The following is a 140278-nucleotide window of genomic DNA, read 5'->3' as shown; positions in this document are numbered from 1 at the left end:
GGTGACATGATTTCACAGATAACCTCATTTAGGACATTACTCCCATACCTTTTAAGTCTTGTGGAATCATTCACAATACATTACCACTATAGTATAAAGTCGAACTCATCAATGAATATACTTGCCCCTTTATTAATTAATTAATATGAAATTATTATATAATATCCAATATTACATAAATTGGCTTGTAGGGCATAACTCCAACAGGTGGTTATCGAGATTAGTTCACAAGAAAACACTGTGAAACGGCGTCTAAAAAATGTCGAGAAAACCAAGTCAATTCATAGATCTGACTACATAATTTGGGTTGGCTCGCAAGTTGGTTCTGAAATGGAATGGGCCAATCCAACAGATGGGCCTGCTATATATAAAATTGTTAAATTACCAATTTGCCCCTTACTTTGTTTGCTTACAACTTCTTCCTTATAACTTCGTTTCGTGAATAGTTTTTGCCTACGTGCTCAAGAGATCAAGCTTGATCTAAAAAATCCAATAGTGATCCTAAAAGGTATATGAACTTTTGTTGGATAATTAAGAAAAATCAAATTTAAACTAACCAATCAAAAATCCAAAAGTATTGAAAATAAATTAAACTTCACAAAAATATGAAATACGGTAATGAATAGTGAAATCTGGAGACACTAGATGTGTTTTGAAGTAATATTTATGGAGCATGTAAATACAGCGCTAAATGAAAAGATTGTAGTTGTATTGTTGAATCAAAAGGAACTTTAGAATTTCATATGTTAATGTTTTGTAATCTAGTATGAAGTTTTTTTCAATTGATTATTTATTTGAACTCATATAACCTCTTTTTACACCCAACTTACTCTCTACACTTATATTATTTTTAATTAAAGAATTAATATCTCTTTAAACCCAAATTTACTATCTAAACTACCCTCACAAACCCAATTCAAAATGTAAAGTTATCTTTACACCCATTTAATAAATAAAATCCCAAAAACTCATCTTCTCAACTTTGATGATCGTGAATTGAAACTCACGAGGACTTTGATTTTGTCGGATTACTTACTAAAATGTTATTTTAACTAACTGATGGTATAGATTTGTAACTGTTGAGGACGTTCCAAACTTTTTTTTTATGCATGACCTTTAACATTGTAACTCACTTTTTCTCAAAATAAAAAAAAATGACAACTTTTGAAGAGGATTTACAAATATATTGTTACTTACAAATTAAGGAGAGAAGTCTATTAACAAATTAGCTTTAACAAGAAGCCTAATGACGAATGAAAATTAAGCTGATTGGGATAGAGGAACGTTTTTACTTACAAACTCTGCCTTTAAAGGAGAGATGGGTACAAGTTCCTAATTGTAATGGTAACATGGTGTGTAGTTGCAAAACCCAAAAACCAAGGAAACTCAAAAACCCATCTTTCAAAGTTAAAAAAATAAAAAAATAAAAAAAAAATAAAATAAAAATAAAATAAAAAATTGAAATAAAATTAAAAAAAATTGCATAAATCAATTCATACCTGAGTTGGAGGGTTCAAAACTGCAAAATCCCCATCCATCGATAAAAATAAAAAAAATAAAAAAAATAAAAATAAAAACCTGTTTTTCTGTATGGGAGCTTTTAGGATTTTAGCCGAAATGAACGTAGGATAAACATTGTGTGATGGTGGAGTTTAATTATTGAGTATGAGTTTATTTATTAATTTTAGTTTTGTTGTTATTTTCACCTTGTACTTGATAGTAATTATGCAATAGGATAAAAAAGAAAATTCACATTTAAAATTTAAGTCGGATGTAGAAAGAGGTTATATGAGTTCAAATAAAATTTTCTTGTATTAAACTAATATATTGTTCTTAATGGGTGCAATGGATCGGGCAGGTAACACGATATTTAACGGGTCATGTTTGGGTTTGAAGTTTTAAATCTGTTAAGGTAATGGATTTGACACGACTTGGTTCATTAAGATAATAAATCTGAAACAATAACAATACAAACACTACCCGTTTGACAAATCTAGTTTAAATACAAATTGAATACCATTCATGTAAATAGTGATAAAGTTCAATTTTAATACATATTTGCCATGCAAACATTAACCAATAACTACGACGAGATTCTCCTCCAACGACCACCATTATCGGCCAACTTTGGCTGGACACGACTATCACTGACCAATATTGCCAGCCAACTCCGCTGTCCACCACTAGTAGCCCATGGCCGATCAAACTCCGACGAGTCCCTCCGCTCTAATGATCTTGAAAAAAAAAATTAAGAGAATATGTGACATGGGTGGGATTGCAAACTTCCACCTTAAGGAAAACATAACACCCATAACCACTACATCAATCATCCAACTATGATTAGAAGCCCTCTCAATTATATCTGTACTTGAAATATCTTATCATTTTTTTATATGTTGACTTATTTTAACTCCAATTCACACAGGTTTAGACCAAAATGCTCATCATCTCGAGCTTTACATGGATTGACAAATTTCAAGTCATAAATATACACAAAGGAACATATTACACATGAATCACAATTTTTAGTAATCAAACACAAACAAATACAAAATTTAAAAGTTACAACCACTGCAAACCACTCCACAAAAGTTAACTTGGTTTAGAATTTAAAAATGGACATCGCCAATTAGACAAAAGTAAAAACTACAAACCAACGAATCCTAATCTTTCTAAATTCTTGTTTCTTAGATGCATAGAGATGTCCAACTGTTGTTTGTAGTCATAAGCAAATTTCTTAGATGATCAACCTAATCTTGGCCACTCCGGAACAGCCACAGTTTGAGTTCAGAGTTTCCGAAAGACGTACATTGGTTTTTGCTCACCCCCTATCAATATATTGGCCCCTGATTATGATATTGTGCTTACAATTTAGCCAAAAGTCAAAGGCAAGTAATATTCTTTCCCATAAATTAATAATCTCCACAAAGACAAATTATAGATGTACCCGTCGAAATGATTAATCCAATATTTAGTTCCTCAATTTGTAAATGAATAAAAAAATATGAAGAGATGAGTTGTTCATACCATTTTCTCATGTATATTCTTGTTTATATTTTGAGTTGAATAAATTAACGGAGAAAAGGGATATAAACAAAGAGGGATTTAAAAAAAAGAAAAAAAAAATGGAAAGGGGTGTGCCAGGACCATTGTCCTAACCAAAACTCATTTGAATGCAGAATGGTTAACTGACTCTATGCAAATTTTTTTGTTTTTTGTTTTTTTGTCAATTATGTTTATGGCTGTAGTTTATCACATTGAAGGTAACGGATTAACAAATTGTTCAAAACATTGGTTATCTCACACAATGGAGAAAATACAAAGAAAAACTTTGTAGTATACGAAATATCCTCATCTGACGCACCAAATAGTAGAACCATGCACCTTGATATTGTAAGTTATAATCCTGCCTTGAGATACTTCAATATTTTCGGGATAAACAGGGGGGAAAGGTAGACAAATGGAAACATAGTTTATCACAGTTCACTCAGTTTCTGATGAGTCCAACAAAGAAGTGGAACCAACAAAAATGCCGAGCAGGAGAGGTTTCAATCTGTTTCTGAAGGGACTGGTATGCATTGGGGTGTTTTCTTACTCAATCATGGTATCCATGGGAGGCGAGTCACCAGAGTTTGAAGCTTTGCTGCAATTCATTAGAGCTGTTGATCCTCAAGATATACTTAAAGTTGGCCAGAATGCACCTATGCGGCAAAATCCCTGCATACATAAGTGGAAGGGTGTGACATGCAACTCACTCGCTACTTCGATAACAGAAATCAGGCTTGAAAATTTGAATCTTAGTGGCATACTTGATGTAGGTTCACTATGTAATCTCCCGAATCTTCGAGTTGTTAGCCTAGCAAAAAACCAAATTGGGGGAACTATTTCTAACTCAATATTGCATTGCACAAGGCTAACATATTTGAATATAAGCAGCAATGTTCTGAGTGGAAGGATACCCAAGGCTCTGACTAAACTGAAATATCTGAGGGGACTGGACATCTCCAACAATCATTTTATTAGCACCGCCTCACGCTCTGAAGAGGGAGTTCAGCCGATTCATACATACTTGAAGAAATCGAGGAGATTACAGAGACATGGTGCCATGAAGCAGGAAAAGGTAGTAAATTCAGTGGCCGTAGCAACAGAGTCCGAGAGACCAAGCAGTGGCAGTGGCAGTGATTCAGATACCTTTAGACCGTGGTACAAGAAATACGAATACATGATGCCATTAATTGTGGGGCTTGGCTTCTTTCTCTTGTTCATGTACTTTGCAGGAAGGAAGGCTGCTAAGATAGCTGAAGAGAGGGAGATTCTCAAATCGCTTCGAGACTCGCCTCAGAATATTCCGCCTCCTAAGGTTCAAGAGGGAGAGAAGCCAGTGGAGAACCGATCGGAGCTTGTCTTCTTCGTTGAAGAACATGAAAGTTTTAAATTGGAAGACCTCCTTGAAGCCACAGCTGACTTGAGAAACCAGTCCTTTTGCAGCAGCCTTTACAAGGTAATACTGAAAAACAATGCCCTATATGCAGTCAAAAGATTGAAGAAATTGCAAGTACCCTTTGAGGAGTTTGGCCAAACAATGAGACAAATAGGGATTATAAAGCATCCCAACATTCTACCACTCGTTGGTTACAATTCCACTAACGAAGAAAAACTTTTGATCTACAAGTTTCAAAGCAATGGAAGTCTGCTAAACCTGCTTGAGAGTAAGTTCACATCAAACTATTCTATGTACTATTCTAATCTTAGGAGTGGGGTGGGATTCGAACAAGGGTGCAAGGGGGTGGGCACACTGCCCACATGTACATATTCCTTGCACATTTTCAATCACCTAGAATTTACAAATGCCCTAAACTGCTTCATATATTTATGTGCAGGCTACACAGAAGGTAAGAGGGATTTTCCATGGAGGCTTCGGCTCTCTATAGCACGCGGTATTTCAAGGGGGCTAGACTTCATATATCAGAGGACTGATGACTGCATCCCTCATGGGAATCTCAAGCTTTCAAATATCCTCTTAGATGACAATGATGAACCACTGATTAGCGAGTACGGGCTTTCAAGTTTTTTCGACCCCAAGAAAGGGTGTACCATTTCCTCCAATGGTTACACAGCCCCAGAGAAAATGTTATCAGAAAAGGGAGATATTTATAGCTTCGGCGTGATTCTTCTGGAGTTACTAACAGGCAAAACTGTTGAAGGAACTGGGATAGACCTTCCTAAGTGGGTGACTGCCATGGTTAAGGAGGAGTGGACTGGGGAGGTCTTCGACAAGGAGGTTGCTAAAGCTGCAAAAGAATGGGCATTTCCTCTTCTCAACATTGCCCTCAAGTGTGTATCAGCTTCACCTACAAACAGGCCAACTGCGGAAAATGTTTACGGAAAGATTGAAGAGGTTATACTTGACACCTCAAATTCATCGGATTGTACTACTGAGTGTGGTGGCTACCAAGACAACTGCTGTATGCTTCACTCCATCATACCTGAAACCTGGGACAGTCCTGGATCAAATTATTAACTAAGGCTTCTACTTTACATACGTAATTTTTTCGTACTTTTGTATCGGATTGTAGGTCGTACAAGCTTTTTATCTACATTCAACATAAAGAACAACTAGCCCCGTTGAGTACTTTCTATATAGAAGATCTGTGTATTTGCTATATATTGTTAGATTAAAGAAGGCAGCAGCGGATTTATTTATTACTCATTAGGTAGAGAGAGTACAACAAACTTATGATATATATCATGTCAAGCTGTGGTTCATTATCAAGCAGCTTCTTGTCTTGGTAATTACTTAATTTTCAATCTTAGTCACTCACACGTATATATCAAAGGATAATTTTTTTATTGTGACCGGAATATGGGTGGTACATCATGTGTTTTTATACAAGTGGTGGGAAATTGTATTTTTTAAGTTATTAACATTTTGACACACATCTCACCATTTGTATAATGACTCGTGGTGTACCATCTCATATTCCGGTCATACTGAAAAATCTCTCATATCAAAGACTAATAACCGTGTATGATTTTGAGGAAAAGCAGTTTACATAACCATTACATGGGCAAAATAAATAATTCTTTCAATTCAACTAGGAAGGTTTATATCATCATTGTTATTAGTTACCCATGAATTCTGTAAACTAAGGCCTCGTTTGTTAGAGTGGATGAGCTTGGATATGATTATTCATTGTATTGAAGGCATTTTGAATGAAAAAATGGATGAGAACTTTCCATATTTTTGTCCAAGTTGAAGGCTCTTCATGAGAAAAAGATATATTTACTAATCCCTCTAAAAATGGTAGGACTAATAGAGACAACTTTTCTTTAAGTGTAACCTTTAACTTGGACAAAATAAGAAAATTGACATCCAATTCTTCCTTTAGAATGCTTTCAATATAATGAATAATCATATCCAAACCAATCTTCTTGAGGCCTAAAAGTCCGCTTGATAAGCACTTCATTTTTTTTTTTTTTTTCACTTTTATACTAGAGATAAATGAGAGATACTTGGAAAAATGATGATATAGAATAGTGAAGGAAGGATGGTAAGAGATAAGTAGAAGAAATGAACAAGGAAAGATGCATAAAGTAAAAACCAAGCGGATGTAGAATCCTGGATTAAAATCCGAGGGTATGTAAAATAAGTGTATAAGTATACAAGAAAAAAAAATATGTAGAAGAAATGTACAATGGATGTATTTTTCACTCTTTTTTATTTAATCCCCTCTCTCCCACGCCTAAATTAATCTTAGCATTTAGGAATGCCTCTTTTGTAACTAATATATGAAGTGGTGATTCATGCTACATGTGACCAGGATTGCAAGAGCAAATTACCTTTCTTATTTAATCACCTAGTGAGCCGCTTCGTTACATCGTTGAGGAGCATACAAATACATTTTTTTGTTATTACAAGTGATATTCATACATACTCTAAATACTAGACTTAGGGGAGAGTTTGAACCTGTAAGCCACCACTTTCCATACAAAAACTCTATTCACTCCATTCATTTTGCAAGGTGCAGAATGTCATGTAGGTATGTTCAGAAGTGTTTTGGAAAATAACTAAAAGAGCTTTCATGTAAGATCCCACATCGTTCATGGGAGTGATCCTTATATGTATATTCTCATCCCTACCTAGTACGAGGCCTTTTGGAAGCTCATTGGCTTCTAGTTCCATCGGAACTCCGAAGTTAAGTGAGTAGCGCGCGAGAGCATTCCCAGGATGGGTGACCCATCCGAAAGTTCTCGTGTGAGTTCCCAAAAAAAAAAACCGTGAGGGCATGGTTGGGGCCCAAATGGGACAATATCGTGCTATGGTCGTGGAGCAGGCCCGGGAAATGGTCCCGCCCAGGCCGGGATGTGACAATTTGGTATTAGAGCCTATCCCTGGTTGTGGTGTGCTGACGAGAATGTCGGGCCCCTAAAGGGGGATGGATTGTAAGATCCCACATTGCCCATGGGAGTGATCCTTATATGTATATTCTCATCCCTACCTAGTACGAGGCCTTTTGGGAGCTCATTGGTTTCGGGTTCTATCGGAACTCTGAAGTTAAGCGAGTAGTGCACGAGAGCATTCCTAGGACGGGTGACCCATCAGGAAGTTCTCGTGTGAGTTCTCAAAAACAAAACCGTAAGGCATGGTTGGGGCCTAAAACGGACAATATCGTGCTACGGTGATGGAGCGGGCCCGGAAAGTAGTCCTGCCTGGACCGGGATGTGACATTGCATGCCACCAAAAGCGCTAGTTTGGGAAAAAAAAATTAAAAGTGCTTCTGAATTGAAAATCGAACTAAGTGTTTTCGAAAAATATGCATGATGTGTGCTTCGTTAAAAATTTTGATGTACTTCAAATAAAAGTGTTTCTACCCATTTTGTGTACATTTTTTTATATATGCATTTGCTTACATATTTATTCATCATCCTTCAACTTCTTTATACTATATCCGTGAGTTCTCACATGTATTTTCCCACCCTATCTATCACAAAAAAAGAAGCATTTTAAATGACCGAAAATGTTTCTAATGAAAGTGTTTTTGAAACCAATTCTTAGTAAAAAATAGTTAATCATAGAAAAGTACTTGAAGTGTTTCCTACAAGAAGCACATAACTGATGCTTCTTTTACTCTGCACTTCAAATGCTTTAGGTAACCAAAAACAGTTTCACCAAAAGTGCTTCCAATTAATTTAAAAGCACTTCCAAACATCAATTTTTTGGTTGGGTAGTGCTATCTACACATCAATTTTTACTTCTCACACACCCCTCTCAATATTCGGCCGTCCGATCAATAAATTGAAGAAAATTAATAACAAAAAATTAGTGAAGATATGTGAGAAGTAAAAACAAGTGTAAATAACACTATTCCGTAATCAAACCATAAAAATGACAACCTATTCTCTTCCACTATTTATTGAATGCATGTACTGAGAGGGACGTGCCGGAAGCCTGGAGCTAAAGTCCCAATTGCACTTGGTTTAGAGCACTTTCAGTGTTGGAAGGCCCCCCAGGGCAACTGTTAAATCCCCTTCAATGAATAGTAATTACCTTTAATGGACAATAATTGTCTTTTGCATCTCCACTCCTAAACTGAATAGTCATGGCAATAGGCAATAAAAGATTAGTATTTTTTATTTTATAAAATAATAAAAAATAATTTTATTTGTAATTTTGAATAGAATTTTTAATTGGTCTCGCTGCGCCACGTATCATTAAATAAGAAATTACAATCCAAAGTATTTGAGAAAATATAAAATTGTGATGTAAGGTAGAAGATAATAATAAGATATTTATAGAAAAAAAATTCAGATTTTTTATTCATTTTTTAATTAATTTTTTACATTTTTATTAATTTTCATTAATTTTTTATATTTTTTATTAATTTTATAACGTAATTGACATCAGCTTTGCATCACGCCCTCATGCGCTCGAGCCGTAGATTCATGTCTCCTCTCTCTCCCATGGACCCCCCTTGACCCATGCATGGGCTGGAGCAAGGAAGGCTGGTGATTTGGGTTATTAAGCAGCCGGTCCCCCGTTTAACAACGCTCTACTTGTTCTTGGCAGGTCAAGTCGTTGGATGAGATTTCTTTATCCACGACCGTGACTAACAAGCCATTATGGATGGGACGTTTTGTTTATTTTCTAGGTTGTATTTGGTCACTTATTGGCGTTGCCAGGTGAGTTTAATATGTCAACATCCAGAAATTTTCATCAATTTTATATAGATATTTGTTGTATTTCCGGACCTACTCACTAAAATGTAACTTATATAAGAGTAGGATTATGTCTCGTCCTCTTCTCATCTTCTTCCCACCTCTCCTTTCATATTTTATTTTTTGTCTTATTGTTTTTATAAAAAAATTAACATAAGATATTGACGTGACTTAACCGTAATCATTCAAGTAGGAAGAAAGGAAAAGGAAAAGAGATTATGAGAGAAAAGAATCACCCTCCACTTATATAAGGGTTGTGGGCCGAAATGATCTAGTTTCAGCTCTTACTTGTTGTAATGATCAAATTTTAATGTGCCGTCAATTATGATCTTTGATCGGTTCAACAATTGAAATTTAATTTTAATTATTTTAACCGAAAGATGTAATGGTAAATTACAAAGCATAGCCCCATATTTGGGCATTATTATGACAGTCGTCAACATAAACGTCCTCAAGTGTATGTGCCCCTGGGAACTTAAGAGAAGGTAGAATTCTTTTAGGAAATATTTGTTTTAAAGTTAGTTGTCTTGGTTCTTTTTATTAAAAAATTCAAGGGTAGAGGAGAAACAAAGTTGGAATTTTGGAAAGACAGCCATCATAGACCAAGATCTAGGTTTTGTTTTCATTTTAAAGAGAATTTTTGTGTCTAGGACTAGTCTATTTAAGTCAGAGTTATGTTAAGAAAACTAAATTTGTACATAAAATTTTGTAAACTAAATAACATAAAAGTTAATAATTGGATTATTATTTAAACGTTGATAAACGTGTTCGTTTTTTTATTGGTGACATGTCATTTGGTTTGTAAAATGGGGTGTAACTACCATAAAATTCAATTAAATGTAATGAAAAATTTTATGGGTGTGAATCGAATTCTTGTCTTTAAATTTTCTGTCGAAGAAGGGTGAAATTTAAGAGATCGTTGGAGTACGGAGAAAATAGGTATAGGGAGAAATATGGATGATATCATAATTTCTGATTTAGAGATGCAAATTAAGGTGTTGTATATAACTGATGATGATCAAGATATGTCCTGTCTAATGTGATTACTCAAACTTTGCAAGTGGTGGATTACTATAATGGATATAGTCTCCCTTTTTAATGAGAGATATATCATAATATATATAATTGGACGACAAAGTTGATATTTTTGGTTATATTTTTCAGTGTTCATCAATTTATATAACGACACGTGGTGTACCACTTTGTATGCTGAGTACATTGAAAAATCTCTTCTCTTTAACCCACTGCAATTCGAGTTCAAAGTATTTTCTCTTTTATCATTCAGATTATTTGTCGTTTGTAAAAAGAAATTACTCAACCTTTGATGTTGTAACTCATGAGTTTCAATGTACAGCTAGATTTTGTCTTGTATTATTATGTAATTAGACATTTTATAACATGCTTTGCTCGAGGCCTCCAGCTTGGTTTGTGCATGAGGCAAATAATTTATAAGTTCAATTACTGGCGCACTATCAAGCCAATACCATTGTGTCCGACATAAGCTTTCATGTCAAATCATTATCCTTTTCTTGCCCCAAAAACCATACTCTCAATTATGATCATGTTCCTGAATTCATACTCTCAAATATATTAGGCATGTAATTTGTTATTGCTAACTACTAAAGTATGAATTAATTACCAGCTATTCCTCTTAAAATACATGCAATAATGTGTCCTTTGCCATTATAAAATGACTCCAAGCAATCTCTACTCAGATGGGAAATTATTGTGCCCATCTACCACGCAATGTGTTATATTTTGCAATGTATATCGAGTCCACTTATATTATAACATGTGTACTATTATTAATCATATATATCAAAGCTTTTAACCCCAAAACAACAAATTTAAAATTTAGGGGCGTTTTGGTATAAGTGCCTGAGTTTTCAACTCTATAGACTAAACATTTGTTGGTTTTAGAGATTTAATTAAAAAAATCTCCTACAAATTTGGAGTCTCATCTATCATAACTATCATTTATTTGTACCAAAATTACAGATCTTACCACTGCCTAAATTCTTCACGTCAGAAAAAAATGCAGAGATATTAAAACAAATTTACTACAATCTAGCTTCTTTGATTCCCTCTAATGATAATTATACCAAACAAAAAATGATTATCTACAATTTATTAAGGAATAAAATATCTTGCCGTTTGTTTTTTATTTTTTATTTTTTATTTTTCCTTTCAATGAAGAAATAAAATACCATTTAAGATATTTGTAGTAATCCATATATAAATTTTTGTAGTAATTCATATAAGAAAATAACATAGAGAATAATACAAATGTACCAATAAAAAATATATGTATGAAAACAAACGTTGAAGAACAAAAGTAAATGTACCAATCAACGATATGTATAATATTAATCGTACCCATATGACACTAAATGGTACAATCCATAATGTATACAAAAACAATCATAACAAAATCGTGAAAAAAACCTATCAATCAACGAGAACAAAACTAAACATACCGGAAGCTAAAACAAAACATACCGAAAGCTAAAACAAAACGTACCAATCAACAATATGTACACCCAAAAATTAAAAATAAACGTACCAATCAATTTATACAAAACCAATATATGATAACCAACAATAAACATACCATTATCACTAATCAACAATATGTACAAATTCAAATGTATACGAAATAATTATCTAACAAAAAGTATACTAAATAATAAACAAACAAAAAAATCTATGTGTCCATCATTTCAATTATTTTTTCAATTTTAGGATAAAAAAATGTTTTGAACGAAAATAAAAATTAAAAGAGATAATTGGATAAATATGTTGAGCAAAAAAACCAAAATTATCTCCTAAAAAGAGTCCACAACTCCTAAAATACATGAATAAAAAAAAAAGGCCGGATAAAAAAAAATTCTCCCAACTAATTAAAAGGACAAATTTAGAAATCAATATGTAAAATTTTAATTTAAAAAAATGCAATTATTATTTTTAATTTAAAAAATAAGAAATACTGATGTGGCCTAATGTACCAAAGCGCCTTGATCAAAAGGCATGAATGTTTAATAAAAGAAATTCAAATTTTGAGCGTTTAAATCTAATTCACTCTAAAATTTAATACATTTTATAATCTTCCTTCCTAATGACCAGAAAAAGGAAACAAATATAATTTTTTTTTTTTTTTTTGTAATTAAAATCCTACGTAATTTTTTTTTCAATTAAATTATATGTAATTAGGTGAAAAACATTGCAGGATATCTACTGCGAGAGAAACAAACATACGGAAATTTCCAAAACGAATTGCTTTCTACTTGCTCTATGTTGGAAAAGTCGAAATTGAATTCTTTATTTTACACTAAAACTTTTGAAATATTTATTATTTGGGTAAGTGACTTACCGTAAGTCCAATATTTTATGTTTGAGGGTTTAGTTCTTGTATTAGCATGATTTCATAGCCTATTCATATATTTGGTTGGGGTGAGCTCCTGCTGTTATACAAATGTACTTGCTTTTTATCTTTTTTGGGCCAACAAACATTTAAACATGCTAACATGCATGTCGATACTTAGTTTATCAGATTATTTCAAAAGTATATTTTCATGTCTACACGCTTTTTAGCTTAAACATTTCCTCAAAATTGAAACGACGCAAGAGTTTGACAAAGTGAATAATACATGCATTTCTTAGATTTGACAAAAGAATTGGAACCGTGCTCATGGACTCTTTTTTTTTAGGGGTGTGCTATCCACACACCCCTTTTTACTTCTCATACCCTTTTGTTAATTTTTGTTCGTTGATCCTTTTTAATTCATCCGATCCGACGGCTAAAAATTAGAAGGGTGTGAGAGAAGTAAAAAGAGATGCATGGATATCACACCCCTTTTTTTATCTTTCTTCTCATGTGTTAGGTCATATAAGAAGGGAGATAAAATATGAGTCGTGACCACCACACGTAAGTTGAGATGGATGATTTTATGGGTGATAATATAGTTTTGTTACCATATGGTTTCAGTTCTTTTCGTACGTGCGTTTTTATTTACCCCTCAAATGAAGGTTTTAGAGTTGAGAACACTCACTACAAAAAATATGGTCACTGCACACAATAAATTATTTGTGCCCTTTTGAGGCCGAAGAGCACCAAAATATGTGCCCATAGACCAATAACAACAGTACAACAAATATATTTCTATATGTGCCTTCTATGGATGTTACCTTTGCTAAAAGAGCACAATAAACTGTTTGGTGCTCAAAGAGGTAGGCACAAATGAACCACTATTTGTGCCTCGTTTCTAACAACTTGTCAGATAACCTTTTCCAGACAAGTTGGCACTTCATATTGTAATTGTGCCAACATGAATTAAATATTAAAAAAAAATCAAAATTTGTAACTAAAATTGAGGAAATGAAAATTTTTAATTTTCTTAAAATGACAAGGCCTACAACACATTCCCAATCTCACAAACATAATGTAATGTTACATATTTTATCTCTAATACAATAAAACTTGAAAGCACACATTTTTGGACAGATGCATTTTCCCCAGCAAGCCTTGCACCTCATCAGAAGCCATAACAGATACAGTTGAATTCAAAACAAAATTAATCCAAAATTACACCTAAAAAGGAGTTAGTTAAAATCAACACATACAAGTTCCAGATCTACCATATCAAAGATTCATATTCCTCACTCCAGGTTGTAAAAGTAGCTTCTAGGTCTGAGACAACACATTTCTTCAGCTCATAGTCACCTGAATCGAAAAAATATGTAAGTTTGCATATTATTTAGGGCCAAAGTGAGTTGCTTATTTTAATGACATATCTAGTGTACATCATCAATAAACCTGCAATTTTAAAGGAGAAAATGAGTCTTAACTGTTGGAAACAATGGATAAATAGAATATTCACAAATATACAACTAAACAATGGAGAAAATGAGTCTTAACTGTCAGTGATACTTAAATCTTCAAAGCGTGGAATGTCCAAATAGGGAGGCCAGCTTGCTGGTACTTCCAAATCTTTGGTAACAAGACAAACACGCAAACAAAAGCCGGTACGCTTTAGTCTTTAGTAAGAATAATTAAAGAAAAAAGTGCATCTTATATACAATTCCAAGAAGACATAGTATAACTAGAATGCAAAACAGCAAACCCCTCAAGCCATTTCTCCTTGCAAAGATTAATAAAAGCATTTGTATATCTTCTAAAGATACCATCCAATCGATCCACCAAAATATCAATATCTTGTAGTTCAGGCAATTAAACTATGGGTAGGGCAAAAACAAGCTTTTATGATTTAGTTCTACAACCTAATTCATACAGATAATGAAACCAATAATTCCTAATACCATTGCATTTGAATTCGTCGGAAGCCAAACAACCTTCAACCACCACAAATAACCCAATATAGACATCCCCTGCTCTGACAGCCTCTCAAAAATGACCATGAGTAAGAAATATATCAAGCAATAAAATACATTATAACATTGGATATCGCTGAAAAAAATGAACTATAAGTTTAGACTACCAAGAAGCTCTTGAAAATGAAGGTGACAATCATTTACACAGAATAGCAAGAATGAGTATGTAATGGCTTCCAAATTTTTAAATCATGATTCCTTTTCTTTACCTGATGAGATGCTACATATCCTTCCTCCCACAGATTAATTGGTGTAATATGTATACATGCACTCGTTTGTGATTGAAACATAATGACTTTTGCCAGACACTTTAGTAACATTTTTAATTTCTTCATGCATGATAATCAATCGTCACACAGATTAACACATGAAAAAAGCAATCCACAATCCCAATAATGCGATTCTACCTCTTTCGAATGTAGAATAAAAGAGAGATGCAAAAAAAAATCTCAAAATAGGTCATTTTCTACAACATATTACAAATACGAATTTTAGGAACTTAGGAGATAATTAGTAGTTGGTCTAGAGTTTAATTGACATAACACACAAGTGTAATGGAAAAAAAAAATTGCACATCTCGTCATGGGCATCATAATTAACTGTAAGACATTGACAAATTTTCACATTCAATGATGATGACGTTATCCTATAGTCAAATTGAAACTTCCCCAAAAGAAACCCAGTTAAAAACAGTCAAGAAATGAAGATTTACATAATTTAATTACCACTTAAACACCAGTCAACGATCATGAATTCGAAACAAGAAATACTAAAACAAAGTACTACCTAGAAACCAAAACACATTAAAATTGAAAAATCTTAGAAAAAGATTACCTGATTTTACCAACGCGATTTCCGATTCAGGCTCTACATCCACCGATCTTCCCAAACCCGACCAACCCCCTCCACATAAGTGTTCATGCACATAGAGAAATTGCATGTAAACATACAATATTGTAAATTTCGTATAATTTTATGAGAACCACAAATCAGACACAAATATATACTTACAAGTTATAACCAAACATTATGAGGGGCATTCTTCGATTGATGGCAAATAGAATATATTTGTACTATATATGAACACTTCGAATTTACAGGTTACCCACATGCACAGCACATCATCAACTACCGTCATGCATTCCAGGACAACAAAGTGGAACCAGACGCCCCAAACGAAAATAAGACAATTAACTACTTCAAGTTTAAACGAGTAAAACGGATGTGAATCTTTTCATAAGCTCTTCCATAAACTTCCATAAGCTACTTATGATACTAGGATGAATTTAAGCAAAAAAAAAATCCAATCTTTGACATGCATACAAAAAAAAATCCATACGTGGGTTGGTCTAATTCTTCTCGGCCCAGGTTGAAAACAAACTTGATTTACCTTCCTCGCCCAATCTTTGACATGCATACAGAAAATGGATTTAAAATTCGAAATCTAGAAATGACCCCAAAACTAAATTTTTTTATTTTGGAAAAGAACTTACAGTGGAGGACAGCCCACAAGGAGAGGATCATATTTACCTCTTGGGTCGAGGTCCAATTCCGGCAGGTTTGGCCAAAATTTTGTCGGAAAATCTGCGGCCACCGCTTCTTAGATATGAAATTGACGAAATTCAGCTACAAATTTGTAGAAACTAACTTGGGGGTTGGAAAGAGGACGTGAAGAGGATTCTGGAGGTTTAATTTGACGGTCGTTGGTGACCAGTGAACGGCTTGCGTGAAAGAGAAGGAGAGAGAGAGAAAGAGAGAGAGAGATGACGAAAGGGGAAGGGAGGAGAAGGAAAATGGGAGAGAAAGGAGTTGGACGTTTGTGAAGGGAAGAGAGATTTTTTTAAGTTTTTCATATTTTTTATAAATGTATTTAACTTATCCTATCTGAAATCTGAAATCTGAAAGCAGTACAATACAAACCTCTTTTGGTTTCCTTACTATCCCCGTAAAAATCCCAAAATGTTATAAATAGATCAAAGTTAGAGAGATAACATTTTAATGAATGGAGTAAAGTAGATGTAAAATATCACACTGAAACTATAGTACAAGAGGATAACAAATAAAAGACAAAGGAATATATGATGTTATTGATCTTTTATCACGTTCTCTTCTTTTTATATTTTTTTATCACTTGAAAGCATACGGAGTGCTCTATTTATAGAGCAACTCCAAACTGATGCATTAACTGCACATTGAAGTTTACAGCACTTCCTTTGACAATACAACCTCCATGCATTTACAAATTCAATTTCACTTTGCATGGGCATTGAAAACTTCTACCAATGTTGGAAAACTTCTACCAATGTATTGTGGGCATTCATTACCCACCAGTCTTTTCAACACTCCCCCTTAGATGCCCACATATCAACATGAGTTGACTCGTTAAAACCTTGCTTGGAAAAACCCAGTGAGAAAAAACCATAGCGAAGGAAAAAGAGTACAACTTTTCCTGGATCGTTGATATAGTGTCAAGTATGCTTATGGTGCCTCGTTAAAACCTTGATAGGAAAAACCCAGTGGGAAAAATCCTAATCGAAGGAAAAAGAGTACAACAAACATGTATTATGGATGCTCCCCTGATTCCGCATTCTCCAAATTTAGCTGTTTGGTAAGTCGACGTAATCCAATACTTTACACTAACTTCTGAAACGTGCACTTTGGTAGAGATTTGGTGAACAAGTTTGCCAGATTTTCATTCAAACGGATTTGTCTGACTTCAATAACTTTAGCCTTCTGAAGCTCATGTGCACTGAAAAACTTTGGAGATATGTGTTTAGTCTTATCGCCCTTGATGAATCCTTCCTTCATTTGAGCAACACAGGCTGCATTATCTTCATGGATGACAGTTGGATTATCTGTCTTCGAAGTTAGACCACATGAATTCTGGATATGATGGATCATTGATCTTAACCAAGAACATTCACGACTTGTTTCATGTAAAGTAAGCATTTCTGAATGATTTGAAGATGTAGCAACTAATGTTTGCTTGGTTAAGCGCCATGAGATTGTTGTATCTCCATTCTTAAACACATATCCAGTTTGTGAGCGGGCTTTATGCGGATCAAAGAGAAAACCAGCATCTACATATCCAACGAGGACCTAGTCATTTGTGGAGTTCTTTAAGTAGAAGAGACCCATGTATGTTGTCTCACGAAGGTATCGCAATATATCTTTGATACCCTTCCAATGGCGAATTGTTGGAGCAGAGCTATACCTTGCTAACAAGTTAACTGAAAAAGCTATATCTGGTCTAGTACATTGTGCTAAATACAACAGAGCACCTACTGCACTCAGATATGGTACTTTTGGACCATGGACCAGTTCATCATCTTCTTTTGGACGGAATGGATATTTCTTAATGTCCAAAGAATGAACAACCATTGGCGTGCTGAGTGGATAAGCCTTGTCCATACCAAATTGCTTCAGAATTTTTTCAATGTAAACTGATTGGTGGATCAAAATTCCACTAGCACAATGCTCGATCTGCAGGCCAAGACAAAATTTTGTTTTTCCAAGGTCTTTTATTTCAAACTCGCTTTTTAGATATTCAGCAGTTTTATTGAGCTCTTCAGGAGTTCCAACTAGATTCATATCATCAACATTTACTGCCACTATAGCAAATCCAGAATTGGATTTCTTAATGAACACACAAGGACAAATGACATTGTTGATATACCCTTCTTTGATCAAATACTCACTGAGACGATTATACCACATTCGTCCAGATTTTTTCAGCCCATACAATGATCGTTTTAATTTGATCGAGAGCATACCTCATGGTTTGTTACTTGTTTCAGGCAACTTAAGTCCTTCTGAGACTTTCATATATATGTCAGTATCTAATTCTCCATATAGATACTCAGTAACGACATCCATAAGTCGCATGTCAAGTCTTTCTAAAACCACTAAACTTATTAAGTAACGGAACGTAATTGCATCCATTACAAGAGAGTATGTCTCCCACAATCAATTCCAGGTCTTTGAGAAAAGCCTTGTGCAACGAGTCGTGCTTTATATCTTGCAATCTCATTTTTCTCATTGTGTTTCCTTGTGAATACCCATTTGTAACCCACAGGGTTTACACTAGGTGGGGTTTAGACTACTAGTCCAAAAATATTCCGCCTTTCCAAGGAATTTAATTCTGTTTGGATTGCTTCTTTCCACTTAGGCTAATCATGTCTCTATTTGCATTCATCAACAGAGCGAGGCTCAATATCATAACTTAAGATGATTTCAGTGGCTACTGTGAATGTGAACATATCATCGATGATTATTTCATTCCAATCCCACAATTCATTTGTACATGCATAATTTATGGAGATTTCTTTGCTTTCATGTACTTCTGTCTCTTCAGGGACATGTGTCTCATCAAGGATATTTTCTTTTTCTAGAAGTCCAGAATCATGAATTATGGATTTATCATTCATTTTCTCTTCCTGAATGATTTCATTTGGATTCAGTTGTGCCCTCGACTTTCTCTTTCGAGGGGCTGAATCTTTTGAACCTAGGGGTCTACCACGCTTCAGGCGTACACCAGATGAATCATTCGCTACCACTTTATTTTGTCCAATAGGGACATCAATTCTGGCAGGTGTATTTGCAGCTGATATATGTGAATTTGGCATTTGGCATCATTAAATGCATTTGGCATTTGATTGACAATACTTTGAAGATGAACGATCCTTTTCGCTTTATTTTCACATTGAATGCTGCAAGGATCAAAATGAGACAAGGTGGGAACAACCCATGTCAGCTCTTTCTGTTCTTCTGGAACGGTCTTTTCTCCCCCTAACAACAGGAAGACTGTCTCATCAAAGTGACAATCAGCAAAACGAGCTGTAAACATATCACATGTCAAAGGTTCCAAATATCTAATGATGGATGATGAATCAAAACCCACGTAAATTCCCAGTCTACGCTGAGGTCCCATTTTAGTGAGTTGCGGAGGTGCAATAGGCACATAAACAGCACAACCAAAAACTCGTAAATGTGAAATGTTTGGCTGATGTCCAAACACGAGTTATATAAAGGAGTATTGATGGTTGGCTATAGGTCTCAATCGAACCAATGATGTAGCATGTAAGATGGCATGTCCCCATGCAGAGACTTGCAATTTGGTTTTCATAAACAGAGTGCAAGCTATTAACTGAAGCCGCTTGATCAATACTTCTGCTAAACCATTTTGAGTATGTACATGAGGAAGAAGTCTCGCAAAGGCTACATTCCGAATAGACAAAAGACAAACATGTGACCATCGGGTAGATGCATCAATTAAAACCATAAAATATCGAAATGGTCCACAAGATGGTTGAATAGGCCCACAAATATCCCCTTGAATTCTTTGCAGAAATGATGGGGATTCAGCATCAACCTTTAGTTGTGATGATCTAATTACCAACTTCCCTTGAAAACAAGTTTTGCAAGGGTTATCATTTGAGATAGCAATGTGTTTGCTCACTAATGGATGTCCATTAGAGTTGGTAATGATCCTACGCATCATGGTGGATCCTGGATGACCCAGACGGTTATGCCAAAGCATGTAAACCTTTGAATCAATGAACTTCTGGTTCATGACAGTATGTGATTTAATTGTCCTTATATATGTATAATACAATCCACTCGACAAACCACACAACTTCTCCAATATACGCTTCTGGTATCATTGGAGGTAATGCATAGATACTTCACATTTTCTGCACTTTTCGTTTCAATGTGGTGTCCATTTAAACGTATGTCTTTGAAACTCAACAAATTTCGAGTAGATCGAGTAGCACACAATGCATTCTGTATGGACATTATTGTTCCATTTGCTAACATAATCTGGGTTTTCCCTGAGCCTTCAATTACATCTGAAGGTCTTGATATTGTTGTTACCCCTACTCTTCTAAGTATTAAACTTGAGAAATACTTTCGATCACGAAGTATTGTATGTATGGTTGCGCTGTCTGCAAGACAAATATCTCTGCCATTTCTCATGTTCTGAGAATAACCACAGTTTTTATCCATGCTCTTTGAGTAAGAGAATCAGAGTTAAAAACAAATTATAACAAGAAATTTACATGTCATTTTTATTGAATCTGAAATTCTACAAGTTCAGCATAATAAAAGTACATCAATGATTCAATCAGACCGGTATACTTCATTTCCCTTTTCCACAATAAAGTCTAGAACATCTAGGTTGGTTGTGTTCAACTGCCCTGATAAGTTAATCAAGTATATTCATTGGTCTAGCCTGGTCGAGAAAATTGGTCTCGACACCCTTCTCCTTGAGGGAGGCTTAATACAAATCCATCAGATGTTTTGGGGTACGACAAGTACGCGCCCAATGCCCATTACCACCACACCTATGGCAGGCTCTTTCAGCGTTCCTGGAAGCATTGTTCGTATGACCTTTACCTTTGTGGCAATTCACATTTTTGAAGTTCGAGCCTGAATTATGCCTCAGAACCTGGTTGTGAAACTGAACTCCATGGTTCTTGCCTTTCCTGTTCCACCGACCTCGTTTGTGGCCATGTCCTCGTTTATGATTATCATCACCAGAGGATGTGGCGTTCACTTCGAGGGAAGCAGCATTCACTTCTGGGAATGGTGCAGATCCAGTAAGTCGGGAATGATGGTTTTGCATCATGAGCTCATTATTCTGTTCAGCTACTAAGAGCACAGATATCAGCTGGTTGTACTCAATGTAGCCTCACGCTCTATACTGTTATTGCAGGAGCACGTTGGAGGCATGAAATGTGCTGAGAGTCTTTTCTAGCATATGTTCCTCAGTAATAGTATCCCCACAGAGCTTCATCTGAGAGGTAATTCTGAACAACGCATAATTGTACTCTACCACTGACTTGAAGTCCTGGATCCTCAAATGAGTCCACTCATAGCGGGCCCTTGGAAGAATCACCGTTGTCTGGTGATTGTATCTGTTTCTCAAGGCATTCCAAAGAGCTAACGGATCTTCAACCATTAAGTACTCGCTCTTTAGCGCCTCATCAAGATGGCGACGAATGAAAATTATGACCTTTACTCGATCTTGAGAGAATGAGCTGCTCTCTTCCCTAATGGTATCTCCAAGATTCTCTGCTTCTAGATGGATCTTGGTATCTAGTTCCCAGGTCAGGTAATTCTTTCCGATAATATCCAGGACAGCAAATTCAAGTTTCGCCAAGTTTGCCATTTTCTTTTCTGAAAGAAAATGAAATGTGTAAGAACTTGTAATAATATGTATTCCTGGAGGAATATGATGTTAGAACTTCTGGTTCTTACAAATTTTTCATTTTGATCTTCAGGCCAAAATGATAAGCACTCGAAACTTCTGGCTCGAGATTTTCAGAGTGAATGAGGAGGGCGATTGTACCGCACCATTCTCATTGAAATAATGTAACATAGAATGGGCGATTATTCCGCACCACTCAAGTAGCAGAAAAATTTAAATACGTAGAGCAGTGTGGGCAATTATACCGCACCACCTAAAATTGCAATGAAATTAAACAGCAAGTAAATTTAAATATGCAGGATAAGGTGGGCGATTATACCACTCCAACTAAAATTTGTAGTAAAATTAAATATGCAATCCAAGATAAGCAATGATACCGCACCGTCTTGGATCGCAGTAAGAATAAATTTGCAGTTCAAAATGGACGATTATACCAAAAATCTTGGATTGCAGTAAAATTAACATAAATAAACACTGAGTTAGCAATCAATATCCAAACCAAACAAGAAATCAAAGATATATGTAATCGTTAGGTTGAAAACTAAGAGCAGGCATAGAGCAAACAGTTCGTCGCGAGGGTATACCACGCAGTTGAGGCAAAAGAAGAAGATTAACAGTAAAAACCTTAGAGGAAACTTTTTTTTTTTCTTTCTTTCGTTCGGTGAAGAGAGATGAGAAAATAATTATATTTAGAGACTCATGTTGATAACGTGTTATAAATAAGTCAAAGTTAGAGAGATAACATTTTAGTGAATGAAGTAAAGCAAGTGTAAAATATCACACTGAAACTATAGCACAAGAAGATAACAAATAAAAGACGGAGGAATAGATGATGTTATTGATCTTTTCTCTCGTTCTCTTCTTTTTATATTTTTCTATCACTTGAAAGTATACGGAGTGCTCTATTTATAGGACAACTCCAAACTGATGCATTAACTGCACATTGAAGTTTACAACACTTTCTTTGACAATACAACCTTCATGCATTTACAAATTCAATTTCACTTTGCATGGGCATTGAAAACTTCTACCAATGTACTGTGGGCATTCATTACCCACCAATCTTTTCAACACAAAAGTAAATATGTAGGGACACAAAACTTTCTTTTTATTTAAATATATTAAACTAGAGGGCACAATAACCTTTGTCATGTTTTTGTAAATTAATAAAAAAATTTCCAAATCTGACACATGCAAGGCTGGATGGACATACAGCACTGCTGACAAACATATTTTATAGGCACAAAATGTTTTTTGTGCCCATCTTTAGTAAAAAAGTTGTCATCTAATCCTACTCGGCACGGCTTCTGTGCCCATTACTGTTTTGTGTCTCTCTTTTTTTAACATTGGGCACCATATATAGATGGTGTCTTCTATGGAATGATAATTGTTTCAGCCTTTTGATGGTCAAATAGACACAAAATTTTCAATTGTGCCCTTTGTTTTGTACCCAAAGCTCATTTTTCTTGTAGTGACCAGCAAGGTCAACTTTCATGTCTCTATACATGTAAATGCCACCTTTATGTTTGTATGCAATCACATGGAATTTCAGTTTTGATATCGATCGATCATGAGGTTGATCTTATGTGTGGTCACGTCGACTCTTATCTTTTCGTCCATTATTCCATGCATAAATAAATAAATGGATAATCAGGATGATATGCTTGATTTTTGGCTCATATCTTTCTTTAGAATCACATGACACATGGAATGCATGTGGTCCTCTCTCCACTACATACTGTATATAACTCACTCACGAACAAATTAACAAAGGCCTCCTACTCGGTATTGCCCAAAGGAAAAAAAAAAGAACAAAAAAGGCCACAAATAGTACATTTCATGCTTCCTTGATCTATAACGACATGTTCAACCTCCTCGGTATTCATGTTTGGAAATGTTTTCTTTACTAGGGTCGGTTGTTTGAGAAATTGAAAGTATTAAAACAGCAGCTCATCACTATGCAAAGCGACTAATCAGTATTTATGTCATCACTTCATTTGTAAGTGAATATCTCAGATTCAACGTACTTAAACGACAAGTTGAAAACCTAATTATTATGGATGACTCATATGGTGACTTAAATCTAATTTCCCATTGTTTAGAGTAGGATATTGCTCTACTAAAGAAAATCACGACTTCGGAGAGCACATAATAATAATAATAATATCAAGAAAAATTCTGAGAGACAATGCCAGCAAAAGTTCATTGAGTTTGAATGGTGATGTTATACCTCAAAGGTTAATTTTCCAATGAATTAAGTGTCTCATGGAGAGTTGGTAGTCGGTAGATCTCACATTCTTGATTCTAATTAGAGTGTCGATTACTAAAATTAGTTTTGGAAAATGAGTAGACTTATTCAGAAAACAAAAATATTATTCTTACCACGTATTTGTATCATCCATCTAATAGAGATGAGACCCGTATGTGTTAGTGTGCCCTATTTCTATTAAAAAGATGTTACAAATAATTATACAAATATGTGATAAATGTAGCATTACTTGTCTGAAAAATAAATTAATTTATGCGGCGATAGTCAAACTTCTTGTTGTTGCATGGTAATTTTTGGAAATGTGTATTACTTTAAGAACACATAATGAAAACATTAAATATACACCATTACTGAGCAACTTCGAAATCAATAAAGTCATTAAACCACGCTCTACTAGTCAGTACGTCTAATTTGAAGTAAACTCTAATCAATATCAGCTCGTACCAGCAAAAATCATGAATACGTGCTTCGATCTTTTCTTTCTTTGAAGTTCTTGCCCTCACTAAGACGAGCGTGTATTGAACACGTTAACATGGGAAAAAGAAGCCAAAGATGTGCACGTATGTGTTGGTAACCACTCCTATCATGGAGTCGGTTACAACGAGTTTCCTAAGAGGTCTTAATCACTTCTTAATTCAAAACGAGTTCATTTAATTTTCCTCATAATAATTGATTAGAATCAAACCTTTTTAGTCCAATACTAATATTTGTCTGATTACTTACATATCAGAACACGTATATACCATATTAAAGCTCTCACTCACATTTAGAGTACATCTCTTACACATAAATCTCATAAGGTGTCCACATAATTTAATTTAATCGTTTGAGATCCCATAAAAAACTTAACGGAATTGTAGTTTTATTGTTTTGTCTTTTGGTTTTATTTTCTTGTCAAATATTATAATTTCTTCGACAAGAGCATGATTTTTTTTAATTGAGCTTAAGATCTCTCACTTTTTTTTACCAGAAACGATAGCATAGCCTTTCATTAATCAACACCAAGCAAATACAGAGTGTCATTGGGTACATAATTCTAGTGACCAATAAATTGATCTGGAATGAATTTGCACAAAGTTGACAAATAACATTAAGCCCCTAGTAGACATCCACAAGTTCAATCACACAGTGGCCAAGCGCACAAAACTACCAGTATAGATCTGTCACAATAAACAATAGCGACAACAGAGAGATACTAGTAGACACAACGGTCATCGCTGAATAGCGAGGCCACAAAAAATCATCGCAAAAGTGCGAGACCATGCACAACAAAGTCATTGTTAGCAAACGAGACTCATAATAACAACGCACAAAGGCGAAAACCAAATTAGCCAAAACACCAGCGTCACCGCGGTGCACAGGAGCGATAGGAACTAAACTACACCGAGAAAGATCCGATGAACAACTCAAAAGTAGGGGGACCGAGGTGCTTAGGCCTAGATCACCCACAAAATCTGGACAGTGGGGCGCCGGCGTCCACACTCAAGCCAAGCCGAGCCACACCAAGACGCTAAAGCTGAGCCGAGCCTCAACGAGATGAACTCGCTAAGCTCCCAGACCAAGCCAAACCTCCAGAGCGGAAAGCATTGAAGTCGTCGATGAGGGAGACACCACCATGGAAACCAATTCGAAGATGGGGGATCCAGCCCACCTGCAGCACAGATTTAAACCCCACACTAGGAAACGAGCGCCAATCGAAGAAAATCTTGAAAAGGCAAGGCCCATGTCAGGCTATAGGGCATAGATCCATGTATATCTACACTCAAAATGGGGGGAGAGAAGCAAGGGAGGGGAGATAAGGAAGTGAAGGGTCGGGAAGAAGGGGTCGGAGTAAGGTGGTGGGAAGAAACGAGAATGGCAAAGGGAGGGGGATGGCTGAGAAGGGGAAGAGGGGGGAAGGAAGGGAGGAAGAGCTAGGAAATGGAGGGGAGAGGCTGCCACCAGCCCCCAGCCATAGCCAAAGGCCGACGGCGAAGGGGGTGACGGCTAGGGTTTGTTGGAAGAGGGAAAGTTTTTTGCTGGAAAAGGGTATAAGATCTCTCACTTACAAGTGAACAAGAATACTATTAGATTGTACTACTAAGTGTTATGTTTTAAGGGCACCAAAATACAAATGTCTAATGTTAGGTTTGGTGCTTACGTGCAATCGCATGCTTCGAACTATCGGTGGGAAATGATTTGATTTGGTTCTAGGAATTCTTGATTTAATTGATTATATGTTATTTCAAGATTGCTAGAATTTATAAACTTAGGTAACTTAGGTGTAGTACATTCTTTTTTCCTTTGATCAGTCAAAATCTCCAAAAAAGTTTTTATCGAAACCTCTATAATGCACTGAATTCTCAACTAGGCCCTTATTCATTTTTCTCATCAATAAATATCGTATGCTTCTTAAAAAAGACCTTAGAAGAAGTCAAGCAACTGTACTTGAATGCTCTATAATTTGTCTTAAGAGCATGTGGCGAGTATAGTACAACAATGCAACATTTTCCTTACTTTAATTTTGTTTTTTGGTTTTTAAATTTCTTCGAGCAAAAGAAACCTCCTCTCTGTCATCATCTTCCCTTCTTTGGCTCCTCCTAATATTCTTAGACCAGTGGATTGTCAGTCTATTTATAAAAATTGTCCCTTACCCCTTGCCTATCTGAAGCTCCTCCAAATTCCCCATTTCTTTTTTATTATTTAAAATTTTTAAATATACTTATAAGGCAGGGAGTGGAATAGCCACGAGACAGAGAATAGCAAAAGAGAGAAATAGAGAGGATGACCACCACATCCTCCTCTGTTTTTTTCATTACATATATTCCAATCCCACTCCTTGGATCTTAGTTTTCATCTTTTTTCTCATCTGGGTCCTCCTCAAATGGTAAAGGTTTTCAACTTCTTTGATTTTTTTTGTTCATCTTGTTTTGAATTGTTGGGTCTGTCTGGTTTTCTGATCCACAACAGCTCCGCTCAATTTTTTAATTTTTTGCTTTTTTTTTTGTTTAGGAAATCCACTTTGTTGTTCTTCTGATTGTTTCATGAAGGATCTGATGCTCCAAGATTGGATTTGACGTTTCCTAATTGTTGTTTCAATCAGAGCACTATCCGGGTTCTGTCTGAATTTTGGACAAGGTAATGTCTTGTTCTCATGCACATTTTGATCTCTATGTTTCGATTTTTTCGATTATCGGAGTCTTTTCAGATTTATTAACGATGAAAAGTTTGCCGTTTCCTGTTGAATTATGAAGTTCTTCGGCGGATTTTCAATTCAGATTGAATTGCATATGTTTCTAAGTGTGTTTTTTTTTTTCAGTAGAATTGAATTAGGTGGTCGGATTTGTGATGTTTTGTTGCAGAAAAAGATGGAACCAGATCATGGGAAGCTCTTCATTGGTGGGATTTCCTGGGACACAGATGAGGAACGGCTCAAGGAATATTTCAGGAAGTATGGAGAGGTGGTGGAGGCTGTGATCATGAGGGATCGTGCAACCGGTCGTGCTCGTGGATTCGGGTTCGTTGTCTTTGCGGATCCTGCGGTTGCAGAAAGAGTTGTCATGGATAAGCACATGATCGATTGCCGCACAGTGAGTATCGCTTCCGATCTATCTTTATGTCAATTCTGTTGTAGGATTTTTAGTAAGGATCATATTCTCATAGACATGACGTTTAGTTCGCATTTATGGTTAACGAAACAAAACCGTTTAGTTCGATTATCTGTATTCTCACTAGATTTGAGTCAATCAATTCAAATTGCATTTGGTTATTTGGAATCTGCAACACGCGAACTTAGGATGGCACTAATAATTTTGTTAAGTTTGTTGTTTTCAATTTTAGGTGGAAGCAAAGAAGGCTGTTCCTAAGGAGGATCAGCACATTTTAAACAGAATCGGGGTTGTCAATGGTTCCCCGGGTCCTGGACGCACAAAAAAGATTTTTGTTGGAGGTTTAGCATCCACAGTGACCGAGAGTGACTTTAAGAAGTACTTTGATCAATTTGGTACAGTCACTGATGTTGTAGTAATGTATGATCACAAGACTCAAAGGCCAAGAGGCTTCGGATTTATCACTTATGACTCGGAGGAGGCTGTTGACAGAGTTCTGCATAAAACATTTCATGAACTCAATGGTAAGATGGTTGAGGTCAAGAGGGCAGTCCCTAAGGAGCTATCCCCAGGACCCAGCAGGAGCCCTATGATAGGATACAACTATAGTCCGGGTAGAACCAATAGTTTGCTGAACAGCTATGCTCAGGGTTATAATACGAGCCCAATCGGAGGTTTTGGCATTAACATGGACACCAGGTTCAATCCAATCTCTAGTGGTCGTAGCGGGTTGTCTCCATTTGGCACTTCTGGATATGGAATAGGTGTGAATATGGAGCCAGGGTTGAGCCCAACCTATGGCGGAAATTCCAACTTTGGCAGTAGTCTAGGATATGCACGGATGTTAAGCCCCTTTTATAGTGGCAATTCAAACAGGTATAGTACCCCTATTGGGTATAATGCCGGTAATGGAAGGAGCAGTCCTGTAGTAAACTCAACTACTCGGAATGTCTGGCAAAATAGTGGCATCAACAACAACTCGAACCCTGCCAGTACCGGGGCCTACTTGAGCTCTGCAAATGGAGGTTTTGAAGTTACGATTGGAAACAATGGTTCAAATTGGGGCGCTAATTCTTTTTCAACTGAAGGTAGAGGCAGTGATTCTGGCTATAATAGTGCCAATGGTTATGGAAGTGGAGGTAGCAGCTTTGGGTTGGGAGGAGGAGGATATGGAAGAAACGGTGGCACTGGTATAGCCCCAATGCCTTCATTTCCCGGATCAACTGTTGGTTATGAGGGCTTTTATGGGGACTTGTACCAGAACGGTTCAGTTTATGGCGACTCAACTTGGCGCTCTAGCAGTCCTGATCCAGATGGTTCTAGCACATTTGGTTATGGGCTGAGCGATTTACCTGCAGACGTCACAACCAAAAGTTCTGGTGGCTATATTGGAGGTTACAACGTTACCAGTACACAACCAAATAGAGGTAACTATCTCCTTATAACTGAAATTTATAGAGAACACGGTAATTCCAAATGAACAAGTCTTTTCTTGAATATAAAAGATTTATCTTTCTCGATTGCGGATGATTCATATGAAAGTTACATATGTTTAAACTTTAAACACAAGATAGAAAACTACAGCCCCTTTTCTGTATGATACTAATAACACTGATTCCACAACATTCTTCATGTTCACATTCATATATGCAAGAGATAAGATAACATTCCAGCACCCAAACCTAAATTTTTGAAAATTGATATGGATGACGTTAATTGAGTTTCCATTAACGGTCATGCACGTTGAAGTTGTCCAAATTATATGTAACAGAAATGAAGATTTTTTAATGCTTCTCTTTTAACGTGTCAAATTAGTTGTATGCTAATAGTTAGACGTTATTTTCATCGAATTCACATTGTTTTCTGTTCTTTCTTCTTTGATAATATGTACTTCAGGAGTTGCTGCTTAGGTGATTTGTTTGGGTATGAAGAGGTGATAGTAGGTGAACTGAAACCAGTCAAATGTTGAAGGTTGTGAATATTATACGTCTCCCTTATTAAGATTTTCAGCTTATAAGGAAACTGATATAGTTCTAACGAGGTTCCTTGATTTGGAAGTATACACATTCAGAGGGAAAGCAGTTACATGGAAATTTCTGTCAAGGTTTGGGATTTGCTTTTGTTCCTCGAAATCTTAGGTTCCTTTCTTCAAATTCGATTGAGGTGTAGCATCAGATTGCGGGATACATACTCAGGAAGACGGTTTCAATTAATGTACCTTGCATCTTCGGTGGGACGAGCCAGCATTAGTCTGTCGAAAGAGATAGAGCAATTGATTTTTCTGAATTTCGGGTTTTCTTTCATTTCGTTTCGTTTCTGTTAGCTGGCGAAGTTGTTGGTTGTTATGTTTCTTCTGGGATTTGCTTTTTCTCTCAGATTGTATGTGAGATTTTCTGATTTACTAGTGTGAAACAATAGAGGGACTCCCAACTGGGGTAACCCCAATCCAATAAGTTACTTAACATTTTGATTCATTGTTTTTAAGTTCAATTGTTTTCTCCTCTTTTTTCTCATACAACTTTCTGTTTCTTCTCAATTCTGTGGAAAATGAGAATAATTTTAGGGAAGCAATTTCGACGCTCATTTTCTCCTCTCCTCTTGCTCGCTCTTCGTTGGTTTAAATCAAAGGCGAATTAAAGAGCATAAACAAATAAGGGCGTGCAGGAGAAAAACAGTGTGCGGTTTATATTTTCTGTACTTTCCCTGATGAACTTAATTGAAGCTAAACGGTAGAGTCCCAATGATTGGAAATCACATAAGATTTCTATTTGTCCCCCCAACACTCGCTCGCCTTTTTCTTGTGCTGTATAGGATTCCTTTGTTCTTTTCAGTTGGAAAGGAAAAAAAAAGAGAAAAAGGAGCATTGCTCGCAGCTCAAAATGTCAATAAAGTTGGCATTGCCCTCAAAACCTGTCTTTTCCCATGTTGTATGCTTGGCCCTTGCTAGTGATTTGCCTAGATTTTTCCACATTAAATTATATAGATTGATTAAGCAACCGGGGTTAGCCTAGTGATAAAGTTGGGTAGGATAATGTGTAGGACTAGACTAGATTCGGGATTCGAAATTATCTCGACATAACAGTGGAGCATAGCGGATCGATTATGCGGTGGTAGCTACCGCATATTATTTCCCTTCCCACAAAATAGTAGGTTATCCAGACATGACCTTCTCAGATGGAGAAGGATTAATATGACACTGGTACACTATTACGATAGTGTCCCGTGTTAATGAAGTAAATACATATGTAAATTCTTGTCGATATTCCTTAATTCATTTACACGAAACATCACATGATGGTGTGCCATGTTATGTAAGTTGTTCTTCCTCGTTATGGCTAGCCATGCACAGAGTGCAAAACAAGGAGAGAAGTGTTCACGTTACACCTTTTGAAACAAGATGGCTTAAAGGCAACATACCCTGATGTGGAAGTTGAGAATATATGAATCATAAAAGGCAAAAGTTGCACCCTTACACCGAATAAAGAATACGCGGTTTGCCAATTATTTTACTACAAATTCTTATTAACTTACAGAACAGTTATCAACAATGTCACTGATATGATCTTGATCCTGACATAATCATCACAAAACAAATATTTTGGCCATTTTCTTTTTGTTACAGCAATGGCAACAAGCCAGAACAATCTCAAAGATCTCCAATGGCTTCTGGGTTGCAGTTTTAGCGACATCCAAAACCAACCAACTTTTGAGGAACTTGGGAGTTTCACCAGGTCGAGCGGGAAGTGCAGCAGGTTTGCGAGCTTTCGGCGTTGCCTGAGAGTAGTTTGAGTATCAAGCAAGTGGTGTTGAGGAGAAACAGATTTGGCAAACAATGCTTGGCAGAGTTGTGTGAGATTGTGAAGAGGAATAGAGAAATCAAAGAGATTATGTTTTCGGAATCACGCATTGGGTCTGCTGGAGCTGCATTTCTTGCTTCTGCTCTTAAGGTGAATGAGAGCTTGGAGGAGTTGCAGATATGGGAAGACTCAATTGGGTCGAAAGGCGCAGAGGAGCTCTCGAAGATGATTGAAGTGAACTCAACTCTGAAGGTGTTGACGATTTTTTACACGAATTCAATCACTGCAACTCCACTTGTTTCTGCAGTTTTTGCAATAAATAGGACTATGCAAGTCCATGTTTGGAGTGGAGAAAACGGAGAAAGAAGTTCGAAGGTGGTTGAATTTCTACCCAAAAACAGCACATTTAGAATTTACAGGCTTGATCTTTAGGGTGCTTGCAGGGTTGCCTGCGCTCTCGGGTGGAGCTCAACTGTCAGTCACTCGACCTTACTGGAGTGGGGTTGAAGTCACGATGGGCAAAGAAGTTTCAATGGGTTTTGGAACAGAACCAGAGCCTCAAAGAGGTAATCTTGTCGAAAACTTTTGAAAGATAAGGAAGTTGTGTATGTAGCAGCTGGACTCTTCAAAAACCAGAGCTTGGAGAGCTTGTATTTAGATGGAAACACGTTTGGAGGCATCAGAGTTGAGCATTTACTCTGCCCTTTGAGCAGGTTCTCTGCCTTGCAATATCAAGCAAACATTACTTTAAAAGCAGTAACACTTCGGGGTGGAAGAACCAACATTGGGAGGGAGGGACTTGTAACCATTTTACAGATACTGACAACCAACGAAAGTTTAATGCGGTTAGGGATATACGATGATGAAAATTTAAGGCCCGATGATTTTGTTAAACTCTTCAAAAGCTTGGAGAAAAATGCCAGCTTGAGACACTTATCGTTACAGGGCTGCAACGGTGTTCAAGGAGAGCTGGTACTGCAGGCAATCATGGAGACATTGCAGGTAAATCCTTGGCTCGAAAGTATTGATCTCGCAAGAACACCGCTGCAAAATTCAGGAAAAACCGATGCGGTCCATTAAAGATTAGGGCAGAATGGGAAGGCTGAACCAGAAATGGATTTGCTTAAAGACATGCCACTTCCAGTACTGAAAAGTTGTTGAGTGTTCTTCTGTGGGCAAGAATATGCAGGTAACTGTGAAACTTTTGTTTAAAAATTGAATTGGCTTAAGCACATGACATCTCCTAAAAACTTTTTGGGTTTCGACTTTCAGGTAAGACTACATTGTGTAATTCAATATCACAGAGTTTCTCTTCTTCAAAGCTTCCGTACATGGACCAAGTACGATCTCTAGTGAACCCAGTTGAGCAAGCAGTTAGAACAGTTGGAATGAAGATAAAGACTTTCAAAGATGATAACACAAATATTTCGAGATGGAATCTTGCTGGTCAGCATGAATTCTATTGTCTCCATGATCTCATGTTCCCGGGCATGGCATTGCGTCATTCTTGTCATCGTATCCAGTTTATTCAGGAAAACGAACAACAGAGAACCTCCAGTACTGGCTCAGGTTCATAGTCTCAAACTGTAGAATAGGAGTGCAGCAATGCATGCTCGCAAATGTCACAGTCGTACTCACGCACTATGACAAAATCAATCAAACCTTCAAAAAAACTTACAGGCTGCTGTGAACTCGATTCAGAAATTGCGAGACAAGTTCCAAGGATTTGTTGACTTCTACCCGACAGTGTTCACAGTTGATGCAAGATCTTTGGCATCAGTGAGTAAGCTCACTCACTGCCTTCTAAAGACAAGCAAGACGGTTCTCCAAAGAGTCCCAAGAATCCATCAGCTGTGCAATGATCTGACACAAATATTATCAGATTGGAGATCCGAGAACTACAACAAGCCTGCGATGGAGTGGAAGGAGTTCAACGAGCTATGCCAAGTAAAGGTTCCATCACCAAGAATTCAATCAAGACACGATAACAAAGAGAAGGTGGAAATGAGGAGACAGGTTGTTGCTACTTGCCTTCATCACATAGGAGAGGAAATTGATTTATGAGCTCGGGTTTCTGATCTTAGATTGTGAGTGGTTTTGCGGCGAGGTGCTTGGCCAACTAATAAGACTTGATGTAAGAAACCAAAACTCCAATGAGAATAATGGATTCATCAGCAAGAAAGATTTGGAGAAGATTCTAAGAGGAAGCTTGCAGAGTCCGATTCCTGGAATGGGTTCGAAGGTATTTGAGAACTTGGATGCAAGTGATCTTGTGTGAATGATGCTTACACTGGAACAATGTTACGAACAAAACCCATCATATCGTAATTCTTTGCTGTTGATCCCCTCCATTCTTGAAGAAGGAAGAGGAAAGCCACAAAGATGGCAGTTAAGCAGACTGGAGTGCCTCTATGCCGGGAGGCATCTTGAATGTGATGATTCCAGCCACATGTTCCTCATAACCAGCTTCTTTCCCCGATTACAGGCAAGAATTTCCCTAATCCTTCCTTTTAACTTGCTCTTCAATTTTCGTTTACTTTTTTCTTCGAATTATTTTGGATTTTATTGAGTCTCATTTTCCAAAACAAACCTCAGCACAAATTCATCAAATACGTAGCTATCTGCTTTGAATATCTCAACTTTAATACAATCTTTCCAATAACTGCATTGGAATAAAATGTCAAGGTATTCTGGTTTCTTGTAATACATGTGCGTATGTGCACGCGCGTTTCTTACAACACGAACATCAATACCAGTTAATGTAGTAGTCCTTAGCTACAATATATGATGAACATTGCTCACAGTTGATCTTACGGTCCTGAGAAGTACCTGATCTCCATAAATATCAACGGAATCTATATCAGAGTAGAACTGGGAGGACAACTACGTTACTACATCGATTTCCTCGCATGCTCCACCAAGAACCTGACAGAAACCCTAAGGGTCATCCAGCAGCTTGTAGTTCCAGCAATTCATAGCCTCTGCAACGGTATCACCTTAACTGAAAATGTCATACGGCCAGAATGCGTTCAAAATCTCACCCCTCCCAGATACCGGAAAACGCAGTCTGTTTCGTTGCAACAATTAAATCAGACATTACTTTCTGTTCCTGCAGACAGCATGTACGATTACCAGCACACCTGGGATCCAATCTCAGATTCTGGAAGACAAATCCTAAAACCTGGTTTTGATTTGGCCTGGGACCTCCTATCCGATGATGACTTCCGTGAAGTGCTGCATCGGAGATATCATGACCTATACAACCTTGCTCAAGAACTGCAAATCCCACCTGAGAGCAACCCGGAGAACATAATATCCACAAGTGACGAGCCTGACAAAGTTGATCCAACTTTTGGTGGAATCGCCAAGGGGGTTGAAGCGGTTTTGCAGAGGCTGAAGATCATTGAGCAAGAAATCAGAGACTTGAAACAGGAGATCCAAGGACTGAGATATTACGAGCATAGACTACTTGCTGAGCTTCATCGCAAAGTGAATTACCTCGTGACATACAACGTTCAAATCGAAGAAAGTGCCGAATATGTTCTACTTTGTTAGAACAGAAAATTACTCGAGGAGATTGATCACCAACATGGTTCCCGGCATGAATGCTATTCGACTGCACACGTTGTGCGAATTTCAACGAGAAATGCATGTCGTTGAAGATCAAATGGGGTGTGAACAGGTTGACAACAGGACCGTGAAGTCTTTGGCACCCTACACCACAAAGTTCATGAAACTGCTAACATTTAATCTCAAGATAGGAGCCCATCTAGCCGCTGGCATGGGAGAAATGATACCGGATTTGAGCAGGGAACTTGCCCGCCTGGCCGATTCATCCCTCCTTGATGGAGCCGCAGGGGCAGTTGCTGCCGGTGCAGTGGAGGCTGCAGCAATTGGGCAGGGAAGGAGCAGAAGCAAGGCTGCAGAAAGCTCAAGAGATATCCAGCAAGATGAGAGAAACGCGCAACAATGGGTTCTGGATTTCCTGAGAGAACGGAGAAGCTCAACCAGAAAGGATATCGCTGAGAAGTTCAGGTTATGGAGAGTGAGATACAGAGACGATAGTCAGATTGCATGGATCTGCAGGAGGCATATTAACCTCAGAGCACATGAAATAATTGAAGTGCCACTTTGAAATTATGCATCTGAAATGGTTTGGAATTGGATAACCTGAATCCTAGATTTCCCCTTTGATGTTGTAATCGATATTTTCTCTATCTGTCTTCTGCTACAAAGATCCCAAAATTTCAGTATAAGCTCGTAACTAAACACTCGAAACACCATCTTGAAAGGAAAAAAATCCTGAACCAAACTGTTATTGCACCCGACCATTACTATATCGGCCGTTAACATGCGAGGAGATTTCTATATTTGATTCTTGAAAGTATTTATCACTAACATTAACAATTGTCGCAGAGATTACACTAATTACGGAATCGAATTATACACCTAATTTTCAAGAGGCACAAAAACATCAACTTGTGGAGGAGACGTATGAAATAATGGAAGATTAACCAAACTTGTCCAAGTCACATGGATGGGGATGGATAAGATCTCTGGTGGATTCTTTTTGCCTTTTCATGATTAGATCCACTGGATTATAAAACCAATCATGTTCAATGGCCGAAAGCACAGCTGCAGCTGCTCTGGCCTTCCAAACTTCTGACGTTAATCACACCATGTGATTGTGCGATTATAACATAACTCATGATTATAAACATGATTAGCATATAGTTCGACGGAGTTTGATATCGAAGAATTAAGGTTAAAATTAAAAGTAGATACGAGGAGGAAAGATGTAACAGAAGTTCTTATGCACTAATACAAGGTGATAGAACAAAGCTTGTAACAAGTACAAGTCAAGATTTTCGTGACATCTAAAGCACCTCAACATACGAAGGGAAATACCACGATACATAAAACATTATTACACATCAGTACGAGTAATCTAAAATCTAGAGTCACCTGTTTTTCTTCCTCCGATGAAGTGAAACGAAAGCTCAGAAGAAAGCCCTACTGCCATAAAACACCCGGGAACCACTGCTCTTTGGTGTCTGTATTTTCTGATCAGTGCTCGAGTTTCCTGAATTGGTTGGTGATTCAAGGTCCAACGGAAGCTTCATTTTTGCCAAGGACTCGGTGAATTGCTGCATGCTTTTCATGTACATGTCTACAAAATCCTGCTGCACCGCCGTGTGCTCTGGAACAGTGACCGTGATAGTAGGATTCGCCGTATTCTCTGGAACGGTCACTGTGACAGTAGGATTCGCCGTTTGCTCTGGAACGGTCACTGTGGCAGTAGGATTCACCGTTTGCTCTGGAACGGTGACTGTGACAGTAGGATTCTCAAATGTCTCACTTGGCACCCCACCAGACGAATTAATCTCGTCATCTTTATCCACCTTTTTCTCTTCCACCGCCAAAACTTGTTCGTGGTTTGGAGATTTCACAGCTGATGGAGCATCATACGACTCTGAGCTTGTATGACCCGATGGAGATGAAACACCATTAGTTGACACACTGCTTGGGGGAGAATCAAGCTTCCGAACAGGAGTAGATTCAATGGTAGCAGTCGAGAAACTTTCAACAGCATGAATACCCACTTCGGAAATAACCTGAGTTTCAGAGTCAGCAATGACAAAGCTCTCAGAGCTTTGAGACTCAAATTCAGAACATGGGAACTTAATGTACTCTGAAACCATTCTCTGGTCTTCATTGTCAATGTTCGGATCTGGGAACTCTAACCTATCTAATTCACGTGACTCAGCTGTCTCCGAGTCCTGCACAATAGGATTTGAGGCCAGGGACATTACTTCTGGGATATCTCCAGTGTACGAGAGGGACAACTGGACAAACCCTGCTGGGAAATGAAACAGATCAGTTGAAGAAAGAGAGAACTCTTTCTCTAACTTCCCATTCTTAACGAAGACCTCCGACAAAGGCACCAAAGAAAACCCCAGCAACTGATCTTCAAGATAATTCTTGACCCTGCTCAGCATCCAAATCTCGCATTTGAGGGAGGAATCAACACTCCGAACATTGAGCTGGACATTGTCATTGAAGACTGGATTTTGACCACCACCATTAATGGTCTTGGTGGAGACTGTGTTTTCAGGATCACTCGTCAGGCATAGCTTAGCGTAGACATCTTGCTTGTGGTATATGCAGATGTTCTGGATGTCCCTAGCCCGATGAACGTAAACCTCGAGAACACCAATGAAGTTCTCTGAGTTACAAGCTATATTGGCATCAGTTGCATTGGATACGGGCCCACTGGTACAAATGAACTGCTTCTCAGGCTCGGCAACAGGGCTTTTGAATGGAGACACAACAGATAGAGGAGAATCCATGATCATGAACACCTAGGAAGTTAACCTGACAAAGCACGACAAAGATCTTTCTGAGAAAACTCGAGTCACTCCAAAATTATAAGTCTAAAATTGGAAAGCACCACCTAGTTAATTCCAAAGACCGAGCTCAGATATTTAGCTGAACTGGATACAATTTAGACTAAAAACATATAAAGCCAATTTGAATATAGAACACCTCAAGGCATAAATTAGAAATTCGTACGACTCCAGTAAAATCCAAGGCGTAGTTACCGCATAAATTAGAAACTCGAACTGTTTTAGTTAAATCCAAGGATTCAGTCGAACACAAATTGTAACCTTCTATGATGCTTAAAACGAGACCCCAAAATAAAATATAACTAAATCCTAGCATGTCCAGAAATAAACACCAATTCTCAAACATATAGAATTTAGAAGACAAACATTCATAGAAGGAACTTTCATAAGAACCACTCAAACCCCAAAGCAAAGTATAAGCACCACAAGAAACTGAGAGTACACAAACCTATTAACTTCAGCAAGATAAAAAATTAAACAAAAATTTCTTGTAATTGAAAGATCAAAACCCACTTGAACAAGCTCAAAACCCAGAAACCCTTACCTTGAAATCGTTCACATAAACCAAAAAAAGGTAAAACCCAGAAGCCAAAAAGCACTTTTCCAGTAGGCTCCTCAAAAACCCACCACAACCCCAAACTTAAAAAGAAGCAAACCCTTGAGCAATAATGCAAGATATAAAACTACACAAATATTTCTTGTAATTCAAAGATCAAAACCCACTTGAACAATCTCAAAACCCAGAAATCCTTACCTTGAAATCTTTCACATCAACCAAAAACAAGCAAAACCCAGAAGCCAAAAACCCCAAACAAGCACTTTGCCAGTAAGCTCCTCCGAAACACACAACCCCAAACTTAAAAACAAGTAAACCCTTCAATAATAATGCAAAGATATTTGCACAGTCCAATAAAGCCACCTACCTTTCTACACGGAGAGATTATATTCTACCACCGGAATCCAAGGGAGCAAAACAGGGAAAGGAAAGCACAGCGACCAAGATCGTGCCACAGAATTCCAAAAACAAAATTCGACCTTTGAATCCTTCGAAAAGTCACATAAAACGAACCAAAAAAATGAACAAATAGCTCTCAAAAGAGCAAGTAACAATAAAATAAAGGAAAAGCTGAGATAGGTTTGCTCCTTTTTCCATTACCTTTGGCTCTTTAACTCGAAAGTCAAAGCGATTTGCTTGAAATTTGAAATTTGTGTCTCCAATTGAAGATCCGTCCAAGACCCAAGGACACTCAGTTCATCAGTCGAGATTATACTATTGCTGCTGCTGCTAGAGAACCAAAGTTTCTGAAGGACAGAGAAGGAATAATGATAAAGATAATCTAATGGAGAAATGCGGGTGTGGGTTGAAGCTTGTCGGAAAGCCTATGCAGTTGTGTGTTGGATGAGAATATATAATACCAACTTTAACGAACAGTTTAGTACTGTTTACTTTAACAAAAAATTATATTTTTACATTAAAAAGTTAATCTTAATACTATTCACTTTATCTTTTATTTTATCCTTATAATTAAAACTCAAAGTTTTCAAACTCTTTTCATTAGTTTTTCTTATATAATAACGTACGATAGTTTTATTCAAATACTCAATTTTACCTATCATACATCTGTTAATTTTTTATGTTTGCTCTTCTTTAACTTATTGAATTCAACGCTCAGATTTAAGAAAGTGTGTGTGAAGTAAAGTTGAATGTGGATAACACTACCCCAACAGAAATACTATCTTCACATTTCAAACTTCTTGTTTTACATTTTCGATTCTTTTTTTTTTTCTAAGTAATGCTAAGAAAAGAGTAATACTATTCATACCATATTTTTGTATCACATTTTCATACCACCTTAGGTGGCATTTAATAAACTAATAATTAAGAAAAATTAGTTAATTAAATAATGATTGTGGTATAAGAGAAGTCTTTCTCCTTCATGTCCTTGGGTTTTGCAAATTTTTCAAATAATGTGGTTGTCCACATTAGATGCCACCTAAAGTGGTATGAAAATGTGGTATAAAAATATAGTATGAATAGCATTACTCCTAAGAAAATCAAATTTTACAAACTACTGCCTTGTAGTATGAGAAATAAAACCAATAAGGGAGAATGAGAAAATTCAATTGCAGAAATATATTTTTTCATGTATGCAACGTAAGTAGATAAATAATGTCCGTTTTTATTTCCCTAAATTTATATTAGTAATGTACTAATTCACCTTCCGGATATATTGGAAAATCTCTCAAATCCTTCAAAGGTCGGTTGTGTTATGCTAGGAAGGCTAAATTTATAGATAATGTTTTGAAAACTAAAAGACATAAAAGTTAATGATTAGTTTATTACCAAATATTGTACTTATTGATGACACATTATTTAACTTGTAATCTTAATCTCTCTAACATTATCTATTTAATAAATATCCTTTTGGGGTCTTGTTTCTTCTTTTGGGATATTTTTACTTTTGGGCACTTACTTTTAACTTTATTTTTGTTTTATGATCCAAAGAGGGTGGGGTTTGCAGAAACACTGTCCCACAAGGTGTGAAGGGCAGACCAATCAGAGAAGAAATGAGTGCGCATTTGTTGGTGGGGACATGAAACGTATGGCTTGTCACTACATTTCTGCTCTTCTTTTTCTTTTTAAGGTGTTCCCGCGTCACTGCCAACGCTTTCCCATTCGAGGTGTTTTCTTTTTGTCATTTATTTTTATTTCTTACATATTTTTTAAATTATTTATTATCGAAACGATTGAATTAATGAAGATTAAAAGATAAAAATTAACAAGAAGTGTGTCTATCCTGTCAAGTTAAAAATGATATTTAACTTTCAATTTATGAATTTTATAGTGCAAAAATTTGAGGATGCGGGTTTTTTAATTGTTAAATTTTGATATTTATGCTTATAATGAAATTTATTGGTTAAAATAGTCTGACTATTTGATGTTTATATTTTACTAACGAGAAATGATCTCTACACTTGTTTTTTATTGTCTCTTGATTTTTTTATTTTTTTTGAACTAAATGGCTACAACAAAACTACTATTGATATTGTGCATAATTTAATTCAACATGTTGAGGTTGATAAGCTGGAAGCAAAGATTATTATATCCGGCCATTTGTGAAGTCAGATTATCAAATGACAGATGTATTACAAAGACAGTGGTTGGTGAAGTGTTCAACAACTTATTTATTAAGTTGGGCTTTTGTGGTATTAGTTATGCATGAACTTGAGATGAAATGTGACATCAGCTATACCAAATTCTAACTATGATTTCTTTCCTTAGTTTGTGTAGCTAAGGCGGGTATAGGCAGTTTTCTTATTTTAATTAAATTTGTTAGAGGATCCTTGAGGGATGTAGCAATTGGGTGGCAAAGATGGATTAGATGTGCTACGTAAAAAAATGCATCTCCGACGGAAGTAGCAACTCATTTAATAAATTAAAGAAGTAGCAACTAACCTTGTATATTTACAGTATCAATTGCTAATTCTTCAAGTTAGCAAATCGGATCCTGCAATATATTTTATTCAAAAGTATTAGTAAAACTTTTGAAAATAAAATTTGGACCTCACAAAGGACATTTAAAGACCAAATAATTCTTCAAGTGTACTTGTTGGATCCATATTTTATTCAAAAGTATTTTTTAAAATATATAGGATTCTCGACGTTGCAAGATCTTATGAAGGTTTAGAACTATTTTGAGAACATCAAACAGCTGGCGGTCTCTTTTGATTCTATTCAGTGGCAACATATTTATAGAGAAGCCAACTTAACTTCCTCGCATATGCTATTAGTTTCATTAGTCACAATGTTGATGACATTTGTATTAGGAATAGGGTGCTTCCTAGTGAGGCACGCCAAGCGTTTTTATTTAACTGCATGGGTTCCGATTGTTCTCAAGGATTCTCTTTATCTTAATAAAGTTTATTACCTAGCAAAAAAAAAACAAAAAAAAAAGTTCTAAATGAGTTAGCAAAGGACATTTTTAAAGAAAAAATTTGCTAACTTCTTTAGAGATGTTCTTTTGTAACATATAAGCCGTCCAACCCACTTAAGCTCGCCTAGCCTGCCTACTCGGAGAGCCCTGCATAGTTCTCTTTGACATTATTGCTCAATTACAAAAGTACGATTGAAAAAATAATACTAATTTCAATTCTTAGTATGTCATCTAGAAATCTGTGAGGTTTGAATATTTGAATAATCAAGAATTCAAGATACATAAGTATTGGATCAATCATTAAGTAACTCAAAAACTACTCAACTAGCGGAAAGGGTATAATAATTAAACAGATCCAAAATAAGGGAAAGGATCATGACAAGGAACAATAGTATTTCTTTTCTACCCACCAACGAAAGCCTCCAACTTAAGGATGAGGATCATCTTCGGATCCTTTCCACCTAATCCTCCTCATCAAACAATATGGATCTTTAAAATTTAATCCAACGACTAAAGTTATTATAACATTTAAAGTGGACCCGTGTTTTTAATCGTTGGATCAAATTTCAAAGGTTCGAATTGTTTGATGAAGAAGATTAGGTAAAAGGGATCCGGAGAGAATTTCTTTCCCAGCTTAAGGCAATTGTTGTTGGTAAACAAATACACTATTGTTTTGTAAGCAAGGAACTTGATTAAGATTAATTGAATTCATAGGCAGATATGGATAATGCTTCTAATTACATAATGGATGTACTAAATGACAAAGGGACAGTCCCCACTTTATAATTGCATCTTGGTTGTATTCATTGAAAAAAAAAATAGAAAAGAAATTATGTTCTCTTTTTGTTTTTGAACAAAACTACGAAAATCATGAAAAAAGCTTCAATCGTATAAACACAAATTTTAAGACTGCAAAACCACAGTTCCATTCTCTTCTGCACTCATTTTTGTGACCTCTCTAACTTTTTGACACCTGTTAAGTTTTGGTTCAATTAGTGGACAAGTGTCATGATTTTAAACAGGCTTTAGAGATGTCACTTACACGAATGGGTGCAGAAGATTGAACTAAAACTAAAGCATATCAAATTTACACAAACAATTAGATCAAGTCGTAAGGGACTTGTTGTATTGTGAGGTATTAAGTTAGAGTTTCACATCGAATAATTAAGAAATCTACATGATCCTATATAAAAGGTCGGGCTACTCCATCTATTTTGAATTAACTTAAAATGAAATTTAACTTTTTGAATATATGTTAAGACAAAAATAAGAAATATTAAAGAGTAGGAGAAGACTTGTTCTTCCTCCCTCTTTTTTTTTTTTTTTTTTTTTTTTTTAACAAGCGATATAATATACACTAAAAAGTAGGAGGAGTGTGTCAAGTCCCAGTATGGGCTAACAATAATGTGGTTTGAATTTGCCTTTGGCGAGAGTCAAATATAAGACTTTTCACTTACAAGTAAATAGAGATACCACTAAACTGCAAAGCTAAGGGGCTCTTCCTCCTCCTTTTAAACCTTGTGATTTTCTCTTGTGCTATAAACATTAAATTGGTTAGTCTTTGATGTGTCCCCCTCAATGAATAAAAAACCAATATGAGAAAGTCATACAAGCAATAACCTCCAAACCATATATAAACTAAGATCTTAACTAAACTTCAAATACAAGCAATAACCTCCAAAACAATATATAAACTGAATTCAATTATTTTTGTCTCATAACATTCTATATATATATATATATATATATGTATATGTATATGTATATGTATATGTATATATATGTCACATCCCCGCCTAGGGCGGAATCACTTCCCCGGCCCGCTCCACCACCGTAACACGATATTGTCCGCTTTGGGCTCCGACCACGTCCTCACGGTTTTGTTTTTGGGAACTCACACGAGAACTTCCCGATGGGTCACCCATCCTGGGAATGCTCATGCGCTACTCGCTTAACTTCGGAGTTCCTACGGAACCCGAAGCTAGTGAGCTCCCAAAAGACCTCGTGCTAGGTAGGGATGGGAATATACATTTAAGGATCACTCCCCTGGGCGATGTGGGATGTTACAATCCACCCCCCTTAGGGGCCCGACGTCCTCGTCGGCACACACGCGACCAGGGTTAGGCTCTGATACCAAATTGTCACATCCCCGCTTGGGGCGGAATCACTTCCCCGCCCCGCTCCACCACGTAGCACGATATTGTCCGCTTTGGGCTCTGACCACGCCCTCACGGTTTTGTTTTTGGGTACTCACATGACAACTTCCCGATGGGTCACCCATCCTGGGAATGCTCTCGTGCGCTACTCGCTTAACTTCGGAGTTCCTACGGAACCCAAAGTTAGTGAGCTCCCAAAAGGCCTCGTGCTAGGTAGGGATGAGAATATACATTTAAGGATCACTCCCCTGAGCGATGTGGGATGTACAATATATATATATATATATATATATATACAAATTGGCTTGTAGCTCAAATGGTTTATATTCATGTATTTAAGGTCTTCGATACGATCCACCTCCCGTAATATCACTTGTATAAAAAAAAAATATGTATTTGCAGTTCGTCTTATACTTAATGCATATGTAATCAATAAAACTTATAATTTGTTGGTCAAATATTATTAGGAGCGCTTTCAATTGAAAAGTGCTTTATACTTGCGAAACACCCAGCCTTACTCAAAATTATTATTATTTTTTAATACAATGTACTGGGGATAAGAATTTAGACTAAATTACAGAGTGGGGGTGTTATGATTTATTTCTTATCAAGAATGAAGAAAATTGGTGACGAGTTACGGTATCCATTATTTTCGGATTTGGAGAGATCATGAAAAATTTCACTCTGCCTGTGGCCACAGTCAAGTAGACTCATGTACTGGGGATAAGAATTTAGACTAAATTACAGAGTTGGGACCTCCCACATTTTTTTGTTTATTTAGATGGTTGCAGTCCACGCTTTTACCACTGGACCACTTGTTGTGGTTTCGTAGTGTTATAATTTAACATGTCGAAATTGTCATAACCTATAAGCCGAACTTAAAATCTCTTTTTTACCAATAAAATAAATATTACTTGACCGTATTAATTTTTTTTTAACAAACAATATTATCTATACTAAGAGGAATGGGGTGGGCTAAGCCTTATAATGAGCTAGTAATAATGTAGTTCAAATTCATTTTTGGCGAGAATTGAATCTTAGACCTCTCACTTACAAATGAAGAAAAATATTACTAGATTGTAATATCAAGTAGCACTTGACCGTATTAATTAACTTACTTGCATTATTCCACAGCTTTAGTCTAAAAGATCAGTGATTAATTAATACGGTAGGGTAGTTTGATTTTTAATTCAAATACGAACTGAAGGGTCACCAAGTCATCGCTGTGCACTTTTATTCAACGATCCTTAACCACTTCTTTGACAAATATTTGTACAATCCATCCATCCAACCATAAATAAATACAATCCATCCACAGTAGACATTTGTAGAAAAATTGCCTACGAGACCTCTTGGAAGCGTCCACTTTTCCCTTTTCTCAATGTGACGCTTGGCCACTAAATTAAGAGTCTCCCCATGATAAAGATACACGGACAACAACATTTTCCCCTTTTATTTTTCTCTCTCGTTGACAAGAGCAATTTACATAAATTTTGTTCACCACTATAATAACATTGCAATCTATTAAAATAATAATGTGTTGAAAAATTTACATTGACAAGACAATCGTTCTTGCAAATGGTGACGCTACGAACAACTATTTAACAGACGTATAATATATTATTTAAATACATAACAATTATTTGTGTCGTTAGTAGTGTGCCCCTGTAATACATTGAATGCAATGTGAGAGTTTGCTTCCTCATTTGAACATTTGTCTATGTCCTTATCTTTTCTAATTTCTAGGGTAAACATGTTATTTTTATCACAATTTTTATATCACATTTGTATCACCTATCTAATAAAGACGAGATTCATATGTGTTAGTAGACCTTATTTTATTAGAGAAATAATTCAAACGTGATATTAAAAATGTGATAAATGTAGCATTACTGTTTCTAGGACGGTGTGGATGGATTGGATAGAGACCTAAGCTAGCTATTGGGATATATTTGATGAGTAAAAGTGTTATTCGTTTGTCATTATACCTTTAATCAAATAGTGTTTTTAGCTTTTGGGAGTATTGCATGCCGTAATTGGCGTCTGATGAGGCTTTTGAAGAGTGTTTATACAGTGCTTAATAAGATGCTAAAGCATATATTATACACTAATAAATTATGTTTCAACTATTCGGTACCATTTAACTATTCATTCCAAAGCAAAACGGATTAGTGACTTTTTATTTGATTTGTGTTCGTTAGGGTTTATTTTTAATCAATTACCATTGGCATTATCCAAGATACGCCTTGTCAACTTGGGAATAATGTGGAGTGATTACTAATTAACCGCAAGATTAGAGGCCTTAATCCTAACCCATTTGTGATTTTAGAAGTATGGCCGAAATATATATCTTTTATGGTACTTATTGCATGACAATAAAAATATATACGAAAAGATGATCCCAGCTGGATCACACGGCAAAAAGTAATATAAAAGTAAGGTGAAGTGCTTATTTAGTTCCTAAATTATCATATAAGTAAAAATTAGGTTTGTAAATTATTTTTTTCAGAAAAATCAGTCATTAAACTATAAAAATCTGCCAATTACATCCCTAATATTAGATTTGAAGCTACTATATTCAATTTTGCGTCAATTTAAGTCATGTCACTTGTATGTGATGCATATTAAATGGTAGATTGGTAACTATTCCTAGAAAAATATGTATGGAGTTAACTTTGGAGAGTAAATTAGATATTAAATTAGCAACCTATATGAAATGTTAAGAACTTATAGGTGAGAAAATAACGGTATTACACTCTAAAGTGTGTCGAGTAACTTAAGTTGACGAAAAATTGGATAAAATAGCTTTGAACATATTAGTAAGGATGAAATTAGCAATATTTAATGAATTTAGGGACTTATTTTACCAAAAAAATAATTAAGTAACCTAATTTTCACTAAGGTGATAGTTCAGAGACTAAATCGGCACTTCACTCTATAAAAATATGAAAATATATATAATATTATGTAAGAATTTCTTCTCATCCAATAAGTTGTAGTGTTCACATATTAAACGAACCAAAAGCAAAATTTCGAATAAAAAAAAGAAAGCTTTCCTTTCTCTCTCCGTGAGAGACATTCCCTCTATGTGAGGGTTAATCTCACCGATTTGTGTGAGTGGTTCCCGATTGAGTCCAATTATGGTGCCGCCAATCCTAGCTTTGGCTGGGATCGGTGGGTTTCTTTTGTTTCTTTCTCCCTCTTTTTCTACTCTTCCATCTGTTGTTTTCTTCTCTGGTTTTATTGGCCGATTTGCCTTCTTCTCTCCCCTCTGCTGTCTCTCATCCATATTCATCTAATTTCCAAGCTTCAGTCACCCTTTACCGCGATTTGTTGCGGTGTTTCGAGTTGGTGTGCTTTGATCTGGTGCTTGCACGAGGTCAGGTGTTCCTTGCACCCCCACCTTCTCTTTGCTGTCTGCCCTTGGTTGCAGGTTCTCAGGTATCTGTAGCTGGGCTTGGAGTGAAGCTTGGAATTGGTTGTTGGTATCGGTGAGGCGAGGCTTTGTTTGGGGAGTGAATTTGGCTGGATCGACATGCATTGCTGCTGCTTTGGTGGTTGCAGCGGCAATTATGGCGAAAGACGCAGCAGCTCCGGTTGTTTTTGTGGTTTCTTTGTTTTGGTCTCAACTTTTTGTTGGGCCACTGTTGTTTGTTTGTGTTTTTTTATTGTTGGGCATCTGTGTTGTAATGTTTGTTATTGGTAATGCACGTTACCTTTGCTCAAAAAACAAAAAACAAAAAAAAAACAAACAAACAAACAAAAAAAAAAAAAAAAAAAAAGCAAAATTTCGAATATTACAAAGTCCAATTGGGCCACGTACAAATTGATCAGTTGCATCGTAACTCGAATAAATTCTTGACAAATGACAGTGCTATGGTAGTGGCTCACAGACGGAGTTTCCTATGTGCTTTGTTCGTTCGTCATAGTGAAGAACAAGAGAGACACAAGTAGGTGCTTCTATTCAGTTCTCTTGTCTGTTCGTTGTCTTCAAACAAATTAATGTCAGCAAATCTTGACTCTTCTTCAACACAAACCAATAATATATATTATCTAGCTAGGGTTTCTAGATAACTTACTTAAATCAAACACGCATTTAGAAAATAATGAAGATTTATATGTAATGAGTTCACTATCTTAAACCTTCTTAACTCAATAATTTATTGTCATGTAAAGAATCCCATGAACTCAATAATTCATTGTCATATAAAGAATCCTATGAACCGTTTCATATGAGTCCTTTTATTTTTTATACGACGATAATCTATTGTAAGGGGAGAGGAATAGGTGAGAATTGGGTTAGGCTAGAAAATAAACGAGTCAGTAACTAAATATATAACTCAACAGAAATATAATATGTCGTCATCATTTATTTGAGTCGAACTTAAGATTTTTCACTTATTAATAAAGAAAAATATCACAATGTGGACATACTAGTTGACGTATAAATCATTCTAGTTGAAATCGTGGAATACTGATGGTCCTTTTATCCAGTTGGGGACGTTGTTCTTCAATATTTAAAGGCTGCTTTTTGACTTTAGAGTTCACGTGGTGCAGATTATACTCACCTAATCCCACATTCCCAATTTCCTAATTAGTATAAACGGATGCCATCACTGATTAAACAAGTTGCAGAACATTCCCGTTTTATCTAAAGTCTTTTTGCACTACCCCTAATACGCATGCAAGCAATATTCCCATACTTATCATTGTTTTTTAGACTAAGTGCTGCACTAACGGCTATACTTTTGGTATTTTCCAGCGTCGAAAGTTCCTATAACTTAATCAGCTGGAAGATCATGTTATTATAAATCAATTTACGATAAATGAAAATCATTATTTCGAAGCGTAATATGTATAAAGGAGTGCTGAAATTTAATTACTTCTTCTGTTGGGAGTTGATCTTGTTGGAAGTTGGTGAGTGGGGAACTGGGAAGACGAACTTACAAAAAAGAATGATGAAATTTATGAGGAAGACAAGAAAGAAGAAACCTGCTCTCCCTCATCTTAAATCGTTCTGGTCGCAATCCTTTAAGTTGTTTGTTTGTGAGTACATTTAGGTGTTAGCTAGGAGTTCATATCATAATTTTTATGCTAATGCATCCCGGCACACGTGTATCATTATAGAAAGTTAAGGTTTTCACCATCTGATTGGCATTATGAAGAGTAATCCAACTTATTTAAGGTCCTTTCAAAACGCCTTCTGATGTGTGGCGAATATTCAAGCCAAACACGTGAACAATACAAATGCAGTGATATGAAGCATGTGTGGCAGCTGAGTTTCCCATGAGGACAACATGCTTTGATAATATGAAGAAATTTTAGGTTACACTATAAAATCAATCGGCAATATATAGAGTATAACCCAACTTACTTATAAGTCCATGCAAGATCTCTTCTTCATCTATATGAAATTTATTCTCAACAATCACCTTCGCATGAAATACAAATGCCTAGGCTGTCAGGAAAACACTACCAGAACTCTAAGGTGCCATTTCATAACATATTTTGCTTTAAAATTTTTGGTTTGTACTTTCGTTTGTTTAGAAGTGAAAACAGATTTTAATTGTCATGCTTAAACGATGTCTGATTTGAATAAGACGTTGTCAGTTATGAATTTGTACAGTGAAAGTATCCATGGGTGGTGGATGCAAGTACTGTCCTCCTTTGTATACTTGGGCTTTGAAAATTAGGCTATGTTTGGATGAAAGATTTCTACGTTCCAAGGCTACGACATGGTTAAGATTCTAGTTTTTCTTTAAAACCTAATCGTTTGATAATCCAATGTTTTATATTTGGGCCAAGGTAAATGAATAGGTTTAAACTCACGTGGGCTCTCATTCAAGAAGTTCACACTTTTTCACTTTGTTTCGGGTACAGAAGCCCAATCCGTTTCCTTCATTTGTAGACTAGGCAGGCCTGTTAACCCGATCCAAGCCTTTTCCTTCATGTGACCGCGCCTGAGCTGTAGTAACGGCTACTAATTTGAACTATCTGGCAAATTGACTAATTTGTCCTTTTAAGTTGAGCCCTATTTCAAAAATTATATTTAAAAAAAATAAAAATTATATTTACATTGAGAAAACAAAATTATAGGAGATTTTAGTTTTAAAATATAAAAATAACGAGTTTTTTTTTATCAACAACTGAAGATAAAAGAACAAAACCATAAAGTAAAATAAAATTTTGGATTACAAGTGTAATACATTCACAGGAAAATTTTATTCCATTTTATGGTTTACTATATTTGAAGTGGATTCGTTAATTTGTGGGACAAAAAAAATTTGAGAATTTTATAAATATGACTGTTATATGTTGTATGCGGTCTACGATATATACCAACTTCTTACTAATATCTAGTGAGAAGAATCATCCATTAAAAAAAAAAAAAATATGGTTTAAATATCGACATAAATTTTTACATATTTTCTCACTTCAGTCATTTTGCTATTTTTTGAATTAATCATTAGTTTGAAAAATATTAAAAATAAAAATGATTTGATATCATACCTCAAAGAAAAAGCCCTAAAAACACATTTAGGTTTTTGGACGGGACCAGTTCGATTCAAATGAAGTTTGAAAACCCCTAAAAACATATCAAAATCATCTTTCTCAACGGTCATAATCCCTCTCCTCCTCCACGTTTAAAAAAACAACGCTCTCCTCCCTCTCTCTCCAACGTTTTCGAATTCAAACTCTCTCTCTCTCTCTCTCTCTCTCTCTCTCCCCTCTCTCTAGATTGCTTGTGATCTTAGAACAATGAGGACGAAGAACAAAAACACTGACAGCGCCGGCGAGTCTCGTTTTTTAGGAACCATTTCGGCTTCTTCGCTCCGAAACCTCCTTCCCAGATCCACTTCCACCAAGAAGAGCAAATCCATCTTCAATCTTCGAAGCCCTAACTCCGAAAATACTCCTCCACTCAGTCCCAACATCCAGACCAATCACCACGCTGGCGACGACTCCTCCGCTTCGCCAATCAAGCCTGTACTCTCCGATCTGTCCGAATCTCAGATCACAGAATCGGACGGCCAGGAACAAGCGTCGGCTGCTCTTAACTCGCCAACGGTGAAGGTATTTATGAACTATTGTTTACTTTTATTGTCTAAATTCGGAATCTGAGAATTAAGAACCTAAGCAATTTGAAAATTGAAAATTAGAAGCTTAATTTTCGAAACTGCTTAATTTTCAGAGTGTGATTGATCGATCCAACGGTCAGGGTGAACTCCTGCCACCTCTGGACCCATCAGTGAAGGTAATTGAAATTTGAGTTTTCATTCATTTACTTATCTTTTGTATCATTACTTTTTGTTTTTCTTATTTTCTTTGGGTTTTTTAAATTTGTATAGGTTGTGGTGAGAATTAGACCTACTAAAGATGGTGCAAATTGGGGAGATCGGACAGTTAACAAGGTTTCTTCGCGCAGTTTGTCCGTTGGGGACCGTACATTTTCATTTGATTCGGTTTTTGATTCGAAATCCGGACAGGTATGATTCTTTGATTAGTGTGGAATTCCATTTTTAAACTCTGAGTAGGTGAAACCTGAACAAGATGAGGAGTGAGGAATTGGATTTCTGTTACTCTTCTTAGCTTCGAAAACGAAAGTTAAGTGGATTTTGATTCATGGCTACTTTTTGGTTCGTACAGGAAGATGTTTTTCAGATGGTTGGTGTGCCTGTGGTTAAAAATGCGTTAGCCGGTTACAATACTTCCATCTTGTCATATGGACAGGTACGAATTCATATCCATGGATGAACGTCATTTCAAGTGGGAAAATTTGTATTTGTTGTGTGAATATCTTTTATTGAATTCTCTTTAGAGCGGAAGTGGCAAGACATACACGCTATGGGGTCCGCCGAGTGCTATGGTTGAGGATGCCTCTCCTGGAAGTTGCCAAGGCATTGTTCCACGCATCTTCCAAATGTTGTTTTCTGAGATCCAGAAGGTGCGCTTTTTGGTTTCTTGTTTAGTTCTATAGCTGGAAAGTTGCGAAAGCACTAAGCAGGTGTGTATTGACATGTATTCATGAATGTTTGTTTGGGATTTGTACATGTAGGAGCAAGAGAACTCTGAAGGGAAACAGTTGAATTACCAGTTCCGTTGTTCTTTTCTCGAGGTACACTTGTTCGTACGTTTTCTAAATTCTTTCTGTAATATATAGCCTAGGATCCTTATTTAGTAATGTGGTTTGTAAATTTTTCTCTACCACAGATATTTAATGAACAAATTGGAGATTTACTTAATCCAACCCTGCGGAACCTTGAGGTGGAGGTTTTCTTTAATATTAAGTTCTTTCACTGATGCTTTTTTTCAATTTTTTTGGTTCATTAGTAAATGCTTAAGATACTAATGGGTATTACTTTAATCTGTTTTAGATTAAGGATGACCCCAAAAATGGATTTTATGTTGAGAATCTGACTGAGGAGTATGTGACTAGCTATGAGGATGTGACACAAATTTTGATTAAGGTGAGCTATATGCGTACAATTTTCTATTTACCATCGAGGTCCCAATGTCTTTTTTTTTCTTGTTTTCTGCTTCGCATACTCATCAAGTTTTCTGTACCTGGAGCAGGGGCTTTCAAGTAGAAAAGTTGGAGCAACTAGCATGAACTCCAAGAGCTCAAGGTCCCATATTGTTTGTACATTCATCATCGAATCCTGGTGTAAGGTAAATGCACATTGAAATTTTAGTTCTACTAATGGGACATTATTTTTCTAGAGTAGAAGGTGGTTTAATTATTAGTTTCGTGTCTGTCACTTGAGCATAGTGCTTAATTACTTGATTCTACAGGAGACCTCATCCAAGTGCTTTGGTAGATCAAAAACAAGCAGGATGAGTTTTGTTGATCTTGCTGGCCTGGATAGAAATAAAGGTGATGATGATACAGGTAGAAAATGTGCGAGGGAAGACAAATATGTAAAGAAGTCATTGTCAAGACTTGGGTATGATTCCGCAACCTTCTTCTTATATGATTCCTTAAAATTTTTCCCTTGGGCACCTTATGGTAGACAACTTATTGTTACAATATGAGGAATACATTCCTGATGACAACATAAGAAAATCTTTCTTCAACATTAAATTATTATTCATACACAAGGATCTCTTTTATGGAAAGATAACAAAGCTTTTGAGTATTTCTAGACTTTGTCGATCATTTGTCTGTGGCCAGTGGTGTGACTTTTCAACGATTAATGTTGTTGTTTTGGTGCAGGCTTTTGGTAAATACTCTTGCAGAAGCACCTCTGTCTGGAAAATCTGAAGATGTTCCATATAAGTCTTCCTGCTTAACGCATTTACTGCGAGAATCAATTGGTGGCAACTCAAAACTTACTGTCATATGTGCAATTTCCCCGGATAACAAGTATTTGACTGCACTCTGCTATTTGCTTTTTTGCTATGAAAATTGATTTATCATTAGTATGCTTGGATACATTTATGTACATGCATACTTGCATAGCATACATACATTTACTGATGAAACATGTAGTCAATGTACTGTAAATCCTCAGAAACATTGGTTGTGCTTGTCAAATGCAGAAATAATGGTGAGATACTGCAAACACTAAGGTTTGGAGAACGAGTGAAATCTGTTAGGAATGAACCAGTGATAAATGAAATAACAGAGGATGATGTTAATGATCTGAGTGATCAAATTCGCCAGTTGAAGGTACCAAGTTCTTTGTAGTTCTATCTGGAATTCTGTCGTAAAGGTTGAAGGTGATAGAAATTTGAGATATATGAAATGTGTGTTTTGCAGGAAGAACTTATAAGAACAAAGTCTAGTGGATCGCTTGTGATTAAGAATGGATATTTCCAAGGGAGAAATGTACGTGAAAGCTTGAATCAATTGCGGGTGAGCCTGAATCGATCCTTGATTTTACCCAGCATAGATAATGATTCTGATGAAGAGGTAAATATGGATGAACATGATGTAAGGGAACTACGTGAGCAGCTAGATGAGCTGCATAATTCTTATGAGGAGGATATTAGGGACAATTCTGTCAGTGAAGATTCTGATCAGTTGCGTGGAAGTTGTGATACAGACTCGATAAGGGAACCTGACTTTCATAGTTCAGACGAAAAAGAAATCGACGTATTTGAAGAAATTGATCTGGAATTTTCTCAGAATGAGCTTCCTCCTAAGGACAACAACAAATTGGCAGAAAACCTTTCTCCTACCACCACCAGTCTAGAAAACAGAAGTGGTGTTTCAATCAGTTTATGCTGTCGGTCCCCACTCCTCCAAGACCCAACACTGTCTGAGTCTCCAAAAATTGGAAATGCACAAAGAAAGAGTGTCACTTTTGCACCAAGTTGTTCAGTTAGTCAGAACAATGTACCAGACAATTCCAAGTTCAAGTCAGATGTATTGAGACACTCACTTAACCAAAGTGAAAACATCCAATCCTCTTTGCGCTCAAGCAAGAAATTTCCAGGCCCCACTGAGTCATTGGCTGCCAGCCTCCAGAGGGGCTTGCAGATAATTGATTCCCACCAGCAGAACTCCAAATCAAGCAAATCTGCAGTCTCGTTCTCCTTTGAGCATTTGGCATTGAAACCTGTTAAAGCTAATTCTTCATCTCAAACATTACCAGAAACAAGGCCATCCACAGATGGGCCATCTTCTTCGTTCCTTTGTGCATCATGTAAAAAAATAGTGTATAAAGATGATGCCAATCTCCAGGATAGCTTGAAAACATGGACTGTAGTAGTTGAGGTACGTTAAGTTTACCTTGCTGTAAAACTCAGGAATGAATTCTGATTTGGGAATATGCCTTATTAATTTCCTTTTTTTTCGTCTATTCAGGATGGATTAGAAGAAGCTAAAAAGGAGGAGCTTGAGAATCGTTGCAAGGAGCAAGCAGCTAAAATTGAGCAGTTAAATCAACTGGTAACATTTTCTCTTTCGGTTTTGACCTCAATAAACTATTTCTTCTCCATATATGTGTCTCTTACATTTCAGAGACTTTTATTCTGTTTTTAGGTAGAGCAATTCAAAAGTTGTGCAGAAAATGGTAAAGAAATGATACCTTATGAGGAGTTCAAAGACGGAAAGAAGGTAGGTCGGGGTGCTTTATGTTTTTTAACCTTTTCCTGTTCTGATATTAACTTCCTTAATTTTGGATGTTTAAAGTTCTCTTACATGTTAGTGGTGATTTTGTAGCTTGTGAGGGGCAGTTCTGTTGATATTCACCAACCAGAGATTATAAAGGAGAAATGTGAAATACAGGAAGTTCAGACTCAGTTCGATCTTGGGTATGGGAATGCAGATTTTGATATGGGTGAGAAGGAAGTACTTCTTAAGGAAGTTCAGATGTTAAGGGCCAAATTGCAGTCACGCACTGATGCATTACCCAACAAGTCCACTGAGAGTCTGAGATCCTCTTTATTGTCACGATCCATGCAACTGCGAAAAAGTGGTGCATTTCGAGATAACAGCGATGAAGAACTAGAGAAGGAAAGACAGAGATGGACAGAAATGGAGAGTGATTGGATTTCCTTAACTGATGACTTGCGGATAGATCTTGAATCCATCCGTCGGCAAGCAGAGAAAGTGGAGATGGAATTGAAATTGGAGAAGCAAAGCACTGAAGAGTTGGATGACGCACTTCATAGATCTGTCCTTGGGCATGCTCGCATGGTTGAACACTATGCTGAACTACAAGATAAATACAATGACTTGGTTGCAAAGCACCGTGCAATCATGGCAGGAATAGCAGAAGTGAAAAGGGCGGCAGCAAAGGCAGGAGCAAAAGGTCGTGGATCTCGCTTTTCCAAATCCCTGGCAACAGAGCTCTCAGTATTGAGAGTGGAAAGGGAGAGGGAGAGGGAGCTTTTGAAGAAGGAGAACAAGAGTCTCAAGATTCAACTGAGAGATACTGCAGAAGCTGTTCATGCTGCCGGAGAACTCCTTGTTAGGCTTAGGGAAGCTGAACATTCAGCATCAGTTGCAGAGGTAACTCATATTTCACCCTTAAACATAGGGGTGTGTATTCTACACACCCCTTTTTACTTCACACACACACACACACTCCTTAACATATGTCTTGGTGCTCTTGATATAGCTTACTTTGGAAAAGCCTAACATTCGGCAATTTTGCGATCAAGTAGTCACCATTCTGTTTGAGTATTTTACAGTTACAGTACTTTACAAAGAGCCTCAAGATAACTTGAAAACTTTTCCATGGGTCATGATTCAAAATTATTCAGGCGTAGAGACCACTCAAGTTAATGGTTGTTCCAAGTTCTTTGGATAGAAAGGCTTGAAGTTTGTTTGTGTCTCTCATTAATTGTTTTTGTCATCTGTTTTCCCATAAACACAGGAGAATTTTACGAATGTGCATCAAGAGAACGAAAAGTTGAAGAAGCAAATGGAGAAGCTTAAAAGAAAACACAAGATGGAGCTGATCACCATGAAGCAATACATGGCAGAGAGTAAACTGCCAGAGTCTGCTTTGCAACCACTAAACCGGGAGGACTCTGACATTCCGCAGAACACAATCGTAGATGATGATCAGGCATGGAGAGCAGAATTCGGAGCCATATATCAAGAACATTACTGACTGCTCAAATTTGGAAACCAAAATGCAATTTGGAAAATTTTGGTCTGCTCACTGGCAGTGCAAAGCATTCAACTACCGATTTATCTGGATGAGACCCAACTTGGGTTCATGCAGTAGACAACAGTATTATGAATCCTTTTATTTTCTTTTACTGTGTGCTTCAACATAAACTTTAAAATACAACAGTGTTATGAATTCATTCTTTTAATTTCAATCCATATGATTAAGGAAATTTGTAAGCTTATGTCTCGTAAATTTATTTATCCCGTATTAAATACAAAATATCTTATTCTATTGTGTTTTCATCTCTCAGTAATTTATTACTTTATATTTGCTAAAACAATCATCCAAATTTCTTGCTTCATAAGCTTACAAGTAAATTGTGTGCTTTTTCACAATGATTTACAGAATTTGACAGAAAATGAGGAATTTCTGACAAATTTTAGATGTTTGTTGACGTCGATTATCTGTATATTTCAAAGCAAAATAAAACACCAACGATAAAGTAGATCTTCCCCATTGCAATGATCCTAGCTGCATGTTACGATGTAAAAATTTGAAAGTTAAGAAGCTTGCAAGCAAATTGTATGGTTTTTCAAGATGACTTGCAGAATTTGATAGAAAATGAAATTGCATATTAATCATTTGCGATATATATATTGTACTCTCCAGTCGCAATGGATATAGATAATTAATTTCTTCCAATATCTTACAGTCCATTCCTATATGCAAAGTAAAATATTTTGTTTTTATCTCTTCTAATGCTTTCTACAATTTTGAAAATAAAAAGTGAGTTTTTATCTCTTCTAATACTTTCTACAATATTCAAAATAAAAAGTGAGTTTTTATCTCTTCTAATAAGTTGATCATGTGTTACATTACATATATGAAAATTATGAAATAGCATCGATCATGTTAATTTCATTTGGAACCCAAAATATGTTATATAACATCCAAATTGAATATTCAACACTTTTTTTTTTTTTCAGAAAAATAAAAAACCTAACCAAAGGAAAAACTAATTTTCCCAAAACGCCCACCATCGGCAGTACCAGAATTTGGAGGGTTGTAAATTCGACATATGGTGTTACTAATCCATATGATATAATTACGAGCAATGATGAGTTTATATTTTAGGCTCTTATATGGTGATCAAGCGTGAAGAGCAAAACTCAGAGATGAAGAGCATTTCTGAATGGTCGAAAGTTGAAATCGACTAGGAAGTGTACAAGACATTTTGGAAAGTCGCAGTCCTGCACTAGTCGCTGCTATGGCTGGCTGAAGACACATGCATTCTTACTCATCCTATTGATTCCCAACTTCGGCAGAAACCGAACAACAAAGACATTGTATGGTAGTCGTTTCGAGTCTTGACTGAGCTCACATACGAGTACACTTTTTGTCGTAAAATTCTAACACTGCATGTTTAAGTTACATCATTTCTTATTGATAAAACGATCTTGAACGTATATGAATATCTACGTTTTTCTTTTTTCCTGGAACGTAGTAGAGTGAATTGTTGAAGCAAATTGTTGTAGATTCAATACATGTTCGACTTGCCCATCAACATTTGCAATCCAAAACATATTTCCATCAACATCACTCGCTCTCTAGAATGTTTCAATTAATGTGTTCATGTGTATGACAGAAAGTTGCTTCTCTGTGGATTCTATGGCGGCGCCATCATTCGTATCCATCAACACAATCATGTTCTTGAATTCGATGCTACGAATGCTCACCCATGCTGGCTTTCCCCATCCGAAACTGGCTTTGTAGAAGGGAAGCCGGCGCCAACTGGTACAAGCATAGGTTTCTACATCATGTGATGGTTTGCGCGGATTAGCACATCACCATTAGGGTACTCTTCTTTATACACTTCAATGCCTTTTCGGAGTTTGACAACCAAATTTTCGCGTCTAATTCACTCTCTAAGTTCATCGCCCTGAAGCACCACACGAGATGCCCCAATATGCTTACCGGCGCCAAAACCTGAGCTGACAATCATTTCCTCAAGTTCACCGCTCGAGAAATGCAGCTCCATGATCATTGCAGCTGATCGAAACATTGTAGTCGACTTTTCCCTCAAAAGGGATATAAGCGAGTGAGGGCTTGCGATAATGATTTCCTTAGAAGCTTGAGTTTTTCAGCAAACAGAGAATGCATGGAGATCGACATTGACTTCATCGCAACAACGACGATAGAAGAGAACTAGTGGGATATGAATATCAGGTTGAAACTGATCAAAAACAGAGGGCCAAATTTCTGAGGTGGTGGGGAGTTGGAGAGGATGGTTAATTGTTTCCTTTGAGAATGACTTGTTCCACAATAATCATGAGGTGGTGAGCAAAAATATTTCTACGATAATAAAACAAGAAGTAACTCATAGGAGACGTCAACATATATACAGAATATTTAAAGGATTTAACAGTAGAAGGCAAAATGAGATGCAAAAACACAATTTTGGTGGCAAAATGGATGGATCTACGTTTTTTTTTCCCTAGATCGTAGAAGTAGAGTGAATCGTTGATGCAAATTACTGTCGAATTGATGCAGCGGTAGTATATGGTATTTTCTGTAAGCGTGTTCCACTTGCCCATCACCATTTGCAATCAAAACATCTTTCCATCAACACACAAATCTTTGTTGACATCTAAAGGTCATGTCTTTAGATAAGTGACCACGGATACGCTAGATAAGTGATCACATCTTTCTCAGTACCGATACATAAATCAAAACCAGCAAACCCTGACCCGAAAGAAAAAGTGAACAATTGTGCATATAAAAATTCACTAGCATGCCCAGGAAAATATGCTTCAAAATAGGTTTAAAAGAGTAATAGACTGGTTTACTAAATGCTGCTACCATTTTTGTAATAAACAAGAGCGCTGTTTCAAGAGGAATGATCTTGTTCTACCTGTACCAGTATTGACTTTTTAGTGTAAAAATGTGGTTTTTCGTTAAAGTAAACAGTATCGGAAGCTTTTCGTTAAAGTTCCCTTTATCTAAATCATAAGTTGACACCAAATTCACATAACTTGATATTGAGGTAAACAAAACAACAAACTCACATTGGTGAAGTCGGAATATCATCATACCAGAGAACATTTCTCCCCTTCCCATCTAATGAAAATAGCCAAGAACCTGACCCCCAACATTACACTTAACAGCCTCTTCGTGATCCAACACACCTTCAGGAGTAGTAATCACAACATAACCCCACTGCATGAAGACAGCAAAACCCATTAACAGAAAAATCCACACATCCCAGCAGGCTCCTTTAAATAATAATGGACAACAAAAGAACTTTTAACACATCTTTCAACACCAAGAGGTTAACCAACCTGTCGTATCGGAAGCTTTTGCATTTTGTACTCTTCAATATCTCTTGCCTTCACATCCTGCCTGTAAGTAAGAGCTTTACAATCATTAACCCTGCCTTGTAGTTGAACTGTTATCCTCCCCACTCTATGCGGATCAAAAACTTGGAAATCCTTGATATAACCTAAAGAAAGCATACCACAGTCAGGAAAATTACTACATGCAACAAATTGATAAATAACATTTGGATCGTATATGGACTTTTTGATACACCCCCTCCTACTCCCCTCCCAAAGAAACAAACAAGAAGTGTGATGCACATGGTACATGCAAAAATGCTCCACTGTCTTTCTTCTGTATTTTCAATACAACTATACAACAGAGCCCCCTTCTATAAATACAGTGGAAACTAAATTCCCCATTTGGTTTCGAAGACAGGCATATTTAAATAACTGTTGAAAGACATCCTAACATTAATTTATATTAGAAAGTAAACTTTTTCGGTAAGCCAATTACGAACTTCTTCATTTAAGTCGAGAAAGAATATCATATATAAATATTATTTTTCAAAAAAGTAATACCATGTCTCCAATTAAAACTACAATTGTAACCAAAGCATCCCATAATTAATTACAAGCTGCTTATAATGCTAGTCCTCTAATAGCGAGTTTTAAAACCATCACCAATTTATTCGAACCAATATACCCTCGAACAGTCTCATTATTTATTTATCTTATTCAAGCATGCCTGATTATGGCATGCATCAGAATGAAGGCAGTGTTATGAAATTCATAAATTGACATTAAATCCATGAGACCAACAAAACAAATAAGTGACAGCATTTGACATCGTAGGTAAGCTCAGATGAGGGACAATAAAGCCCTAAAACTGGTCAGCCTGTTCCAGATACCATTTTCTTGTTTATGTGAAATAATACAAATAAAAATTAAATAAACCTATGTTGATTAAAGCCAAATTCCTAGAGCCCACCCCAACAACCTGGTTCTATAGATCCTTATTCACTACAAGTTTACCATCTTCAAAACCCTCTCAACAAATTAACTTTACAAAAAATCCATATTCCGAAAGTAGATAGTAAATAGGTAGTCTCAATTATCAAAACATATATAAAAAAGAGGAGACTATAGGGTTTTACCTCGATCTTTCATGATTTTGAGGAATGATGACATTACTGTGGATATGGGTTTCAACTCCACAGTATCTTTCCCCCTTCTCTCCGCATTCACTATCGATCTCAATGCATTATTCAATATCATTCTCCCCATCCTTCTCTGTTCAAAATCCAACCCTCAAATGTCACGCACCTAAATGAAGGCTCTGTCAGAAACAAAATGGTAATGTGGTGATGTTTTTAAAATCTCTTATAGCTGTGTAGTTGGAGTGATTAGCTGTGAAGTAAGACATGAAGATTTGAAATCTTGAATAGTATATCTAGAAAACTAGGTGACATTTCTGCACATAAATCCTACATAAGGGAATCCATGGAGGGTAATGGCCCTTCACCTGTATATTTGTTTGAGTACAGGGTCAAGAAAGAATTCTCGTAACTTGGAGAAATAAAACCAACAACTCAAATTTAATACAAGCATACTAAAGCTTCCCAATTTTTCTTATAATCACTTTAACTATTGTTTCAATGGTTAAAAAAGTTCTTTTATCTAATTTAAATATTGTCCACAGAAAGAACAATGCCAAAATTGAAGGTATCCTATCCTGTCCCTTGATATAAAGTAGTAAAAAACAATATACTGCAGCATCTTCTTGTCCGCTTTAACATGTACTTGAGTAATAACCAGAAGAAATAAGATTATGCCATACCAGCTTAAAGGTATGTTTGGGCGAAGGACTTCCGAATTCCAAGGTATGTAGGCAAAACAAAGAAGAAATGGATCAAAGAAAGTTAGATAGGAGGAATTAGAAAATGCACCTCATGATCATTACAAAGCTATGGGATTTGTAAATGACTCATCCCAAGTAGTCATTTGCAAATCTCTCCATCATGCCTTTTGTAATGCTCATGTGGTGCATTTCTAATTCCTCCTATCATTTTTTTTTGTGATCCATCTCTTCATCACCATCCCTAAATCCCTTCGAATTTGAACGTTCCTCACCCAAACATACTAAAAGAATTGATAAGAGTATTATGTGCAGCTTAATTACAATGCAAATGGTAGTCATGTTTTCTCTAAAATTTTAGGGGCAGGTATCACCACAACAAACACACACTTAATCAAACAATGACGCATTCACGCTACATAATCAAAACATGCATTATTTTAGTATGCTGATTCCAGAAAAGTAAGCATTCATGAATTCACAGAGGTGTCAAAGATCAAATCAAGGTCTATACAGGCTGTTAAAACCCCAAAACTGGTATTCAGTCTACAACGTAACATAGAATGTCTTCAGCTGGTACATACTAAACCCAAACCCTAATTAGTTTACAACCAATCCCTAAACCCTAAAACATTAACCCTAGATCAAAATCACATTTCTGGTTAGCTCCATCCGTCAGACCAAATAATTAACAATGAAATTTCGGTGTTTAAGCGCAAAAGCAATCCGGGCAATTACAAGAAATAAGGAATGAGACTGTAAAAGAGAAAAAAACCCAGATATGAATTAAAGATCAGAAATTACCTTTTCGGAGTGATGGATTGTCGGAGTGTGAGGGTGGAAGGAGGCCTTAAGGGGAAAATATGAACTGAATTTCGGAGACGAGAAGTGGCAGTGGAGGACTGTTAGGCTTGGTTCACACTTCACCGCTGGGCTTCCATTGGGCCCAAGAGTATGAATTTAAAATTCACATAATCAATGCTAAAGCTACTAACGATCTATTTGATCAGAGCGCTCAAACTGTAATTAGTTAGTAACTTAATATTAGAGTCCAACTCGGGTATGTTGGACGGGTTTGATGGCCAACCCAACTTTCATAATTCGGGTTTCCCCAACCCCGCCTCTATGGAGGAAGGTACCTCCAAACCCCAAGCCGCCAACCCCTTATCATGAAAAATTGTATTTCTAAACTTTGATTATGTAACGTAATTACGTAAACAAAAAAAACCTATCGAAAAGTAAATAACTTTAAAAAAAAATTTGACACAATTGTTATAGCAACCTACAATGAGTTGAATGTTTCATTCCATGTCAAAAGAGTTATTCAATAAAAAGAAAATACGAGACATTGCAAGACCAATAAAGATGATTCACAAACATAATTTATAAATAAAAAACTAGATTTTTATCCCTAAATAAGATGAAGTTCAAAAAAATATCTTATATAAGATTAAAAATTGATTTTAGTCCTTAGACTCTATTAAATGCTAGCATATGTATTCAATGTCTCGGCGCAAATGTATTGGTACATAAGTTTCGGTACAAATATAGCGGTACAATTGTATTGGTGTATAAGTTTCAATACGAATGCATCAGTACATAAGTTTCGATACGAATGAATCAGTACATATGTTTTGGTATGAATGTATCAGTACATAAATTTCGGTACAATTGTATCCGTACGAATACATCGATACATAAGTTTCAGCATGACTGCATTAGTATATATATTTTGGTACATAGGTATCATTGCATAAGTTTCGATACGATTGCATCAATACATAAGTTTTGGTACAAAATGTCTCAGAACATAAATATAATACATACTTAGGTACGTAATATGCGTATACATATATACATAGAAATTTACACACAATGAAGAATATATGATATATATATATATATATATATGGCTTTTTTATTGTGGGAACTTATTAATAATTGTCAAATAATATTTTTATTGTTTATGAGAATCAATACATACAAAAGCTCAATAATTATTAGAACCTAATTGATATATTTAGGTACGAACATTTCAATTTACTGAGTTAGTATAATATGTTTAGGTATGGACATTTATGTACACTAGTTTAGTATAATATATTTAGGGATCAACATTTCAGTACACTAATTTAGGATCGTATAGTTGGGTATAGAATTTTCAGTACACTTATATTTTTGCATATTTTCTTATGTGCCACTAATTTACTACAATATATTTAGATGCGGACATTTCGGGATACTAAATTAGTAAAATATATTATGATATAGACATCTAGGTACACTAATTAGAGGAAGTTAAATAAAATTAATAAATTAAAATGTGTATAATAATAAATTTAAAATTTAATGTAATGACATTAAATAAGATATCTATTAAATATTAACACAAAAATATAATATAAATTTGAATTATGTACTCATTAAGAGACTAAAATCAATATCCAATATAACACCAGGTTTTTATTAAATTTTAATCTTCTAGAAGGATTAAAGTTCAAAAACCCCATTTATAAATTACATATAATCGGGTCGGGTACATATCGGGAATGGCAATATCTTCATCGATCCATGACTTGGACCCCAAATCCTACTCATACCCGTTTACTATCCTCCATAACCACCTCCTTAGGGTTAAGCATCCGCGAATACCTAAACATAATTTATAAATTTTCATCGGCTATACATCTAGAAGGTAGTGTCAACAAATTGAATTTAGGGCAAAACTCTAGTAACTAAAATGAATCAAAATAAAAATCGAATTTGAACCACATTATTGTTATTGTGAGACTAAGATCACATATCTGTAGATAATATTGTTTATTAAAAAATAAAATGAATCAAAATAGTGGCGGTCCGACGTCGTTTCATCTTGTTTAAAACCAATTTTTAAGAAGTACTAAACAAATAAATTGCGGAAATAACAAGGAGGCGTATTGATTGTGTTGTCAGTTTGACATTTGAGTTATTGCTGCTTTTTGGAGATTGAATAGGCAGAGCGAGTAGCAGCCGGCCATGGCGTCGACGTCGGTTGATTCTCCAAACACTGAGATGGATCCCAACACTGAGCTCGATACTAATCCTAACCCTAATTCTTCAAACTCCTTAGTCCCTGCCTCCCCCAGTGGCCCTGCTGTCTGCCTTCTCAGGTTCGCCGGAGACTCCGCTGGCGGCGCGTTCATGGGCTCCATTTTTGGATACGGTCCTCCCTCTCTCTCTCCCTTTCTCTATATATATGTGTGTGTGCGCGCGCGCGCGTGTGTATGTTTGTATTTGTGAAGCTTTTAATTGCATAATTGTGGTAGTTCTATATGGGAATTTGAGTGGTGCTTATGCTTTTATTAGATGATTATTTAGGGTTTAGGAAAAGGAGTGAATTTTCTCTTTCCGATTTTTTGGTGGGTTTTGTTCATAATTCCTCCTGTGTTTTGATAGTGAAATTGTGGTTATAGGGTAAATTTGGGGTAAAGTTAGTTAATTTGTTGTAATATGGACTCCAGTTTTGATGATTTACTGCTGGAACTGATAATATATAGTGAAGCAATAAATTGAGGTGAAGTTGATATTTTAAGGCTCGGGAATTGCACTGTGTTGTTTAAGGTTGTGGATAAACTTGTACATGCGGCATTCTGAACTTTATACTGCTGTATGCTTGGTTCCTTTCTATGCTCATTGCATCTAACAAGCCATTGTTATGAGAGAATTCCGATTGTTCGTGATTGTTAGATTTATGGAGTAATTAGTCCATTTGGATAATGCCAGTCATTTCTCTATGCCATGTTCACATAATGAGGGGATGTAGAACAAAACATGCCACTCAAACTTTGGTTGAGTTGAGTTTGGCTCGATATTGCGTTACTCAGTGTGGCGGCTGTCGCCTGATTTTTATACATGTAAAAACAGCTAGAGATTGAAGATTGTCTTGATATCAATTTAGCAATGAATTATTAGATGAGCAAACCCAGCTTCAGCAAACTCAGCCCCAGTTTATCTTTTTCTTACATACACATGTCAATCGGACTGAGATTTTTTTGTTTTACCTTGCCTGGATGTGTTTCAGGTGCGGGGTTGTTCAAGAAAAAAGGTTTTAAAGGATCCTTTGCAGATGCAGGATCTTCTGCAAAGGTATGGGAATTCCTATTATTAAATGATAGCATTGCAATATGAGTGTAATTAGTTTAGTATTTTTGTGAATTGCTATTTACAATGTCGAATGTTTCTTTGAATTCAGTTGTTAAGGTTTCTTTTTATATTTTCCCCTTTTCAGACATTCGCAGTTTTGTCCGGAGTGCACAGTTTGGTTGTCTGCATGTTGAAGAGGCTGCGAGGAAAGGATGATGGTATGGGAACTTGAATGCAGAAATAGTACTTTTACGTTATTCATTCATTATATCCTGTTCACTCATTCTTCCTCTGCAGTCATTAATGCCGGAGTAGCTGGATGTTGCACTGGTCTTGCTCTTAGTTTTCCAGGTATCCATCGTATTACAGAGTTCGGTAATATATAAAGTAGCAATAAACTCATTGACTGTGCCATTAAAATTTAAATTCTTAATATCTATAGAACTCCCGATTTTTGTTCTCTCTCATTTTTGGATTGTTATAACGAGCAAGTCTTTTCTGCGCTAATCAATGAAGCAGTTTCTGTACAGTCTATTGTATCTTTAATTTAGAATACCTTATTTAACTTGCAGGTGCACCCCAGGCTCTTCTACAAAGCTGTCTCACTTTTGGGGCATTCTCATTTGTTATTGAAGGCCTAAACAAGCAGCAGCCGGCTTTAGCACAACCATTTTCTGTGAGGAAGAAAAGTGAGCAAGTTCGTCCCTTGGTGCTCCCCCTTCAATTTTCACTCCCGGGAGAACTAAAAGCGGGTTTCACCTTCTTTTGCAATTCCTTGAAGAATCGCGAGAAGGGCACTTCTCACCCAGCCTAAGAAATTTTGTCTTATCAATGCTATTTATGCCTTTTGGTCTTGAATTCAAGTGGACCTCTTTCAGTACTTTTTTCCTCCATAAGACCGGATATTATGTGCTAATGTAAATCTTGTTAGTTGAAATTCTAGTTGCAAGTTATGAATTGGGTTCTCGACTGCGAAATCTGTTGGATCATGGTGCACGTATGTTTCTGATTTTACCCGATTGGGAAACATGTCGGAAGTTAACAATCTTCATGACCATCTATGCCTGAATTGCTGTGTGTTGGCCAGCATCGACCGTTGTATGCCACACGGTATGTCAGTGACAAGTGATAAATAGAAAGAAGAGAGCTGCATTAGCTCAACCTCATACTGTTTTGGATAAAGGTGGCTCCAGGCTCCACCCCAACCTGGTCTTACCCCGCCCCGCACCGATGATCTGCAACTTCAGGCCACCTTGCCCCAACGACCCAACCACTGCACCACCAGATAACCAGTTCCATCCAACTCAGGTCTCCCCGGTTGCCAGCCATGCTTTTCTAATCGCTCTCCACCGCACTACAGCCTACAGGAAGCTGCATATTTTGCCACTACATGTTCTCTGATGAAACATTGGAGTGTTTCCTGATTCGGCATTCCTTAGAGATTAAGAAACGGTTTTAGATACACGGTTCAAGTAATGGTTTAGTATCTCTGTCAAATGACTCATTGGGTATCCTTTCGAGGATTTCCACTGTTCTTACATTCGGATTCCATCTTAGTTTTTAAATTTAAATAATAAATTATATTTGATCCTATATCTCTTTGGTTCTTGGTTGGAGATGATTTTTTATCACAAAGCTATGTTTGGCCGTGGCCCTCTGGCCCCTCGGTTGGAGATGGTAAGAAATATGGTCATGCACTATTTATTAAATTATTAATTTCTTGGAGAGCCAGAGAGCTAAAATGAGCCCTCTGGCCCTCCTTCGGTTGCTCATCTCCAACCGAAGGTGGGCTAGAGGGCTCTCTTTGGCCCTATAGTCCTCGAAGAACTTAATATTTTAATGAACAATCTCAGGCCATTTTTCTTACTATCTCCAACTGAGAGGCCAGAGGGCCATAGGCCAAATATAACCTTGTGACAAAAAACCATCTCAAACCGAAGGGGCTAAAAGACCATAGGGTCAAACATAATTTATTATTTTAATTGAATTACTATGGTTACTTAAATTAAATTACCACAAAGAGCATCAATACAAAACTTCAAACAACAGTCGAAAGGAGGAAACGCCAGACAAACGCATGCACGCTTTCCATCTCAATCCAGTATGTTACCAAAAATCTGCTTCCAATAATCCCACAACTCCATATGAACAAGTTCGCATTCATATGCTTGCAGATGGTAAGAAAGCTCCAACATATTCACCTACAACCCTAGTATTGTATTTCCCTATCTAACAAATACTATACTCTGGCAAAACATGCCCACTTGAATAGGGCATTCGTACCAATTGTATCGAGAAAGGGATGAGCAGAAGCATGTCTCGAAAATCAAAAGCAAACTCCTTCACACATACCAAATAGAAGTCTTAATATCATTTGTTGAAACTCTGCATACATACTGTACAAAAACCATAAGGAAATTAAACATAAAAATAAAAAAGTACAAGAACATAAACAAATCTAAACCCAAAACTAACCGCAATTCTCAGCTTGCCTATGTCCCAAGCCATAACACAAAATCTGCCTCTTTCCTTTCCAGTAGCCCATCCACTTTTTCTGTTAGCGTCGATACAAAATTTCAAATCTATGAAAATGTGGCGTTGAATGCAATAACTTTCCAGAAAGTTTTAACTTGAAAGTTATGTGTAACATGCACTTTACTCTCTCAATAGAGAAAACGAAAAACAAATCTACAATGAGTGATCTATTAATTAATAAAACGTCTAGTCTGCCCACTACCCTGTTCTGGAAGATAAGTAGTTAATCAAGACTTAAGTAATAATTTAATCATCAACTTCTATATCATTTAATTTACAATATTAATCTACCAATTTAATCTCACTAGCATTACCTTATACGAAAGGGTGCAACGTCAGGCAGATCTTCTCAGCTGGATCAGTTTGTTAAACTCTGGTTCTTATCGTTTTCAAATTTTATCACTAAAATATTTGAAATTTTAATATATTCGAGTTTATTTTTTATTTTTTATTTTTCCTTCTTTTATTTTTTCATTTGAATGTTTCTTTCTTTACCACAATTTTGAGGTTGTATGAAGAACTGTTCAAGATTGTCCTTTTCCTGGTTCCAATCGCAGTTGGTTAAAATTATGGGGAATACCGTTTACTTTTTTCATTGTGAAGTTCTTCCGAGGACTTAGTAAAAGCAGGTAGCTCAGTGGTTTTATATTGTTCATTCCATCTGCATTAGCTTGAAAGGTACAAGGCACGACTAGTGGCCAAAGGTTATACTCATACATATGACGTTGATTATACAAAAACATTTGCTCTGGTAGAGATCAATACAGTTAGAGTGTTGCTTTCTTTGGCAGTTTATTTAGATTGGCTAATACAACAACTTGATGTGAAAAATGCATTTTTACACTGGAATCTGACGGAAGAGGTGTACATTGATATCCTGTCAAGGTACACATCAGTATCAAAACAAGGAGTAGTATGCAAATTGAACAAGGCATTGTATCTACCGAAACAATCACCTCGAGCGTGGTTTGGGAGGTTTCGAACAGCCATGATAAAGTATGGGTTCAGGCAGAGCAATTCCGACCATGCACCATCAAATGTCGAATGAGTAGTTAACACCACTCATTAATATGTTTGTTATAGGCAATGATAAGGAAGAAATCTTGAAATTAAAAGATTACTTGGCAACCGAGATCGAGATGAAAGATCTTGGCGGGCTTAAGTATTTTTTGGGTATGGAAGTGGCTCGGCAGAAACAGGGCATCTTTCTATCTCAAAGGAAATATGTTTTGGATTTGTTGACAGAAATCAGAATGCTTGACTGTAAACTAGTTGACACTCCTATCATTCAGAACCATCATCTTGTCGTGTACCCTGACCAAATTTCAACTAACAAAGACCACTATTAGAGGTTGGTTGGGCGATTATTCTTCCTAACTCATAGTAGACACGACATTGTGTAAGCAGTGAGTGTTGTAAGCCAGTTTGTGCACTCTCTAAGAGAAGCCTGCATGGGTGCGGTTGGACGAATCCTTTGCTAACTGAAGTCCGCACCAGGTGGAGGCATCATGTTTTCGAAGAATTGACATTTTCAAGTGGACGGTCATACTGATGGGAATGGGCGGGAAATATTACAGTCTACTTTGGAGTACTTTACATTGTCAGAGGCAATTTAGTGACTTGGCAGAGTAGGAAGCAGAAAGTGGTTGCTTTGTCAAGTGTAGAAGCAGAATATAGAGTTATGGTGAAAGGAGTATGTGAATTATTATGGCTTCAGCAGTTATTTATAGAACTTGGGTACCCACCAACATCTGGATCAAATCTATTATGAGACAATAAATCGGCCATTGATATTTTGAATAATCCAGTTCAACATGATCGGGACATGTGGAAGTGGATAGACATATTCTTAAGGAGAAGTTAGATGCAAATATTATTCAATTTCCTGTTGTAAAATCTGAAGATTGCAAGTCAAGTCTTCTATTACTCACTTGACAAGTTGGGTATGAATCCTCATGTGGGTATGAATCCTCACGTGGGACCCAATCCCTGCACGCCGGGCCAAGGGAACCCACCCATCACGTGGCAGTACAGTACGGGTCCGCGTCAAGTCTTCTATTACTCACTTGACAAGTTGGGTATGAATCCTCATGTGGGTATGAATCCTCACGTGGGACCCAATCCCTGCACGCGGGGCCAAGGGAACCCACCCATCACGTGGCAGTACAGTACGGGTCCGCTCCCTGGCTCTGATACCATATAGAAAATAGAGAGACGAACCATAATGCCCACTTCCAACAACACCAATATTTTCCTCAACTTGGTAATTATCACCTGCACAATCCGTTAGATGTGGAGTTTTATCACAAAAGATCTCGGTGTTGGTTAGAGTGGGGTTAGGATATTTAAACTATTACTTTTCTTTTTGTATGACCAATGTGGGATTCAACAATTTGTTTCCCGTTTGAGGACGTAGGGTGAATATTATTGTATATTCATACCTTGTAAGTCGAGTCTGTACTATATATATATATCTGCCTTCCTTGTGATAAGAATAATATCAAGAACTGAAAGCCAAATAAGGCCTGAATTAGCGAAGGGATGGATCGAACTCGAGCCACTGATCATGTGTTTCCCCTGCTTGTGTTGATCCCTTTCTTTGTATTGCAGTAGAGGCAAACAATCAGGAATGTAAGTTTTATCCAACTGCTACGTCCTTATGTAACTGCTTCTTCTCCATTAAATGGGCAGAACTCGTTAGCGGCATTCAAAAGTTTGGATCATAGTTAGACATGTAGAGTAGTTCATAACCATTCCTTCTTTGATGATTATGGACTTATCAATATGACAGTGAATGAAACTTAGTAGTACGGTATAATAGATTGATAGATCCATGGATGGCGGTTCGAGCATTGAACTGTGTTAAATTCTATGCAGAGGTCCCTATGAAGATTCTCATGGATGAGTGGAACATAAATCTATGAAAATGTGGCGTTGAATGCAATAACTTTCCAGAAAGTTTTCACTTGAAAGATATGTGTAACATGTACTTTACTCTCTCAATAGAGAAAACGAAAAGCAAATCTACAATGAGTGATCTATTAATTAATAAAACGTCTAGTCTGCCCACTACCCTGTTAAGGAAGACCAGTAGTTAAATCCATCGCTTTCTAAATCAAGTACAAATACAACTACAGTCAATAATATAATAGAAAGTTGTCTTACAAATGCTGATAGCATATGTGATAACAAATCATATTTGTTCTTTGGCATTGCAAGACCAATATCAAATAGTAAAGACTTTGTAATGCAGCAATTGTGCATCCAAGGTACCTTCACTCGGGCAAAGCCAAAAAAGTCGGATTATAAGGAATTTGAAAAGCTCAAGCATTTCGTCTACGGTATGAAATTCTCCGAAATTAAACTGCATAATATTACACTACTAAAGGAGTAAACTCAAATGCAATGAAAGCAATGCATCCAAGCATTAGGTATATACGATCAACTACTTTAGAAATAATTTAGGAAAGAGTTACGGCAATTTCCTTCTCATCAAGTAAACTTGGTAATTCATATATGCAAAGAGAATCATACAAATGCACAACAACAAGAATTTCATAAAATGGCTAGCATACTGCAACCACTCTCTTGCGTGCCCATTTCCGAAACGCGCAATCTTACAACTTGGAAACGGAGAGTCAAGAGATGCATTGTATTCTAATCAACATGCATGGGTTCCGACTTCCGAGCCCCCAGCTGCTCTTCCATTCCATTTTTCTCTTCTTTCTCCTCAATTAAACTCCTCTGTTCTACCTCTAAGGTATTCTGCAACTCATCCACCTGCGAGAACATAAAATACACCCGGAAATTACCCCACTTTCTTAAAGCGTTTTAATTCTACTGCTTAATGCACACAACATATCGGGAATTCAATAAAGCTCACGTACCACGTGCAGGAGCAGAGCAAACTGCTTCTTCCTCAGCTCCAGCGTCCGCGAACTTGCGGTGTTCGCCGCCACGGCCTCTCCCCGCCCTGAAACTTTTCTTCCTTTCGCCAGCATCGGAACTGACCGGAGATTATGAGTCCGGCGGAAATTCGATTTCGAATTTGACAAACCCTAATCTAATCTCCAGAAAGAAAAACCCCGTTCACAGCGGAGGATCCAGCTTCTGTTTGTGGAATCCAACGGCAAAGGAAGATGTTTGTTGTTTTTGCTCGATGGGAGAGAAAGAAGATGAATCAGAAGAAAAAGAGGAGGAAGAGAGAAGCTCGAGTCGTTACCTGCGAGAGGAAGAGAGGCCGGCCCGGGGGTAGCTGGCTGGCCTAGAGGAGCCAGCCGGTTGGCCTGATTCCACTTTTTTGGCGCGGTGGGACTCATGGGCGATTTAGTCCAGCTCTCACTAAGTTAGAAACGGTTTTCGTGGCATTTCAAGTTATTTTTGACCCTCTGACTGTCTGGCCGGATCAGTTGGCACCCCTTAGTGCAGTTAATTTTTTTTTTTCAAAAAATAAAAAATGAAGTCTACCCATCAACTGCAACATCATGTAATTTATGAAATATGATTAAATGGCTCTCTAGCATCACTCTTACTTATTTGAATTGGTTTACCTATTCAAATAGGTTTGTATTTTATTCTCTATAAATGAGAGAAAGGAATAAAGTATTTGTTGCGTGGAATTTTAATATACCATTTGAGAGAGGATCCTTGCCGGCTTATCTTTATGAGGATCCTTCAATCACATTCGTTCATCGTACATCGTGCAGTTAATTTTTGTCAGATACTGTTTATATTCAGTTTTAAATAATAAAATTTACAATGATTTTTTACTGCACGATGAACGAATATGATTTGAGAATTCCCAAGATCCTCGCAAAGAGGATTCGGCGAGGATCATCACTCATACTATTTCAACTTTCTTGAATTTCAAAAAATAAGTCAAATTTTCTATCTTTTTTTGTCATAATTGATATTAACTACGATTATTGGTGTATTTGTAAAACTGGTGACAACATTGGGGATTGTGTTAGCGCCTTCACTTTCAAGAATAAAGATGCTGTCACTTAGTACTACGGTCTGGTGATATTCATCTTCGTTTAGAAGTAAGATGTCTTAAGTTCGAATCTCGTGGATGACGAATTCAACACCAAATTAGGTTGTCCATTGTGTGGCTTAGTCGAACTCTTCCTCCTTCTAATATAAAAATATTGATGTACTAAAAAAAAAGAATCAAGATGTTTGCTATGCATCCACTCATAACATTTTATGTTTGATATTTTTTTTTACATAACATTGCATTATTCGATCATATCATTTATGTTCTATATAAGTCGCTCTCATCTAACAACCCATCTCTATTATTGTGATCCCACTCAAATATAATCGTGTCATCAATAAATAAATAAATTACAACTTGAAGGCCGATACTCTATGGTGGGATTAAGTGAGATCAATAAATAAATAAATAAATGAATTACAACTTGAAGGTCAATTGTCAAAAGTGGGACTAAGTGAGATCCTTACCTGGCTTGGGAAAAAGATAGAATGTGGAAAGGGAGGAGGATGCGTCTGATGAGAAAATTTTCATTGTGATTGGAACGCAATTGTTACAATACGTATTTTTATATAAATAATAAAAAATTTTAATATTTAAGTTATTAACATTTTAACATACATAATTTACTATTTATAGACGTGGTGTATCATCCCGTGTTCCGATTACACTGAAAAATCTCTTATGTGTGATTGGCTGGGTCCCACCACACTGACAAGGAATATAAATGAAAGGGTAATGCTAAGTAGATTAAATTTGTAAATTAAATGATGTGTCACCAATAAGAAATAAACATTTTAATCAACAGTTAAGTAATAATTTAATCATCAACTTCTATATCATTTAATTTGCAATATTAATCTACCAATTTAATCTCACTAGCATTACCTTATACGAAAGGATGCAACGTCAGGCAGATCTTCTCAGCTGGATCAGTTTGTTAAACTCTGGTTCTTATCGTTGTCAAATTTTGTCACTAAAATATTTGAAATTTTAATATATATTTGAGTTTATTTTTTATTTTTTATTTTTCCTTCTTTTATTTTTTCATTTGAATGTTTCTTTCTTTACCACAATTTTGAGGTTGCATGAAGAACCGTTCAAGATTGTCCTTTTCCTGGTTCCAATCGCAGTTGGTTAAAATTATGGGGAATACCGTTTACTTTTTTCATTGTTAAGTTCTTCCGAGGACTTAGTAAAAGCAGGTAGCTCAATGGTTTTATATTGTTCATTCCATCTGCATTAGCTTGAAAGGTACAAGGCACGACTAGTGGCCAAAGGTTATACTCATACATATGACGTTGATTATACAAAAACATTTGCTCCGGTAGAGATCAATACAGTTAGAGTGTTGCTTTCTTGGGCAGTTTATTTAGATTGGCTAATACAACAACTTGATGTGAAAAATGCATTTTTACACTGGAATCTTACGAAAGAGGTGTACATTGATATCCCGTCAAGGTACACATCAGTATCAAAACAAGGAGTAGTATGCAAATTGAACAAGGCATTGTATCTACCGAAACAATCACCTCGGGCGTGGTTTGGGAGGTTTCAAACAGCCATGATAAAGTATGGGTTCAGGCAGAGCAATTCCGACCGTGCACTATCAAATGTCGAATGAGTAGTTAACACCACTCATTAATATGTTTGTTATAGGCAATGATAAGGAAGAAATCTTGAAGTTAAAAGATTACTTGGCAATCGAGATCGAGATGAAAGATCTTGGCGGGCTTAAGTATTTTTTGGGTATGGAAGTGGCTTGGTAGAAATAGGGCATCTTTCTATCTCAAAGGAAATATGTTTTGGATTTGTTGACAGAAATCGGAATGCTTGACTATAAACTAGTTAACATTCCTATCATTCAAAACCATCATCTTGTCGTGTACCCTAACCAAATTTCAACTAACAAAGACCACTATTAGAGGTTGGTTGGGCGATTATTCTACCTAACTCACAGTAGACACGACATTGTGTAAGCAATGAGTGTTGTAAGCCAGTTTGTGCACTCTCTAAGAGAAGCCTGCATGGGTGCAGTTGAACGAATCCTTTGCTAACTGAAGTCCGCATCAGGTGGAGGCATCATGTTTTCGAAGAATTGACATTTTCAAGTGGACGGTCATACTGATGGGAATGGGCGGGAAATATTACAGTCTACTTCGGAGTACTTTACATTGTCAGAGGCAATTTAGTGACTTGGCAGAGTAGGAAGCAGAAAGTGGTTGCTTTGTCAAGTGTAGAAGCAGAATATAGAGTTATGGTGAAAGGAGTATGTGAACTATTATGGCTTTAGCAGTTATTTATAGAACTTGGGTACCCACCAACATCTGGATCAAATCTATTATGAGACAATAAATCGGCCATTGATATTTTGAATAATCCAGTTCAACATGATCGGGACATGTGGAAGTGGATAGACATATTCTTAAGGAGAAGTTAGATGGCAAACATCCTGACAAAAACCATTGCAAGTCAAGTCTTCTACTACTCACTTGACAAGTTGGGTATGAATCCTCACGTGGGACCCAATCCCTGCACGTGGGGCCAAGGGTACCCACCCATCACGTGGTAGTACAGTATGGGCCCGCTCCCTGGCTCTGATTCCATGTAGAAAATAGAGAGACGGGTGGGCTCCCTGGCTCTGATACCATGTAGAAAATAGAGAGACGGGCCATAATGCCCACTTCCAACAACACCGATATTTTCCCCAACTTGGTAATTACCACCTGCACAATCCGTTAGATGTGAGGTTTTATCACAAAAAATCTCGGTGTTAGTTAGAGTGGGGTTAGGATATTTAAACTATTACTTTTCTTTTTGTATGACCGATGTGGGATTCAACAATTTATTTCCCGTTTGAGGACGTAGGGTGAATATTATTGTATATTCATACCTTGTAAGTCGAGTCTGTACTATATATATCTGCCTTCCTTATGAGAAGAATAATATGAAGAACTGAAAGCCAAATAAGGCCTGAATTAGCAAAGGGATGGATCGAACTCGAGCCACTGATCATGTGTTTCCCCTGCTTGTGTTGATCCCTTTCTTTGTTATTGCAGTAGAGGCAAACATTGAGGAATGTAAGTTTTATCCAACTGCTACGTCCTTATGTAACTGCTTCTTCTCCATTAAATGGGCAGAACTCGTTAGCGGCATTCAGAAGTTTGGATCATAGTTAGACTTGTAGAGTAGTTCATAACCATTCCTTCTTTGATGATTATGGACTTATCAATATGACAGTGAATGAAACTTAGTAGTACGGTATAATAGATTGATAGATCCATGGATGGCGGTTCGAGCATTGAACCGTGTTAAATTCTATGCAGATGTCCCTATGAAGATTCTCATGGATGAGTGGAACATAAGACCAACCAGTTGGGTGGGTTCAGATCCTTGTGGTGACGGCAGCTGGGAAGGTATTACGTGCACGAATTCGCATGTAACCTCCATGTAAGTTTTTGCCTGTTTCCACCATTTTCGTTGCTTCTGGATGTTGCTTAATTTTCTTCCATTTTCGGATAACATTGGCTTCTTTTAATTTCAGAGCATTGGCAGATATGGCTTTGACAGGTTCTCTTCCCCGCGATATCGAGCTGTTATCTGAGCTTGAGGTTCTGTACGTCTTCAATCTGATTCTCCGCATTGCGTTTTACATAATTATGATACTTCACTTGCAACTAATATGTGAACCAAAATATCCAGGATTTTTCTTTCAAAGCGTTTTAATCGTTAGTGAAATTGCTTTAGCTTTAACTTCATTATTTGATTCATTTCTTGGTTATAGATTTCTCATTAGTCTTTTGTAACTCTTTTCTCACCCTTTTTCATATAGGAATCTGTCTTTTAACAGGGGCCTGAAGGGACTGCTTCCGGCATCAATTGGAAAGTTGACGAAACTAGTATACTTGTAAAAATGAATTACCGGTTTCTTCACTTTAGTAATTTTTGGTATGTGATTATTCATCCGCCTAACTACCTTGTTGCTTTCTTCTTTGCATGTCAGAAACCTGGTTGGTTGCAGTTTCTTCGGTCGAATTCCAGACACTATGGGATCTCTAAAGCAGCTCTCTTATCTGTAAGCCTTCCTCTCCCTCTCGCCCTTGATCATTCCAAACTAGGCGTTTAAACAGGCCAATATGCTATAACACTGCAACTCTTCATTTATATCCTGCTGCAGATCTTTGAAAAACAATAGCTTCAGTGGCCGGATTCCACCTTCCATTGGTAATATGACCAATCTTTCCTTTCTGGACCTTTCTGACAACCAACTTCAGGGATCAATCCCAGTATCTAACAGGACTGCACCCGGTCTTGATATGTTACATAAGGCGAGGCACTTGTACGTCAGTTCTAGTTAACCCTGAGCCGACTAATCTTTTGCCTACCTTGGTTTTGTGCCCCTCTGATTCTTTTTTACACTTCAAATACAGTCATTTTCAAAATAATCAGCTCTCGGGTACAATTCCCCGTCGACTTTTCAGTTCACAGATGGTTCTGCTACATGTGTAAGTTTTCTTCACCTGAAAATCTCAATTGGTAAGAGAAAAACATTACCTTATCTGCCTTGAGTACTTTTGTCTGTGCAGGATTTTTGACCGAAATAATCTAACTGGCGCCATTCCTTCCACACTCGGACTCGTGCAGACACTGCAGGCGGTGTGAGTATTTCATATTCACAAGAGATTTAAACCAAGATACTTCTAAGTTGTGGCTTGTATCCAGTTGTACTGAATATCTTGTTCTGGTACAGAATCCTTGATAGGAATTCCTTAAATGGGTCCGTTCCCTCAAGCCTCAACAATCTTACAAAATTGGTCCATCTGTAAGAAAATGGCGTACCAGACAAAGAATTTTCACTTTCAAACATGTTGTTTGGATTTCACTTTACTAAAGAGAGACTAATGGTAATATGTTTTCAGGCACTTGTCCAACAATCAGCTGACTGGCCCCATGCCAAACCTTACTAGCTTGAATGGCCTGAACTATGTGTAAGTACAACATTACTGATTTTTTCAAGCTCGATCTAAAAGATATTACGCTTTATGAATTTCATCACTTTTTCCCATGACTAAAAATTGTTACAATCATATGTATTCCATATCATTGATCTGCAGGGATATGAGCAACAATACTTTTGCTGCAACAGATGTTCCTACTTGGTTTTCGACATTGCAGAATTTGACAACATTGTATGTTTTATTCCTCCTCAATATACCCGTGTGTGTGTGTTTGCGTGTATATGGATGCAGTTTGAGTTCGAGTATATGTTATTCCATTTGAAATATCACAGTAAATGATCTGAATTAATGTACCTGTCAATCCTGTATGGCAGAATGATGGAGAACACGGGACTTCAGGGAGAAGTTCCTCCGGCCTTATTCAGCCTTTCCAGTTTGGAGACGGTGTGAGTATCATACTGATCTCTAATAGCACCTAGCTTAAGTGTAAAGTGGTTGTAAAGTGATTATCAATCTAACCTGTGGGCTGTTGCAGGTTACTGAGGAACAACAAGATCAACGGTTTATTGAATCTTGGAACCATTTCTAGCAACCATTTGCAACTAATTGATCTGGAGAAGAACTTCATTACCGACCTTATACAAAGTGATGGAGGATCCAACTATACATTGATGTAAGCCATAGTTCTCATACATCGAATATCAATGTCCAATTGTTTGTCAAACTGTCATGATTAATGGTCTGTTATCTTTTGCAGCCTCGTTGATAATCCAATTTGTGAGGCAACATACATGACAAATAACAACTGCACTGTTTCTCCAACCAGTTCCCCAATTTTGCCGCCACCAAGTAATTGTGCGCCAGTTGCTTGTAGTCCGGGGCAGGTTTCTTCCCCCCACTGTAAATGTGCATATCCCTACACACGAACTCTAAACTTCATATTTGTTTCTTTCTCCAACTTGGGAAACTTCAGATATTTCACAGCTCTTCAAGATTCTCTCCTAGAAACCCTTCAGTCCTATAACCTTCCTGTGGATTCAGTTGCTGTTAGTAATCCTTCCTGGGACTCCTCTTATCACCTTAAACTCTACATAGAAATCTTCCCGGCTGGCCAAGACCGCTTCAACAAAACTGGATCTTCAGCCATTGCGTCCATGATTAGCAACCAGACTCTGGCGGGGGCGCATCCAAGTTATTATGGACCCTTCTCTTTTTTTTTCCCTTATGACAACCCGAAATCAGGAGGTAAGTCTGAAAGTCACTCTGAACTTAGAAATACTAGTTGCACTTCTGCTTTAAAAGTTGGCAATGTTAACTCGATCTGATAACTGACGACACGTCTCTCTTTTCATTTCTCATGATTTTGAGGTGTGCTGCAGGATCAAGCAAGGGCTTGATAATTGGTGCAGCAGTTGGTGGTTCCGCACTTGTGTTATTGTTAGCCCTTCTAGGGTTTTATGCTCTCCACCTAAAGAGACAAGCAAATGATCAATGGAGCAGGTCAATGCCTTTGGTAAGATGTTGTTCATCGATAACTCAAAAAGGCGGTAGAGAAAAAATTATAACAGACTCAACGCATTATGCTTCATCATTAGGCAGTAAGCTTAGTTATTGTTTTTCTGTCTACGAATTCTGCAGACCAGGACTTATTGCAATGCTAGTTCTCCGGACCTAAAAGGAGCACGGTTGTTCTCTTTTGAAGAGCTTAGGAAATACAGCAACGGTTTTTCAGACGCTAATGATGTTGGATCTGGTGGTTATGGAAAGGTTAACTCCTAAACCCTACACAGTTACAAAATGTAACTTACAAAAATACTGCTAGATAGTGACAATATGACATCATTCGGTAACATTTTATAGGTGTATCGAGGAGTTCTTCCTACGGGCCAAATGGTTGCAATTAAAAGATCTAACAGGGAATCCATGCAGGGAGGGCCTGAGTTTAAAGCTGAGGTTGAGCTTCTATCAAGAGTACATCATAAGAATCTTGTCAGCCTTGTTGGTTTTTGTTTGGAGCAAGGTGAACAAATCTTGGTATATGAGTATGTTCCGAATGGCGATTTATTTGGAAGTCTTTCAGGTATTCAATTCATTTCTTCATCTTCAAATCTAAATAGGACCTCGCAGCTCCAACTGTTTCGTTCAATTTTGTCTCTTGTGAGAATGATCGATTAGAGACTTGTGAATGCAGGGAGGTCAGGGATCAGGCTGGACTGGATGAGGAGACTTAAAGTAATTCTTGGTGCGGCAAGAGGTCTGGCCTATCTTCATGAACACGCAAACCCTCCCATTATACACCGCGACATTAAATCAAACAACATATTGCTCGATAAAGATTTAACAGCAAAAGTTGCTGATTTCGGTCTCTCCAAGTCTATGTCTGACAGTGGAACAAATCACATAAGTACTCAAGTTAGAGGGACAATGGTAAGTTACTCATCAACTCGAGTACAAGTATTGCAGCTTTGTACAAAATATCACGGTATCATCTTAACTGAGGTCAATTATGTCTGCTGGTGTAGGGCTACTTGGATCCCGAGTATTACATGACTCAATTGTTGACTGAGAAAAGTGACGTTTATAGCTTCGGCGTGGTAATGTTGGAGCTGATAACTGCTAGAAGGCCAATAGAGCAAGGGAAGTATATAGTGAGAGTGGTGCAGATGGCAATTGATAAGACAAAATCTCTGTACAACCTTCATCAAGTTCTTGACCCGGCTATGGGTTCGGGAACAGATCTGAAAGGTTTGGAAATATTTGTTGATTTGGCGATGCTGTGCGTAGAAGAACAGCAGGATAAACGCCCTAGAATGGGGGAAGTGGTGAAAGAGATCGAGAACATAATGCAGCTTGCTGGTTTGAACACTGGTGATCAATCAGCGTCCAGTTCACCCAGTTATGACTACACAAGTATCGATGGTTTGCTGCCGTCCTCAAGGCCGTCAAGTCCTTGATTATAGTCCGGGATTACATATCGGTTTATGTTACCGCCCTCTTGCAGACATTGTTAAATCATTTCATGTTTCAGCTCTCTTGTAGACGTGTGTTAGGTCAGTTAATCAATGCAATGTGCTCGCCCTCTTGCACACGAGTTCAAATCCCCATTCCCGTAAATTAGTTTAGTTTAGAATAGAATAATTACATTGTCATCTTATTTTCCAAATTTCTCTACACCCTCGAAGAAAAAGAACCTGGTTGAAACTTCACACTAGATGAAGGGTAACATAGTAACTTGGTGATTGCGCAGATTGACTCATTTGCCGCTGGACCAACTGCCAACGTCGACTCTTACTTGCATCTCGACCTTACTTGCGAGTTCCGCATTCAACTACGACTGAGGAAAATGGAAATCTAAATTCAGGCAATGAACAATATTTCCGCACGCAAGTGTGATTAAGTTACAACAGATTTTGAGACCATTGCTTGAATGGAAAAGGCATTCTACAGACAACCACTTCAACTGCAAATCTCACTAAGACAATTTTCCGCTTGCCCTTTTCAATTCGTTGTCATGCCTTCCTTTCTCGCTAAGAGGTAAGTCGTAAAACTCCGACAAATAAGCCAAAGCCTCTGAGTTACTGTCACAAACCTTCCAAAGTGATGAAAGCTCTCCCTTGGAGAGGGTACCCCAGTCCTCACAATCATCAAGGAAGTTTAGTAGCTTTGAATAGAATGAGTCGTAGTTCATCAACAAGAACGGAACTGGAAGCTTTGACTCAATTCGTTCTAGCTGAATCAGTGCTAATATCACAAAAACTTCATCGAGAGTACCAATCCCACCAGGGAGAGCAACAACAGCTGTCCGTTCGGAACTACTGCTTCTAACTACAGCATCTACCAAACCATGCTTCCTAGCAGAGAAAAACCTGCAAGTATGAAGCAGTTATACAATTTGGCAGCAGTTCTAAAATGCACTTATGAACTTTCTAACAAATAATTATATCTTTCCTGCATATGAGATACACTTCTGATGGTAGGTAGGGATGATAGTTTGATGCTGTCCATTCGCCAGCTTCTTTACCAATCTTAAATCCACCAACCGATTTTCCTGCACGCAAAGCACCTTTAGTAGCAGCATCCATTAGCCCCGGACCAGCCCCCGTCCATGAAGTACATCCCAGAAGATTTGCAATCTGCTCGGAAGATGTGCGGAAATACAAATTTAATGAAGTAGACTACTGAGCATATTAAATTCCATAATGCATTTGGTGTTTTAAAGCTAAGCTATGTTTGGCCGTGGCCCTCTGGCCCCTCGGTTGGAGATAGTAAGAAATATGATCATGCACTATTTATTAAATTATTAATTTCTTGGAGAGACAGAGAGCTAAAACGAGCCCTCTGACCCTCCTTCGGTTGCTCATCTCCAACCGAAGGAGGGCTAGAGGGCTCTCTTTGGCCCTATAGCCCTCGAAGTCAGGCCATTTTTCTTACTATCTCCAATCGAGGGGCTAAAGGGCCATAGGCCAAACATAACCTTGTGACAAAAAACCATCTCAAACTGAAGGGGCTAAAAGACCATAGGGCCAAACATAATTTATTATTTTAATTGAATTACTATGGTTACTTAAATTAAATTACCACAAATAGCCTCAATACAAAACTTCAAACAACAGTCGAAAGGAGGAAACGCCAGACAAACGCATGCATGCTTTCCATCTCAATCCAGTATGTTACCAAAAATCTGCTTCCAATAATCCCACAACTCCATATGAACAAGTTCGCATTCATATGCTTGCAGATGGTAAGAAAGCTCCAACATATTCACCTACAACCCTAGTATTGTATTTCCCTATCTAACAAATACTATACTCTGGCAAAACATGCCCACTTGAATAGGGCTTTCGTACCAATTGTATCGAGAAAGGGATGAGCAGAAGCATGTCTCGAAAATCAAAAGCAAACTCCTTCACACATACCAAATAGAAGTCTTAATATCATTTGTTGAAACTCTGTATACATACTGTACAAAAACCATAAGGAAATTAAACATAAAAATAAAAAAGTACAAGAACATAAACAAATGTAAACCCAAAACTAGCCGCAATTCTCAGCTTGCCTATGTCCCAAGCCATAACACAAAATCTGCCTCTTTCCTTTCCAGTAGCCCATCCACTTTTCTGTTAGCGTCCATACAAAATTTCAAATCTATGAAAATGAGGCGCTGAATGCAATAACTTTCCAGAAAGTTTTCACTTGAAAGATATGTGTAACATGTACTTTACTCTCTCAATAGAGAAAACAAAAAGCAAATCTACAATGAGTGATCTATTAATTAATAAAACATCTAGTCTGCCCACTACCCTGTTATGGAAGATCAGTAGTTAATCAATACTTAAGTAATAATTTAATCATCAATTTCTATATCATTTAATTTATAATATTAATCTACCAATTTAATCTCACTAGCATTACCTTATACAAAATGGTGCAACGTCAGGCAGATCTTCTCAGCTGGATCAGTTTGTTAAACTCTGGTTCTTATCGTTGTCAAATTTTATCACTAAAATATTTGAAATTTTAATATATATTTGAGTTTATTTTTTATTTTTTATTTTTCCTTCTTTTATTTTTTCATTTGAATGTTTCTTTCTTTACCACAATTTTGAGGTTGTATGAAGAACTGTTCAAGATTGTCCTTTTCGTGGTTCCAATCGCAGTTGGTTAAAATTATGGGGAATACCGTTTACTTTTTTCATTGTGAAGTTCTTCCGAGGACTTAGTAAAAGCAGGTAGCTCAATGGTTTTATATTGTTCATTCCTTCTGCATTAGCTTGAAAGGTACAAGGCACGACTAGTGGCCAAGGGTTATACTCATACATATGACGTTGATTATACAGAAGCATTTGCTCCGGTAGAGATCAATACAGTTAGAGTGTTGCTTTCTTTGGCAGTTTATTTAGATTGGCTAATACAACAACTTGATGTGAAAAATACATTTTTACACTGGAATCTTACGGAAGGGGTGTACATTGATATCCCGTCAAGGTACACATCAGTATCAAAACAAGGAGTAGTATGCAAATTGAACAAGGCATTGTATCTACCGAAACCATCACCTCGGGCGTGGTTTGGGAGGTTCCGAACAGCCATGATAAAGTATGGGTTCAGGCAAAGCAATTCCGACCATGCACTATCAAATGTAGAATGAGTAGTTAACACCACTCATTAATATGTTTGTTATAGGCAATGATAAGGAAGAAATCTTGAAGTTAAAAGATTACTTGGCAACCGAGATCGAGATGAAAGATCTTGGCGGGCTTAAGTATTTTTTGGGTATGGAAGTGGCTCGGCAGAAACAAGGCATCTTTCTATCTCAAAGGAAATATGTTTTGGATTTGTTGACAGAAATCGGAATGCTTGACTGTAAACTAGTTGACACTCCTATCATTCAAAACCATCATCTTGTCGTGTACCCTGACCAAATTTCAACTAACAAAGACCACTATTAGAGGTTGGTTGCGCGATTATTCTACCTAACTCACAGTAGACACGACATTGTGTAAGCAGTGAGTGTTGTAAGCCAGTTTGTGCACTCTCTAAGAGAAGCCTTGATAGGAGCATATTTAGGCGACTTACTTAGCTTGTTTTCGTGCATCTATGTTGTTAATTCATAGTTGTTTTAGTAGTTTAAGCCATTTTCGTGTGTTTTTAGGTTCATATGGCTAAGGAAGCAAAAAGATGCATTTTGGAGCATTTTGGAGCAAAATTGGGCTTGGAATGGATAGCATATGATTGGAGCCAAAGTGTTGGACGAATTTGAAGGCCTTGTATTCATTTTGGACATAAAACAAAGGGCCTAGCCCATTCTCTCTTAAACCAACCCCAAGGCCATGCATTTCCTTCCAATTCCAAATCCCACAATCACTTCAAAAGCCATGCAAAGAACCATCCATTCCATCAAAAACAATCCATCAATTCACATGCAAAACCACCATTAACACACATGCACCCAAACAAAGCCAACCTAGCTAACCCTACATGCATTCTTTATGCAACTCTTCATCATTCCACCATTCATTCTTTATTCCACAAACAAGTCACATGCATTTCCACCTTCCTACTTCATCATTTCACCACATTCTCCCTCTTTAACTCATTTCATTATTCATTCACTTTGCATTCATTCAATTCCACCCCACATGCACCCTTTATTCTTCATCATTGCAACCATGGCACATTTACACCAACAAAACAACTCACATGCCATGGCCTACTCATATTCTCATTTCCTTTCCAACATCTCACATGCATTTCCACCTTCCTACTTCATCATTTCACCACATTTTCCCTTTTATTTCCACATGCAATTCTTCATCATTGCAACCACAAACACCTTAAACAAATAGCCATATACATCTCCACTCCTCCTATAAATACCCTTGCATTCATTCATTCAAAAATCATCTCATTCACAACACAACAACACACCACAAACACATTCCTTTCTCCCTTAGAATCCAAAAACCATCTTCCATTTCCACCAATCCTCATCCATTTCCATAATTCCCCAACACTTCCATCCCCCCAACCAACCTATCCTTAAACCTTGTGCTACAACAACAAGGAAGAGAAGAGTGCCTAAACGTTCATACAATTCAAGTTTTGAGTTGTTGGAATGTTTAGGTGTTTCTTTGATTTCAAAGTTTCATTTTAATTCTCTTTGTTTTGTACGTATGAGAAATGGAAGAAAAGAGTGCTTAAACGTTCATACAATTCAAAGTTTTGAGTTGTTGGAATGTTTAGGTGTTTCTTTGATTTCAAAGTTATGAGGAACTAAACCCCCCTTAGCTAGGGGGTGATTCGAAATATATGTTTATGCTTGCAATATGATTTGATTACTTTTAATTACGTTTCATAAGTTGTGAATTCAATTTGTTTAACTATTTGATTGATATCCTATTTATGTATGTTTATTAAGAATGAACGCTTAATTTTCATGCATGAATTTGACGCTAGAATATAAGTAAGTTTCACGTAATAGTTATGAACTTATATTCACAAGTAGTGGAGGTTGCTTATAAACAATCGCGTTAAACAAATTCTTGGCATAAGTTTCATGCAATCATAGTAACGAATGCCTCGTCAACACTTATAGTTTTCATGATGCTTAATGATTCTTGCTTGTATCTCTATTATGCAATTCATGTAGGGAACTTGTGAGGAATGCTTTGGGTTGTCGTATGCAATCATCCAATTCATTAACTTAAGGAAAACTTGACGGTTAATTTAAGCGGACCTAATTAACCCGGGGCGTTGAGAATTCATGGTTTAGAGAAAAGCAATTAGAAATCGTTTTGTATGCAAGTATAACATGTGTGGAGATAAACCCCTTGGCTAGCATCCATTCATTCCATTTCATCAATTTCATATTTACATTCTGTCTAGTTTATTAACTTGTTTCGTTATTTCAATTTTCGTCAAACCTCAATCCCCCTTTTTGCTTTAATGTTCAATTTAGTTAGAAATCAATTTAGTTTGTGTTTTTAAAGCATTTTGAGTCTTTTGGTTTGTCTTAGTGTTTTAACGTTTAGTTTCACATTCTTTGAGTCTAGTTTAGTGTTTTATATTGTTTTTACGTTTTGAGTCAGTTTCCAAGAGATTAACAATCCCTCCTAATCCCCGGTCCAGAACGATCCCTACTTACGTACTTACTACAATTAACAAAAAGAGGGTTTAATTTGAGTGTCAAGTAATTCTCGCATCAAATTTTGGCGCCGTTGCCGGGGATTAGCAACTTTGCTAATCCCTTGGATTGTTTTATTTTCGTTTGTTTTTATTTTTCCAGATTCTTAAATTTGTTTTGTTTCTTGTTTTAGGTACTAGTTCATGACTCGGAGTTCTCATCCGATTCGTGAACATATCCTGGAGTGATTGGGTTCTTCGTCCGGCTGCAAGACGTAAAAGAAAGCGCTACTTGGGAGGCAACCCAATACAGTAAATAAAACTTTTGCTTGTTCATTGATTTTTTTTCGATAAATTACAATTGTATCTAAACATGGCAGAAAGATGGAGCCTTTACAAAGGTTGAGTACGTGAGGCCCCACTACGTGGCAACACTCTCGGAGCAAGAGGCATCGGAGCAGGAGGCATCGGAACAGGAGGTCTCGGAGCAGAAGGCATTGGAGCAAGAGGCATCGGAGCGGAAGGCATAGGAGCGGGAGGCACCGAAGATGGATCATTCAAGGCCCCAAACCTTGGTGGAACGCTGGATGACCCAGGAAAGAGGTGCCTCTGAAAGAAAGCTGCAAGCCTTTGACGGTCATCAAGCTCGTCAAGTTTCCTCTTCATGCCTGACGAATAATTGTTGGCAAGCACGTGCAAACTTCGGTTCTCGTACTTAAGCTGTTTGATCTCCTGCTTAAGACTCTCCACCTCCGCCATCAAGGATTCAACCTGACGGGAGCGAGCAAGAAGGCGTTGACCCATGTTGGACACAGAGCCAGCGCACTGAACACTCAGAGCCAAGGACTCTTGAACGGCCAACTCATCGGACCGTCCTGAAAGCAGCTGACTATCTCTGGGAGTGAGGAGGTTCCGAGCTACTATCGTAGCTGTTGTGGCGTCCTGCATCACGGAATCTTCACCTGTAAGAGGACCGTTAGAAGATAAGAAAGAAGGGCGCCATACGTTACCTTGAAGCGGCACGCCCGTATCACTGCGGAGACTCAATTCTAAGCTAAGGTTCGATGGGTTTGCCATTTTTTAAAAAAATGTTCAAAGAGAAGGGGTGGACGGAGTAAATTTTCAAAGGGCCGGAAACGAGTTTCAAGAATGGGAAATCTTCAGAGTGTGTAAGTTGGCGGTGATCGATAGCTCTATAAAAAGCCAAGGCAACGCGTCCACCGATTCAAAAAAGCCGGAATTTGAGGCGTAAAGTTCGGCGACACTCCCTCAGCTTTTCAGAAAACGTGTTCAACACGTGGAGGTCATCATCGCAGCTACACGTCTTTAGCCGACAAGCGCAAAGTTCGGCGACGCTTTCTCTGCTTTTCAGAAAGCGCCTGCTCAGAAATCGAAGAGGCGTCTTCAAATATCGAAGAGTCGTCACTATTTCAAAAAGCCGGATTTGCGGGATCAAAACGTTTGTCGACAAGGGTAAGAGAACAGTACCACCACTTGCTATCCCTATATTTGTCGACTTTCATCTTTTATGGCAAGGCAAACCTGAAGAAAATGCCCAACTCTTTCTCACCTCTGAGGGCGCACTCCCAGCAAAGCCTTTCGAAACACTCACTTCTTTCTTCTTCCCCAAAGATGATACCAGATGCCTGGAGTACAGATGACCCAGGAGGAAGCAGCACAACAAATACATGTGCTGATTCATTCACCGCTTCTTCAAAAGCAAAGGTATCTCATATCATCAAGGTCAAAAGCAAAAGTATCCCATATCATGCTCTTTCCCTGTCTTTTCCTTTGTCTTTGTTATTAATCGCATAGCAAAGTGAAAGAAGCAATCAGCCGGCACTTGGAGTCTATCTAGACTCTATTCCCTGGTTGCTTACCTAGCTTTGCTGAGCTATCCTCTAACCCTCTTCAATACGAATTGGAGAGATTGAACAAAGAAACAGATAAGAGAAGGAAGCTCAGACCTTCGGGGGAGACCAAAGGAAGCCTGCTGCCCAGTTCAAGAGTAGCACAAAGGAAAATCAACGATGGGAGCAGCGCAGTTCAAGAGTAAGCCTGTGGAATCACAAAGATCCAAGCCTCACTGCAATCACCAAGGAGAAGATGGAACAAACACTCCATAACCAGATTTGCATCTCTAAACTCTTCTCTTTGTTAGATACATTCTGCCATGTTTAGTATGTTTAATTGCTGTTTATATGTTTGTTTGTGTTTAGTGTGGTTTTTAACATTGAGGACAATGTTTGATTTAAGTGTGGGGGAGTTACTAAAGTGTTTTGATGCAAATTCGTAGGGTTTTATCCACCATAACTTCAAATGTTGTTTCTTGCTGTTTTTAAGTGTGTTTAGTGTGTTTTGACTTAAAAATTCGAAAATCACATAAAAATTTGAAAAACATGTTTTGAAAAGCCTAAAAAGAGTGTTTTGAGTCGTTTTTGTGTCGTAGGTCACCTTCCAACACAATGATAAGGATTTGGTTTCTAATTGCATGACTGTTGAAAAAAGTTATAAACATGGAAAAAAGTTAGATTTACTCTTGGTATATGCTTGGTTATGGTTATAATGTATGACTTCACATGCAATCATAAAAAATAAAAATTAGTTATGTAACATGCTTGAAGGAAGGAACTCAAACAAACGCTACAACCCTGAGAGACTTGAGCCTATAACGTTCTTTGGAGAGTATAATCTGTGATTTCTTGTTTTCTAAAGTTGTTGCATGATCTCATTATTCTTTGCTTGGTTACTACTTAGAAGGCGTTTCATCATATAGTTCCAAATGCTAGAACTCATGCCCATTTCATTCAAAGCATGTTATTGATTTACATAACATATTCAAGATGAAGTTGTGTAATTGCCACCATAGCCAAATAACCTCACTTCCCATATTTCGTATATGTTGTAAGTTTTACCCCCGTTGAGCTTTGTTTAGCCTTTATTCTTTGCCAACCCACATTATCCTCACCTAGCCTAGTTTAGGACAATCCACACCTTTGTTCTTAGAAGATAGTGAGCATGACTTAAATGAATTCCTTTTGAGTTACATTATGCAAGAAAATGAGTGTGGGAGAAGGAATGCTTGTTCTTAAGTATGTTTTGAATTTCAAAAGAAAAGAAAAACAGAAAAGAAAAGAAAGAAAGAAAGAAAAAAAGAGCTTGAAAAATGAAAGAATGAGTGATTGAAGTAAGGGCTCAAAACACCAATTCTGGCCCTAAATTGTCTCCCTTTTTGTTCCAAAGTTGAGTTTTTCATTCAAAAGTGAATTCTAAGTTGATTCAATTGCCTTGCTCACTATTTCTTTAAGAACCTTTGTTTTCCATATCCCTTCTTTGTTATCCACACACCCCAAGCCCCATTACAACCCGTGACTTCAATCTTGAGTGTTATGTGTTTCAATTTGTGGAGTTTGAACTTGGTATGAGCATATGGTGTCACTGGTTCTCGCGTCTAAGTAGTAGCATTCCATTCATGAGATCATAATCTAAACATGCTTATTAACTCCAAAAATTGCGTTCTTTGTGATACATATATGTAAGTGTTCGTTTTCATGTTTACATCAATCTTCTCACATATGACTAGATTAGGGTGTGTAGTTAGAAAATCTGAGTGAAAATTGAGTGCATATCTTGTAAGGAATTGAGCAAATTCTCTAAGGCATGTTACTACATTCAAAACATGGTTTTAAATGCTTAATTGTGAACTAGTATGTGGTGACTATGATTAAGAATGTACTTAAGGGTAAAGATGGCTAAATTCTGTGGGAATAATAATTTTTAACTTGTCATGTGCATTGGAAATCCCAGAAACGATTGTTGGAAGGTGTAGGTTGTGTTTTACGTGTTTAGTGTCGTTTTGTTTATTTGTTTTTATTCTGTTTTGCTCGAGGACTAGCAAAAGATAAGTGTGGGGGAGTTTGATAGGAGCATATTTAGGCGACTTACTTAGCTTGTTTTCGTGCATCTATGTTGTTAATTCATAGTTGTTTTAGTAGTTTAAGCCATTTTCGTGTGTTTTTAGGTTCATATGGCTAAGGAAGCAAAAAGATGCATTTTGGAGCATTTTGGAGCAAAATTGGGCTTGGAATGGATAGCATATGATTGGAGCCAAAGTGTTGGACGAATTTGAAGGCCTTGTATTCATTTTGGACATAAAACAAAGGGCCTAGCCCATTCTCTCTTAAACCAACCCCAAGGCCATGCATTTCCTTCCAATTCCAAATCCCACAATCACTTCAAAAGCCATGCAAAGAACCATCCATTCCATAAAAAACAATCCATCAATTCACATGCAAAACCACCATTAACACACATGCACCCAAACAAAGCCAACCTAGCTAACCCTACATGCATTCTTTATGCAACTCTTCATCATTCCACCATTCATTCTTTATTCCACAAACAAGTCACATGCATTTCCACCTTCCTACTTCATCATTTCACCACATTCTCCCTCTTTAACTCATTTCATTATTCATTCACTTTGCATTCATTCAATTCCACCCCACATGCACCCTTTATTCTTCATCATTGCAACCATGGCACATTTACACCAACAAAACAACTCACATGCCATGGCCTACTCATATTCTCATTTCCTTTCCAACATCTCACATGCATTTCCACCTTCCTACTTCATCATTTCACCACATTTTCCCTTTTATTTCCACATGCAATTCTTCATCATTGCAACCACAAACACCTTAAACAAATAGCCATATACATCTCCACTCCTCCTATAAATACCCTTGCATTCATTCATTCAAAAATCATCTCATTCACAACACAACAACACACCACAAACACATTCCTTTCTCCCTTAGAATCCAAAAACCATCTTCCATTTCCACCAATCCTCATCCATTTCCATAATTCCCCAACACTTCCATCCCCCCAACCAACCTATCCTTAAACCTTGTGCTACAACAACAAGGAAGAGAAGAGTGCCTAAACGTTCATACAATTCAAGTTTTGAGTTGTTGGAATGTTTAGGTGTTTCTTTGATTTCAAAGTTTCATTTTAATTCTCTTTGTTTTGTACGTATGAGAAATGGAAGAAAAGAGTGCTTAAACGTTCATACAATTCAAAGTTTTGAGTTGTTGGAATGTTTAGGTGTTTCTTTGATTTCAAAGTTATGAGGAACTAAACCCCCCTTAGCTAGGGGGTGATTCGAAATATATGTTTATGCTTGCAATATGATTTGATTACTTTTAATTACGTTTCATAAGTTGTGAATTCAATTTGTTTAACTATTTGATTGATATCCTATTTATGTATGTTTATTAAGAATGAACGCTTAATTTTCATGCATGAATTTGACGCTAGAATATAAGTAAGTTTCACGTAATAGTTATGAACTTATATTCACAAGTAGTGGAGGTTGCTTATAAACAATCGCGTTAAACAAATTCTTGGCATAAGTTTCATGCAATCATAGTAACGAATGCCTCGTCAACACTTATAGTTTTCATGATGCTTAATGATTCTTGCTTGTATCTCTATTATGCAATTCATGTAGGGAACTTGTGAGGAATGCTTTGGGTTGTCGTATGCAATCATCCAATTCATTAACTTAAGGAAAACTTGACGGTTAATTTAAGCGGACCTAATTAACCCGGGGCGTTGAGAATTCATGGTTTAGAGAAAAGCAATTAGAAATCGTTTTGTATGCAAGTATAACATGTGTGGAGATAAACCCCTTGGCTAGCATCCATTCATTCCATTTCATCAATTTCATATTTACATTCTGTCTAGTTTATTAACTTGTTTCGTTATTTCAATTTTCGTCAAACCTCAATCCCCCTTTTTGCTTTAATGTTCAATTTAGTTAGAAATCAATTTAGTTTGTGTTTTTAAAGCATTTTGAGTCTTTTGGTTTGTCTTAGTGTTTTAACGTTTAGTTTCACATTCTTTGAGTCTAGTTTAGTGTTTTATATTGTTTTTACGTTTTGAGTCAGTTTCCAAGAGATTAACAATCCCTCCTAATCCCCGGTCCAGAACGATCCCTACTTACGTACTTACTACAATTAACAAAAAGAGGGTTTAATTTGAGTGTCAAGTAATTCTCGCATCAAGCCTACATGGGTGCGGTTGAACGAATCCTTTGCTAACTGAAGTCCGCACCAGGTGGAGGCATCATGTTTTCGAAGAATTGACATTTTCAAGTGGACGGTCATACTGATGGGAATGGGCGGGAAATAGAGTTATGGTGAAAGGAGTATGTGAATTATTATGGCTTCAGCAGTTATTTATAGAACTTGGGTACCCACCAACATCTGGATCAAATCTATTATGAGACAATAAATCGGCCATTGATATTTTGAATAATCCAGTTCAACATGATCGGGACATGTGGAAGTGGATAGACATATTCTTAAGGAGAAGTTAGATGCAAATATTATTCAATTTCCTTTTGTAAAATATGAAGATTAGTTGGCAAACATCCTGACAAAAACCATTGCAAGTCAAGTCTTCTACTACTCACTTGACAAGTTGGGTATGAATCCTCACGTGGTACACGACCAAATTTCAACTAACAAAGACCACTATTAGAGGTTGGTTGGGCGATTATTCTACCTAACTCACAGTAGACACGACATTGTGTAAGTAGTGAGTGTTGTAAGCCAGTTTGTGCACTCTCTAAGAGAAGCCTACATGGGTGCGGTTGAACGAATCATTTGCTAACTGAAGTCCGCACCAGGTGGAGGCATCATGTTTTCGAAGAATTGACATTTTCAAGTGGACGGTCATACTGATGGGAATGGGCGGGAAATAGAGTTATGGTGAAAGGAGTATGTGAATTATTATGGCTTCAGCAGTTATTTATAGAACTTGGGTACCCACCAACATCTGGATCAAATCTATTATGAGACAATAAATCGGCCCTTGATATTTTGAATAATCCAGTTCAACATGATCGGGACATGTGGAAGTGGATAGACATATTCTTAAGGAGAAGTTAGATGCAAATATTATTCAATTTCCTTTTGGAAAATATGAAGATTAGTTGGCAAACATCCTGACAAAAACCATTGCAAGTCAAGTCTTCTACTACTCACTTGACAAGTTGGGTATGAATCCTCACGTGGTACACGACCAAATTTCAACTAACAAAGACCACTATTAGAGGTTGGTTGGGCGATTATTCTACCTAACTCACAGTAGACACGACATTGTGTAAGCAGTGAGTGTTGTAAGCCAGTTTGTGCACTCTCTAAGAGAAGCCTACATGGGTGCGGTTGAACGAATCCTTTGCTAACTGAAGTCCGCACCAGGTGGAGGCATCATGTTTTCGAAGAATTGACATTTTCAAGTGGACGGTCATACTGATGGGAATGGGCGGGAAATAGAGTTATGGTGAAAGGAGTATGTGAATTATTATGGCTTTCAGCAGTTATTTATAGAACTTGGGTACCCACCAACATCTGGATCAAATCTATTATGAGACAATAAATCGGCCATTGATATTTTGAATAATCCAGTTCAACATGATCGGGACATGTGGAAGTGGATAGACATATTCTTAAGGAGAAGTTAGATGCAAATATTATTCAATTTCCTTTTGTAAAATATGAAGATTAGTTGGCAAACATCCTGACAAAAACCATTGCAAGTCAAGTCTTCTACTACTCACTTGACAAGTTGGGTATGAATCCTCACGTGGGACCCAATCCCTGCACGCGGGGTCAAGGGAACCCACCCATCACGTGGTAGTACAGTATGGGCCCGCTTCCTGACTCTAATAGCATGTAGAAAATAGAGAGACGAGCCATAATGCCCACTTCCAACAACACCGATATTTTCCCCAACTTGGTAATTACTACCTGCACAATCCGTTAGGTGTGGGGTTTTATCACAAAACGTTTCGGTGTTAGTTAGAGTGGGGTTAGGATATTTAAACTATTACTTTTCTTTTTGTATGACCAATGTGGGATTCAACAATTTATTTCCCGTTTGAGGACGTAGGGTGAATATTATTGTATATTCATACCTTGTAAGTCGAGTCTGTACTATATATATCTGCCTTCCTTATGAGAAGAATAATATCAAGAACTGAAAGCCAAATAAGGCCTGAATTAGCAAAGGGATGGATCGAACTCGAGCCACTGATCATGTGTTTCCCCTGCTTGTGTTGATCCCTTTCTTTGTTATTGCAGTAGAGGCAAACAATCAGGAATGTAAGATTTATCCAACTGCTACGTCCTTTATGTAACTGCTTCTTCTCCATTAAATGGGCAGAACTCGTTCGCGGCATTCAAAAGTTTGGATCATAGTTAGACTTGTAGAGTAGTTCATAACCATTCCTTCTGTGATGATTATGGACTTATCAATATGACAGTGAATGAAACTTAGTAGTACGGTATAATAGATTGATAGATCCATAGATTGCGGTTCGAGCATTGAACTGTGTTAAATTCTATGCAGATGTCCCTATGAAGATTCTCATGGATGAGTGGAACATAAGGCCAACCAGTTGGGTGGGTTCAGGTCCTTGTGGTGACGGCAGCTGGGAAGGTATTACGTGCACAAATTCGCATGTAACCTCCATGTAAGTTTTTGCCTGTTTCCACCATTTTCGTTGCTTCTGGAGTTGCTTAATTTTCTTCCATTTTCGGATAACATTGGCTTCTTTAATTTCAGAGCATTGGCAGATATGGCTTTGACAGGCTCTCTTCCCAGCGATATCGAGCAGTTATCTGAGCTTGAGGTTCTGTACGTCTTCAATCTGATTCTCCGCATTGCATTTTACATAATTATGATACTTCACTTGCAACTAATATGTGAACCAAAATATCCAGGATTTTTCTTTCAAAGCGTTTTAATCGTTACTGAAATTACTTTAGCTTTCACTTCATTATTTGATTCATTTCTTGGTTATAGATTTCTCATTAGTCTTTTGTAACTCTTTTCTCACCCTTTTTCATATAGGAATCTGTCTTTTAACAGGGGCCTGAAGGGACCGCTTCCGGCATCAATTGGAAAGTTGACGAAACTAGTATACTTGTAAAATAGAATTACCGGTTTCTTCACTTTAGTAATTTTTGGTATGTGATTATTCATCCACCTAACTACCTTGTTGCTTTCTTCTTTGCATGTCAGAAACCTGGTTGGTTGCAGTTTCTCCGGTCGAATTCCGGACACTATGGGATCTCTAAAGCAGCTCTCTTATCTGTAAGCCTTCCTCTCCCTCTCGCCCTTGATCATTCCAAACTAGGCGTTTAAACAGGCCAATATCCTACAACACTGCAACTCTTCATTTATATCCTGCTGCAGATCTTTGAAAAACAATAGCTTCAGTGGCTGGATTCCGCCTTCCATTGGTAATATGGCCAATCTTTCCTTTCTGGACCTTTCTGACAACCAACTTCAGGGATCAATCCCAGTATCTAACAGGACTGCACCCGGTCTTGATATGTTACATAAGGCGAGGCACTTGTACGTCAATTCTAGTTAACCCTGAGCTGACTAATCTTTTGCCTACCTTGGATTTGTGCCCCTCTGATTCTTTTTTACACTTCAAATACAGTCATTTTCAAAATAATCAGCTCTCGGGTGCAATTCCCCCTCGACTTTTCAGCTCAAAGATGGTGCTGCTACATGTGTAAGTTTTCTTCACCTGAAAATCTCAATTGGTAAGAGAAAAACATTACCTTATCTGCTTTGAGTACTTTTGTCTGTGCAGGATTTTTGACCGAAATAATCTAACTGGTGCCATTCCTTCCACGCTCGGACATGTGCAGACACTGCAGGCGGTGTGAGTATTTCATATTCACAAGAGATTTATACCAAGAGACTCCTAAGTTGTGGCTTGTATCTAGTTGTACTGAATATCTTGTTCTGGTACAGAATCCTTGATAGGAATTCCTTAAATGGGTCCGTTCCCTCAAGCCTCAGCAATCTTACAAACTTGGCCGAACTGTAAGAAAACGGCGTACCAGACAAAGAATTTTCACTTTCAAACATGTTGTTTGGATTTCACTTTACTAAAGAGAGACTAATGGTAATATGTTTTCAGGCACTTGTCCAACAATCAGCTGACTGGCCGCATGCCAAACCTTACTAGCTTGAATGGCCTGAACTATGTGTAAGTGCAACATTACTGATTTTTTCAAGCTCGATCTAAAAGATGTTACGCTTTATGAATTTCATCACTTTTTCCCATGACTAAAAATTGTTACAATCATATGTATTCCATATCATTGATCTGCAGGGATATGAGCAACAATACTTTTGCTGCAACAGATGTTCCTACTTGGTTTTCGACATTGCAGAATTTGACAACATTGTATGTTTCATTCCTCCTCAATATACCCCTGTGTGTGTGTTTGCGTGTATCTGGATGCAGTTTGAGTTCGAGTATATGTTATTCCACTTGAAATATCACAGTAAATGCTCTGAATTAATGTACCTGTCAATCCTGTATGGCAGAATGATGGAGAACACGGGACTTCAGGGAGAAGTTCCTCCGGCCTTATTCAGCCTTTCCAGTTTGGAGACTGTGTGAGTGCCATACTGATCTCTAATAGCACCTAGCTTAAGTGTAAAGTGGTTGTAAAGTGATTATCAATCTAACCTGTGGGCTGTTGCAGGTTACTGAGGAACAACAAAATCAACGGTTTACTGGATCTTGGAACCATTTCTAGCAACGGTTTGCAACGAATTGATCTGGAGAAGAACTTCATTACCGACCTTACACGAAGTGATGGAGGATCCAACTATACATTGATGTAAGCTATAGTTCTCATACATCGAATATCAATGTCCAATTGTTTGTCAAACTGTCATGATTAATGGTCCGTTATCTTTTGCAGCCTCGTTGATAATCCAATTTGTGAGGGAACAAGCATGGCAAATAACTACTGCACTGTTTCTCCAACCAGTTCCCCAATTTCACCGCCACCAAGTAACTGTACGCAAGTTGCTTGTAGTCCGGGGCAGGTTTCTTCCCCCAACTGTAAATGTGCATATCCCTACACAGGAACTCTAAACTTCATATTTGTTTCTTTCTCCAACTTGGAAAACTTCAGTTATTTCACAGCTCTTCAGGAATCTCTCCTAAAAACCCTTCGGTCCTATAACCTTCCTGTGGATTCAGTTGCTGTTAGTAATCCTTCCTGGGACTCCTCTTATCACCTTAAACTCTACATAGAAATCTTCCCGGCTGGCCAAGACCGCTTCAACAAAACTGGATCTTCAGCCATTGCGTCCATGATTAGCAACCAGACTCTGGCGGGGGCGCATCCAAGTTATTATGGACCCTTCTCTTTTTTTTTCCCTTATGACAACCCGAAATCAGGAGGTAAGTCTGAAAGTCACTCTGAACTTAGAAATACTAGTTGCACTTCTGCTTTAAAAGTTGGCAATGTTAACTCGATCTGATAACTGACGACACGTCTCTCTTTTCATTTCTCATGATTTTGAGGTGTGCTGCAATCAAGCAAAGGCTTGATAATTGGTGCAGCAGTTGGTGGTTCCGCACTTGTGTTATTGTTAGCCCTTCTAGGGTTTTATGCTCTCCACCTAAAGAGACAAGCAAATGATCAATGGAGCAGGTCAATGCCTTTGGTAAGATGTTGTTCATCGATAACTCAAAAAGGCGGTAGAGAAAAAATTATAACAGACTCAACACATTATGCTTCATCATAAGGCAGTAAGCTTAGTTATTGTTTTTCTGTCTACGAATTCTGCAGACCGGGACTTATAGCAGTGCTAGATCTCCGGACCTAAAAGGAGCACGGTTGTTCTCTTTTGAAGAGCTTAGGAAATACAGCAACGGTTTTTCAGACGCTAATGATGTTGGATCTGGTGGTTATGGAAAGGTTAACTCCTAAACCCTACACAGTTACAAAATGTAACTTACAAAAATACTGCTAGATAGTGACAATATGACATCATTCGGTAACATTTTATAGGTGTATCGCGGAGTTCTTCCTTCAGGCCAAATGGTTGCAATTAAAAGATCTAACAGGGAATCCATGCAGGGAGGGCCTGAGTTTAAAGCTGAGGTTGAGCTTCTATCAAGAGTACATCATAAGAATCTTGTCAGCCTTGTTGGTTTTTGTTTGGAGCAAGGTGAACAAATCTTGGTATATGAGTATGTTCCGAATGGCGATTTATTTGGAATTCTTTCAGGTATTCAATTCATTTCTTCATCTTCAAATCTAAATAGGACCTCGAAGCTCCAACTGTTTTGTTCAATTTTGTCTCGTGTGAGAATGATCGATTAGAGAATTCTGAATGCAGGGAGGTCAGGAATCAGGCTGGACTGGATGAGGAGACTTAAAGTAATTCTTGGTGCGGCAAGAGGTCTGGCCTATCTTCATGAACACGCAAACCCTCCCATTATACACCGCGACATTAAATCAAACAACATATTGCTCGATAAAGATTTAACAGCAAAAGTTGCAGATTTTGGTCTCTCCAAGTCTATGCCTGACAGTGGAACAGATCACATAAGTACTCAAGTTAAAGGGACACTGGTAAGTTAAAAAATTTATCAACTCGAGTACAAGTATTGCATCTTTGTACAAAATATCACGGTATCATCCTAACTGAGGTCGATTATCTCTGCTGGTGTAGGGCTACTTGGATCCCGAGTATTACATGACTCAACAGTTGACTGAGAAAAGTGACGTTTATAGCTTCGGTGTGGTAATGTTGGAGCTGATAACTGCTAGAAGGCCAATAGAGCAAGGGAAGTATATAGTGAGAGTGGTGCAGATGGCAATGGATAACACAAAATCTCTGTACAACCTTCATCAAGTTCTTGACCCGGCTATGGGTTCGGGAACAGATCTGAAAGGTTTGGAAATATTTGTTGATTTGGCGATGCTGTGCGTAGAAGAACAGCAGGATAAACGCCCTAGAATGGGGGAAGTGGTGAGAGAGATCGAGAACATAATGCAGCTTGCTGGTTTGAACACTGGTGATTAATCAGCGTCCAGTTCACCAAGTTATGACTACACAAATATGGATGGTTTGCTGCCGTCCTCAAGGCAGCCAAGTTCTTGATTATAGTCCGGGATTACATATCGGTTTATGTTACCGCCCTCTTGCAGACGTTGGTAAATCATTTCATGTTTCAGCTCTCTTGTAGACGTGCGTTAGGTCAATTAATCAATGTAATGTGCTCGCCCTCTTGCACACGAGTTCAAATCCCCATCCCTGTAAATTACTTTAGTTTAGAGTAGAATAATTACGTTGTCATCTTATTTTCCAAATTTCTCTTCACCCTCGAAGAAAAAGAACCAGGTTTAAACTTCACACTCGATGAAGGGTAACATAGTTACTTCGTGATTACGCAGCTTGACTTATTTGCCGCTGGACCAACTGCCAACGTCGACTCTTACTTGCATCTCGACTCTTACTTGCGAAATCCGCATTCAACTACGACTGAGGAAAATGGAAATCTAAATTCAGGCAGTGAACAATATTTCCGCACGCAAGTGTGATTAAGTTACAACAGATTTTGAGACCATTGCTTGAATGGAAAAGGCATTCTACAGACAACCACTTCAACTGCAAATCTCATTGAGACAATTTTCCGCTTGCACTTTCCAATTCGTTGTCATGCCTTCCTTTCTCGCTAAGAGGTAAGTCGTAAAACTCTGACAAATAAGCCAAAGCCTCTGAGTTACTGTCACAAACCTTCCAAAGTGATGAAAGCTCTCCCTTGGAGAGGGTACCCCAGTCCTCACAATCATCAAGGAAGTTTAGTAGCTTTGAATAGAATGAGTCGTAGTTCATCAACAAGAACGGAACTGGAAGCTTTGACCCAATTCGTTCTAGCTGAATCAGTGCTAATATCTCAAAAACTTCATCGAGAGTACCAATCCCACCAGGGAGAGCAACAACAGCTGTCCGTTCGGAACTACTGCTTCTAACTACAGCATCTACCAAACCATGCTTCCTAGCAGAGAAAAACCTGCAAGTATGAAGCAGTTATACAATTTGGCAGCAGTTCTAAAATGCACTTATGAACTTTCTAACAAATAATTATATCTTTCCTGCATGTGAGATACACTTCTGATGGTAGGTAGGGATGATAATTTGATGCTGTCCATTCGCCAGCTTCTTTACCAATCTTAAATCCACCAACCGATTTTCCTGCACGCAAAGCACCTTTAGTAGCAGCATCCATTAGCCCCGGACCAGCCCCCGTCCATGAAGTACATCCCAGAAGATTTGCAATCTGCTCGGAAGATGTGCGGAAATACAAATTTAATGAAGTAGACTACTGAGCATATTAAATTCCATAATGCATTTGGTGTTTTAAAGCTAAGGTTCCTATCCTGCAATCTCGTTGCCTTTAAATTGATGCTCGTAAAAACTTTTTACATGAAGGGGTGATTTGTAGGGAAATCGAGGTAGGAAAAAGTTACTCACCTCTGTACTTAACTCTAGCGTTTTCGAATAATGTGAATGATCAGGTCCCATCCTTGAAGAACCCAGATACACGACTCCTCTCCCAAGTCTGTGTATCAGTTCATAACATCGTTGTATCTCTTTCCTCACCTTTCAACGATAAACAAATATTAGGAAATAAGCTCTTAAAGGCTTCAATTCATTCTGTCAATTAAAGCTTAAACCAGCAACTATTCAATTTAAACAAGCAATAACAGTAAAGAGCAAGACAACTGGGATAAGATATCGTCTGGTAACAAAAGAACGGCTTCGCACGCTATGCTAAAATTTGTTAAATAAAAGATCAATTTGCAATGAAACATTGCTCTCCCAAGTGTATCAGTAAATTCAAAGCATTGCAATTTATTCCCAGTCAGAAGATAAAGCTAATAACCCAGTAATGATTCGGTTGAAACAAAGTATTCATAATTTCATAGTAAGCAATACTCCTGGAACACAGATAATGCCTCCCTACACACAACTAGTAGTAAAAGCAGGGGAACGTTTTCGGATACGCAGTACTAAAACAAATTACACAAAAGATCAAATTCTCAGCAGACGTAGTTGAGAATTTGAGTGACAAAATAACTTGGTAACAACAGAATCGTTGCCAATGTTTTCGGATACACTCAAAAGCTCAGTTCAAACTGTATCGAATTCCCTGGTGTAATCTATATCTAGAAAAAACATTCGACCAAAAGCATTCCTTACTAATGCGATTCGTGGAAGCTCACTGCAATTTACAATTACACTATTTTACTCCTATCTAACATCAAATTTCCTTTTAAAATGCTTATCAAGATTTGTCCAAAAAAATCTACAAACACACAATTTACTACTGTTGCCAATTCATAATCCGGAAGGAAAAAATCGAACAACAAGTGTATGTATGTGTGTGTGTACATATATATATATATATATTTTTTTTTTTTTTTTGAAGGAAACGATAGTGGATTTCATTCATGAAACAGTGAGACAGAGAAACAAAGGAATTATACAATAGGGGAAGCATCCGCAACTAGTAGATCAGTGATTATACTAGGGGGAGACCCCATCCATTCAACACAATGTTCCACAGAAAGACCGAGACGAGCTAATCTATGACCGAGACGAGCTAATCTATGGCCGCTGAATTGGCTTGACGGCGAACGTGGGTGATGGAAGCTTCAGTGACTGCCGGAGCCAGCGATTTGATGTCCTCAATTAATTCATACTTCATACAAATGATTAGGATCATAACAACGTACCTCATTTGGGCTTGTTCTTTCATCAAAGTCAGGTAATTCATACTTGCTCGACTTGATTCTTCCATGGTAGGACCTCGACCTTGAGAGCTCGAAACCAATGGTGGGTCTCTCTCTTTCCCTGAAAGATTGAATCTTCAAAGTCCTTTCGTAAGAATTTCTTACTAAAATATGAGAGCCCACTGATCCCAGGACCGAAAACCCCATTCTCAAATCTTCCAAATGCTTTGAAGAATGATTTGATGGATGATATTTGGATGGATTCAATGTGGGTTATGTATTGTTGACTCAAATTATCAGTATTTCAATACAGAAAATTGGTAGAAAGAGAATGCAAAAACAAAACAGAAGAACGAAACGCATATGTTTATGCTTTCACAATCTGCATATGTATGTGGAACCTTTCGAGAGGGAAGGGGAATAGGGTTCTACTTCCAACTGTCCAAGTCGCTTCGATATATACAAGCAAGCAAGTTGGGATTTGTTTAAGATAAATGCAGAAGGCTATGAAAAGGAATATGAAAAACCAGAGGAGGGATGATGGGAAAAATGTAAAAGGAATTAAAAAAAAAAAAGAGAAATTAGGTTTACATATTTTCTTTTCTACTTCTTTGATTAAAATCTTATTTATTTTTATTTTTTGATCAAGGTCCTTGATATTAATAGTATCATTAATTATTTCAACAATTAAATATTTTTTATTTCAAAATATATTCATTTAATGTTAAAAATGTTACAATTAGTATATTTATATTTATGGTTAAATTTTTTATCATATATTTTTAGTTTTAGTTTATACCCATTTTTAATTTGCAACCATTTTTTAATTTGTACCAATTTTCTTTTTCAGTTTTAATTTGTACCCATATATTAATTTCTTTTTGTGCCCATATTTTATAAAGTTTTATTTGTATTTGTACCCATATTTTTTTATTTATTTGTACCCATTTTTAATTTTACTAAATGTACCCATGCTAATTATATGTACCATTCATGTAACTTTTTCCAAAATTTTAATCTTAAAATGTACTCATTCTTAAATATACCAATTTGTTATATGTAAAATGTACCCTTATATATATATATATTATCTATTCAATTTTTTTTCGAATCCATTTTTAAACTTATATGGGTACATTCTTTTTTCTTTGATTTGAGAATATATCCATGTTAAGTTTAATCGAAGAAATTTACTAATTTTATTAAGCCTAATATCTTTTTTTTTTTTTTTTTTTTTTTGTGATTTTGAATAATGTACCCATGTTTTCATACAATAATTTTGTTATTAATTTTGATGAATGTACCAATGTTTATATATATATATATAGACACACACACACACAATAGTATATTTATATTTTAATATTTTTAATCCCACAAATTATGGTTTTTTATTTAAAATCTCATTAATATAAACAACTATAAATTTCAATTTTTAATTTAAAAAATATAGTAACGTACATATAAATAAATTATCACATTAATTTCAGGGACTTGGATAAAAAATTGAAAATCAACAAGGTTTCAGTCAAAGAATATTCATAGTTAGGGACCGCATCCAAAGTCTCCTTAAAAATAATAAAAAAATAAAAAAAGCAAAAGAGAAATTTTATTCGGGCTCAAAATTTGTATCGTAAATTCAACTTTGTGGTAAATAGAGGTGTGAATGTCTAGAGTAATAGACAACTAAATATGATTGCAGTTTTATAATGTTAGAGAATGTCTCGGTAAGATTAAGGTTAAAAACACGGACAACCAAATATGACCAAGAAATAATAAATAAAAAAACCTATATATAAAGAGGTATTTGCATCATTGAAGAAAACTATCCTGTAAAACCCCATAAGGTGGTAAAGGGAGGATATTAGGAGAAGCAGAGTGAAGATTCTCATGCAGTCTTCAGGGAGTCGGATGAGGGGAGACCTTCACGATAGAGAAAAAAAATAAGGAGGAAATGAAACAAAGAGGAAAGAAAGAAGAGATATGCACGAGAAAATATCCATGAGCCATGCTAGGCAGAAGAGGGAAAATAATGAAAATTATTTTGTACTCTTATTATTTTATATAATGAAAGAAAATATTATTACTGCCCCATGGATGTAGGCACACTTACCGAACTTCGTAAATATTATGTCTTATTTACTTTATATTTCAGTGCACATATATACTCAATTTCACAATATTATTTTATTTTGAAATCTGTGTTTTATCCCACATACAAAAAGAGTTTAAAAAGACAGGAAAAAAACGAAAAAGAAATCCAGTCAAAGCCACCTTTGACGTTGACCCTACCTCTCCACTTTACATCACTTTTTTGTATAAGCGTTTTTAATAAGCTATTTTTTTTTTTTTTTAAACACCGCAATCTCAAACCAACCTTCCATCAAAGAAGACTAAACTTCATGTAAAAGTGTTGTTTAAAAAAAAAAAAAACTTAATGTAAAGTGGGTTTGAGCTCTTCCGGTCCATGAAAAAGATCTAAACATCACTTCAACCCAAACTTAATCTGGACCAGTTTACAAAACAAAAAAAAGAAAAAAAAAAAAAAAAAAAAAAAAAACAAAAACCCTAGTCTAGACCGGGAGGTACAGATTCTCGGAAAGGGCCAATCCAAAGTCGCCCAAAGTAAAGAGTTAGTTTGGGCCCGGTAATACCACCAGAACACTGAGGACAATATAGTAATTTGATATATTACGTTTGTGCTAAAAACCTAGCTCCCCTTCCACTTCACTTCTCTCACAAAACCCTAGCCGCGTTGCCGCAGACTCCTGGAGCAGAAGAACCCTAGACCTCCAAAATGGGTACCCTCTCTCATCCTCTTACTTTCTACATCTCGTATCCATTTTTTGTTTTTTCTACTTCGTTTCCGTGATGGGTACCCCTGAGCTTGTTCATCTGAAGTTTTGATTTTTTTAATTTTTTGATATCGCATTTGTGAAATGTGATGCTAAATCTTGAGTTTTTGTGTGATTTTTGTAGGTATTTCTCGAGATTCCATGCACAAGAGACGTGCCACTGGAGGCAAGAAGAAGGCTTGGAGGAAGAAGCGAAAGTAATATTTCTTTCTTTTGTTTTGATTTGAGCTGCTCTTTTTTTTTTTTTTTTTTTTTGTTCAAGTTGTTATCTGAGATATCTTCCTTTTGAATAATGTGCTTCTCCTGTTTATTTGATGAATGAATTCAATGATTTGTTTGTTCTTTTGAAGAAATTAATCCCGTTTCCTGTATTTTGAATACCCCTTCGTTTGTTTTTTATTCGATTTTTGTAATCTGGTGATTTAAGGAGATTTATAACTGCATATGTTGAAAGAATTTTGATTGCTTTGCAATTTGTGAACTTCTTGTTTCTGGCAAATAATTCACTGTCATGTGCCTCCACTTGCTCGAAGGGGTTGCCGTAATTTGTATGTACTACGGCACCAACCCTCCATTTCTTAGATTGTGACCAGTGTTGTTTAACTTTATTTATGAACTTCTGTGTGCAAGTATTTCGCAGATTATTGTAAACACAAGTTCTGTACTGCTCGTTGGTTTAGATTTATTTAATTGTTTAGATTAGTATTGACAATGAATTCTCACATTTGGAAATTGATGTTACTTTAAAGCCTTGATGATTTTGGAATTGATTTAGTTTTCACTTCTTGTTTGCAGGTACGAGCTCGGTAGGCAACCTGCTAACACCAAGTTGTCAAGCAACAAGACTGTGAGGAGGATCAGGGTTCGAGGTGGAAATGTTAAGTGGCGTGCTTTGAGGCTTGACACTGGAAATTTCTCTTGGGGTAGCGAGGCTGTGACCCGCAAAACCCGTCTTCTTGATGTTGTGTACAATGCATCTAACAATGAGTTGGTCCGTACTCAAACTCTGGTGAAGAGTGCCATTGTTCAGGTTGATGCAGCACCATTCAAGCAGTGGTACCTCCAGCACTATGGAGTTGAAATTGGCCGCAAGAAGAAAACTGCTGCCGCTGCAAAGAAAGAAGCAGAGGTAGGACTTTTATTTTTTTTTTCTCCAATGATTTAAGTTTTCTATGTGTGTTATCACTGGACTTGTCCTTTGTGTTTTACATATTTGTCGAATTTTTATTGTTTTTGCATCTGGAGGAAATATAATGGTTTATACATTGTTTTGATGTGTTCACATGGTGGAAACAATTATATTTGGTGTACGCTATGCACGCTCATAACAAATTGATTCGAAGATGTATATATGCATGTTTGTACTCTTTGAGATGGAGGAGCGGAATGTTGTCAAGAACAGTAGAATTTACGGTCCCTGATGCCATGTTTTGTGATCGTATAGGATGGTGAGGCACCTGCTGCTGCTGCTGAGGAGGCAAAGAAGAGCAACCATGTAGCCAGAAAGCTGGAGAAGCGTCAACAGACTCGCACCTTGGACCAGCATATTGAAGAACAATTTGGCGGTGGTCGTCTGTTGGCTTGTATTTCATCACGACCTGGTCAGTGTGGCCGTTGCGATGGGTAAGTGACTTTATCTTCCTGTGTTTTTTCAACTTAGTCTATCGTAGGTGCTTTACTAGTTTATTTGCAGTTATGCTAGAGTTGGAAGCATGGATGTAACGGTTGATTTTCGTTTCTTGTTGCAAAGTTTAGTATAATCATATTTGTTCTTATGTAATGCTTTACAGATATATCTTGGAGGGCAGAGAGCTGGAGTTCTACATGAAGAAGCTCCAGAGGAAGAAGGGGAAGGGAGCTGCTGCTTAAATTTTGGTTACCTGAACTCAGTAATTGTAGACTCAGAGTATGTCAGTTGTTTCGTCGTTTCCTACTCTGTAAGGTATTGCACTTTATTTCAGTTTGAAGTTGCAACTGGCTTTACCCCAAACAATGTTTTTATGGTTGAATGCTTAATCAGTAATCCTATTTTTGCAATCGTAAACGCTTACTATTTGGATGTGTCGAGTGATTTGTGGAGCAGTAGTTTGATTAATTTTCTCGTGAATATTTCTTGCATTTTGCCACTAATTATGCTCGTCACCAAAAAATACATTTTTATCTACCCACCCTCAAGCATCAAGGCCAAAGGTTTGTGTGATTTTATATAGTTTTTCTCTGTGGCCTAGCCCGCCTCTCACGAGGCCCTACTGAGTATCAGGTGCTCTAGTGCGTTCTAAAAATGGTCTATCGACCCAATGTCCACCCCTATATTAGGCGTTCATGTCCAGACGTCTGCCTAAGACAATAAGGTCTTGTTTGGCAGCACGTATAAGGGATCGGATAGAATAATTAATATGGTTTTGGGTGTTTGGTGCAATTATGTACTAAATAGTACCCGTGTTACTTATACTGGATCCCCATATTTCTCCGGTGTATGCCCATTTATTTATCCTTCTAAAAACCTTTGTATTATTAGTCGGGTCCATCCGTTTCGCTCCATTGCTCTCGTTCTCTCGCATTGTTCTGCAAGCTCGCTGCCGTTGCCATCGCCAATCCCAGATTTTTCTTTTTTTTTAATTTCTCCTCATTTTCTTTTCCTTCGTCTTCTCTCTCTCTCCTCACACCCACTTTCGAAGCAATGGCGGAAAGAAGAAGAGCTAATTCTCAACAGGGTCTCTCTCAAAGAACCCCAAATCAACTCGGTTCGAAAGTAAATCACGATGCTTTCATCTTCTTCTTCCTCTTTCACTCCACGGCCTTCGCCCTCCTCTTCAGTTCCTTGTCGCGGCACCCGCACAGGTTCGCATGCCGCTGGTCCTGGATCCCGTTGCTCTGCTTATCACTGGGTATCATTTGGGCGATGGGGTATAAAACCGACACAAAAGGGTAACTGGAGAAGAAAGGGTTGGAGTTTGATTTGTTAAAGGTGGTCGACACGCAAATTGGTTGTAGAGTGCTTTGTTAAAGGGTTGGAGGAAATTGGTTGCAGAACTTTTGTTCTGCGATTTTTAATTTTGGGGATTTTTTTGTCAAATTAATTTGGGGAATTTACATTTGATGGGAAAGATTTCATCTGTGGGCTTTTTATTTGAATAGGTTAGAACCGTGGATATGATGGAATCTGGCGGCAGTGATTGAAGGGAGTGATGGAATTGCTGTTGTTGCCCTCCCCTTCCTCAGATTCAAATCTGCAATTTATGCAAGAACAACGAATGGGTCTTTCTATTTAAACATTCCGGTCATTAGTTTGATACTGCACCAAACATCCGACTAATTTAGTCAGTACTATTCGATGCATAAATTATCCTATCCGACTAAAATAATCAATACAGTCCAAGCTGCCAAACGAGACCTTGTGTTCGACGCTCCTGTAGGGTGGGCACTAGGCACGAGTGTGTGGGTGTGTGGGGTGTTTTGTATGAGGTCAGATTGCCATGTGGTTCGAGTTTGTACCTTAGAATTTCTCCTTTGTTAGAGCCTCTTTTCGAGAGAACAATGGACCATATTGTTCCGAACCTTAACTAAACTACGAGGAGGGGTGATTCGAATTTGGATGCACATAGTGCAGCACACTCTAGCCAACTGGCTAAATCCAGTTTTGCACTTGCATTTTCTTCAGTTATGAGAGTTTGTGTATTCATCCTTGTTATAACTTGTAATACTGATACAAATGTTGAGCAACCAAAACAACCACAAAAACAGTTGGATGTTCATCCCTGAAAGAGTTCCCAGTTCCCACGAGGGATGGATCATAAATTCACAACTCAAAACTTTTCCCACCCCAACAGAATACGATCCGAAAACCGAACTGATATCTGGAAACCATGCGTGTTGTATCATTTGCTGCCGTACTTCTGTTTCAGCCTCTCTCTCACAAATTCATTTCGAGCTTTGGTTCGAGCTTGTTGAGGAGCAACGTTGACATACGAGAGATGCGCACCGAAACCAAAAAGAGCAGCGGCAGAAACGAAACACCCAACCGTCATTGCCAACCTCTTGGGGGTGGAGGGAAAGCAAACCACCATCTTCTTCCGCAAATTGCTGTATGCTTTTGAATAAGGAAAAGGCATAGAATTTATCAGAAAACCCACATGAAAGAATGAGTTTTCAGACCAAATAATTGAGTGCGGCATTTCATCATACAGTTGGAAGGCATTTATCAAGTACCACAAATTGTTGGTTTAGAGATGCATGATTATGTTTGATAAGTCGATTTAGGTTAAGCTAAAAGCGGATAACAAAGTAATTAGAGACGACTGAGTAGCTAAGTACGAGCCTGCTAGCTATTGCGTTTAGGCGAAGCGAAACCATACCTGACAAGGTTGAGCTTTTAAAACCCAGCGGCAAGAAGCGAGTTGGAGACGGAGGGAAGAGCATGGAAGAAATTGGGCCACTATATTGGGTCTCGCAGCTCGCTTGATAATTAATTTGTTTTAGTTAAAAAATGTGTCTAAAAGAATGAGGAATTACCGCTTGTAGTGCATATTAGTGATATTATTCTTTATTTGTAAGTGAGAGAAGCATCTTCAGTAGAGTTTCTAAATAGGGACAATCACCAAACATCTTTAGTAGAGTCCCTAAATAGGGACAATCACTGTATAAAATGGGTATAAAACAAATATAGGGACAAAATGAATCTCCAATGGATTAGAAAGAGGCCACTGAATATTAAGGTTTAGTAGCATTCCTCTTCACTTGTAGGTAAGAAGTCTTAGGTTCAGTTCTCGCCAAAGGCAAATTTGAACCACATTATTGTTAGCCCATTGTGAGGCTTAATCAGTAATCCTATTAGTATATCCTTCACTCCCTTAGTATAGATAATATTGTTTGCTTAACCAATGGATTGGAAATTGGATATATAGTGTATGTCCTCATATACAGGGACAACCTTGAGTGGAAAAGGAACCTACAATGTTGATTGAAGTTTAATTAATTAAAAAAAGATTAACATAAACCAAAAAATTTGCACCTTGTGTAAAAATGGGCACACAATCTTGATTGAAGATTCTAACGCTTTTAATGCTTCTAATTAATTAAAAAAAGGTTAACATAAACAAAAAATATGCACCTAATCAAAGTATCATATAAAATTGTCAAATACTTCATAATTAAGGATTCTACTATAAGGACTCCTATTGGAGGCAATATTCCTTTGGGGACACAAAGATTCCTTTTAAGTCCTTAAATGAGTACTTAAAATTGGTGGTGGGAGTCCCTAAATAGGGACTTCAATTGGAGATACTCTTAAATTCGATTCTCGCCAAATGCAAATTTAAGTCATATTATTATGGTTGGCCTATTATGAGACTTAGTTCACTCCCCCACCTGCTTATTGTAGATAATATCATTTATTCGAAAAGAACAAAAACCTAACGATTATTGTCATTTTGTATTACAATTTGGTGATATTCCTCTTCACTGGTAAGTGAGAGGTCTTAGGTTTGATTCTCGCCAAAAGCAAATTTGAACCATATTATTGGTAGCTCATTGTGAGACTTAACCCACTTCCTCACCCCTTTAAATTCCATATTATTACTAAGTATCGATTCTTGCAAAAGTCGAATTTGAATCATCTTATGGGCTAAGTCTCCCAAAAGCCAACAAAAGAACCATATTATATTATGGGCTAAGTCTCAAATAATATGAATTTATCTTATGTAACACTTGACCGTTTGAAGTTTTTCTTTTGTTGGCTTTTTATATGTAAGCACTTATCACATTGCGTTTGCAACAAAAAAATTTGGGTACTTCGAAGTATCCGGTATTCCGAGTATTTTAACTGTTAGATTTTCATCTTGAAATTTTTAAATAAAGATCTAAAAATTAAAACACCCAGAGTACAGATATTCTAGAACACCCAAAAAAATCCCACCTTTGCAATAGTTTAGGAACAAATCAGAACATATACGTAGATGAGAATTTTTTCCCCTCCACTTACGCACATTAAGTGTTATTTTCAAAAGATATAGTTGTTGCCGTAATTTTTTCCAATTTACTATCTTTGTTTTTTTATTTTACATTTTCCCACTATTTATTTATTTATGTATTTACTTTTAGGCGATTTTAACACTTTCTATTAAAAATAAGTCATGCGACAATCATTTCATTTCAATTTGCTACATTAACTTGTTTGCGGTTGACACCAGAAACTTTTTGCTTCTACCGCTAAACCGGGAAACCGGTGAACCGAATAAAACCAAGTAAAATAAAATCGTAAAAACCGAACCAGACCGACTATATAATTTTTGTCGCATGGGCAGGTCATGATAAAATGTCAACGGTATGTCCCGCACTGTCCATATCACCTTCGAAGACAATACGAGATTAAATTGCTCAATCTAACAATGAAAAAGTAGCCATTTTGGTAGTGTATAACAAAAAATTGTGACTAAAATTCGATACAATCAATCAATCATACAAGTATTCCTCTATTGTACACGAAGATATCGTGTGTGTAACAAAGGACTAGTATAAAAGCAACACAATTCCTCAAGCTGTCGGACCCTTCACCGGAAGAAATGAACTGACAAATACAATGGTTTTGGGTGTCAAGAAAACATACCATACGCAGAGACAATGCAGTCTACGAACTTCTTTATGTCCCGCTGATGATTGTTGGCCAATCTTGCACAATGTCGATGTCCCTTTGCAAAGCAATGCCAACACCTTTAACTTTCCCATACCCTTGTTTTGTTAGCCTCATTCTACGTTTCACAACTATTGGGATTGGAGAGCCAGTCAGAGAGTCCAACAAGTTTGGTTATCTACTCTACCTTCACTAAAATAAGATTCAATCAGCACCGTGCAAACATGGTGGATTAGCATTCTAGAGGAAACGGAAATGGTGGTACAAAAACCAGCACTGAAGGAAGAATTGATTCTCTATCACTTCCACTTCCAGCATGATATTGAGCGGTTTCTGCCCAAGCCAAATAATTTTCAGCACCCGAAGCTTTTCATTATGCCGTTAAGCCTGTCAATAACAACTGGTGTCCTGGCAAATGACCCTTCGAGATTAATGGCATGATATTCCAGCCCTTTCCACTGAGCAATTAATTCAAAATGTGGCCGTTTATACTCACTGCTAATAATCTCGAGAATCACGGTTTTTGGCATTGCAGATACTATGTGTGTGAGACCAGCACCATGAGCACCGATAATAACAGAAGCATCTTGAATGGCCCGGACTTGCTCTTTCATCGACATGTGTGCAAACAATCCATTCACAAGGTTTATTTTGCATTCCTTATGATTAGATACCCAGTTCTTCAGGGCATCAAACACTTCTTGTTCATTGCTTAGCCTTGACTCAACCTTACCATGGTGGCGTGGATGGGCTAGGTAATCTTCACGTCGAACAAAAAGGACGTTATGACCTGAGCTTGGCTTCTCAGTCTGATGTCTATGTACTGGAAATCCAAAAGAGGCTTTAATCATTTCTCCAAACTCTGATATTCGTGCTGTTTTCTGGTCATCAGGGTGTTGCCACAGATCAGGTGCTGATACACCATGACAATTTATATCTTCACTCAGCCCCTTAAAGAGTGGACTCTCATATCCCAGAGGTGAGAGAATAGCATGACGAAAACATACAGGACCACTAAAGTTTTTAGCATATCTAAGGCTAGAAACTAATTCTTTCCATGTTTCTTCCAAAGATGTCTGAAAATAACCACCAAAGAGAGATCAGAAACAGGAAACTTGTGAACTAGCACTTAAGCAGAACAATCAATCACTTTTCAACTTAAGGTGAAACCACATGACCGTTGGATTAGATTTAGTGTTTCTTTGTAGAACTGCATTAATCCACTTTATTCACTACGAAAGAATGTCTTAGTGGTTTTGATTTGTCTAATCTTTTGTGAGGAAGATCTATGAATGATGTACTAAAATTCGTTGAAATACATTACAAAGGGGCTCTACAAAATGGGTGTCAAAAGCGTGTCCCCAGATTATCCTCTATACAAAAGACAGGAAAACTGACAAAGGATTATCCTCTATCCTGAAGATGGCATCCTAACTGCTTTCATCGTGGGGAGAAGTCATTCCTTGTAGAAATGTTTAGTAAGAACAATATTATTAAAACATTTTTCAGACGTTACAACCTTGTTACCTGATTCTGAATTACTGATTAACATCAGAAGTTGACAGTCAGCTCCCAATACAGCCCCTCTTCTATTTATTTTTAACATTTGTATAGTAAGACATCAACTACTGTCACCCGAAAAGAAAAAAATAGATGGACTTTTAAGTTGTTAAAAGAAAAATTGAATGCTTCTTCCTATATCTAAACAAGTAAAAAGATTAAATTTGTGTGCTTCTTTCCTATCAATATACCTCAACTGATGAAATCACTGTAAAAAGTTAATTTACGCCCCTTGAATTGCGTGCACATAAACTGAAAAATGTTACAAAAGGAAAAATTACTCAAACAAGAAAATCAAACCTACGTACCATACAATGGCCATCTAAAAAGACCAAATGAGGTCGATTTGGCAAGCCAGTGACTCTTGAAGCTACATAAGTGCTGTACCAATCCGTGAATGTGTGGAAAAGATTTGCATACTCAAAGCGTGTCACCAGAAGTGTTGGCTCCTCAATCCACTGCAAATACAGACTTGCATAGCAGATTTAGAAAAGAAGCAAATAATACTATAGTCAGCAAAGAACATTAACTAACAACTGTAAGAAGAGCGGAGTTGTAATCATTCTCTCAAAATTGCAACTTTCTTCATTCATCGTTTGAATTATTCCAACACCAAACATTAGCAGATAATTGATCTGCATCCATTTTTCATATGGAACCTCCTCACTATTTGGCAATTAACAAAATGTGTTTAATTCCGCAGATTTTAAACATCAGATCATCACAATGACGTAAACCATCAAAGAAACTCATACCTTTTACAGACCCATATAGCAAATCTCCTAAATTAGAAACTCCGAAAACGAAAATCACACTAATCATCAACAAAATGCAAAGTCAAACCCAGGAAACTATAATCTACCACTAAATTCACACATAGAACTTAACAAATCAAGAGTTCCTCAACACAAAGCTCGAAATTTAAAACCCCATTTACCAAAATCACACTAACAATGAATCACTGAAACCAATTAAATCCTCTAAATCACAATCAACCGCAAAATCTAAAAACAGAAACTAACAAAAAACCCAACAAACCTCATTGCACTGAAACTCTGCGCTGGGCACTATTCGAATGGACCCAATCAGTTCTCTCATTGTGTGCTGATCAATCTGACCTTTTGGCACATACCCATCAAGAGATTCTTGGGTCACAAGCCTTTGATCCCCTCCTCCACCAACCCCATCTCCTCCATTAATCTCAAATGCACCGTTTTGATACTCGGGCAGCTCCTCCTCCTCTCCTCTCCCAATCACCTCCTCCAAAACTTCACCGCCCCTCGACATCTTAATCTTCTCTGGGTCCATCCGGAGCCCCCCTCCTTCGCACACTGAGCTCCTCAAGGTCTCACTGAACCAGCACCTGAACCAACCCATGCGATTGGAGCTCAAATCAATCTTGGGTTTCAAGAGATCGACCCTGGTAGTGAAGCCATTCCCGAAATAAGCCTCGCAGGAGCGAAAGGGGACCTGGGTTGTCTGGGACCAGGGGAGGTAAGAGGGTAAAATGGGCCATGGCTTCGAGTAGCGGTGAGGGCGGCGGCGGTTCTGATCGGTTAAGGGGAGGCGGTTGAGGGAGAAAGAGTGGTGGGATTGGGTTTGGGTTTGGGTTGGAGTTAGTGTTCTGGAGTTGGAAGTGAAGTATAGGAAGAGAGAGACGGAGTTTAAGGCAAATAGAAACAGAAGGATCTTGAGCAGAAGCAAGTTCCTTCTGCTCATGGCGCTCTCTCTCTCTCTCTCTCTCTCTCTCTGTTTCTGAAAACGAAACAGTCTGTGGCTATTGAGTTTCTGGGTCCTCCTCAGGCGTTGCTGGAGAAGAACTCTGCATCGGTTGAGTACTTGGAAGTTAGGCAAGTGCTATTGCTTGCGGGTTTATGTTCTTCTGAAAATTTGGTCTCAGGTTGTTTCGGAAAGAGTAGTTATGTAAATTTGAAGAGTAATGCTAGGAATTTTTTTTTTTTTCTTTTAGACAAATGATATTATTTATACTAGATGAGGGGTAGGCTTAGTCTTGTGCTAGCAATAATGTGGTTTAAATTTGCTTTTGACGAGACTCGAACATAAAACTTCACACTTATAAGTGGATAGGAATACCATAGACTGTAGTACTAAGTGACATGCACGCTAAATTTTGTAAACTAAATGATGTGTCACAAATAAGAAATAAACACGATAATTAATACTTAAGTAATAATATAATCATCAACAACCACATCATTTAATTTTCAAAATTTAATTTAGAACTTTAACCTTCCTGTCATTGGATTTCTATAATAATTGCAGTACTAAGTGGTTGCCTATCATTGGATTTCTATACAAAATTTAGAAAGAAAAAAATTTATTCAAACAAAAAAAAATAGGGTTTTTATTGCAAATTGTGACAGCTCGTCCCACAATATTTGTATCGATAGCATGGAATGACGATTTTGCCCTTGGACGTTAGATGGTGTGGTGGTTTGTTTTTGGTTGGTGACTCAACTAGGACCACAAACACACACACACACCCAAACAATCCCATGACTCCCTCTCTCTCCTCCCTTTCTCAGATTTCTTGATTTTCGTACAACCTGTACAGACAACCCTCGAAAACCCTTCAAACATCACGGATCGAAGATTTGAAGGTTGGTTTTGGACTCCTAGCAAGCCCATAACTCATCCATACCTTTGGTTGGATGTGAAACCTTCGAAAACCCTAATTCTTGCAAACCCCGATTTGGTGCACTGTTCATGCACACCTAAATGTGAAGTTTTTGGGAGATTTTAAGCTTCTAGGGAGCTTTAGAACGTCTTCACGAAGCTCGGAGAAGAAAAACGAGGTGTTTTGGACATCGGGAAGTCGAGTTTAGCGAGTTTCAAGTTTTGGCCGGAATATCGAAGGTTTTTCAGGCGACTTTTGTTGGTTTTAGGTCCCCAATCTACTCGTTGTGAGCTTCATTTTGGTACAAATTTCATGGAATTTGGTTGAGAAATGAAGAAGATATGAAGTTTTGAAGTTTTTCCAGAAATCGGCGAAAATTCGAGTTGCAGACAGTGGCGACCGGCGAGGCTCACCGGAGAAGACGAAGAATATTCCGTCAACTTTGACGGAATATACTAACGGCGTCAGGTATATAAAACGGTATATTCCATTTTTGGACGGAATATTCCCTAACGCTATTAGAGTTTCAGTCCGTGTGCCAGGCACGTGGCAGCGCATGGCCAGCGCGAGGCAGCGCGTGGGTGGTCGAAAAATTATTTTAAAAGTATAGGGATGTTCGTGAGGTTGAGTAGATCACGTTCGTATATTCAAACACCCCATTTGAGCATTGTATGAGAAGTTATTACCTAATATTGGTTATGTGCATTAAATTAACATTTATATAGTTGTTTCGCATATAGGTGAGACCTATCCTCAGGACGAGCGCAGTTAATCAAGGCTCTGGGGCTATGACCCTTCCACATACCAGTGAGTGGGCTTTTGGTTTTCCGTATATACCTATATACTTGAGATTTTTCCCAGAAAATTGAATTAAATGATTATATGTTTTAAAATGCCATGCAAAGTATCTGCCTATTTATTTATGCATTAATAGTTGCATATATTTGTGATTTGGCGCTGTGGACGCTCAGGTAAGTATCAGGTGAGTAGTAGATTGTTTATGGTTGTGAATTGTTGATTATGTGAGATGTGTTGAGAGCTCATAAACCTACAACCCGGTGTTAGTGCTCCCGCCCAGAGTTAGGGCACAGTTCTTCACGTGATGTTCACCTCCCACACCATACGCTCACCTTGGATACAAGTTAGGTGCACAGTCCTGTCGTACATACCACTTTAGGTGGTTCCGACTCGTAGGTGACCGACGATTATTCGCACAGTCTTCACGTGATCGTAGCACTTGAGCGTATTTATTTACACTCAGTTCTGTCATACATACCACTTTAGGTGGTTCCGACTCGTGTGCAAGTACAGTTGTTGAGATGTGGATTTGAGCTCTAGATTCAGCTGTACAAGTCACGTTAGGTGACTTCGGCTGACATATCATTTGCATTGATTGATATCACCTGGCTTTCATATGTTATGCTGAGATATTTGACATGGCATATATGTGGATTTTGCTAATTCGAGTATGGTTTCAATATATGTATATATTCTATTTTCTGGGAAATTATACAGGTTTTACGGAGAGGTGTTAGAACTTTTGAGAATGAAATGATTTTGAAAAGCTTTGTTTTTGCCCACTCAAACTTTCTGTTTTGCGCCCCTCCAGGTTTTAGGTAGAAGTGCTTTGGTGGCTCACGAGGATTTTGACGGTGGTTCTGACAAAACAACACAAATATAGGATCACCTTTAGGTGTTGTATAATTAGTATTCGTCATGCTGGACTGCACTTAGGCTACTTATACTCTGGTTGTGTTTATCACATTTAATCTCGCACTAGCATGTTATCTTAGCTAGTACTGCTATTAGTTTAGTTTTTATTTATTCGCATTTCTATTATTATTATCGCTTCCGCACTGTGCACATGGCTACGTCACCCTCACATGACGGCCATCACACCTTGATTTCAGTCGGGGCGTGTCACAAATGGTCCATGCAATTTACCCTTACCATCAAGATGGTCCTTAAAATTGAAAATTAATTAATGTAGTCCCTGAAGATAGGTGTCGTAAATCATGTGGTCATTCCCTCACAATTCTGTTAAAAATTTCGTTAAGTGTTGATGTGGCATATAAATGGGCCCCACAAAATTTATGGGTTTTATATCACAAATGATTCCTGAAATTGACTCATACCATTAAGATTGTCCTTGAAATTGACCCATACCATCAAGATGATCCCTAAAATTGAAAATCGATGAATGTAGTCCTTGAAAATAGCTATCACAAATCAATATGATCATTCGGCCACAATTCTGTAAAAAAATTTGTTATGTGCTGATGTGGGTTTAATACTTAATTAAAAAAGTTGTCTAAATACCTTTTTGCACATTAGATTTTTTTTCCCCTTGTAGTAGGACTTACTCTGGATAGAAATCCCTTCCATAATTCTCAAAGGCACAAGGCTTAACCAAGGCCTAAGAGGGGGTTTGGAAATGCCTAAGAGGGGGTTTGGAAATAGTTTTCAACCAACAATAGATGCACCTCGGTTATAACTTCATTATCTCACGGTAGACCTCGCTTTCTTTGAGTCACTAGACCATTAGAAAAGCGTCGAACAAGCTCTCCAAGATTAAGGTTGTGAGGATGTTGATCGCCTAAATGTTAACGATGATGTCTCAAAAGTCGTTGCCAATCAGCCAAGTTGTCACCAAAGGTGATCTCAATCCAGGTTCAATTTGGTGAATGGTGTCAAAGTGTGTAAAGATGGGTGTATTGAGATTTTTTTTTAGAGAATAGAGAATGAAGGAGGTAGAGGAATGTGGGCTGGGATTGGGGTGATTGCAGGACTGGGTTTTTGGGTTCACAACTTTTTATTAACTATTAAATTGTTAAACCTATTTGTATTTTTTTAAATTTAATTAGATTTGTGTGATCCATTTATGTGTCACATCAGCACATAATATAATTTTTGACAGAATTGTGACGGAAAGATACCATTGATTTGGGACACTCGATTTTCAATTTTAGGGACCATTTTGATGTCGTATGTCAATTTTAGGGACCATTTTATGTGCCACATCATCACTTAACAAAATTTTTAACAGAATTATGACGGAATGATCATATTGATTTGCGACACCTATTTTCAGAAACTACATTAATTGATTTTCAATTTCAGGAACCATTTATGATAAAAATCCAAAAAATAATAATTGGATTTCTATGTTAAAAGATAGATTTCTATTTTCAATTTACATTTATAATCTTTATTTTTTTAACATTTATTCTTGGAAAAAGTAATCTAAATTTCTAATTATATGGTCATCTAAAATGTGTTAGAAAAAAACAAGGTTAACTAGGTAAAAAATGAATTCAATAAATTAAATAATTGATTATGGCGATCCACCCATATTTGGGTGAAAGAACCCATATTAAACTCCATGATTTGCAAATGGGCCTTTACCGAAATGGTGGAAATGTGTTGAGCTCTTATATGACGACGTGGGTTCGAACCCTGTCAATATTAATCTAATAAAATCTATCGTTTGAAAAAAAAAAAAAAAAAAAAAAAAAAACTCTATGATTTATCAATTATGATAAACCAAACATTTTACCTCCTTTCTAACTTTTTTGTTCTAAGACAATAATATATTTACACCAAAAGCGTAGGAGAATAAATTATTAGCGAACTTACCATTTTCGATATTTGAACTTAAGATTTTTCACTGACAAGTGAAGACATATCACTAAAGACTTATTTTTTAGCTACACCCCCTATAACTCGATTTTAATCTCACTTTACTCCATGTAACTCAAAAGTCGCAACTTTACTACTCGAAACTCAAAGTTCGCTCCACTTTGCCCATTGAACCTCGATTTTGATCCCATTTTGCCCTCTAAAACTTAAAAGTCGTCTCTATAAAACTCAAAATTTGCTCCACATTGTCTTAGATCTATTAATTTCTTATGTAGATTTGATTTGGATGCGCCAGGCTAATCAATTTCTTTCTTATTTTTTTCATCTCTTCAATTTCTTTTAAGCTTAATATTCTCTTATTGTTGGATGTTAATGCATAATGGGGATTTATAATCAAATTTATTGCAAATGTGATATAGTCTCAGGGAGGAGAGAGTCTACAAGTCAAATGGAACAAATTTTGAGTTTCAGGGAGTAAAGTAGTGACTTTTGAGTTCCAATGGGCAAAGTGAAATCAAAATGAAGTTCCAAGAGGTGTAGCTAAAAATAAGCCTATCACTAAATTGTAGTGCTAAGTGGCTACCTCCCTTCGAACCTTAATCTAACCAGTATATAAGAGCAACTCCAACTATCCACACACCCCTTGTTAATTTCTATCCTTTGATCTTCTTCAACTTATCCAATCCGACAGTTGAAAATTAGAAGGATGTGTGAGAAGTAAAAAAGAGTGCGTGGATATCACACCTCGTACACTGATTGTAATGACAAGGGAGAGAAGAGGGAGAGGCCACCTCAAAGCCAAAAATATCATCCTTACATGGAGAAACAAAGTGCTTCAGCACCTCCCACCCTCTGCCCCCTCCAAGTTACTTTCTCAAATAGTTTGATCACCTTTTAGAGTTATCACCTAGAACCTTTGGATTTGTGGAGGCGAAAATCCCAACCGGACGACCATCAAGACACCTATAACTTTGTAATTGCGAAGAAAAGTTGTGAATTACTTGCCTTTCGTACCTATATTTGTCTTGTACAATATGCCCACTAGCAGAGCCAATGTGGGGACATTGGGCTCCCTTGACCCCAATAGCTTTGTAACTTATCCCTTTAAAAAAATTTTGACCCTTTTAACAGCACTGCAACAACACTAGCAATGGTTGTGTGGCCCACAATGGCCAACAAATATTGACCCAAGTTGGGTCACCCAACATGGAACTAGTGAGCCCACATGTAACCTCTTCGGCCAAGCAGCAACAAAATATAAGAAAATAAAAAATAATTTTTAATTAATAATTTTTCTATTTTAACATTGAACAGCTGCTCCACCACCACACATTTGAGGTTTTCTCTATGAGCGAGCGACTCCACCATAGCACTAGCGCTGTATCCATTCAAATTTCAAGTTTCTCTGTTCATCAAGTTTAATCAGGTACCTCCACTCCAAGTTTCCAATCATTGACAATTTTGTTATCTTAGATTTATTGTGGTTTTTAGGGTTTCATTCCATTTCAGTTATGAATAAAATAAGGATTAGGTTTGAGAGTAATTCCAGTTTTTCATTCAATTCTAGTTTAGAATTAGGTCTGAGAAGGGCAAAGTGTCATCCTCGTATCCATTTATAACATCGGGCATGAAAAAAGTTCTTGAATGTAGTATAATTTAGCCAAATTATATATTCTTTTAGTGCATATGCAAATATGCTCATGATTTGTTTATTCCAAATTTTATTAATTATATAATCCCTAATTTTCCATTAGCCAAGCCTTGAAGACAAAAATTGCCTAATAGTGTGTTTTATTGCTTATAGTTTGATTGAGTCAATTATTGTTAATTTGATCAAATTTATATTATGTTGTTGATTCTTTTTGGTACTATTTAAAACAGTTATAGAGAGGTATTTTAAGAGAAAACCAGCCGAAGATAACCTCTTACCCTCTACAACGGATATTCTTGAAAGCCCAGATGACTCATTCTCAACTTTTAACATTGAAAAGTTAGTTCGTCTTGCTCAATTTTATCCAAAAGATTTTTTTGATATGGAGCTCACACTTCTTGAAGATGAACTGAAGAATTATATTTTTGATATGTGTTTGCATACTGAATTTTTTGCGTTGAAAGGAATTAGTAGCCTTGCACAAAAGTTGGTGGAGACGAATGATAGACAGTATCCCTTGGTGTACTTGCTAGTGAAATTAGCATTGATTTTACCTATTGCGACTGCTTCAGTTGAAAGAGTTTTTTCAGTGATGAAAATTGTGAAGGATCCACATCGTAATAGGATGGGTGATCAATGGTTGAATGATAGTTTGGTTATGTACATTGAGACAGAGATATTTGATTCTATTGATAATGATGTTGTAACATGACGTTTCCAAAATATGAGAACACGTGTGGACAATTATAAATAAAAAGTATGATCGATGTTTGAAATCTATTTTTTGATCTCATTGTCTTAAATTCCTAGCTCCACAATATGCCATGGATATTTCTTGGAAACAACATGAAGACAAGATTGGGAAACCACGATCTATGTCGCTTTGCTTTTTGTGTACTTTAATGCATAATATTCTTTCTTAGTTGCCTAGAAAACTTGAATTTAAAATTGGAAACTTTCATGAAAAGGACTTGAGTTAAGTTTATTTTAATAAAAAAATCATGTTATAACTTTATTTAATGAAAACAAAATTAAATATTAATGAAAAACCCTTAAATTTTTAGGGTTTAAAAAAAATAAAAAATAAAAATTCTGTTGTCCTCATCATTAAATAAAGTTAGTGAATGGTTTTTTATTTTATTTATTAAAATGTAAAGATTTGAAGTTATATTCACTAGTTTTCCTTTTAAAATTTTGTGAAGAAACTCTAAGAGGGTTGGTAAAAAATTGGACCAAGAGGGCTTAATTGTATTGTTGACCAATGTTAATATCATCTCTTGTGAACAGAAGTACTCGCTTGGTTACTTCGATCGCACCCTTTCTAATGGATTTTTCATGGACTTTTAGATGCTTATAATTTGACCAAGGGGGCTAAATTGTATTGTTGACCAATTTTAAAATTTGACCAAGAGGGCTTAAGTTCATATCTCCTGTGTCTTGGAAGTCCTTTGTGGCCCAGAATTTGATCTAATTAATCAACTACTTTTATTTCCATTTAAAGGAAAAACCCAACAACAAATAAATTCTCAAATAATACAGTAACTAAAAATCAAGGCTAATCAAGCAAATGTCCAGATCTCCAATGTCTAGCCTTCTCAAATCCATTGACACAATTGTCAAAATCATCAATGGTCTGGTCAATCTCTTCCTGACTGTTCATCACAAAGGGGCCAAATTGCGTTATAGGCTCCCCCAAAGGCTCACCTCCAACCAAGATAAATCTTAGGGTTTTCGAAGACTTGTTCCATGTCTCCAAGCCATCCCCAGATATTCCAAGAAGAAGAAGGTGGTGGGCAGTCACAGGCAAAGATTTTGAACTGCCAAAAATCCCCTCCCCCTCCAACACATAGACAAATGCATTCCATGATGTTGGTATTGGTTGTTCCAAGTGAGCTCCTGGTTTCAGTGTGAAGTCTAAGTACATGGTTGGGGTCCTTGTGTAAATTGGTGACTTTGTTCCCAAGGCTTCTCCTGCTATCACTCTAACTTTGATCCCATCTTTTGAAGCCTCTGCAACGTCCTTGCTCAATAGTTCTTGATACTTTGGATCAATCCTGTGTTAATTTGCACAAATTACGTCACGATCAAACAATGATAATGTTATTTGGACTTCATTTACCGATTAACTCAATGTAATCAATAAAAATAGAATGCAAGTAGCAACACCCTTAAAGCTAACTAATTGCAAAGGATATATGCTAATTGATTGTAATTTGAAAGGGACTTTCTGCCACGTTTGGTTTGAGTAAAAACTAAAAATTCCGGGGACAAAAAAGCTAGCCAACCACTATAAAAGTCTTGACTCTGTGTGTCGAATCTTATCCAAATTTCCCAAAGTACCATGGAATATGAGTAAAAAGGCCCATGGTTTCACAGCATCTAAGATATTTTAGGTTGGTATGCACAAAAATACACAAAATGTGCGCAGCAATCAAAAGCACTTTTAGAAAAGGATAATATCCTATGATGACCAACATATGATGATTGCACATGCTTATGTAGAAAAAAATTCCAATGTATTTAGAACACGAAATTTTACTATATGTTATTAATTTATGGATAATATTAGGGAAATCAAACTTGCAAACCAAATGATACGTCATTAATACGAAATAAAAACGTTAATTAATACTTAAGCAATAATTCAATCATTAACATCAACATTATTTGGTTTTAGAAATTTGATGTCTTTAGCATTATTTTTAGATTATTATACAAGTGAAATAATTTTTTTTTTTTCAAGTGCCACTCCACTTATACAACGACATATGTCTTATCTGTCCATGTTCTGGGCATAATAAAATATCTCTCACTTATTTAAATAGTTGGAACCTTGTCACTATCAATCCTATCTATATAAGTACATAATGTTCTTTAACGAGACTTAGATAATCAAATAATATTTATGTTGTCAATTGTAACTAATCTTATTTTACACGGAAGAGGATCTTCTCCTGAGCATAGGATGGGGATTCTTCTGACCACAAAATCTGGGCCGTTCAATTTTAATCCAACGGTTGTAATTATTATAACTTTTTAAGGAACCCCCTGTTTAAAGCCGTTGGATTAAAATTGAACGGTCTGAATTTCGTGATTAAGAGGATCCTCATCTTGAGCTCAAGAGAGGATCCTCTTCCATTTTACACAAACTAACTTAGAAGGTATTTATAGATTCAATTGTTACACAATCGTCATTATACTGTTAAGAGTATCTGGAAATAAAAAGGGTCAAACATATAATGATTATGAGGCTTATAATGTATGATGCCCAGATGACATCAAGCATATGTCATGCAGCCAAACCATACTAGTTTGTTAGCACATGGTCGATGTGTCCAAATGAATTAATAATTAAGGTAGGTATGGGTAATGTATACATACATTTTATGCTTGGAGGAGAGGTTTATCCACAACTGTAAACCCTTTTGGGTTCCCTGGGCGGCGGGCATTTCCGAGTGAAGGATGCCTCTTCCGGCGGTCATCCACTGTAGGTCACCGGCTCCTATTGTCCCTTTGTGCCCTTCAAAATCTTCATGCGTCACAGCTCCCTAATCACCCCAAAAACAGCAATTGCGTTCAACTAAGGTAATTAATTAAGTTCAGTACTCATGAATCCCATTAGTCAAAATAACAGGTGGCTATTTCACTGATTAAGGTAATTCAGATGCTAATCGCGAAAAAAAAAAAAAAAAAAAAAAAGACAAGGTTTTGGAATAAATAAGAAATGGGTTAGCTGGAAATGTAAATGATACACCTTTCCAGCACAGAAAATGAATATAAATAATGGTTTCTATACCTGCAACATGTAGGTCACTGTCTCAAAACCTCTGTGTGGATGATCCGGGAAACCAGCAGGAGCAGTAACTGCAATTGCAAGAGCAATATTAGAAAATAATTAACTACATATGGAAACAAAAATTAACAGTTTTCTTTTACGGAATGATATTGGGGATGAGAATTTTTTTTTATGAAAAATCGAACATAAGATATCTGACTTACAAGTTGAGATTTATAGATCTACATTCAATAAAGAAACATGGAAAGATTAACAGAGATACCCACCTGAGAACTCATCCAAAACAAGAAAAGGATCAAAGTATTTCAGCTCAAACCTGCAAAGAACACAACACCCCATTAATTCAGACATCTCAAATCCTTCAATAGATCTTTCATTTAATAATCTATGAAAAACAGGCAGAAACTCTACAATCTGGCTTTAGAACTCAGTGATCACTTACCTCCCTATGCTCCTTCTAACAATGGCTCCAACTCCTTCAAGCTGAGGCCTCGCCAAGAACTTCCTCACCACAACACGAGGTTTTTTCAGGACACTTGAAACTTCCTTCTCAGGCATATTTTATCAGTCTCTAAAACTTTGGCTTGAAATTTGAAAACTGCTGCAAAATAATGTGAGGACAAATGAAAGATATTTGCAGCTCTATATATAGTAGTAATGAGAGAGAGAGAGAGAGAGAGAGAGAGAGAGAGAGAGAGAGAGAGAGGTGTATTTTTGGAAGGTCAAAGTGAATTGTTATTGGCGGCCAATAAGACCAACATGGCACAAGTTTGCTTGAGCTCCAGGGACTTTATGATACACCTCTATAATATGTATGACCTCAGTATGACGTTGTAGTGATGTTGGGGAGCTAAGGATTGAGGTTTGGGGAACCTTAGCTGTTTTACATGAGCGCCACACCTCATCATATGGTCAAATGTCAATGCCACTATTTTAGGTTTTGAGGGAAAAAGAAAGAAAAGACTAATGGCTTATGGGATCCCTGGGTCATGCTTACGCATGCTTTGTATGGTTGAATATATTGTGGGGGACACGCAATTTCTGGGAACAAATCTTTGATGTAGGTTCATAAGAAAACCATGGCCATGTATCTTGTCTTTCCATTAAAGAACCTTCCTACGAGGTGATTCTGTTCTTTCATTGAATTTGAGGGTATATTGTTAGCTTTCTGAGATCGTATAGTTGATGTAGATGTAAATTTCTTCCTCCTTACTCTTGAACAAAATTGCACCTACAAAACAAATAACACTTTAGGTCAAGGTCAAGAGCTTCACGCGCCCACAATGATTTTTTTTTTTTTTTGGGGGGGAGGGTTCTGATGCCAAAGTTAGAATTTTGAGGGAAAAGTGTTTGGAGAATTTAGCAAGAGAATTTGAATTGAGTTTTGAAGAAAATGAGATGGTATTTATAGGGGTGTGGCCGGCCCCTTTGGGAGGATGGGGACCGGCCACTTGGATGGTTTTTTTGAGAGAGATTCATGATTTGTTTGCTAATTAATATAATTAGAAATGAATAATTTGGAGGTTATCTTGTGGAGAATATTTGATGAGGATGGATGAAATAGGTTTTGAATAAATACCTATTTTGGACATTTTTGACTTGATTGAGGGATGATTGTCCACCGCTTGTGCGTACAAATCTCGGTGTGCCTCGAGGGTAATCTTGTCTTTTTAACCCAAAAATCCACGTGTTGCCTCCATATTCTTCTTGATTATTTTTGGCTCCACAAATGCCCCTACACTTGTTGGCTGCTCGCAGGAAAGGGCAGCAGGTGTAGAGATCTTCTTGCTTTAGGAAACATAGGATTATTTCCTATTTTGATGTAGTCCCTCTTTAATAGAAAATTAGATCATTTTAGGAAAGGGAAATAAATTTCTCTCAAAGCCTATTTAAGTTCACTTTAAGTGGATTATTAAATCAACTTTGGAGAGCAATTTATTCTACCCTACAAGAGAGAGAAAGCTTAGAGGATATTTGTTCCCTCTCCTCTAGCAATCTTCTACATCTTGCCCGTGCAAAGGGTCGTCTTTCGTTATTTTCTTCGTCTTCTCCATGCCGTTCCAAGGTAAGAAAAAATTAATTTTCCTTGTCTTCTTCTTGGATAGTGCTGTCGCGGGGCAGCCGTCGGGGTGGTGCGGTATGTCGGTTTGCAGGGGCCAAAAGTTGGCTCGGCATGGGCCGAGGAAATGTTGTGGTAGGGACCATCGCTTGGGCTGCTCGACTTGGCTAGAGTCAAGGACAGCTTGTGCGGTTGGGGCCGCAGATTGATGCATTGGGACGCAGTGCTAGGCGAGCTGCATGGCTCATGTCTTTTGGGCTCTTGGACCTAACGCAGGCTGGGCCGACGATTAAGAGAAATAAGGAGGTCGCGGGCCTCATGGGGCTGCTGGAATACTAGGCATGCATGCCTCATACCTGCTGGTCCGAGAGAAGAAAAAAAATAAGGGAAAAGCCAGTATGGATTAAGCTTCCATGCTGAGTATCATGAATGACGATGGCTGCTTAGTCCTCTTCCCTGGGAGAAAGGTGGGCTGCTTTCGAGAGAGAAGGTAAAAAGGATCAAGGCGGATACATTGTCTCGTCTGATAGCAATCGTGGAACCTACTATGAATGAAAGTGGAAAGAAGAGATCTTTCCTGCCTGCTTAAGAGATGCTGGTTGAGAAAAAACTGAAGACTTCCTTCGCTACTTGTGAGGGTCCGCTTACTATCAAGAGGTTTGTGATTGACATGACTTCTTCCAATGGGAAGAAATATGAGGCTGCTAGATCTGAGTCTGTGGTGTATGCCTTGTCGAGAATGGCAAGTACGATTGCTGATAGGATTGGTCAGCGTAGAGGTCCTGTCATGCCCCCAGTGCTGAAGTCTGTACCAAGAAGTCCGTTAGGAGCTAAGTTCGGTTCACCTTTAGAAAGGCTTACTATTATGAAGAGTAATAAGGTGGACTCTGCTACTAAAGTGGCGCTAAGGCCCATTCCCCCTGCTGTTGAGACTAATTCGCCTGCTGGGTAGGAGGAGACTGCTCGCGTGGGCAGCTGTGAGAAATCCATTAAACTTGCTTCTGGGGAGGCTATTGAGATCTGTGCAATTTTGAAATTAGATCTGCTTGAAGACATGGACGCTTGTGCTAAGTTTGTCGATAGCATTAGAAGACTACTTGCCATGATACAGAAGACAGCTATTCTGGCAGCCGAGTCTATGCTTCTTGAACAAAAGAATACCAAGGTTGCCAATGAGGTAATAAAGGTTGTGGAAGCCGGAGCTCATTCTTCCGCTGAAAAGATCAAGAGGTTGGAATCTGAGCTCATTGCTTTAAAGGGGTCTAACATCTCTGCCCACACTTTTGTACAGCTTGAGACAGCTTGCCAATAGATCGTTGACTTGAAGACTAGGCTTGATGTGATCTAAGTTAAATATGAAAGTGCAGAGAAGGAGATCAGATGTTACATACCTTAGATTTAAGATCTTTAATGTGCCGTTTCTAAGCTTCATTCCACTGCTTATGCAAAAGATGGAAAGTTGATTGCTGCTTGTAACCAAGTGATCCACTTCAAGAAGGTGATAGGCTTGAACCCTAAGTGTTAGAACTCTAAGGTGCGCTGAAGACCAACAAAAGTTTAAAGAAATAAGTGGATGAGCTGCCACGCGTTTGTGTTGGTCTGCTCGAGGAAAACGAGCAGCTGAAAGGTGAGAAGGCTGGGCTTGAGGCTTCGCTTGTTCAGAGTCAGGCCGATTTCTAAAAGATGGGTTATGTAGATCATCTCTTTGGTAGACCGTTCGACTTCGCGTTTGCTTGGAAGACTTCAAACCTTTCTCTATTTCTCCGAAAGGCTTGCTTGCCTTTATTTTAGAGATCTCCATCGATGAAGTAGTCAGAGAGGTTGATGCCCAAGCTGGAGTAACCGGGGGTAAAGTGCCGAATGATGCCGCTATTGGGAGCATTGCGGCTATTAAAGGTGTGGCGGCCGAGTAATCGTGGGATGTCCAAGCTGCTGAAGGGTAGTCTTCTAGGTAGCCTTTAGGATTTTCTTTGTTTTCCTTATTGCTCTTGTTTTGCTTGAACTCATTTGGCCTTTGCTAGTCGTTTATCAATTTCGATGGAAAATGTTCTTCGCTAGTTGTTTATCAATTTTGCTAGAAAATTTAATAAACTTGTTTCCTTCGCTTTTCTCCATCTTCATTTCTTTAGTTTATGCCTTAACCGTAGACTTTATAGACCAGTGGTGGACATGCTACTTTTCTATAAACAGATAAGCCGTGTAGCCTATGCAGCCATAGGTGTTGGTGTAGAAATTTGCAAAGTTGTTAGCCATAGGGTCGGTAGCCGGATGTTTTACTTACAGAAATAGACAAGTTCGCGTGACCACTAGGTTGTTAACCTTGGCTTTCTCCAATTCTGTAGGTTGCGTAGCAATTACATAACACTTTAGGACTTAGTGTTGGTCGTTCTGCGCTTGGCAGAGATGAAGCTTATCGACTACGTAGCATGTCGGCAGTGGATAAAGCTTTGTATATGCACGCTAGCTTGTTTAACCTTTCATAAGAATGTGTGGTTGTATAAATCTAGCATGACTTTACTGCTCAAAGGGCAAGCTGTAGGCAGTTTTCCAAAAATCATAGGCTACCTTAGTGCACTCGGTAGCAGCTTTAAGGTTCCAAGGTAGCCGTTCATAAGGCGTACTCCGTAATGTGCCTTATCCGTCTCTGAGGCCGGGTTCCCCACGGATTAAGCCAAGAGACCCAAAATCCTTCAATTAGCTAAGCCTTGAATGCCAGCGCAAGCCATCGTGCATCTAGTTATACCATGGTAGCCTGGTTCATTCACGTCTGGATATTCGGAGTGTAAGTTTATCCTTCCGCCTTGGAGAGCAGACCCATGTGGGTGTTGGGAAATTGGTTTACCTTATCACACTTGAGAGCAATGAGTTTACCTTCTCGCACTGGAGAGCATGGTTGGTCCCTCGGGGGGCGCAATTCCTGCGATGAGTCCTTAAGAAGAGACTTAGTTGTTGTAAGCATGCAGCCGAGCCAAGTTGTAGATTACTTCTGAATTCCTCGTTGAAAAATGAGTGAAATGAACGAGAACTTAGCTGTAAGGTAGGAACTACATAACAACTGAATAGTTTTCTGTTTGTGAGGTGGTGCCCGTCGAGCTACCTGAGTCTTCGGGCTTTGATGTAGCGGGAGGTTACATGGTACATCCTTATATTATAGGCGTTCCACTGCTTTTTTGATCTCTTTGTCATTCATGGTAGCGAGGGTGTAAATACCCTTACCGTCTACCCTGTTGATCTTGTACGAACCTTCCCAGATATGATCCATCTTTTTGGAGCCTTCTTTGTGGGCAATGATAAAAGCTTTTCTTAGGACTAGATCTCTGGGCTGGAATTGCTGGATATTGCCCTTTTTATTGCAGTTAGAGATAAGCTGCTGCTAGTAGGCTGCGATACAAGTGATGGTTTGTTCGCACTTCTCCTCTGCCAGATCTATGCTTGTGGCCATCTCCTTACTGTTCTGCTCAATGCTTGGTAGTAGAGTGCTAATACTTGGCACGATGACATCGGGAGGAATGATTGCTTCTGAACCAAATGCTAAAGAGAAATGAGTCTCACCAGTTGTTCGTCTTTTGGTGGTGCGATATGCCCATAGATATCCGGGGAGTTCGTTTGGCTATTTTCCCTTCTTGTCGAAGAGGGATTTCTTAAGGTAGTCAATGATTGTCTTGTTAGATGCTTTGGCATGCCTATTGCCTTGAGGATATCTCGGCGTGGCATGTGTTGCTTGATGCCATATTTTTGGAAGAACTTCGCTATATCTTTGCCCACGAACCGCGGGCCATTGTCAGTGACGATGGATTGAGGGATGCTAAATCGGCAAATGACGTTCTTCCATATGAAGCGCTCTATGTCCGTCTGAGTCATGGTTGTCATGGGCTCTGCTTCTACCCATTTGGTGAAGTAATCGGTTGCCACGATCATCATGCCTCTGCCCTCAGTAGTGAGCGACATTGGCCCTAACAAGTCGATTGCCCACCGTATGAACGGCCAATGACTTGTCGCAGATGTTGCTCACTGGCAGGCAGTGCTGGTACTGGCTTAGAGCGTTGGCAGCGATCATACTTTTGTACTTAGTCTTTAGTGTCTTGATGCATGGTAGGCCAGTAGTAGCCTATGTTAAGAGCCTTCCACGTTAAGGATCGGCCTTTGGAGTGATTTCCACAAATGCTTTTGTGGATTGAGCTTAGAACCTTTAGATCATCGGGATATGCTAAGCAGTGGAGATGTAGTCCAGTGTATGATCTTCGGGCGAGAATGTTGTTCCCCATGTAGTAGCATGCTGCCTTTATTTGGAGCTTTCTAGACTTCAACCTTTTTGTGGGGACTGTGTCATTGACCAGGTAGTCTATAATAGAACTTTGCGTCATTCTTTGACGTTTTGCCATGTACTCCGAGTAGTCTGGTTGGTGATTAGTTGGGAATCAGAATGAATTGTAAGCTTTTTCACCGCCAAGTCTTTTGCCATTTGAAGGCTTGCTAGTAGGGCTTCGTACTCTGCTCCGTTGTTGGATGCCTTGAAGCCTAGAGTAATCGCCTGCTCGAGCATCGAACCGTCTGAGGAGATAAGGACCATGCCTGCTTCTGAGCCTTTGTAGTTAAATGCGTCGTTGTAGTGCAAAGGCTAGAAGTCTCCATCGGGCGAAGTAGGCATGGCTAGGGCATGCTCGCCTGCCTTCGGAGCATCGTTGAGTTACTCTGTTGCCTCGCCTAGGCTAGGCATGAAGGCACGGTAGGGAGCCATAGAGCTGGGGTCATGTTACACATAGCAAGAAATGCTCAACTGCCGGTATCGGGCTACTCTAGAGCTGAATTATGGAGCAAGGGTCAGATGGGGCCGTGTAACGCGCAGCAGGAGGTAGTGCTCAACTTGCCGGTACATGTTGCTCCTATGTAGAATATTCTGGGGTGACATGGACAAAAATTGATTCCGAGTGTCCTTCTAGTGTTCGTTTGTCCTTGGTGTGCCTTTTAAGCTGAGTTGTTGCGTTCGTCAAAAAACTTTGCATCACCAGTGTCTGCGCCTTTATCGTCACGTGTTTGGATTGGGCGAAATAGTGCGTCATGAGGATGACTGCGTGCGTCTAAAGGTATAACTTGAGCTTCCGGGTTGCAACAACTGTTGCCAAAGTTAGCTTTTGAATTTTTGGTAACTGATTTTCGCATCGAGGAGAGCTTTTGAACTGTGGAATACAGGTAGTTGGGCTCCTAACTCTTCTTGTATGAGGTTAGAGCTTATTGATGCTTCAGATGCGGCTATTCGTCCAATCAGACCTTGAATTTCCTTTAGAGTAGTGGAGGACTTCATATTCAAAATCGCTCGAATTTTCCTTGAATGTGCATCAGTGAACCTCGTCCCAAGGTGCATGCTTCTCTACCAGAGCGAAAGAGTCTCCCAGAGTTAGATCTTCTTTCATGATTAATTTTCTGAACAGCAGGTGGTCTGCTAGGAGTCCTTTTTGGAAGACTGCTCTAGCTATCGAGTCATTGTATCTGACTATCTTTGCCTTCTTTGCTTTGAACCTCTTCACAAAATCGCGAAGCGACTCCTTTGGGTTCTTCTTGACGTTGAACAAGTGGTAGAACTTTTTCTTGATTGAGTGATAGGATGAATATTCTTTGGTGAATGTGAAAACCAAAGAAAACTCGTCGAAACTCAGGATAGATTGTGGCGGCAGGGTATAGAACCAATCTTGTGCCTCGCCTTGTAGAGTGGTGGCTAATATCTTGCACATGAGATCATCGTTATTTCAATAGAGGATCATTTCCCTTCGGTTGTGCTTTAGGTGTCTCTCCGGGTCTTCATCCCCTTTGAAGGAAGTGAAACGTTGCATGCTGAACTTGCATGGAGGCTCTGCTTATTCAATCTCGTCCGTGAAGGGTGACCTGCTTATGTTGGTCATGTTTCATCGTAGTGCCTCATTAATGACCTTGTTGCATTGGAAATCGCGCAATAGCTCGGTCAGGAGCCTTTCTACTTCTTCCTGAATTTGCCTTTGTTGGGGGGTAACAGAGTTCTTGGTTGCCCCCGATTATGACCTACTGGTCTAGGCTGCTCTTCTACGTGCTCAACTCGTATATACGGCGGCTACAGTACATGTGGTTCGTTCTTAGTAGGCGAGGGAATTCTTCGCAGGCTACTGGTTGAGCTTGAGCTGGACTGAGTGACTGCTTCTTTCCGTCCTTCGTGCTGCTTACTCCGATGTGAGGTGAAGGATGCTCATTGCAGGCCTAGCCGCGAATGAACAATTTGCTTGGAAGGTTGCTCATGTTGCCTATTGGAGTGTTGCCCCAATCGTGAATGTATGCTCGTATGTCGGCCTAGTCGAGAGTGCACGCTCCTTCGCACGCTAAGACGGGAGTATACGCTATTTAGGGGGCTCAATCAGGAGTGTACACTACCTGAACACTTGGTTTATGGCTAGTCGAGTGGCTGCTTGCCGGGACACTACTGGAGAGGTTCTTCATCTGCCCTTGTCCTACTTCGGGACACCTCGTCTGGGGCACGTTGCATCTCGGTGCGCTGCAAGAGCTGATTCACCAAGGTCATCTGCTATGTGAGGGCACTCGTCAATTCTATGACTTGTCGAGACAAGTGTTGTTTTCTATTTGGGTTGGAAGAACTTGGAAGGAATGCATCTCCTTGATCAATAGAAGTGTGGTAGACTCCAGGCGCGAGATTTGAGTTGGAAAATGTCAAATCCACTGAAAAGTGTGGTGAAAATCCCCCCGGTTCAATCATATGCCCAGAAGTTTGAAACGAGGATGGTTGAAATAATCTTAGGCCGATTTGGAGCAGGTTGGGCTGTAGGAGTGGGCTGCTTGGCGTGTGGCGCATGTGGGTGCGAGGCTAGGGCTTAGCTTGGCAACGCATTGGGCACGCGTTGGGCTTGGGCGACTTGACTAGGGCTTAGGTCCTCGAAGGTTGAAGTGGCACGACTTGGGCCATGGCCTTGGCGCTATGGGTTTTGCCAAGGGTGGCCACAGTGGTGCCCCGTGGGGATGGTGCCGCTCCATTCATCGTTGTGTTAAGCCTTGTAGATCGCCGCGGTCCTAATTCTTGAACATTTGAAATTTTCGTTCGTCAAGGTTTCCGAATCCCTTGCCATTGTACTTTTCTTTTACATTTTATCGAAAAATTTTTAGAAATAAAAATTCCAAGAATAAGAACGTATGAAAAATATACAAATGAACAAGAAAACGAAAAACCTTGGATGCGAGAGTCTTCTACAAGTGTGTGACTCAACTCTCAATGAAAGCACCAATTTCTAGATGCAAATTTCTTCCTCCTTGCTCTTGGACAAAATTGCACCTACAAAACAAATAACACCTTAGGTCAAGGCCAAGAGCCTCACGCGCCCACAATGAATTGGGGGAGGGGCTTTGGTCGAAGAACCTTTGAAGCCAAAGTTAGAATTTTGAGGGGAAAATGTTTGGAGAATTTAGAGAATTTAGCAAGAGAATTGGAATTGAGTTTTGGAGAAAATGAGATGGTATTTATAGGGGTGTGGCTGGCCCCTTTGGGAGGATGGGGACCAGCCACTTGGATGGTTTTTTTGGTAGAGATTTATGATTTGTTAGCTAATTAATAAATTAATTGGGTAATAAATCAATTAATTAGTTAATTAATATAATTAGAAAGGAATGATTTAGGGGTTATCTTGTGGGGAAGATTTGATGAGAATGGATGAAATAGGTTTCGAATAAATACCTATTTTGGGCACTTTTGACTTGATTGAGGAATGATTACCACTGCTTGCGCGTAGAAATCTTGGTGTGCCTTGAGGGTAATCTTGTCTTTTTAACCCAAAAATCCACTTGTCGCCTCCATATTCTTCTTGATTATTTTTGGCTCCACATTGTAAGGCTAGGATGATCATATTGTTTGGGTCATAAATAAAAGAAAAGCTTGTTACGGGGGTCAATCTATTTTTATTTACATTAAGTCCCACAACACTGGCTCACCAACTTCAAAGCCCAAGCTAGGATCCTATCCTAGAGCTCGGCGACTTGCTCACATCACTCCACAGCCATCCGAGGGCTCGAACTCATCTATCTTCGAAGCGTGTATGCCACGTAGACGATCATATCCGGGAATATCTCGCCTCCTTAAATGTCGATGAATACGTCATTCAACAGGCTAATGTCACCACAAAAGTAGTGTAAAAGCCACAAGACACAGTTGGAGGCCACCAAACAGGATTACAGTAATTGTCAGTGAAAAATGAACGAAGTCTAATTGATGGGATCAAGCTATAATAACTCAAATTCATTACTTTCTGATAGCAAGGCACGTGCCTTAGACACTAAGCTCACGAACACTCAAAAACATAAATGGATAGTCAAAAACTTCAATCCGAATAGGTAGATGACATGAACCCTAATAATTCGTATACTTACGATACACTCTTTATCATTTTGGATTGAGAGGGACTGCCGGAGCTTATGAGTTGCGTCCACGACGATTGAGTTAATCACCCATTTTTTTCTTAACTTTTCTAATTTAATTTGTCATGTTAGACAAGAACATGACGTTGAAAACAATGTTATCTATCTTGCCAACAGGAAGGCTACATATGCTTCTTTCCAACCAATTTCGTATAAAAGGTAAGTTCTTTAGCTAATGGAAACATCCGAAAAGTGAACTGATTGCCAAAATTGCGAAAATAGTTCTAAATGTGAAAACTATTTTATGGAAATATAATTTGTGAAATGTGATGACTATCGTGAAAATATTTTATATTATATATTTATTCACGAAACACATATTCATAAAAATATGTGAAAATCGTATTCAATCTTAAATAAGGTGACCAATATCAATAAAAAAAAATATAATAATGATATCTTTCTAACTACTGTTCAATTACCTAATCATATATGGTGGACTGCATTTATCATGTGAACAGAAATCTTGATTAAGGTCACATTTCAAGTCATTAATGAGTAATACAACTGGAAAACCTTGTTTACTGACATCATTCATACAAAAGCATTACGCGAGGGGCAACCTTTGAAAAATGGGAATAAAGATGGAATAGAAACTGAGTTAAAGAAAGTGAGGAAACAGAGAAAAATTGCCCTTTCTTCTATTTCCTTTTCAGACCATCACGTATCATGATTTAAATTGACTCATCCAACGATAATGATTTAAATTGATTATTTTCTAAGATTTTTTCGGTAGAACCTTTATGAAGGTTATTTAACTCATCCAATGATAATGATTCAAATCGATATCGTTAACACTGAACTACAACAGATTTATTAGGGAATGATTGGGCGTAGAAATAAAAAAAAACTATGATATATATGGTTCAAAGAGTTGCATAAAGAGTAGTTATACAGTGGACACTATTTTTAATTAATTAATCAAAGATTGAGGGGTATAACAGCTCTATCTTTTCTGTGCAAGGATGTGGTTGTTGTTGGCCATAAGTTACAACATCTGCGTTTGTGCATGCCGAGTGAGCTGGTCCTTCAGGACCGTTGTAAGCTAGGTTGATGTCCCTCATCTCAATCTTCTGGCAGGGGTTAGTTTGGCTACATTTCAATGTAATAGCACTCTGTGTGGTTGAACTACCCCATATATTACTGAACTTAACATCTTGAATCTGTACCCTCGAGGATTCCTGCACACAGTAAAATCAACTGACCCAATTATAATCAAAGTTCTACATAAGACCTAGATATTCATACATATTAACAAACATGTTGGTCTAATATCCAAGTGAATAGGGTGTTGAGTTTCCAACCATACGTCTTGGTTCGAAACTTCTCCCTCCTTTAAATTATTGTAATAGTTTCAAATCATTCTTTTTCCCCTAAGTAATAATACACACACACACACATAATACATATTAATAAGGATCATATTGTATATACAATGCACATCTTTAATTTTGTTATCAATTAATATACATCTTTAGATAGCGGTACTCCGATCAATTAAAATAATTAGATTTCTTGGATGTGAGTCACATTTGTATTAGAAAGTGGCTAGCAAGAGTATCAACTTTATGTGTCCAAACAACATCACTTTATTATTAACCTCGTGCCATAGTAGATTTTGATTTTGATATTTCGTTATAGGGACATTTTCATGTAATTATCAACATGTATAATCATAATAAACGTAACTAATCAAATGGCCAAAATCAAAATATGATCGAACACTTGGGCTTAGTCAAGAAAATCATCTTACCAAAGAATAAAAATGCAAATGCCCCTAAACCTTTATTATTTTCCGTTAAAAAAAAATATATGTTGTTATTATTACGTACCGTTGTACTGCAACTACGTGCAGGGCAATATTGTTGATCGATGATGATGGGGTTATCGACCTTATCGATTCCAACGTACTCAACGGTAAGATGTGAAACAGTGCCTGGTTGGGAGGGAGCCCATGTTTTGACTCTCACTCCATTTGTAGTACCAACGAAGGTGCAGTTTCTTATGTCCACGAATGACACATCGTCACCAGCACCCTTGCCAAGGCTTCCAATGCTGATTCCGTGGCCCGGACCGCAGTGAACTCCGCTGATTTTTATCTTGTTTGATACAAAACTGAAGGATATGCAATCGTCCCCGGTGTCGATCATTGAATCCAAGATTTCGATGTGGTGTGATGTACCAATGTGGATTCCGTCGGTGTGAGGGCTGTCACCGGGAGCTGATACGGTGATGTTCTGAATCGTTATGTCATGGCTCGCAAAAAGGTTGATGTGGACGTTCTTGCTGTTGATCGATGTTATGTCATGGATCTTTGAATTTGTGACGAAATCCAATCTCAAGGTCTGACATAAAAAAATGAAAAGGAAACAAAAACATTAAAAATCAGCAATATCCATACATTCAACGTAGTACCATTCAAACAATATTATACAGAACTCGTCCATTCAAAAAGATTGATGGTATAATAAGAAAATCAACATATCAGTCACATATGTAAGTGAAAAGTTTCATATTCGAATTTCATAAATAATAAATTTGATACCAATTGATTGTTGATCTATTATGAAGATGACATCAATTTTTTTTCATTATTATCGTTGTATTAAACAATAAAATAAAAACCTGTTTTTCTAACGAATATTGCTTGCTCATTTCTTGTTTAAGGAGTTATCTCATTACCTACGAATTAGTCGCACAAATTACTAATTAAAATGGAAGAAGTTTTACGCACATATCAAACGGTAAATGATAGGTAATAATTAAGAAAGCAATCATCTATTATTCAAGAAAGGGGCAAATTATATTGCTTTTGACTACATTTATTTACAATATCTTAGTAATGATTGATTTTTTAAGAATCACTTTTGTCAACTATATCTTTAATAAAAGCAAGACACTTTTAGGAATAATGTTAGGCCGATCATTAAAAAAAAAAAAAAAAGAAGGTCTTTTAAATTCAATCCAATTTGAGCAATGATCTTTTAACTAAAAATTTATGGTCTTTTCGTAAAGCTCCATTAGAACCCCCGTCAAAATAAGTCATGTGTCACGCGTATGAGGTTGAATTAAGGGGCAAATATGGAAAACCAAATGAAAAAAATTATAGCAATAGTTCCTCAACTTTAACCCAATTATAGCAATGATCCCTCAACTGTAATTCAATTGTAGCAATGACCCTTCCAACGTGAGTCATTTTAACGGAATTTTGACGGTATTGACGAAAAGGACCATAGATGCATATTTTAATAAGTTAAGGGACCAATGATCATGGATTTTTAGTTTAGGAACTATTATTTTAATTGGGTTAAAGTTAAAGAACCATTGCTACCGTTTTCTCTATAAAAAAAAAAAACATAATACTTTTATGAAAAAACATAATATTTCTAGCATTATTTGATTAGATCCAGAAAAAATGGCCAAGCAGCATGAGGCAAGACTTGACCTGTTCTCATGCAAGTTCAAAATATTATATATTTAACAAACCCGGCAATGGAACTTACGGTAGGAAGTCGCTTGCAATGTGGATCGTTCTTGCAGTTGTTATAAGACCAAGCAGAGGGACCTTGGCACTATAAGAAAATAGGGCTTATGTGACGATCGATATTTGTCACAAAAAGAGAAAATGTGTCATATTTGATAATATGTGACGTATTTTCAGCATCACAATGAGCGTCACTTATGAGGCGTCATCGAACGTATACGTGGTGAATGTCACACTCGTCACATATTTTATGTATACGTGACACCATTTTCGCCACCTATTAATTGATTCAAATACCAAATTCAGGAGATATGTGACGAAGTAAGCGTCACAAAAAACATAATTGGGTGACGTATAAATCCGTCACGTATCGTATGTGCAAGTGAGGCTAAAATCGTTACCTATTTATTTGATATGTGAGGCGTGGTGCGTCACATATGTCAAAGTCAGATACCCATTTGTTTCCAATATGTGATGAACTAATTACCACATTCCTTTTATAATTTGAAATTAGAATTCATAACAAATTAAGGTAATACTTGAGTAAATCACATTTTTATTAATCAAGAATTTAATCACATAAGTCGAAAACCAAGTGACGTCTCAAAATCTAACATGAACATCCACAAAACTAAAAGTTTTGAGTAGGATACACTCATGGTCTCTCATTTCAACTTAATAGCAATTCAACACCTTTAGACAATGAGGTGCTTGCTAACCAAAAAAGTCTATCCTGTGCTATTCGTCTACCCCTGACTTGCAGCCAAAAGACCTTCAATTGTGCGATAATATCTTCATTCCCCTTTTGCAAGTCCATTGTGCTCTCAGCTCTTTGTTCTTCTTTTATGGAGCTCTTATAAACATACTAGACACTTGGTCAATATTATTCAACTAGCAATGCAAGGAAAATCAATTACATAACTTATAGGTTCAAGTTCTAGTA

At 37.5% G+C, this 140278-nt stretch overlaps 16 protein-coding genes, 1 long non-coding RNA gene and 1 pseudogene across 42 annotated transcripts in view; 8 read left to right on the top strand and 10 right to left on the bottom strand.

Annotated features, from left to right (window-relative positions):
* Positions 1–3529: 3529 nt before the first annotated feature.
* LOC103941130 (leucine-rich repeat receptor-like protein kinase PXC1) lies at positions 3530–5521 on the top strand. Its single transcript, XM_048564110.1, has 2 exons — positions 3530–4709; positions 4881–5521. Exons 1-2 carry the CDS (start codon positions 3530–3532, stop codon positions 5519–5521), a joined length of 1821 nt encoding a protein of 606 aa, XP_048420067.1.
* Positions 5522–13583: 8062 nt separating this feature from the next.
* Positions 13584–16375, bottom strand: LOC108867747. 19 transcript variants are annotated; one of them, XR_007250838.1, is made up of 6 exons: positions 15944–16375; positions 15439–15507; positions 14533–14606; positions 14132–14203; positions 13837–13936; positions 13584–13737 (listed from the first exon to the last, which is right to left on the bottom strand). XR_007250838.1 is itself a non-coding variant. In XM_048564224.1 (6 exons), the coding sequence occupies exons 1-5, from the start codon at positions 16126–16128 to the stop codon at positions 13848–13850; spliced, it is 363 nt and encodes a 120-aa protein (XP_048420181.1). In that variant the 5' UTR covers positions 16129–16375; the 3' UTR covers positions 13584–13737; positions 13837–13847. The 19 variants fall into 19 exon arrangements, 1 of the variants encoding a protein (XP_048420181.1); XR_007250839.1 differs by having other exon boundaries at positions 14533–14601; XR_007250830.1 differs by lacking the exon at positions 14533–14606 and having other exon boundaries at positions 15944–16008; positions 16098–16375.
* Positions 16376–26540: 10165 nt separating this feature from the next.
* On the top strand, positions 26541–29641 carry LOC103954505 (heterogeneous nuclear ribonucleoprotein 1). Of its 3 annotated transcripts, none has more exons than XM_048564182.1 (5): positions 26541–26949; positions 27075–27200; positions 27385–27652; positions 27903–29097; positions 29567–29641. In XM_048564182.1, exons 3-5 carry the CDS (start codon positions 27431–27433, stop codon positions 29578–29580), a joined length of 1431 nt encoding a protein of 476 aa, XP_048420139.1. In that variant the 5' UTR covers positions 26541–26949; positions 27075–27200; positions 27385–27430; the 3' UTR covers positions 29581–29641. The 3 variants fall into 3 exon arrangements, with proteins under 3 accessions (XP_048420139.1, XP_048420138.1, XP_009364617.2); XM_048564181.1 differs by having other exon boundaries at positions 27382–27652; XM_009366342.3 differs by having other exon boundaries at positions 26543–26949; positions 27425–27652.
* A 1612-nt stretch (positions 29642–31253) lies between these two features.
* LOC103954558 lies at positions 31254–36397 on the top strand (annotated as a pseudogene).
* LOC103954555 lies at positions 36267–39267 on the bottom strand. Of its 3 annotated transcripts, XM_009366390.3 has the most exons (3): positions 39031–39267; positions 38798–38918; positions 36267–37842 (listed from the first exon to the last, which is right to left on the bottom strand). In XM_009366390.3, the coding sequence occupies exon 3, from the start codon at positions 37821–37823 to the stop codon at positions 36468–36470; it is 1356 nt and encodes a 451-aa protein (XP_009364665.2). In that variant the 5' UTR covers positions 37824–37842; positions 38798–38918; positions 39031–39267; the 3' UTR covers positions 36267–36467. The 3 variants fall into 3 exon arrangements, with proteins under 3 accessions (XP_009364665.2, XP_009364668.2, XP_048420109.1); XM_009366393.3 differs by lacking the exon at positions 38798–38918; XM_048564152.1 differs by lacking the exons at positions 38798–38918; positions 39031–39267 and adding an exon at positions 38629–38784.
* An 11137-nt stretch (positions 39268–50404) lies between these two features.
* On the top strand, positions 50405–56836 carry LOC103954554 (kinesin-like protein KIN-12F). Its single transcript, XM_009366388.3, has 17 exons — positions 50405–51039; positions 51158–51220; positions 51315–51452; positions 51613–51696; positions 51785–51910; positions 52022–52081; positions 52177–52230; positions 52341–52433; positions 52540–52635; positions 52759–52910; positions 53180–53329; positions 53506–53635; positions 53726–54685; positions 54776–54859; positions 54953–55027; positions 55133–55924; positions 56292–56836. The coding sequence occupies exons 1-17, from the start codon at positions 50725–50727 to the stop codon at positions 56529–56531; spliced, it is 3612 nt and encodes a 1203-aa protein (XP_009364663.2). The 5' UTR covers positions 50405–50724; the 3' UTR covers positions 56532–56836.
* Positions 56837–59352: 2516 nt separating this feature from the next.
* On the bottom strand, positions 59353–62740 carry LOC103954508 (40S ribosomal protein S15a-5-like). 2 transcript variants are annotated; one of them, XM_009366344.3, is made up of 4 exons: positions 62511–62740; positions 61006–61187; positions 59873–60033; positions 59353–59750 (listed from the first exon to the last, which is right to left on the bottom strand). In XM_009366344.3, exons 2-4 carry the CDS (start codon positions 61133–61135, stop codon positions 59652–59654), a joined length of 390 nt encoding a protein of 129 aa, XP_009364619.2. In that variant the 5' UTR covers positions 61136–61187; positions 62511–62740; the 3' UTR covers positions 59353–59651. The 2 variants fall into 2 exon arrangements, with proteins under 2 accessions (XP_009364619.2, XP_009364620.2); XM_009366345.3 differs by having other exon boundaries at positions 61006–61174.
* A 1954-nt stretch (positions 62741–64694) lies between these two features.
* LOC103928127 (chloroplastic import inner membrane translocase subunit TIM22-2) lies at positions 64695–66805 on the top strand. Its single transcript, XM_009337143.3, has 5 exons — positions 64695–64908; positions 65767–65831; positions 65974–66046; positions 66126–66179; positions 66401–66805. Exons 1-5 carry the CDS (start codon positions 64722–64724, stop codon positions 66640–66642), a joined length of 621 nt encoding a protein of 206 aa, XP_009335418.1. The 5' UTR covers positions 64695–64721; the 3' UTR covers positions 66643–66805.
* Positions 66806–71855: 5050 nt separating this feature from the next.
* On the bottom strand, positions 71856–72765 carry LOC103928128 (THO complex subunit 7A-like). The gene is made up of 3 exons (XM_009337146.2): positions 72586–72765; positions 72251–72473; positions 71856–72143 (listed from the first exon to the last, which is right to left on the bottom strand). The coding sequence occupies exons 2-3, from the start codon at positions 72362–72364 to the stop codon at positions 72021–72023; spliced, it is 237 nt and encodes a 78-aa protein (XP_009335421.1). The 5' UTR covers positions 72365–72473; positions 72586–72765; the 3' UTR covers positions 71856–72020.
* Positions 72766–76320: 3555 nt separating this feature from the next.
* LOC103928149 (leucine-rich repeat receptor protein kinase HPCA1-like) lies at positions 76321–81331 on the top strand. Its single transcript, XM_048564140.1, has 19 exons — positions 76321–76436; positions 76683–76806; positions 76901–76972; positions 77189–77263; positions 77360–77431; positions 77534–77695; positions 77787–77861; positions 77943–78014; positions 78107–78178; positions 78276–78344; positions 78471–78545; positions 78689–78760; positions 78850–78987; positions 79072–79559; positions 79694–79827; positions 79953–80081; positions 80175–80394; positions 80506–80741; positions 80837–81331. The coding sequence occupies exons 1-19, from the start codon at positions 76346–76348 to the stop codon at positions 81266–81268; spliced, it is 2808 nt and encodes a 935-aa protein (XP_048420097.1). The 5' UTR covers positions 76321–76345; the 3' UTR covers positions 81269–81331.
* Positions 81332–81652: 321 nt separating this feature from the next.
* On the bottom strand, positions 81653–82531 carry LOC108865616. Its single transcript, XM_048564139.1, has 2 exons — positions 82271–82531; positions 81653–82188 (listed from the first exon to the last, which is right to left on the bottom strand). Exons 1-2 carry the CDS (start codon positions 82394–82396, stop codon positions 81787–81789), a joined length of 528 nt encoding a protein of 175 aa, XP_048420096.1. The 5' UTR covers positions 82397–82531; the 3' UTR covers positions 81653–81786.
* Positions 82532–94954: 12423 nt separating this feature from the next.
* LOC103928150 (leucine-rich repeat receptor protein kinase HPCA1-like) lies at positions 94955–100156 on the top strand. Its single transcript, XM_048564239.1, has 19 exons — positions 94955–95113; positions 95361–95484; positions 95577–95648; positions 95865–95939; positions 96036–96107; positions 96210–96371; positions 96463–96537; positions 96619–96690; positions 96783–96854; positions 96952–97020; positions 97147–97221; positions 97365–97436; positions 97526–97663; positions 97748–98235; positions 98359–98501; positions 98627–98755; positions 98849–99068; positions 99180–99415; positions 99516–100156. The coding sequence occupies exons 1-19, from the start codon at positions 95023–95025 to the stop codon at positions 99867–99869; spliced, it is 2739 nt and encodes a 912-aa protein (XP_048420196.1). The 5' UTR covers positions 94955–95022; the 3' UTR covers positions 99870–100156.
* Positions 100157–100329: 173 nt separating this feature from the next.
* On the bottom strand, positions 100330–103116 carry LOC103928129. The gene is made up of 4 exons (XM_009337147.3): positions 102587–103116; positions 101322–101450; positions 100943–101127; positions 100330–100860 (listed from the first exon to the last, which is right to left on the bottom strand). The coding sequence occupies exons 1-4, from the start codon at positions 102788–102790 to the stop codon at positions 100464–100466; spliced, it is 915 nt and encodes a 304-aa protein (XP_009335422.1). The 5' UTR covers positions 102791–103116; the 3' UTR covers positions 100330–100463.
* Positions 103117–105254: 2138 nt separating this feature from the next.
* On the top strand, positions 105255–107475 carry LOC103928131 (40S ribosomal protein S8). Its single transcript, XM_009337148.3, has 5 exons — positions 105255–105384; positions 105563–105635; positions 106234–106567; positions 106883–107061; positions 107229–107475. The coding sequence occupies exons 1-5, from the start codon at positions 105381–105383 to the stop codon at positions 107305–107307; spliced, it is 669 nt and encodes a 222-aa protein (XP_009335423.1). The 5' UTR covers positions 105255–105380; the 3' UTR covers positions 107308–107475.
* Positions 107476–109108: 1633 nt separating this feature from the next.
* Positions 109109–110102, bottom strand: LOC103928132. The gene is made up of 2 exons (XR_664298.3): positions 109794–110102; positions 109109–109528 (listed from the first exon to the last, which is right to left on the bottom strand). It is a non-coding gene; the product is annotated as an uncharacterized LOC103928132 (long non-coding RNA).
* Positions 110103–111825: 1723 nt separating this feature from the next.
* On the bottom strand, positions 111826–115538 carry LOC103954513 (beta-1,2-xylosyltransferase-like). Of its 3 annotated transcripts, XR_007250819.1 has the most exons (4): positions 114665–115537; positions 113935–114084; positions 112338–113142; positions 111826–112258 (listed from the first exon to the last, which is right to left on the bottom strand). XR_007250819.1 is itself a non-coding variant. In XM_009366351.3 (3 exons), exons 1-3 carry the CDS (start codon positions 115343–115345, stop codon positions 112420–112422), a joined length of 1554 nt encoding a protein of 517 aa, XP_009364626.2. In that variant the 5' UTR covers positions 115346–115537; the 3' UTR covers positions 111826–112419. The 3 variants fall into 3 exon arrangements, 2 of the variants coding, with proteins under 2 accessions (XP_009364626.2, XP_009364627.2); XM_009366351.3 differs by having other exon boundaries at positions 111826–113142; XM_009366352.3 differs by lacking the exon at positions 113935–114084 and having other exon boundaries at positions 111826–113142; positions 114665–115538.
* A 7477-nt stretch (positions 115539–123015) lies between these two features.
* Positions 123016–125992, bottom strand: LOC103954546 (pirin-like protein). Its single transcript, XM_009366378.3, has 5 exons — positions 125793–125992; positions 125617–125666; positions 125351–125418; positions 124936–125102; positions 123016–123608 (listed from the first exon to the last, which is right to left on the bottom strand). Exons 1-5 carry the CDS (start codon positions 125906–125908, stop codon positions 123110–123112), a joined length of 900 nt encoding a protein of 299 aa, XP_009364653.1. The 5' UTR covers positions 125909–125992; the 3' UTR covers positions 123016–123109.
* A 10776-nt stretch (positions 125993–136768) lies between these two features.
* Positions 136769–140278, bottom strand: part of LOC103928151 (polygalacturonase-like) — a 4648-nt gene continuing 1138 nt past the window's right edge. The window contains exons 2-3 of the mRNA XM_048564109.1: positions 137684–138196; positions 136769–137032 (exon numbers count right to left, since the gene is read on the bottom strand). Coding sequence (XP_048420066.1) covers positions 136769–137032; positions 137684–138196 — 777 coding nt within the window. The remainder of the gene's footprint in view (positions 137033–137683; positions 138197–140278) is intronic.

The sequence above is a fragment of a genome, unplaced genomic scaffold (assembly GCF_019419815.1).
Source record: "Pyrus x bretschneideri cultivar Hongxiangsu unplaced genomic scaffold, Pyrus_bretschneideri_v1 Contig38, whole genome shotgun sequence".
Classification (NCBI taxonomy): domain Eukaryota; kingdom Viridiplantae; phylum Streptophyta; class Magnoliopsida; order Rosales; family Rosaceae; genus Pyrus; species Pyrus x bretschneideri.
This window is presented reverse-complemented; position numbering and strand designations above follow the sequence as displayed.

Coding starts and splice junctions, on each gene's coding strand:
- LOC103954513 (XM_009366351.3), bottom strand. CDS start 115,345: ATGAGCAGAAGGAACTTGCTTCTGCTCAAGATCCTTCTGTTTCTATTT. Junction 114,085..114,664: donor CAGAGTTTCAGTGCAATGAG/GTTTGTTGGGTT, acceptor CTGTATTTGCAG/TGGATTGAGGAGCCAACACT. Junction 113,143..113,934: donor TTTTAGATGGCCATTGTATG/GTACGTAGGTTT, acceptor GGTTATTTTCAG/ACATCTTTGGAAGAAACATG.
- LOC103954508 (XM_009366344.3), bottom strand. CDS start 61,135: ATGGGGAGAATGATATTGAATAATGCATTGAGATCGATAGTGAATGCG. Junction 60,034..61,005: donor CAAAATCATGAAAGATCGAG/GTAAAACCCTAT, acceptor TGCTTTCTTTAG/GTTATATCAAGGATTTCCAA. Junction 59,751..59,872: donor AAAAGCTTCCGATACGACAG/GTTGGTTAACCT, acceptor GTCTTCATGCAG/TGGGGTTATGTTGTGATTAC.
- LOC103928128 (XM_009337146.2), bottom strand. CDS start 72,364: ATGCTGGCGAAAGGAAGAAAAGTTTCAGGGCGGGGAGAGGCCGTGGCG. Junction 72,144..72,250: donor TTGCTCTGCTCCTGCACGTG/GTACGTGAGCTT, acceptor ATGTTCTCGCAG/GTGGATGAGTTGCAGAATAC.
- LOC103928149 (XM_048564140.1), top strand. CDS start 76,346: ATGGATCGAACTCGAGCCACTGATCATGTGTTTCCCCTGCTTGTGTTG. Junction 77,696..77,786: donor TTACATAAGGCGAGGCACTT/GTACGTCAGTTC, acceptor CTTCAAATACAG/TCATTTTCAAAATAATCAGC. Junction 77,862..77,942: donor CAGATGGTTCTGCTACATGT/GTAAGTTTTCTT, acceptor TTGTCTGTGCAG/GATTTTTGACCGAAATAATC.
- LOC103928131 (XM_009337148.3), top strand. Junction 105,636..106,233: donor GCTTGGAGGAAGAAGCGAAA/GTAATATTTCTT, acceptor TCTTGTTTGCAG/GTACGAGCTCGGTAGGCAAC. Junction 106,568..106,882: donor CTGCAAAGAAAGAAGCAGAG/GTAGGACTTTTA, acceptor GTGATCGTATAG/GATGGTGAGGCACCTGCTGC.
- LOC103941130 (XM_048564110.1), top strand. CDS start 3,530: ATGCCGAGCAGGAGAGGTTTCAATCTGTTTCTGAAGGGACTGGTATGC. Junction 4,710..4,880: donor TCTGCTAAACCTGCTTGAGA/GTAAGTTCACAT, acceptor ATTTATGTGCAG/GCTACACAGAAGGTAAGAGG.
- LOC108867747 (XM_048564224.1), bottom strand. CDS start 16,128: ATGATCCTCTCCTTGTGGGCTGTCCTCCACT. Junction 15,508..16,097: donor CTTGTGGGCTGTCCTCCACT/GTAAGTTCTTTT, acceptor ACTTATGTGGAG/GGGGTTGGTCGGGTTTGGGA. Junction 13,937..14,131: donor AGATTTAAGTATCACTGACA/GTTAAGACTCAT, acceptor TTTTCGATTCAG/GTGACTATGAGCTGAAGAAA.
- LOC108865616 (XM_048564139.1), bottom strand. CDS start 82,396: ATGGATGCTGCTACTAAAGGTGCTTTGCGTGCAGGAAAATCGGTTGGT. Junction 82,189..82,270: donor TACCATCAGAAGTGTATCTC/ATATGCAGGAAA, acceptor TAACTGCTTCAT/ACTTGCAGGTTTTTCTCTGC.
- LOC103954555 (XM_009366390.3), bottom strand. CDS start 37,823: ATGATCATGGATTCTCCTCTATCTGTTGTGTCTCCATTCAAAAGCCCT.
- LOC103928129 (XM_009337147.3), bottom strand. CDS start 102,790: ATGGGGTTTTCGGTCCTGGGATCAGTGGGCTCTCATATTTTAGTAAGA. Junction 101,451..102,586: donor AAAGAACAAGCCCAAATGAG/GTACGTTGTTAT, acceptor TATCGTTGAAAG/GTGAGGAAAGAGATACAACG. Junction 101,128..101,321: donor CGCTAGAGTTAAGTACAGAG/GTGAGTAACTTT, acceptor TCTTCCGAGCAG/ATTGCAAATCTTCTGGGATG.
- LOC103954554 (XM_009366388.3), top strand. CDS start 50,725: ATGAGGACGAAGAACAAAAACACTGACAGCGCCGGCGAGTCTCGTTTT. Junction 52,082..52,176: donor TCCGTTGTTCTTTTCTCGAG/GTACACTTGTTC, acceptor TCTCTACCACAG/ATATTTAATGAACAAATTGG. Junction 54,686..54,775: donor CATGGACTGTAGTAGTTGAG/GTACGTTAAGTT, acceptor TCGTCTATTCAG/GATGGATTAGAAGAAGCTAA.
- LOC103928150 (XM_048564239.1), top strand. CDS start 95,023: ATGGATCGAACTCGAGCCACTGATCATGTGTTTCCCCTGCTTGTGTTG. Junction 96,372..96,462: donor TTACATAAGGCGAGGCACTT/GTACGTCAATTC, acceptor CTTCAAATACAG/TCATTTTCAAAATAATCAGC. Junction 98,756..98,848: donor GATCTGGTGGTTATGGAAAG/GTTAACTCCTAA, acceptor AACATTTTATAG/GTGTATCGCGGAGTTCTTCC.
- LOC103954505 (XM_048564182.1), top strand. CDS start 27,431: ATGGAACCAGATCATGGGAAGCTCTTCATTGGTGGGATTTCCTGGGAC. Junction 27,653..27,902: donor ACATGATCGATTGCCGCACA/GTGAGTATCGCT, acceptor TTTCAATTTTAG/GTGGAAGCAAAGAAGGCTGT.
- LOC103928127 (XM_009337143.3), top strand. CDS start 64,722: ATGGCGTCGACGTCGGTTGATTCTCCAAACACTGAGATGGATCCCAAC. Junction 66,047..66,125: donor GCTGCGAGGAAAGGATGATG/GTATGGGAACTT, acceptor CTTCCTCTGCAG/TCATTAATGCCGGAGTAGCT. Junction 66,180..66,400: donor TCTTGCTCTTAGTTTTCCAG/GTATCCATCGTA, acceptor TTTAACTTGCAG/GTGCACCCCAGGCTCTTCTA.
- LOC103954546 (XM_009366378.3), bottom strand. CDS start 125,908: ATGCCTGAGAAGGAAGTTTCAAGTGTCCTGAAAAAACCTCGTGTTGTG. Junction 125,419..125,616: donor TGTTTTGGATGAGTTCTCAG/GTGGGTATCTCT, acceptor TTGCAATTGCAG/TTACTGCTCCTGCTGGTTTC. Junction 125,103..125,350: donor CAGTGACCTACATGTTGCAG/GTATAGAAACCA, acceptor TGGGGTGATTAG/GGAGCTGTGACGCATGAAGA.